Source organism: Pan troglodytes, chromosome 1, assembly GCF_028858775.2.
Source record: "Pan troglodytes isolate AG18354 chromosome 1, NHGRI_mPanTro3-v2.0_pri, whole genome shotgun sequence".
Lineage (NCBI taxonomy): Eukaryota > Metazoa > Chordata > Mammalia > Primates > Hominidae > Pan > Pan troglodytes.
The window spans coordinates 92679651-92799486 of record NC_072398.2 but is presented as its reverse complement, the minus strand read 5'-3'; the positions used below and the strand labels follow the sequence as shown (position 1 = coordinate 92799486).

The 119836-nt window shown below is 51.4% G+C and overlaps 2 protein-coding genes and 2 non-coding genes across 14 annotated transcripts; all 4 read right to left on the bottom strand.

The window, feature by feature from the left end:
• Nucleotides 1-9890: 9890 nt before the first annotated feature.
• On the bottom strand, nucleotides 9891-33679 carry LOC101058422 (uncharacterized). Its single transcript, XM_054686946.1, has 8 exons — nucleotides 33632-33679; nucleotides 32545-32635; nucleotides 31896-32068; nucleotides 29328-29402; nucleotides 19286-19299; nucleotides 17165-17264; nucleotides 15923-16007; nucleotides 9891-10503 (listed from the first exon to the last, which is right to left on the bottom strand). Exons 1-8 carry the CDS (start codon nucleotides 33662-33664, stop codon nucleotides 10376-10378), a joined length of 699 nt encoding a protein of 232 aa, XP_054542921.1. The 5' UTR covers nucleotides 33665-33679; the 3' UTR covers nucleotides 9891-10375.
• Nucleotides 22874-22961, bottom strand: MIR9-1 (microRNA mir-9-1). Its single transcript, NR_036005.1, has one exon. It is a non-coding gene; the product is annotated as a microRNA mir-9-1 (primary transcript).
• Nucleotides 33680-66188: 32509 nt separating the features above from the next.
• On the bottom strand, nucleotides 66189-103879 carry MEF2D (myocyte enhancer factor 2D). Of its 11 annotated transcripts, XM_016929122.3 has the most exons (13): nucleotides 103524-103876; nucleotides 102469-102597; nucleotides 86096-86287; nucleotides 85294-85497; nucleotides 83670-83807; nucleotides 82433-82643; nucleotides 82137-82193; nucleotides 79860-80050; nucleotides 79342-79362; nucleotides 77960-78089; nucleotides 71237-71477; nucleotides 70451-70757; nucleotides 66189-70114 (listed from the first exon to the last, which is right to left on the bottom strand). In XM_016929122.3, exons 3-13 carry the CDS (start codon nucleotides 86147-86149, stop codon nucleotides 70103-70105), a joined length of 1566 nt encoding a protein of 521 aa, XP_016784611.1. In that variant the 5' UTR covers nucleotides 86150-86287; nucleotides 102469-102597; nucleotides 103524-103876; the 3' UTR covers nucleotides 66189-70102. The 11 variants fall into 11 exon arrangements, with proteins under 11 accessions (XP_016784611.1, XP_009432717.1, XP_001165500.1 ...); XM_009434442.5 differs by lacking the exons at nucleotides 83670-83807; nucleotides 102469-102597 and adding an exon at nucleotides 83479-83613 and having other exon boundaries at nucleotides 103524-103879; XM_001165500.7 differs by lacking the exon at nucleotides 102469-102597.
• LOC112206935 (U4 spliceosomal RNA) lies at nucleotides 72488-72625 on the bottom strand. The gene has a single exon (XR_002941413.1). It is a non-coding gene; the product is annotated as a U4 spliceosomal RNA (small nuclear RNA).
• Nucleotides 103880-119836: the final 15957 nt, after the last annotated feature.

The window sequence follows — 119836 nt, the reverse complement described above, 5'->3', positions numbered from 1 at the left end:
ACTCCCATAGCCAGAGGTCTTTGGGCTGCAAGCTGCACACTCTTGACCTCCAGCCTGTAGACTCTCAGAGTCTAGAGAGGGTTTGACTATCTGACCCATCCCAGGAAGAAGGAAGGGCCTGAAAATGGCCACCCCTGGTCTTTGGGACCCTTGACATCTACTTAGGTGGGGGAGCATGTCTCCTCCTCAGTCTTATTTATTTTATTATTTTTTTTTGAGATGGAGTCTCACTCTTGTCCCCCAGGCTGGCGGGCAAAGGCACGATCTTGGCTCACTGCAACCTCCGCCTCCCGGGTTCAAGCAATTCTCCTGCCTCAGCCTCCCGAGTAGCTGGGATTACAGGAGCCTGCCACCACGCCCAGCTAATTTTTGTATTTTCAGTAGAGACGGGGTTTCACCATGTTGCCCAGGCTAGTCTTGAACTCCTGACCTCAGGTGATCCTCCCGCCTTGGCCTCCCAAAATGCTGGAATTACAGGCTTGAGCCACCACGCCCGGCCCTTCTCAGTCTTTACTGTGTGGTTGTGAGGGGTTAAGTCAGTTTGTCAAGTGCTCAGTACAGTGCCTGACACAGACTACATTTTCAGTTGTACTCTGTGTGGGATATAATAAATTCCTCTTCAAAGGTTTTAGCTCGTTAACTTCCTTTAAAATTCAAGAGGGAGAAAATTGTTAAGTACAATGAGTTCTGAGTCCCTCTCCAAAGAACCAATGTATCAGTATGTTTAGCTCCCCTGTTCTTTCGTCTCCATTTTATTTATTTATATTTATTTATTTATTTTTGAGACGGAGTCTCACTCTGTTGCCCAGGCTGGAGTGCAGTGGTACGATCTTGGCTCACTGCAAGCTCTGCCTCCCGGGTTCACGCCATTCTCCCGCCTCAGCCTCCCGAGTAGCTGGGACTACAGGCGCCCGCCACCATGCCTGGCTAATTTTTTGTATTTTTAGTAGAGACAGGGTTTCACCATGTTAGCCAGGATGGTCTCGATCTCCTGACCTGGTGATCCGCCTGCCTCAGCCTCCCAAAGTGCTGGGATTACAGGCGTGAGCCACTGCACCTGGCTTATTTAATTTTTGAGACGGAGTTTTGCTCTTGTTACCCCGGCTGAAGTGCAATAGCGCCATCTCTGCTCACTGCAATCTCCACCTCCTGGGTTCAAGCAATTCTCGTGCCTCAGCCTCCTGAGTAGCTGGGATTACAGGCGTGTCCCACCACACCTGGCTAATTTTGTATATTTAGTAGAGATGGGGTTTCTCCATGTTGGTCAGGCTGGTCTGGAACTCCCGACATCAGGTGATCTTCCCCCCTTGGCCTCCCAAAGTGCTGGGATTACAGGCGTGAGCCACAGCACCCGGCCTTGTTCTCCATTTTAAAGTTTAACTTCCTCATTCTTTGTCTCCTTGCCCCTAGTCTCAGTAAACAACTCCCTCCTAGCCTCTATCACCTGCTCTGTCCTTAGTAACCTGCTTTGTCCTTAGTCATCCTTAGTCACCTGCTCTGTCCTTAGTCATCCTTAGTCACCTGCTCTGTAACCGTCCTTCCCGCCAAAACTACTCACCCCACCACTCCGGCTCCTACCCTCGCTCTCTTTAAAATAGCCAATTGGAATTAGCTTAGACTATGCGGTCCAACCCTAGCCAATAGGGAAAAGACATAGCAGTAGGGACTAGCTGCATTGGGGATAAGACCCCCTTCTCCTCCCTTGTCTGGTGTGCTCTCACCATTGCTCCATCCACTAGACACACCCTGCTATAGAAGTAAATTGCCTTGTTGAGAAAACTTTTGCCTGAGTGCTATTTTCATTTTGCGGCACCGAGCATTTACTTCCAACATCTGTTATAATTATTCCAAGGACACCTTTCTTTCCCGTAACCATCCCGTGTCTCAGTGTCCTCTCTCTGTGGGGATCTAAGCACCCTCTTTGTTCACGCCCAGCTCCCAGAAGTCTTCTCCAGGCCTCCCATGACTCCGTAGGCTGCAGGCTTCATCTTGGTTTTCCAGGGAGGCCATTAAGGGAAGGACTGGCCAGAGCATGTGAGCATGTGCGCTGAGGGCTCAAAGTGAAGAAAAAGACTTCCCCTCCTGGCCCTTCAGCTCCGCCTCTCCTCTTCCACCTCCCTTAAAAAAACACCCGACTCATTACAGAGCCCCAGCAGCCAGGCCCTGGCTGAAGCCCTGGTGAAGCAGCAATTAGATCATTAGCACCGGCCCCAACCCACCTGCTTGGAGCCCCTCAAACACCTTTTAATTATAATCCCTTAATCTCCCTCAGATGGCGGGGCTGGCTCTAGGGTTTTTGCCCTGCACAGCCCCTTTCCTTCTCTCTCTTTCCCCAATTAAGGGGTTCTCTTGGTAGAGAGCCCCTTTCCCAGCTAAAGGCCTCTCAGTCCCGGGAAGAGCAAGATCTGTTGCTCTGTCTCTTTCTCCATGGGCAGTGGCCTCAGATATCCGTGCTGGTCCACCTGGAGGCTCCCCCGCAGGCAGGGCTGAAATCCCCACAGTGTGCCTCCTGGCCTGGGGACAATTGTTGAGATGCCTGAAGACCCTTTGTCTTCTCCCTTGGTCTCCTCTTGTCCTGGTTTCTTTGTGTTTTCTGGGAAGCATCTCCCACTGGCCCTTTTACAATGACTTCTATTTCCCTCTCAGCCCACTCGGGCCACCCTGTCTGGGCCAGTGGCCTCTTTGGCATCTCCTTCCAGGAGCCACCAGGTTCTGTCACAGGTGGAATTGAGGCCAGAGCCCTGGCAGAATGTCTCCTGGTGACAGCCCTATTTTGACCTCCAGCTGACCTCAGTAGAGCTCAGCCTTTCCCTCCCACCCCCCCAGGCCCACTCAGGACCCTGGCACCCTCAGCCACATAGGGGCTGGCAGAACATCGGGTCGGTCTGTATCCCTGGAGCTTCGAGCAGGGCAGAGGCAGGAGGAGGGACAAGATGACCCAGCGTGTGGCCCTGTCTGAAGCTGAGCCTGGATGAACCTCTTTCCTGGGAAAGTTCTGTCACTAATTGACTTGCAAATGCCTTGTTTGTCCCCAGATTCATAATTAGTGCTAAGTATTTCTAGGGCCCCATCCTGGAGGGGCTTTTTTTGGGGGCAGCCTGTTCCTCTCCCCCTCTCTGAGGTTGGCCAGGCTGGGGGTGGGCAGAGCCGGGCACCGGTGCCCAGCTGCCGTCCAGCGTTCCCACGGCTATGGTGCCAGCGTGTGAAAGGCGAGGTGCGGGGGGCGCGGGGGCTGGGGCTCCCCGCCATCCTTCAGCCGGGACCACGGCCAAGCCCCGAGGCTCCAGGAAACGACAGAGCTGGGGAGCGGGCTGTGGCAGCGGGTGGGGGCTGGCTGGCACCCCCAGGAAGGATAGCCCAGCCGGTGCCGGGGGCTGGCATCAGCCGAGCCTCCGGCACGATGAATGGGCCAACAAGGGGCCTCTCTTCCCCACAGCTTCTCCACAAAGGCTTTGGCTGCACCACTGGATGTGGGGGGCCAGGGGCCACTGGAGGAAGAGCAGAGGCTATTCTCAGAGACCCCTCCACTCCTGGCCTCTGCACTCCTAGGAAGGGGCTGGGGACCCAGGAGCCAGAGTTTAGGCCCAGCTTCTACTTGGATCTGCTGAGTGAGGGAGCAACTGTTTTAACCTCTCTGGGTCTCAGTTTCCCCCACTGGATCATCCCTGGCATCTTTCCCAGCCATGATGGTCCCCTCTTGGTTGCAGCCCACCCAAGTTCCCCCAGTAGCCTCCCCTGGAACTGCACTGGCAATTCTCAACCCTCTGCAGGCCCTACCTTGGCTGAGACCCAACTGGACCTCCCCTCAGGGTATATCAGGCCCCTGCTCCAGGCACAGCTCTCGAACCCCTAGTGCCCCTCCTCTCCCCTCAGGTAGGAAGAGCTGTTCAGTGTCTGCCAGGAAGCAGTGGGAAGGGTCTAAGCTGTGGCTGCCTGCCGTAAAGTCGGACAGGCCAGGGCCTTGCCACTTGCAAACCGTGTGATGTGGGTGAGTCTCTCCGCTTCTGTAGGCCTCCTCTGCAAAAGGCCTCACAGGGTTATCACTGGGATCCAGTGAGACTGAGTGGAAGGCATCCTGTGCGGGGCTCAGCAGAGAGTGGCTGCTCAGTCGCGGCTCCTTTTCTCCTCTTCCCCAGCCTCCCTCTCAAAGCTTTCTGTGAGTTTGCCTGTGTTTTCCTGTGGCTGAGATGTCCTTTCATTGTGCACCCCTATCTTTTTTACCTGGCCCTCTCAGCAGCCTCTCTATATTCCCTATTTCATCTCCAGTTCCTTTCCCAGAACTAGCCATTTTTTTTTGGTAAGTCCTTCCTGAAGTCTAACCTTCTATTGCAGGTTGCCTCTCCCTGGGCCTGGACTCTTCCCAGGCTGCCCTGCAGCTGGAGCCCAGAGGGAAGGGGAGGAGGTGCGCTCTATGGTAACCCTGAGAAGAGAATGCCCTCTCTCCTCATCTGCATACAGACGGGCTCATTTGCATACAGACAGGCCTCATCTGCATACGCTCAGTGGGACTCTGAGAGCACATTCCAAAGTGTCCTGCCTGGGTCCTCCCACCCCAGTCCTGACATCTCTGTCCAGGGAGGGGTCCTTCCCCGCCCCTTCTGCCCCTGTCTGGGTCTGGGTCATTCTGTTTCCAAAAGGCTGCCCACCCTCTCGGGCCCTCTCCTGCTTTTCTTTCCTGTGCTCAGAGGAGTCCTTTCCACCCACCTCCTCCTTCCTGCCCCAGCTCCCCCGCCGGGAGCCTCCCCTCCAAGCCAGAGGCCAGGAGAGGAGGCAGAGGGCTAGCCACAGTGGCCAGCTGCCTCTCCCTGCTCAGGCCCCCCAGCACCATGGTAAGGTGACCACGAAGACTGATGCTCAGGTTGTGGGGTACAAACAAAAGCAGGGGGAGGAGTGGGCAGACCTGGGAAGCTTCTTCCATACCGATGGACCCCAAGCCAGATCCTGCCTCCATTCACCCCACCTCCCCAGGGCCACAGTGGGTCCTGGCAAGGCTAGGAGTGGGAGGGCCCCAAAATGAAGGCTGGAACCTCAAAAGCACTGATGAGCGCCCAGACGTGGTGAGACTGAGCTCAGCCCCTTAGATATGCCAGACTGTAATGCAAAGGAAATTGCCTCCTCCTCCCAGCAGCATCCTCGGTCTCGGTCAGCCCTCCAAGTCCCAGTTTTGGGGCTCCTGGACATATAGGTCAGGGGGAGCCTGGGATTCTTCTCCTGATGGGCCCCCACCACGCTGAGGACCCTGGACATAGCCCTTCTCCTCTCTGGCCTCAGTTTCCTCTATGAAATGAGGAACTGAGCTAGACCAGGTGGCTCATTACGTGAGCCCTCCTCCTGGAAATAGTGCCCAGGCGCCTGGCCAGCATTCTGCATGCAATTTTAGTATTTGCAATCATCCCCTGAGGTCCAGATTGACCTCAGGCTAAGAGTCCTGGTCTAGAAGAGCTGAAAAGGCTGCACTCAGTGTTTAAATGGAAAGGAGGAATTTATACACATGTGCTTGGATGTCTATGGAGTAACCCGGGGAGGACACAGGTACCAGTTGTTTCCTCTTGGGAGAGGAGGTGGGTGGCTGGGGACAGGGGTAGGAAGGAGATGTAATTTCTCTTTTGTGCTGTTAGAATTGTGTCATGTGTGTTATCTTAAGCTTTTTCATTTAGAAAATTTCCAGGATTCAAAGTTTAGTTCCATGGAGGGATTATGGAAGGGAGGAAGGACTTTCTGGAAGGTGATGGAGAGCTTAAATGGTGCTGCTAGTCTGGGCTCTGCTAACATCATCCAGCAAGGCTCTCTAGAGATGAGAAGGGGCCTATCTTTTGGGGGCGCATGTTGGATACAGATGTGTTATGGAGAAAATGGGGTCAAGAGCACAGTCTTAGTTTTTTGCTATGGCTTTCCTGCCCCCTCAAGTTCTCCCTCAGGCCTTGTTATTGTTGGGAAGTCCTACCTGCTGTCTAATCTGAATCCCTCTTTTTTTTTGAGACGGAGTCTCGCTCTGTCACCAGGCTGGAGTGTAGTGGCGCGATCTCGGCTCGCTGCAACCTCCGCCTCTCGGGTTCAAGCAATTCTCCTGTCTCAGCCTCCTGAGTAGCTGGGACTACAGGCGCCTGCCACCACACCCGGCTAATTTTTTGTATTTTTAGTAGAGACGGGGTTTCACTGTGTTAGCCAGGATGGTCTCAATCTCTTGACCTTGTGATCCGCCCACCTTGGCCTCCCAAAGTTCTGGGATTATAGGCGTGAGCCACCGTGCCCGGCCTGAATCCCTTTTAATAATCATATTCTTTCCCTTATGTTTCTACTGAGGGTGGACAGAGAAGAAGCAGGAATGGAAGACCCTTTGGGGCAGGAGTGCTCCCTCTATGTGGTCTGTTCAAACCCAGGAGGACATTTATGAGAGTCCTTTTGCGGAGGAGACAGAAGGCCACCCAGTGACCTCCTGCACAGGCACTCTAGGGGAGCATCACCACCCTCTCCCATTCTCTTGGTCCCTAGTAGGACACCTAGGTGCTTCCTTGGATGGAAGCATTAGCCCATGACTTGGACTTGGGACTGACCAGATCACGGATGGAGTTCTGGCCTTGGGGTGGCTGAGGGCGGTGGAAGCAGCCAAGATGTTCACTCACCGCCCCACCCCCTACCAGGTAGGAGTTCTGGTATTAGAGGCTCCCCCGCTTCTGCTGCAAGGTTGGCTTCTGTATCACAGATCTCTGTTGAAGGGAGCCCAGTATTGTCCCCTCTCTTGCAGCCCCTCCCCTTCCAACCCTGTCCAGGTATATCCACTACCACTATTAATGTGACTCAATATTCAAGAGTCTTTATTGAAGATTTGAGATGGGACTTCCATCTCAGAGGATGTGGGAATCCCAGCTCAAATGATACAGGATAAACTGGGATGGGCTAGGATGGACAGGTTGTGGATATGGGAGTCATGGGTCAAAGTCTTATCCCAGATGGCTCCAGGTACAGTGGGCTTCCTAGGCTGGAAGCTGGGTCCTCCCCACTTCATTCTGCTCAAAGCTTCTTGAAGGAGCTGGTTTGACTTCAACTTGCTAGAGCCTAGCCTCATCTTTCAGTCAACTGGGAAGGCTTATCAGAGGGAATCCAGCCCAACCAGATGAAGTACATTCTTCTTTTTGGTCTGAAAAGAAAAATTGTCAAGCGTAAAGAAAAATACTTCTTTTTTTTGAGATGGAATCTCACTCTGTCACCCAGGCTGGAGTGCAGTGGCATGATCTCGGCTCACTGCAACCTCTGCCTCCTAGGTTCAAGCAATTCTCGTACCTCAGCCTCTGAGTAGCTGGGATTACAGGCGCATGCCATCACACCTGGCTAAATTTTGTATTTTTAGAAGACACGGGGTTTCGCCATGTTGGCCAGGCTGGTCTCGAACTCCTGACCTCAAGTGATCCACCTGCCTCAGCCTCCCAGAGTGTTGGAATTACAGGTGTGAGCCACCACGTCCGGCCAAAAAATACACTTCGGATGGAGACTTTAGGAGGAGGCAGAGGACAAACTTCCAGCCATCTTGGAAGGAGCTCACTTCCATCAGGCAAGGTGAGGAGCTAGGGAAGGGGTCATCACAAAGGGATCCACCATGACAGTGGCTTGAGTCTAGGCACCTCTTCCACCTCTTCCAGGTGCTCCATTCAAGGCAATGGGGGGTGAGGGAAATGCCTAAGGCGTAAACTCAGATCCCAAGAACGGGAGAGATTAGGCAGAGAGCCCAGGGGACTTGCTTCAGGAAGGCAGGGTGCAGGATGCACTTGGGCTAAGGACCAGCCTGGAAGACTCTGGTCACTTCCACAGCTCCCATGGCCTCTTCCCCAATCCTGTCTTCAACCTGCAAGATGTTTATCATCCCTCAGACTTTACCCCTACACTGGAGAACATGCCAAGAATTCCACCTGCCTATCTGGTCCTCTCTTCTCTCGGTCCCTCCATTTGTGTTTCAGAAGTCAGCACAGGGGAGGAAGGGGACATATGCTTTGGGGTCTACGAAGATCCACTTGAAGCCCAGCCCAATTTACCAGTCCTGTGACTCTGGGAAAGTGTCTTAGCCTTCCTGAGGCTTTGATTCCTCCTTCATAAAGTGGGGACAATATCACCCAGTTTTCAGGGCCGTTGGGAAGATTAGCTGAGATAATGGCTATGAAAGGGCTTACACAACCAAATGGGCACAAATCAGGGTCAGCTCCTTCCTTCCTGGGCTGGGGAAGCTATGTCCAGGAAAGGCAAATAAACCCAGTAGGGGCTGCACAGGAATCAGGTGTCAGGCACAGCTGTGGGCACAGCCTTCCTTCCCTGTCCCATCCAGGGTTGGGAGCCAACTGCTTTGGAAACCCCCAAAGTTCACCTCCTTTGACTTCTCCAAGAGCCTTAAGATCTGAGAAGAGTTTCAGAAAGAGGAGGGGATCTCGGCCACGGCCCTGCATGGCCCAGCTCCACTCAGACGAGTGTGGCCTTTCTTCTTCCTAGACTCTTCGCAGCCTCTCCCAGCTCACATCCCTCCTCCCTTCCCCAGCTCCTCCTCCCCCTACCTTTGCCAGCTCTCCAACCTGGATCTTGACAGTATGGAGGAGTGGGGATGAGAAGTCTGCCTTGCCCATCATATCAGGAGCCCCTCAAATGTAACGACCGTCTTCTCTAAACCTGAGCTCTGCCAGGCCTGTTTCCCTGACCCCCTCTGGCCCTCTTCCTGACCCGGGCTGGCTGCCAGGACTCAAGGTGGGCTGTCTGTTCCTCAGTGCCCCTCTAAGTCTGCCAGTGTGTCTCCTTCCATGCTCTCTTGCCCATTCCTTGCTCTAGATCCTCAGCCCACCTGGGAGTCCTGCTATCCCTTGAGTGGCTAGATTTGGGGGAACGACAGAAGAGACTGGTGTCTGTCAGGGCCTGGGAAGGGGTGGTGGATGCAGCTCCATGCGGTGCCCTCCCCTGGGTGGGGGAGGAGGAGTGCAGATGGAACAGCCTCCCGCTTGTTACACCCTCCCAGCCCCAGACAGAGCCAGGCTCTCCTAGCAACGGTACAGTAGCAGAGGGCTGGGAAGTAAGTGGGGCGGGGGAACAATGATATCATAAATTATCCCTGGCCCCTCCCTCCCAGCCCACCCTTCCTCAGTTGAGAATGGCCTCCTTTTTCTCTCCACCTGCTCCTCATTCAGGATTTCCTCAGCAAATCTGGCCTCTGCTTAGTGCCCCTTATAGATGCCCCTCGAGGTCAAAGTGACCATTCTCTGCCTTCCAGTTGGGCTCCAGAAGGAGGGGACCCTCATTATCCCAGGATGTCTCTGAGACCCTGTTGGAACGTTCCCCCCAGGGCAGGAGCTGGGAGACTGGCTTCCAAAGGGGGAGCCCAGAGGGCCTGAGAGACTATTGCTATTCCATGGTCTCCGGCTTCTCTTTCTGGGGTGCTGATGGGGCACAGAGGGGGAATTTCAAAGCATTCTGTGGTACTCTTCTGTAAACAAAAGGTTTGGGTGGGGGCTCCCAAGTCTTTAAGGGGCACTCAGACCTCTCACCAAGCTAGGCAAGTCTCAGTTTTCCTATTCTAATAGCTGGAGTCCAGGAACATTTATGAAGTCACTAAAGCTAGGTGGCATTCCTTCCTTACCTCCCAACTTAGCCATGCCAAGCCAAGAGCCAAAGAGCGGTGCTATAGCCATATAGATCTTGGTTAGACATGGAGAAGGACTTCCCAAGACAGGAATAAGCAAGATCATGGAATTTCCAGGTTGGAGAGAGGAAAAGTCTGTCGTAGTAGCAGGAAACTGGATGGGAACCTCTTGAATTCTATCTCATTAATTCTTTCTTAGCCACATTAAATAACATGTAGAGAGTGCCTGGCACAGAGCCTGACACATAGTAATCCTCCACTTAGGCTATTAAAAAAATCATATGTTATTATGAATTTTTATTGGATAGATATCAGGGGAAAGGGATAAATCCCTGGAGACCCATCTCCCACCCTCTAGGAACCCCGCGGGAAAATCCAGATAGGAGCTAGTGCTCTGAGGTACAATATGGCAGCCAATTGTCATGGCAACAGCAGAAGAAGGAGTCTGGTTGGTTGTGGGGGCGGTGCTGGGAAGCCAGCTGGTGCCAGATGGACAAACCCAGCAGAAGGCATCCCCAGCCGGGTGAAGCTGATGCCCCGTGCCCAGGGCTCAACCTCCATATGCCAGCCTCAGCCTGGTCCTTCCTTCCAGGCCTAAAGGCCCCATTGCTGTCTGTGGGGGATGATGCCAAAACCATTCCTCCTCCTGACTCTTGCTTGTATAACAAGGAATGACTGCTTGGAGACAAAAGACTGTCCTGCTCAAGGTCCTCCTGGTCCGTGGGCTGACGGATCTAAATAGGTCTGAATTACGCTCACTCCTGATCATGCTGAGGAGCCATCACATCGGGGACTTGAGAGGTCCTGAGTGGCAGGACGCAGAGGCACCGTTCTGTACACCCGGTGGAGATTCCACAATGGCTTGTGCTGCCTGGAGGACGAGGAGACGAAGGCTGCAGGGAGGGAGCAGGGCAGGTTAGGGGCAATGTGGCAGAGCTGCACCCTACCTGTCCCCTCCTCCTGGTATGTTGGGCGGCATTCACACCTGGCCAGTGGATAAAAGAGGCTGCCGTCGTGGAGTTCACCACCTAATTGTTAACAACGGGTCCCTCTCGAAACAGCCTCAGCAAGATGCTCACCTCCTTCAGACCACAAAAGCCCCAGCCATGGAGCCCAGCCCCATTTCTCAGTCAGGCCTCCGTTATGGACTGCACCCGGTGATCCACGGCCCTCACAACCCAGGAGGCCTTCCTTGATTGCCCCCACCTACCTCAATGGCCCCATAACTGTGTCCCTCTGCACTTAGCATTTAACACTAAACATCTGCACACAGCCTTAGAAAACATTCATTCCCATCACCCCATTTGATCTTCAGGATAACCAAGGAAGGCAGTTAGGGTCCAAAGACATGAAGGGACTTGCCTAAGGTCACCTAGCTAGTAAGTGGGGGAAGCCAGAATTTGTATCCTGACCAGCCTGTCCAATTCCAGAGTCAAAAACCAAAAGCTCCTTCTTTTGCTGTCCTTCCTGTGGACAAAGCCCCACTGACTATCAAACCCGGAGCAGCCTGCAAGCTGAGGTGGTGTCCGCCAGCATTCTGCTGCTTCGTGCACCCTGAACCCAAACATTCACTAGAAGGGCCAGCGCAGTCCACGCACAGTGGCTCACACCTGTAATCCCAGCACTTTGGGAGGCCAAGGTGGGCAGATCACTTGAGGTCAGGAGTTCGAGACCAGCCTGGCCAACATGGCAAAACCCTGTCTCTACTAAAATTACAAAAATTAGCCGGGCATGGTGGCAGGCACCTGTAATCCCAGCTACTCTGGAGGCTGAGGCAGGAGAATCTCTTGAACCTGGGAGGCAGAGGTTGCAGTGAGCTGAGATCGCGCCACTGCACTCCAGCCTGGGTGACAGAGCGAGACTCCGTCTCCAAAAAAAAAAAAAAAAAAAGCCAGTGTGCAGTGTGCCCAACAAGGGCTTGGTGGTGGGGGGATGGGAGAAAGGTCTCTACACATTGCTGATTAGCAGTAAGTGACACTGAGGCCAGGCCAGGAGAGGAGCCTCTCCTGGGGAAGGCAAGAGTGGGTGTGGAGACTGGGGTGGCCTTGGGACTCCTTTTTAGTTCTGGTCAATCTTGTGTCTCTACCCTCTCAACACAGCCCTCCCTGGAGCAGGAGCACTGTGCAGGAGATGGAAGGAGACCCCATGCTGGGAAGATGAGAGAAGCTCAAGCAGGGTCAGTCCCAAGAGCGGGGTCAGTCCCAAGAGTGTCAGGAGACAGCATGTATGAGCAGGGGATGGAAGGCTGGAGAGGCCTGGCAGGATCAGGAGTTATAGCCGGGAAGACATGGGGAGAAGGCAGGGGCAGGTCAGGGCCTTGGTGCTGGGGCCCTGGGTCCCTGGTTGGATGATGGAGAGGAGCCCATCCTGGGGACAGCTGGACCAGACCATGAACGGCCTCACTGTGAGACCCCGGCCTGGTTTCAGCTTCTCTCTCCTTCCTGCCCAGACCTGGTTAAAGCCTGAGGCCACCTCTCAGCCCTCCCTTCCTCCAGCCCCATTCCACCCCACTCCCTGGGAGCTAAGCCCCCTCACCTGACAGGGCCACTTCCATGGCCACTCACAGAGAAGTCTTTGTGTACAAGCCGGGCCTGGGGGATGGGCGGTGGTGGGCACCCCCACTTACATTCCGCCCAGCAGCCACCAGCAGCCTCACCATTTTCCCATCTGCCTCTCCAGCCTCTCATCCGCTTTCTTGAGGAAGAATTCCCTCGGAGTCTTGGCCCTGGCTACTACCTCACCCCCAACTCCCTCCCTCAGGAGGGTTCCAGGACTGTGCCCCTTCTTTGCTGCTTTGCTGTAGCCCCCTGAGTCACACAGCCCTGACCACTGAACCTTTCTTTTTTTTCTTTTTTTTTTTTTTTTGAGACAGAGTCTTGCTCTGCTGCCCAGACTGGAGGGCAGTGGCCTGATTTCAGCTCACTGCAACCTCTGCCTCCCAGGTTCAAGTGATTCTCCTGCCTCAGCCTCCTGAATAGCTGGGATTACAGGCATGGGCCATCATGCCTGGCTAATTTTTGTATTTTTAGTAGAGATAGGGTTTCACCATGTTGGCCAGGCTGGTCTTGAACTCCTGACCTCAGGCGATCCACCTGCCTTGGCCTCCCAAAGTGCTGAGATTACAGGCTTGGGCCACTGTGCCCGGCCGGCCCTCTCTCCCTCCCTTCCTTTTTTTTTCATAAGAGAGCTCAGAGACTAGCTTGTTGCCCCACAAAGTCAGAGCCAGTATCCCTGTCCCCCAACCCCCAGCAGCCCATCCCCCTGCCCTGACATCAGGGTGCTCATTGTGCTGAGGGACACCAACTTCTGCTTCTCCACATCTCTCCCCAGAAAGCTCCCATAAGCTTGCTGCCCCCGCATGTCGTGGGGGAAGGAGGGATTCTGAAGGTGGGTGGTAGAGACATCCCTTCCTCAAGTGGCTTCCAGGCCTTTCATATGTCCTTCATTTGTTTGGAACTAGCTGAGAGCCAGTTAAATGTCTGGCTAGTCTCAATGGACAGCCAGATGCAGGAGTCCCCATCCCTCCTAGGAGTGGTTATGTGTTGCTTTCCAGCCATGCCCTACACCTGGCACTTCTGAGGCTGTCAGCTAACTGCCCCAGCCTCCCTGGTATAGCACATAAGGCGCTTTACAGGGGAATTCCTACCTCTGTTTCCCTTCTCCTCCCAGCAGACTCCCTGCGATGGCCATGCTAGTCCCCAAACATACCCTGCTCTTCCTTACCTACTTGCCTTCTCGAATGCTGTGGACTGTCCACCACCTACTTCCCCAGACTGTAGATTGCCAAATGCCTGTTTATCTTGTATCGCTTATCTCTTGGCGTCCTCCAGGAAGCCTTCCTGAGCTCCCCGAGGTGGCCCCCGGCTCCCTTCCCCATGCCTCCACAGCACTTTGTGCAGGTCTGCAGGACAATGCTTTCCAGACCGTCTTCTAATCATTCATGTGTCTGCCTCACCCAGTAGACTGCCAGTTCCTCAGAGCAGCGTTGTATTCCACATTCCCCTTGAGCATAGCTCCTGGCACACAGGAGACCCTCAGTGCCTGCTGAATGAATGTGCTGACATGGAGGCAGGGGTACCAGAGGGAAGGGAATGGATGAGAGGTGCTACACAGGAAGAAGTGATGGGTTTTGATGTGGCTGATTTGGATGTGGGGACAAGTCCAGGAAAATGTTCAGGAGTTCAACCTGGGGGCCTAGGAGTTTAATGAGGCCACCGATAGAGGTAAGGCAGCAGAAGCACAATGCGGAGGGAGCATCCGAACTGCCTGGGGACTGGACCACCTCCTGGGTTTTGGTGGGAGGTTGTACTTCTATGCCACTACAGAAGCTAAAAACACAGGTACTTTCTGGGCTCTCCTTGCAGCTAGAGCCTAGGCATGTGATCCAGGCTTGGTCAAGCAGATGTACCATTCCAATCCCTGATCTGGGGACAAATGGCAGGACCACAGGTGGTAGTTGGCAGTTGGGGGTGCGAATTTGGAGTTTAAAAGAGGTCAAGACTAGGCCCGGCGCGGTGGCTCATGCCTGTAATCCCAGTACTTTGGGGGGCCGAGGCGGGCGGATCACAAGGTCAAGAGATTGAGACCATCCTGGCTAACACTGTGAAACTCTGTCTCTACTAAAAATACAAACAATTAGCTGGGCGTGGTGGCGGGTGCCTGTAGTCCCAGCTACTCAGGAGGCTGAGGCAGAAGAATTGCTTGAACCCGGGCGGCAGAGGTTGCAGTGAGCTGAGATTGCGCCATTGCACTCCAGCTTGGGTGAGAGAGCAAGACTCTCAAAAAAAAAAAAAAAGAAGAAAGAGAGAGAGAGAGAAAGAAAGAGAAGAGAAAAGAAAAGAAAAACGAAACACAGAAGAATTTATAACTTCAGGTGATGGCTGAAGTGATAAAAGTGGAGTGAGAAGAGTGAGAAGGAAGAGAAAACAAGCTACCAGCAGAACCTGGGGACCACTTCTAGTTAAGGAACTGGTCCATCCGGAGGACTGAATGAATGGAACCAAGAACAGATGATCATGGATGTAACAGAAGAACAGAAGGCCAAAGGAAAAGACTGAGAAAATAGCATAACATTTTCCATACAGGTCAAGGAGGACTGGGCTTGGGAAGGGCCAGTGGTCTTTGTTGAGGGGGCTGTGAGTGGCCTCTGAGAGGATGCAGTTTCACCAGAGTGCTGGGCTGAGGAGAGAAGGTGGAGCATCACCTCAAGTACACAGTCACCTTTCTCAGGCCCCAGAGAGACCCTCAAACTAGCAGATGATACTGCCTGGCCACATCTTACTCTCTCTCTCCTCATGCTGATATTCCCCCATTCTGATTCCTCCAGTACTTTTCTTATTACCCACAGTCCTCTAAGTAGTCTGGGAACTAAGCCCAGTGCTGAGGCCTCTCTACCACCCCTGCTCCTGTGCTCAACCTTACATCTCTTCTGGGGGCCGCCATTCCTGGTCTCTCCCTCCTTCCTTCTCTCTCCATCCTCTCTTCCTAATTCCACTAACAGGAAGATTCAACAGTATTTCTGGTCAGCCAGGAAGTCCTTCTTATGGCCTCAGTCTGTTCCATGTCCACCAACCAGGGGAGGCTTTCAGTGCACACCTGGTCGGGCAGCCATCTTACAGGCACCAGTTACCTAAGATGGCGGCCTCCCTCACCCTCCGCTTCCGTTCCCACAGCCTTGCCTCCTACCCCTGCCTCTTTCTTTCTGAAGCCTCGGCCCAACAAGGTGGGGGGCCAGGCTGGGGAGCCAAGGCCGGAGGAAGCAAGACAAAAAAGGACAGAAAAGCTGGCCCCTTGGCATCTCTCTTTGGCATTTGAGTCCAGCTCAGGGAGGGAGGGCAGAAAGGAAGAAAGAAAGTAGTGTAAGTTTTTATTTCTGTCCTCTTCCTGCCACCTCCCCCTAGTCCCTCCCCCAACACTTTGATGAAAACAAAATCTCTCCCCCTTTTTCTCTTCTCCAGCCCCCCTCCCCTTTTTTCCTGGCTTCTACCATGAGCCTCCTGGAATGCAAATGAACTGTATTATGCAAATGTATGCAAATCAGGCTTAACGAGCGGAAGGAGGGGGCAGAATGCCTAATGAGTAATGGCGGAGGGTGCAGATGGAGGGTGGCAGGAGTGGCCCCCTCCTCTTCTCTGTTCCCACAGCCTGGAGGTTTGCTGGAGGTAGCTGGGTGTCCCTCACTTCTGGGAAAGAGTAGAAGGTCAAGGCCCCATCGCTTCAGCTGAGAAGGCCTGGGATGTCCTTGGCTGTGGTAGGTGAGGGGCAGGCGAGCTTGGGAAGAGAGGGGGTTAAGTATAAGGGGCTGGTACTCACTTGCATAACCTTGCCCAGAGACACTGCATGCACCAGCTTCCTTGCCTATGTGGCCTGCCGCTGTCAGAACCCTCAGCTTCCAGTGCTGAAAAGAGGGTGACGCTTATGCATGCCATGGCTTGTGCATCAGAAAGGAGGATTCTCAAGGGAAGATTCCCAGCCAGACCCAGGTTCTTCCTGGGGGTAGGGGTGAAAGCTGCCTCTCTTTGTACTTTGGGGGTGGGGGGGCGGTTGCCATGGCAACATATCATAGAACACCCACCTCCCCAACATCCAGCCTCAGAGGACCTAGGAGTTGGGGGGGATAATGGATTGACACCCCCTGATGCCCCCACCACCTGGCACTGCCAGCCGGAGATGGCAGCATCAAATCCTAGAGAGAATGGCCCCTTTGTTTCTAGGCTCACGGTGTTGGGGAGGCAGGCCTGGGCACACAGAAGGGCCTTTCCCAGGCCCCGTTCCAGTTTGCATGACTCCCACTGGCCTCTGGAGACTCCTTGTGGCCATCCCCTGGCCTCTGTGCCCTGGCAGATGGTTGCCCCCTTGCCTTTTCTCCCATGGGCTTGCCAGCTACTGCTAGGTATGCCCTGTCCCTGAGGCCTTCCCTCCAAACCACTTCAGACAGAGGTAGCAGTCTGTTCCACCTTTTCCTGGTTTTCCTGAACACCTTACATGCCAGTCATGCATCCTGTCCTTTTTTGCATAGGGGCAACCTGCAAACTCCCCCAACCAGCAGCAGGTCCGCTCCACACAACCCAGGCAGAGAGACTCGTAAAGGAGGTATCAGACAGATAGAAAGGGCCAGGCTGAAATTCAGGAGCCTGGATCTTGGCATTTCCGCTAACCAGCTGGGCAACCTGCTCACACCTCTTCTACTCCCATGGGATCTGTAAAATGAGGAATATAGGAATGATGATATCTAAGGCTCATTTCAGCTCTACCTGATCTATACCCTCCGTATCTTACATGACCTAGGTTAAATCATTCTTGAAATATAACCTTCATTCTTCCTACTACTGGAGCAGCCCTTCTCATTCAGACTCCCCAACATGAAGACAAACCCAATTGCCCGGAGAGAAGAATGCCAACTTCCCTCAGCCTTTGCCTCTCCCTGAGACTCCAAAGCTGACTGCAAACAGTTCCCACAGATTCAAAAATTTAGAGTCTTTGATAGCTAACTGTACAGACAGGAGGGTCCCTCCTAACCCTCTCAAAGGGGGTCAGCACAGCCATTTCACTCACCGCCCGGGAGCTGTCCGTGGTGCTGGATGTGGCTCTATCGTCCACACGGAGGAAGGAGGGTGGGAGGGTGGTGCAGAACCCACCCGCCCCAGGTGAGAAGCTAAAGGGAAGAGAAGAAGCAAAAACATTTGGAAACAGTAAGAAAAGGGAAAGATGATACCTGAAGAAAGTTTCTCCTCTCTGAAGACCTCCAAATTGCCAATATTACTTTGAGGAAGGAAGAGCACAAAAGTCATTGAATCTCTGATAATTTAGCTCAGTCTTCCTCTAGATCCTATTTGGACATCCACAGGGAGATGGAATCATAGTCCCTCCCCTTGGGGAAGAGCTCAGATTGAGGTGGGAGATAAAGTACAGACCTCTAAATTCCATTCTAAATGCTAAGGCTCCTACAAGGAATTTAGTAATAATAATTTAAAAGACATACAACCTGTCTGATAGTATTATAGATATCAGGAGTTTGGGAGGAGAGGCGGGGAAAGGCCGGGGTGTGTTTGTGTGTGCACGTGTACACATACACAGGCATGTGGGTACATGCATACGTGTGTGTATGTGTTTCCCAGGTGGAGAGGTGAGCCTACATCAGTGGTTCATAACCTCAGGTGCACATTAAATAATAATGATGCCTAGGCATCATTTCCACATACTCTGATTTCATGGGTCTGGGGCTGGGCCCAAACATCAACATTTTTAAAAAAGCTCCCCAGGTGATTCAGTGCATAACCAAGTTGAGAATCACTGACCTAGAAGAAAGCAGGTCAGAAAAGGTGCAGGGGGTGAAGCCTGATTAGCTGGAGGAAGAGGCAAAGCAACGATCCCTAAAGAAGAAGGGAATGAATAAAAAGGAGAAAGACAAGCATGTAAATCCTCTTTCCTGGGAGCTCCTGGATGGCCCCTAGGCCTGGCCTGGAGATGAGACTGGCTCAGGTGTTGGCTTGTCTCCTCTGTGCTGTAGAAGCTCAAACCACCCCAAGGCAATGAGACAAACTGTCTCCCCACCGCAGTCCCTTGTGCAGGAAATGGGTGCAATGACCCTAAGGGGGTGCTGCTGCTCCCCTTTACCCAGAGGGTCCCCAGGGAGGCGGCTGTAGAAGGTAAACAGCAACAATGGTCTCTTTCAGTGTCCAGACTCCAACCCTTCAGTCCAATTAGCAGACACAGCAAACAGCAATTCAGCAGCCTTCAGCCCCTGTCATAACAAACTCAGAGCTGCCTTAATGGGGGGATTAGGGCAGGAGGAGGAGGGGGTGTCACTTTGGCCCTGGGAGAGCCTGGGTGGCAAGGAGGGGGTTCCCCCTTTCCCCTTCTCTCTCCTATCTAAATATGCACCCACCCACCCTTCCTTCCATAACTCTGCTCCTCATTCTCCTCAAAGCCCCAAGAATGTTTTTATAGTTTTGTCTGCTCCTTCCCTCCAGTGATTTTAAAGCATTAACCTAAACTCATGATCTCCTAGGGAAGTCAGCACACCCTGTCTCTGGATGAGACATACTCACCCCTCAAGACCTCTGAGGTCCCAATAGCAAAGGAAGGGAGGTGGGAAGGTCAATCCATACCCAGAACATTGGAGTGAAGGAAGGTGAAAAAATAAATAACCAGATTCCAACTTTCAAACCTTGAACATGCAGACTTCAAGAAAGACTTTCAGACATAGGGGCCCGTGTGACTCTGGTGGGTTACCAACCTTAGGAATCGCACTGGGGACTGGGGGGATGTTGGTTTGTGAGGCGAAGGGAGAGAAGACATCCCTTCTTAAAGTCACTCAATTATGAAGACAAGTCTACATGCTGATAGGCAGGTCTCTATAGGATTTGTTAATTATAGCCACTACCTAACTTGTCCTTTAATTTAATAAACTGTGTTTTTAGTTACTTAGAATCCAGGATCTTAATGGCATAAACTTGAAATTATCATTTACACATTCTGTATTTATCTATGTAAGTCAGTTTACCCATCCTAAGTGCTCTTACCAATAAATCTTAATATCCATTAAGGAGAAAGAAAACAACGGCCATTCTGCCACGTGGACTCCAACCTCTTCCCTTTATCAGGCTTCCCAAGGACTGTGCCTCCTCTCCCAAGTCTTCAGATACTTCCTACCTAGGTCCCCAGGAGTCTCACCTTGACTCCCAAAGCTGGAAAAGGAGGAAGTTCCTCAAGTTAAATGTTATGAGATCCTCAGTCAGGAACATGCCAGAGAGCTGCCCTTTTTACATTCTGAAACAAATCATATGCTATCAGTCTTTCCAAACTGTAGCCTTTAACCTTTCTGCAATCTAAGAATTACCGTTTAACCATGAGTGTCATAACATAGTATACGATCTTTTATATAGAATTCTTCATTTTCTGCACACAATAATCCTAAGGGTTTCTTATCCTGATTATACAAATATCTGAATTGAGGCTTAGAGATTTGTGTGCTTGATAAATGAAAACACCCAAACATGGACCTTGGTTTGGTCAAATTTGCTGTTTCTATTTCTGTCTCTCCCACGGCTTGCTGACTAGGATGATTCCTGTGACTGTAAGAACTTATCAACAAAACCCTTTCCATGACTGGAATTGGGTGGGAGGAGAATTTGTCCAAGAGTGAGGGTGTGGCTGATAATGCAACACTTGGGTCAAATATTTGAGAGAAAATTGCCTTTGGCTTTCTGGACCTAGAATTCAATAGGAGGGTATTAAAATGAGGGGCTGAGGAGAGAAATGAATAAAGAAACCAGCTTAGAATTTGGTTTCCAGTAAAAATAGTAGATGTAGCAGTATCTAAAGAATAGAACTGAAAATTCTTAGACACAGGCAGAGGTGTGATTATACAAGAGAGGAAATTTCTTAACTGGTAACTCTGATGAGGCCTTTCTGAGCCCCTTTTAACACGGCTTCCCTGCACCCCAGTCCCACAGTTCTCCTGTGGGGTTCAGTTGGAGGAGATGCGATCTGGTACAGAGGGTGTGGGGAGAACTCAGCAGTGTCACCGTGATGTCTGCATTTGGTAACCTTCCAAATCCAAGAGTGTCTGTTCCTAGAGTGGGTTTATACTTATATGTAGCCAGGTGTCCCTAATATCACGACCGAGCTTCCCACGCACCATGGAAGCACATACATCCAACCTCACACCAGGTCACACACCACTCAGTTTCTCACCCTCATAAAGCAGACACACACAGCTCACAAACACAGTCACCCATCACTCTCCTGACAACCCCACCCACACACCCACATGCACACACCATATGCTCACATAAGGCAGACACAAACCCTCACCCCCACATCCCTCCTGGGCTCTATTCCTCCTTTCCACTGAGGTGCTGGCGTTGTAGGGTGTCAGTTCTCAACCCCCCACTTCCCTCTGTTTTCCTTTGGATATCCTGAGGTAGGTCAAATGCACTAATAGGAGACAACAATAATAATGTAAACCCATTGTGGTTACTGATACAGGTTCTAAGTCTCATGTGAATGAGCCTCAGTGGATCCCAAATACACATTTCCAACAAGCTACATGAAAGGCTTTTGTTATTGTTGTTTGTTTGTTTTTAAAGGAATCCTATCTTTCTTGGTGCTTCTTCTCTCATCCCAGCTCCCAGACCCTGCTCACAGGCAGGGCTTTTCTCTTGGTGCACCTTCCCCCTCCCGTGCCCCATGCCTTCCTTTCTCAGCTCAACCCCATCTTACCCTCCCTGTTTCACTGTCTCTCCAGTTGTTCCCACAGGCAAGTTCAGTAGAAAAAGCACTGGGTTGGGTTAGACCGGCCAGGGTGGCTCATGCCTGTAAACCCAGCATTATGGGAGGCCGAGGCGGGCAGATCAAGAGATCAAGAGATCAAGACCATACTGGCCAACATGGTGAAACCCCATCTCTACTAAAAAAAAAATACAAAAATTAGCTGGGCATGGTGGTACGCGTGCTTGTAGTCCCAGCTACTCGGGAGGCGGAGGCAGGAGAATCACTTGAACCCAGGAGGGGGAGGTTGCAGTGCGCCGAGATTGCATCACTGCACTCCAGCCTGGCAACAGAGTGAGACTCAATCTCAAAAAAAAAAAAAAAAAAAAAAAAAAAAGGAAAAAGCACTGGATTGGAAACCACTGAGTAACATTAGCAACTCATTTGAGTCCGTGGTTCCTCATCAGTAAAATGGGGTTAATAATGACTATCTCACAATGTTGAAAGATAAGAGAAAGGGATGCAGGCCCAGCGCCCAGGAAGTAGTGTTAGGAATTATTAGTCCTCGCCTAAAACCTGCTCCCTTTCTCCCTAATCCAGTCTCCACCTGCCCCTCCCCCAGAAAACCCAAATTCCAAATGGCTGAGAAAGTAAGAGGCTACTAATCTCGCCTTCCTCTAAATCTCTAAAGGAAGAAGACATGTATTCTAGGCTCCCTGAAGCACAATTTTTTTGAGTTTGGATTCTCCAATATTTCTCCCACATAATATATAATTGAATCATTATCTTCTAGCTATAAAATCAGGTCCTGGGAGGAAATGTTAAATTTACACAGGAAACTGGAGTCAGTCAAGGTCATTTTGTCCAGTTCTTCCACCCCCTTATTACTCCTTCCTGCCCCGTGTCTGGGAAGGCCAGGTGCCGGCGTATGGGATGCAGACCTGTAGTAAATGCAGACAGAGCTACTTCTAGCTTTGGCTACATTGACTTCTATTCCACAAAGTGACTCTAGACTATACTCCTTTCAACTGCACCTAAACACTCTTTCGCTTAAAATATTTAGGTCAAGCCAGATAAATGGATTCTTTTAGGAAAGGCCCCGATTAATCTCTCTAATTCTTTGCTTTCTCTGGGCAGCATAGATACTAAGCTACAAATTCCTTTGTGTTTGAGATCCTCAGAGCTTCTTGAGGCCATTTGTTCTTGGAGATGATTTCCAAGAGTGAAGATGGGGTGGGAAGGTTGGGTGTCCTAAAAGGCCCCAACTCAGCCCCTCTGGTCAGTAATGACAAAGCAGCATAAGGATCTTTTAAAGAGATTGGCTTCAGGTCCTGGGTCGGAAGGAGGAAGGTGAACGGAAATGGAACCGAGATTGCCCTGCACTCCACTGCCCCAGAACCCAGACTGGGCAAAAGGTTCTTCTGCCACCCTGTTTACATTTTTGAGCAACCCTCCCACCCTCGGCACCTTCAATTCTATTTCCTATTTTCACGTAGACACCCTCATCTTCCAACCAAGCTGGATAGCCCTACATGGCTTTAAGGAGCCGACTTAAGCAAAGACCAGTGTTCTCAGGTGACTTCCTCCAAACTGCCCCACCCAGCCATAGCTGTGGACAGCCTGTGGGAAAGTGTTCACCAGCTCCCGCTGGAGGGAGAGGCCTGGGCCGGGAGGCGGAATAACCCTGCAGCTAGATTTCAACTGATTTCTCCCTTGGATCAGCTTCCTAAGCAGTGACCCAGACTGCCAGAAAAGGCCCCATCCTGAGCGGGGACCACCAGAGGGCACCACAATGAGGCTTCCTTGCTCCCCCTCAACTCTGCTGGGGGAAAAATATGGCACCTGGCTGAAGTGAAATGGGACTGTGACTCCTACCTGTGCCGACTGGGGTGCTGGGGGGGGGGTGAAATGTCGCCCGAACCAGTGAGGTCTCTCTCCTCCTCTTGTATCCTCTGGTGCTGGTCAGTCCTCGCGGCTCTAGCCCCTCGCTCAAGCCTCCCCCTCCCGCCCGTGAGGCCGGCTTTCCCCGGGCCCCTCTGCGCAGTGTATGGGGTTATTTTTACTTTCGGTTATCTAGCTTTATGAAGACTCCACACCACTCATACAGCTAGATAACCAAAGATAACAACCAACCCCGCCTCCTGGCTGCTGTCGCCGCCTCTTCCACGCAGCCTCCCGGCCGCCGCCGCCGCCAGCACCTCCGCAGCTTCCCGGTCGCCCGTCAGCGGGAGTAGGAGGGAAGGGACACGAGTGGAGTTGAGGGGGAGGGTGAAGAGAGAAATGAAGTCCGAGACAAAACAACAACAAAAACCTCAGACACGGAGATACAGACACGACAGAGACCGAAAAAGGCGTGGAAAGGACGCGATGACCGGTGGCGTCGAAGTTGGGGAGTTGACCCCGACCCAGACCCAAAAAGCTTCTGCTGCCCCATTTCCCGCTCTCCCATTCGGGCCAGGAGCAGGAGTTCCGCTGGTCCCAGGTGGAAGGGACGCGCGGGCTTTTCGTGCCACCCGGGAAGACCGCAGCGACCCAGGCAGAGGCCTCCCCAGCCTCGCCGGGTCTCCACTGCCCTCCTCTGGAAGATCGAGGGCGCATCCGACAGCCAGAGCCCTGCCTTCGGCGGAGCCCGAGCCTGGCGCGGGATGGAAATGGGGAGCCGCGGTGCCGGCCCGGCCACGTCGCCAACTCAGAAAGGCGTTGGAAGCGAAGCGGAGCCCTTGTGGGGGAAAGAGCTGGATCCAAGAGGCCGACTAAAAGGGGAAATGGGCAGCCAAACCTCGGAGGTAAAAACCCCAGAGATGTCCTAATAGGAAGCAGGGAAATCCCGGCGACCCAAAGAGAGAGGAAAGGCTGTGGGGGGCGGGTGGGGGCGACCCAGAGACTCCCAAGCGAGTCTCTCAAGGAGAGAAGGAAACAGCAGAGACCCCACCCGGGAAGAGATCCGGGAGAGTACCCATGAGAGGGGCGGAGGGGAGGAAAGCAGAGGGCGACAGGGCAGGTGACCAGAGTCCCAGGCCCTGCAGAGCCCCGGATAAACGGCTTTGTGCAGAGAGGACCAGAGATCACCCAGGGTTGTGAAAATGGCCGGGGGTTCGAGGCGAGCGGTGCCCTAGGGGTGGGAAAGGGGTGCGATCCGGAACGGGAAACCGCAGCCCCGAAGAGGGTGGGGGCTCGGCCGGCCCCTCGTGGCGGACGCGCGGGCACGCCGGATTCCGAGGCGCTCGCCCACCTCGTGCTCCACGCTGGCCAGGCCACTTACATCGAGCCCAGGGTGCCCATCCGTGCTCTCCCGCGCGGTCCTCCCGGCCAGTTCCCGCCCCTGGAGCGCCAGGGCCCTGAGTTCCAGATGCCGGGGCTCAGCGGGCGCCGGACAGAGGAGGCTGCCCTGCTCTTAGCCTCCGCCGAGCCTAGGCGAGCAGGGTGGAGCGGGTCTCACCTCCTAGCTCCCTCCTCTGCCTCTGCCGCGGCTCTGGCCCCGGCGCGCTCCGGCTCCGGACTTTTCATTCATCCTTTCACACTCCCTCCCCAGGCCATCCTCTGATTGGCTCTACCGCGTCTGACGTCAGCGGCTCGTTCCCCGCCGGCCCCGCCCCTCCCCCTTCCCGGGCCGGCCGGGGAGCGCAATTGGGGCGCCCCTCCCCACTGGAGAATAGGGATCGGGGGACTACTACGTCTCTGTGCTGATTCTCAGCCTCTTGCTGCCTCACTCACCCCCGAGACCCGCCTGCCACCTCCAATCCATTGCCATTTGTGGTTTTGATCTCCAACCTCACTCATTTTGTAGGTTCTACATTTTCCATTTTGGCCCTAGGTATGCTGCACCAACACCAGGGCACAAAGATGGAAAAGAGGTCAGGTGAAAGCCCCTCAGAAAGAACCAGATGACTGCAGACTCTACTCCTACCGCCGCCTCCCATCAGAATATTCTTTGTGCTTCTCGGGTTCTGATCCTTAGCAGACTGTGATCCTAACCTTTTAGAATGGGCAGGAACCTGTCTTGCTGGTTTTCAACCCAAAACAATGAGGGAAAGATCCTGGAAGTTTGGGATTCCTACAGGGAGATGCGAGGGTTGAGCGGTGCTGAGCCTCCTTTTCCGCCTTGCAGAAACTGGAATATCTCTTGAATGTGTTCGCAGCACCAAAGTTACAGGTAGGGGAGGCTGGGGTGAGGATTCCAGCTGGCATCAGCCGGGACAAGACCCACAGATTTTCATCCAGCCATGGAGGCCCTTGCTAGCGCCTTCTTGCCCTTCCCCAACATGGTGAGACTCTGACCTCTAGCCCATGGTCCAGCTCCAGGTGTCTGGAGAGCTGGGGTTATGGGAGGAGGATCGCCCTCCAGCAAGGTTCCGTCTGGGACTTTGCCGACCTGGCTCCTTATCTGGCCCAGCGCGACATTCCTGGCTCGGCCTCTGCGCTGGGAATCAGGGCTGAATAATGCCTAGTCTCAACCTTGAGAGGTAGATACTCGGCGGCAGGCAGGATCCGAATCCCGCTGCCCAGTAGAGCTGGAAGAACGAGCTGTGGGCCCCTACCTGAGCTCTGCCAGGGAGCAGTTCCAATTCCTGGTCCCAAGCCACCCCACCCTTCTACCCACTCTACTCTCCACTGCCTTACTAAAAAAAAACTATGACTCAGATACCTGGAGCCTGTCAGCCAGATTAACCTGGGCCAGCTCCTATAACCAGGGATCCTTGAACACTAGGCCACCAGGGCCGTGCTCCAGGGGATGACCAGTTTTGTCATCAGGCCCCATCAGATTGTTTTATCTGCCTGTCTGCACAGCCCAGGACAAAGCCAAGCCTGAAAGCTGTTCTTGGCTAGATGCAAGCCTGTGGGCAGTGGGTTTAATTCGGTGCTTCCCCCAAAGATTGGAGAATATCTGAATAATCGCTTCCACTGATGTTGGCAACATGACTGCAGGGTGGGGGCAGTTTGGAATAAGATAAAGCCTGTGAGCCGGGTGTTTCCCTACCAGGATGATAATATGGTGCTGAAGAAAACAATCTAATTTCCCAGGTCTCAGGGTGCTCACAAGGCTGGGCTTGGCATAGCTTTTTCCTTCTGTCAGTCGCCACAGGGTCTCAAGGCTCTTACCCAAGGGAAAGGCTTTCTAGACGCTTCCACAATGTCGATTTTTTCACCCTCCAGAACAGGGAACACACCAGCCAATGATGAGGAGGGAAGGAAAGAGACAGAGATGGTGTCCCCTCCCTATTTGGTTTCCTCCTGCCCCCTCCCAGGTGCTCATACAGCTTAGAATGAAGCACTCGGGGAGCAGAGCATCGGGGTCCTTGTCTCTGCAGTAGAGTTGTGAAAAAACCCAGAACCCCTCTCAAATATTCTCACAGATAGACTTACCTCCTGGTGTGCTGCTAAAGGCATTCCCTAAATGCACACCCCATCCGCCCCGGAAAAACTATAGGTTTTCCAGCCATTCCCCTCCGTGGCTATAAATCCCCTCAAAGATTTCTCATGAAACCACACCATACCCATTTCTAGGATCCCCAATACCCTCCAGACATTCCAGCAATTCTAGCTAGGGCCTATGCTTCTCCAAACATACTACCAACTCCCCCTACAAATATCTCCCCATTTGCCCTCCCACAAGATCCCTTAAAAGCACCTTAAGCAAACCTTCCTCCCTATCCATCCTCCCCTCACCAGCACCTGGGAGGCTAGGGCCAGTGAGGAAGAGTGGGCTGTTCTGCTAGCTAAAACTCTCCCCTTTCTCCTCTGTTACCAATTTCCAACCAAGTCCTCTGCCCTCTGTGGGGCCCAAGCTTATCACCACAACCCCTTATCCTGGCCTGGGCTGACCAAACAGTGCTGCAAGAGGCAACTGGAATCAGCATGAACCTCCCTTCTCTTTCGGCCACTGCTGTATTTTTATTGGAGTGGGGAGATAACAGAAAGGTGTGTTTTTTTTGGCCATTGGAGGCTCCCCCTCTCCACCTCTATTGGTCAAATTCAGACTCAGCTGGACTTCCTAAAAAACCAAGGTCAAGAGGGAAATGGATATATTTAGATGTCTTCTGAAAATATATCTAAATTTCTCCAAATAGCTTGATAAAGAGCAAGATCGCTCTGCCTCTTAATGAGGCTTTGGGTTCTTCATAGGTAATTCAGCCTAAAAGAGTGTCCAAATACAATGAGGAGAGACCTCCAACAAAGGAAAACGGTGATTAGTCTAAATTGTCCTGGCAGTACCCACATAGAACCCCCATTTCTGTCAAGGTTGCTAATGAAGTAATTTTTTGTTTGGTTTTGTCTGGGTGTGGTTGACAACCCAGTCTCCCACCACCCCTGCTCAAGGATAAAGGTGAGTAGGGCATCTGTCTTTATTCCAATGGAGAAAGAGCTATCAGCCATGAAAGAAGCAGAAAACTCCCCACCATCATGTTAACTGGGACTCGTTTGTATACCATTGTTCCAGTTTCAAAAAAGAAACTACTTGGAGGGTGGAAAATGAGACAGTCTCTCCAGAGCAGGAGCAATTTCACACATATTCTTGTCCATGGTAGCTAACACTATGCCTAAAGCATAGTGGGTGCCCAGTAATTGATCAATTAATAGAGATCTGTGTACCGTGAGTATGTCTGCAAGTCTGCATTTGCCATCAGGTAGATTGAGGGCATTACGGATGGGGAGTGAGGGTCTTGGTAAGTTGTGTGTTCTGTGGGATCTGTGGGGGAGGCAGAGGGGAGAGTTGTGTCTATTGTGTTGTGGGTCCGTGACTATTTGATCGCTCCTTTGACCAGAGGAGACCCTTCTACTAATTAGATACAGCAGGCCTATAAGAGCATAACAGCTGGAGTAAAATGGGTGCATTAGGTGCCCTTTGGGCTTGGCCCACCAGCTTCAGTATCCCTAAGGAGGTCTCAGTTGGAGTAGTCCCCTGATTCCAGCATGCCGCACAGTCAGCTGGAGTGTTCTGTAGAGCGATGGACTGCAGACCCCACCCTGAGTTCTTCCAGGGTATTTCTAGGGGGCTGTGGGGAGAGCACATCGATTCCCTGGTGCTGATGTGAGTCTGTAAGTGTCTTGATTAACCTAGGAGCCCACATTTTTTGCCAGTGCCCTTCCCCACCCCCATCCCTTATAGCCCTGATGCCCACCTATTGTCTGTGTGCCTGAAGAGGCCCATGTAGAGAAAAACATGGCCCGAATTATGCTCTCTGGATGCAGCTCTTGGATGGATCTTTATAATTCAGATTCCAGAATACATTTTGGCAGTCAAGCGCTTTCTTGAAATAATCAGGTAGTTAAATAAAAAGCATATATTTTTTCTATGTTCCAATTACCAGATTAATTTGCCTTGAAGACACAGATGAAAGCTGCATTTGGGAAAGGGTGGATTCAGATATTTATTTGTCTTATAAGTGCATCATTATGAACAATATCATACATTTTTTGCTATAGAAATCTGCATTGTCTATGGGATAGTCACAAATAAAAGCAAGAATTAGCAATAAAAAATACTGAGGCTGTGTGAAAAAAAATATATATATACAAAATATCTATTCATGTGGGCAGAAAAGGTAGGAGGTATGGAGAAATAATCTGGAGGATATCGTCCCTAAGGATGTCACACTTCTTCCCCACGAGAGTGGTATGTTCCTCCTATTGAGGGGCCAGCTTGAGAATTCCTTGGGCCTGTGTAAGTACTGCCTTCCTTGCCTGCTCCCAGTTCTATTCTTGAGCCCACACATTGCTCACTTGCCTGAGAACCTTATGTGTCTGGGAGGTAAGAACAAGGTGGCAGAGATGGTAGAGGGTTGGCTGGTTCATCCAGACTGAGTCCTTTCTACAAGACCCTCAACCATCAGCAAATGGCCTCCTTAAGGGGCATAAGCATGAGTATGCAAGGGTGCTGCGCATCACACACACACACACGCACACACACACATGCACACACATACACATACACACACGCACACACATACACGCGTGCGCGCACACACACATGCACACATACTCAAACTTATCAACTCAGACCAATGCAATGACAAATCCACAGATACTCCCAGCGGTACCACCTCCCAATGCTTGCAGTTGTATACCCTGGCATACATACCCACTCACAGTTATTTAAGCTCCTTGGGTCCCCGTTTACCATACCCCATGCTCCTCTTCTTTCTCACCTCTGTCACCCAGGTACAAGTATCTCTGTTCCCTTCTCCAACCAATCATCTCCCCCAAGGTCAGTTGGCCTCCAACTTTGCCCTCAGGAGCCCATTGGAGAAGGGGAAAGAGTTCCCTGTATCCCCAATGCCTTTCCTCTCTATCACAGAACTGGAAGCAGGGTGGCCTATCATTGACTATGTAGGTCTTTCTACAATTGGAGTAGACCAAAATCAGGGGCCGAAAGCTGGAAGAGACAGGGAGAGAGGTAGAGGGGTACAGAGAACAGGAGAAAACATAAGTGAGACAGGGCCAGTTTTCCTTTTCTTCCCCCACCCACTCCACCATCAGAAACAATAAATAAGAAAATAAATACCCCAAAAGCCATAGGTGGCCACCTACGATGACACCAGAAAACAAATGAGGCTGCTTCTTCTTGGATGCCCAGCTCCTGTCAAGGAGGAGAATGCAAAGGTTAAAGTCCTTTGAGAAGTCCAGCCTTCTTTCCCTGACGACCCCCAGCCTTCCTATCACTCTCTCAGCCACTCCTTTTCTCCTAGTCCTGCATCTTCAGGACCTGGATAGTCTATGTTCCCCTCTTCAATCGCCAGGCTTGAGGCTGCACAGGGGGATAATGAGAAAAGCCTAGACATGCAGGCATGGCCTCCGGCCTGGGCCTCTCAGCTCCATCTCGCCTGGGCAACTCTAACCCAGCCTTATCCTCACAACCTCTCTCATTTCCATCCAAAACCTTTGGGCCCAGGGATTTGGCCCTGTTCAAACAGCCTGTGGAGATCTTAGACTTAAATCTAAGGAAGTAATCTCCTGCCCAATGGACATTATCTCCTTGCAGATTCCTGCTGCCTGGGGTCTATGGGAGAGCATGCTTAGGATAGAATGAAGGAGCTGAGGTTAGGGATATATTTTTGTCTGTCTAGATCTAACGCAGTGTAAACTGTAAAGTGTTATGCACATTTATGATATTCTCAATCATGTTATCTCTCTTGCTTTCTCCACTCATCTCTGTCGTGACCTATCTACTTATCACCTATCCAAGTATATCTCTCAGGATCCTGTAGTGATCAATTTTCTCCCTCTCTTTTTCATACACACAAAAGGTGTGAAGACAAAGCATTTATTTTTTATTAGTGTTGGGTATGAACCCATTCTCAGCACTTTATAGTCTTATCTTCCCAGAATTTGGCTTTCAGGTTAAATTATGATTTGGGGGAGTGGCATGTATACCGCAGGTGACCCAGCTTCTAAAATACTGTGATAAGTATTTTTACACTTATATGTGTATGTGTGTTTGTGTGTGGGTTGGGGTAAGCTGGTGAATTCTTCCATCTCAAACTCAATTCCACAACTAATTTTTTTAAGTCAGGAAGATAACCTACCTAAACGTAGGAAATCAGAAAAAAGGGGGGCTGGGGAGCAAGGACAAGCCTTACATCCAAGCCTGATTTCTAGGAGGGGTGCTTTGAATGCCCCCTCCCCACTTCTAACACTCACAAATACTCACTTGACTCCCAGCCTCAGCTCTGCCAGCCCATCCATTTCATAAAGGGATGTCTCAGTCTGAAATTATCTTCAAACCAAAGAAGGGGCTACCCCCACCCCACACCAATTTGCTGACATGCTAGAAAACAGACATAAGGACAGTTAGGGGGCCTCTGGCTCCTCCCTCCACCCTAATCAATGAGAGTTCTGGGGTCCCTGGGGCAGTTATCTCCCTCATCACTGATCTCTGCCCTGCCACCCCCCAACAAAGCATACACAATGCCTAGGGGAGCATGTTGATGAAGAACACAGCCCAGCAGGCATGGAACATGTGTGTGCACGTATGATGGCTGGCAGCCTTAGCCTCGCCCAGCAATCTGGCCTCTGGGGTTCCAGGAATAGTCTGCTCCGCTCCAGCCTCCACTACCCCACAATGGCCCCAATCTTGTCTCCCAGAAAGCACAGTGTGGGTGGGGGACTAGGGGCAGGAAAAGTGCTGTCTTTATATATCTCCTGGCCTTCCGTAGGAAAACACACACACACACCCACACACAAACACACGCACACACACAAACCCTCCATTAGATGGGTGCGAAGAGGGCTGGGGTAGGGTTCTCTCCCCTTCGAGAACCTAAGCATTTTCCCTGACACCTCACTTGCCTTTAGGTTCCACTCAGCCCCTTTCCCACCTGCCAGCTCATAGGAAAGGGGGGAAAGGGGAATTAAATTAATCTAAATCCTATAAAATGTTTTTGGATTTTTCCCAATTTTGGTCTCCACCTTTCTTTCATCTGGGGACATCTGGCTCCTTTCCCCCCATGCCCAAGTCCCTCAGACTTTGTCCTCCCCTAAAAGCAGAAGTCTCTAGGTCAGAAAGGAATAAGAGCCAGATCGAGGAAACAAGGTCAGGAGTCCAAATACAGAACCATTTTTTCCCTTCCTTCCCATCTCCACTACAGTTTCCTTCCTGCCTCTCCTCTGGTGCAAGCATTAAGATGTTGGCCATGTCTGGTGGAGAGAAGGGAGGGGCAGATTAATAGGATCAGTAGCACCGTGACCCTAAAGCCCCCCCACAATCCCATTGACAAACTTAGTGAGCTGTCTCCAGCCTGCATGGGCTGGGGGAAGGAGGGGAACCAGGAGCCACTCTGGGGCGGGTGGGCAGAGCCACTGCCTTGGGCTCAGCGATAGGTGCCCAGGAAGCTGGAGGTGAGAGCCCTGCTGCCAACTCCACCTCTACACACATGCCTCATCCATTTTGGGGACCCCCCTAAATCTTTTATCAGCCTTTTCTTTCTGTGATGATTTTGCACCAGCCTCCATTAGCCAGTAGGTAAAGTAGGAAGGTTAGGGCGTCCTGACTGATTTTAGGGGATCTCTTCCCACTCCCAGCCTAGATGTCTGAGGGGGCTGGGATCCTCCCTGGACCCGAATGGGCACTTACCAGGCTTCTGTGAGGAGGAGAGACTGTTCGGGTGGCCCCTGCGGCTGGACTGCCTCTCTCCCCCCAGCTCCTAGCCTCTTGTGGAGTGGAGGATGCAGCTCCGATGACGTAGCATCTGTCTATCCATTCAGGAATTTCGCTTGCCTCTCTCTTTCTTTCTCTTGCTGCTGTCCCTGGAAAGGCAGCAAAAAGGGGGTGCTGCCCCTCTCTGGAGACACTACCACCACCACCACCAAAATAACAGCCCACTCTGACGAAGCCCCTCCTTCTTCCTTCCAATGCCTGTGTGGGCAGGGGTCTTTGTCACCTCCACTCTGCTTGCCACCTCCCCTACTGCCTTTTCTAACCTGAGGGAGGAAGAAGGGGCTAAGGGAAGCTATTGTTCCTCCAGGCCACCCTCGTCCCCAAGGGAAGCAAGAGAAAGGGTGTGATGGAAAGACTCGGTCCCTAGTCTCCGAGTTTTAATTCGCTTTGGAACTTGAGAGAGTGATTAAGTGGTGTGTGGAGGGTGAGGCGCTGAGCTGATAGAGTCATGGGAAGGTGACACAGTTTGCCATTTGAAGGCTCAGGGCATTCCAGGCCCCCCTTCCCAGGCCTCCCCTCAACTCCTATCCCGGTCAGCTTAACTAATCACAAATCCAGATCTTACTTGTGAAGGAGACAGTGACAGTAAGAAGATGAAGGCTGAGAGTTGGAGGGGGGCGCATCTTGCGGGGAGATGAAGGCCAGCACTTGGAAGTCTAGACAAGAGAAGAGAAGGGGTGGGACCACAGAGTCAAAGTGGGAGATAAATTATCTTTTTCCTAGAGGAGGGAGAGCAATTTGGGGGTTGGTTTCCAGGGCTGGGGTCCCAATATTTGGTGGAAGCTGGGGCCCAGAATGGTACAATGGTCGGGTCTCTTTTCTCTCTCTAACCCCCATCCTCAGCCCCTCCCTTTTTCTCCCTCCCACTCTTCCTGGTCTGCATGGGAACTCGGTCTGAGCTCGACGTGACAGACAGCAGGCCTGCATGCTAATGAAGTTTGTCTCAAGTTCATTGTCAAAGCCCCCCCTTCCCCACGGCCCCCTCCCCTCCTCTCTCATACACAAATCTCCCTCCAACTTTTGTCCCACAGACCTGGAGGCCACTTGAGTCTCTGCTGGCTCCCCTCTCTCACCCTCCCCCACTGCTTTCAGTCTCCCCTCTCTTCACCACCTCCCTCAACTGGGGGTGGGAGGCTGTCTTCTCCCTGGTGCCTTCCCAGCCACCTTCTGGCCTGGCGATCCCTAAGCTCTGAATGAGGGATTCTGAGGGCTAAGGTCAGAGTCTATAGACCGGGTCCTTCTTTCCCCACCTCAAAGCAGGGAGACTTTAGAGGGGTGAGAGAAGGCAACAGACTCTCCCCACTCAATGTTCTCTGCCCCTCAATTCTCAGTCCTGTCCTGGCCCAGTCCCCCAATTCCAGCCCCGCTTCCCCTCCCCCATTCCTCCCATTATGATTATTTTGCTCTCCCCTTGATTACATCTGCTTCACTAGCTCAGAAATAAAGATCCTTTGAGACTAATTTTGCACCCCCCCATCTCCCCACCCCTTCCCTCCCCCTTCTCTCTAGACCAGGGCTCCCGTTAGCTCCTTTCTCACCGGCTGGAAGACATTGAGTTCCTTGTCTAGGGAGCTGGGGGGTTGATGGGAGGGGGTGCCAGTGGAATGGGGGGGGGGTCTGTCCAGCTCTGGGACGTGTCCAGCAATCCAAACCTGTCCTTCTTTTGTTCCTGCAAATCTCTTCATACTGTCACCACCCTCTGGAGTCTGCCTTTCTCCCAGTAACCAGGGGATAAGGGAGGAAGGGGAGGAGGATCCTGAACTCACCCCACCCCTCAATTCCAGGGAAAGGAGGAAGGGGGAGAAAAGGGAGAAAAAAATTTAAATCCCCCCCCTCATTAGCCAGAAAGGAAGCGAAAGGGGATAATTATAATTAAAAGCAGACAGCTGTGGATTGCATCTTTTATGTTCCTCCAAGCTTCCTCCCCACTTCTGCCACCATCACCCAAAAATTTGCACAGCCCCCTGTGTATCTTCCCCCTGGTTTTCTTCGAGTGGTGAGTGTGCCAGGAGACTGAGGCATGAGGAGCAGGTTTGGGGAAGAGGACTCCACTTCCTCTCCCGTAGGCAGCGCCTTCTGAAACATCTCAGCAGGCCTAAGAGATGGGGGCTTCCTGTTCCTACCCACCAGCCTGTACCCCAAGGTGTAGGATTGTAGGAGGTGAGGGAATCCAGGTGATAATAACTAATTCAATAATTTGGGGAAGTCTGATTTTCCAAAAAATAGCCATAATATTGATAATGAAATTAATACTAAGAATTAAGTAAAACATAGAATGTTTTCTCATTCAGGCATGTCTTCCCGCCTCCAAAGTAGCTTCAAAACACAAGAGGGCTAGCTGAACGTCTGAAGAGCTGGGATCTGTAAGGGAGTGTGTTCTAACAAAGAGAGGCTCATAGGTTTAGAGTGTACATAAAATGCGCACATATACATACATATACTCCATGATTTTGGGGGTGGTGTTGCTAGGCCTAGCTCTGCTATCCTATGTATTTATAGAACTTGATCATAGGCCAGAACAGCAGGATAATTATAGCGTTATTAGCATATATGCAAATCAGGTAACCTATATACGCTGAATGGAGACAGATTATTATTTATTTCTCTCCCCCTTTCTCCTTCCCTGGTATCAGCTCTGGCTCCTCAGAGCCGCACACCAGCAATTATCTGACATTATAAGAGGGGGTTGTAGCCCTGGAGGAGGGGGCTGAGGGGAGTAGGACAGAAAAAAAAACCTAGGGGCGGGAGGGTTTTATCTCATTTTACTCAATGTTATTCTGGGAAGAGTGGGGAGGAGCTCAGTGAGAAGCCTTTGAATTAACAAAGGCTAATTCCAGTCGGGGGTGGGGGGGCGGGCAGGAGGGGACAGACAGAGACCTGAAAACAGAGACAGATGAAGCCAGAAAAGCTTCGAAGCAATGACAGAGACAAGAGGGACAGAACTGCAGCTCACAGAGAGTGGGGGAACCAGAGATAGAGTCACAAACTCACATAGAGCACATAGAGTGAGGCACAGAGAATTCAGATCTGGCAAGAAAACAAGGAGCTGTTTATTTGGAGTTGGAAGGGATGAGCTCTCCAGGTTTATTCGGCACGGGGCCAGGATGGGGGCCACCCCATGTTGGTTTAGAGGCTGAGTCTGAGTCTTAATCCAGAGCCCATTCCATATTATCAAATCCCTTCTCCTTTTCCCACCACCTAGTAAATGGCCATGGGACCCCAAGCAGTGGCTTTTGGTGTGTTCATGCATTCATTCCAACCAACACATGACGAGCAGAAACCACGTGGACATGGTCCGACTCTGGACCCTCCTTTCTCCCACCAGGATTGAGCCGCAAGCCTCTCCTCTTCCTTCCAGGTTAAGCTACCTTCTGTAGGTTCATTCTTAGGCTCCGCAGCCGGATCGCCACAGGGTGCCTCCGTATCTAAGGAGTCGCTTCACTGCCTACCTTTTCGTACTCCAACCCTCTCTTACTCAGACATTATTTATACCAGGTCCGTGGTTGGGAAGCTAGGACCTTCACAGTTTTCCTTCTATATTGTCCTAGGGACTTGCTTCCACTGAGTTGGGTACCTTTTCCTCTGCCTGGCTGGGTGGGATTCTGCTGGCCCTTGGCACCAATGAGGCACTGGGGTTCCAGCACTCCACCATATCCTTCTGTCACTCCACTCCCCAGGTGGATTAACGGTGAATGTCTGTTTGACTGACCCCAAAACTAGATAGATGCTGGAGATACCAGCATCTCCATCAAGTTTCAAATGTCTCTCTCCACATCCCTGCTTGCAACGCAGCTATCTAGCTACCGCTTTCTCAGAAAAGCCTTTGCCCATCTGAGCCAAACTTCAAAGAAGGCAATACTGGGGAGAGGTAGGATTATTGAAACTGTAGTAGTGTCCAGGGACTCTGAGTGGCGTAATGAAGAAGGGTCCCAGAAAGAAATAAAGAGATAGACACCCAAAGAGGCAGTGGCTAAAAGACTAAAAGGAAACAACCTTCAAGTCTATACTTGGATTTTTATGCAAAAATGGAAATTTGCAGTCATGTATATCTATATAGACCAGCAAGATGGATGGGCTTTATCACTCATGACCTCTGCATCTATGACGTGCTTTTGTATTTATATTTGCTCCTAGGTCTGACTGCTTCTTGTTCTTTCTGGCCATGTCTCACAGAATAGTAAAAGAGCTGAAGAGATAGGGAGAGAAAGACAAATTGAGCACAGAAAGAAACTGAGAGGGGCAGAGACTTAGAGTCAGAGACCTGTAAGAGTGAAAGAGAAAGGTGCTGACAGTCATCAGAAACCTGGTCAAGGATAGGGCAGACACAGAGACTGACAGCCAACCCCAGGGGCCAAGCTTTCCACTCTCCGTCCCATGTTAGAGACCTGGTATATGGCCCTCCCTCCTGCCTGCTTCTCCCCCAGGCTCTGCCAAGAAATTGGCAAATATATTTGCAACTTCACCAGACACATTTCTCTGCAAGTGTCATAGTATAATACTCTGGAGTCATTTGGACAATGGATGGGCTTCTCCCTGGGCTGCCCCATGGAGACCTCTCTCCACTCATCCTGGCCTTCTAGGATGAGGCTCACCCAGCATTTCTCTTTTGACCTATGTACTTTCCTACTTCTGCAGCTCTCCTGTATAAAAATTAAGCTCCAATCCTATGGAACTCTGTGTGTGCACAAAAATATCTCTTACCCTTATATTTTCTCCTACAAAATTCATCTCCCTGGCAATCCAGTTGGACATCTGTGGCCACACACTGTCTGCGTCTTGCCGGGCTTGGTTGTTGGGACCTATCTGTGTGTACCACAAACAGGTTTGTGTTTTTACCCAGCATAGTCTGTGCATACAGATACCTGCCTGCAGACAGGCTCCATCATCCGCCATGCAGGCCTGGCCACCACTTTTACTGCTGCTGTGGCTGAGAGCATCTTCCAGAAATTCTGAGGACACAGCCCAGACAGCCGTTTACCACGGGGTTCCCCTTTAAAGCTACCCAAATCCCCCTTTTTGGTGGCTTGATTACATTTCAGGTACATATAGTTCTCCCATAATCCAGCCTCACCACAATGTTCTCATGGCACCAAATGACTCCCTCTGCCCTGGAACGGAGACCAGACCTCACCACAGACACATAGGCTAGTGTTCCAGCTTGATAACGGTACCCATGAGCTGGAAAGAGATTTTCAACTTTACATCTCCTTAGGTGTAGATTGGTATCTGTATTTGTACACACGTGACGTTTATTCCTAGAACCATATACATCTCTTCTGCTTGTTTTCACATAAATAACGGTCTCTATGTGGGTACTGGCCAAATCCTAGCACCGCGTATGATGCATGTGGCACGGAACACATACTGGCACATGTATGGCATGTCTGCTTCATACTCTGTACCCTGGTGCCATTTCTTGGTGCAGTACTGGTATCTGCTTCAAATAGGGTTCTGTAGGTCTGATGCTCATTTCTGGGGCTCAGGCTCTTAGATTTTGGCTGCATCCCTCGGCTAAACAAGCAGCCAGTGTGGGAGCCTCGGCAACCTCAGTCCAGGCAGAGGTACTGAACTCTGGGGGGCTGTATTTATAGTTGCTAGGTTACTGCTGTGCCCGCTGGTGAGACCAGGCAGGTCCCCTTCCAGCTGCCCGACACTGGCCTAAGAGTCACCACCTTGATGGACTGAGTTGGGCTTAAAACACCCCGGGGTGGCAGAGTGTTGGCAAGTAGGCTTATGTGTCTGTGTGTGGTGTCTATCTGCAATGTGCAGTCATATGTGTGCTGTTCTCGTGTATGTGTCCCGTGATCATGTGTATGTCCACACTCTGTGTTTTGTATGTGTGTGGTTTGGGGCTGCGTGTGTGTGTGTGTGTGTGTATGTGTGTGTGATATTTGTTATGCGTGTGTTTGTCAGTGTGTGCTGGGTGTGCCTGCGCCCTTGAGTTGGCGGTGAGGCTCACGGGTAACTCGGTGGGTGTCTGTGTGGTTCGTGCACGATGGCCTGCAGGCCCCTGAGTCTCAGTGAGCGTGGGCCTGCGGCCTCCGTGGGAACTGCAGGTCTGGGTCCTCTGTGTGCCCCGGGGCCAGGCCAAAACCAGGCTGGAACCCGCCGGCAGGGCCCCCGAGGCGCCTCTGCCTGCTCTCTGCGTTCTTGCCGGCGGCAGCGATTCGGACTCCCGCTTTCGACAAAGTCTCAGCTCCGCAGCAGCACCCGGCGCGGACTCGCTGGGCGCGCGGACTGAGCTCCGGGTGGAACCAGGACCCTCGCGCCCTCGCCCCCTCGCCCGGGCTGGACCACCGCGAGCACCGCCGACGCCAGCCGCAGAGCCGCGGGTGCGCGGGGAAGAGGAAACGAAAGCGCGGGCTCCGGAGCTGAGGTGAGAAGTGAGCAGAAAGTGAAAAGAGAATCCATCGGAAACAAATAAAAAAGGAAAAACAAAACCCACTCGAAAAGAAAGAAAACGTTACAACAAAAAGGATAAAGTAACGCTAAATGAAATAAAAAGGAGACATACTAAAAACGTTAAAGTTGTTAAACTAAGTGATAGAAAAGGCGAAGAAACAACAGGGCTAGGAAAGGGCTCCGAGGCGCCCGCAGGGAAGGGGGCCCCAGACGGGGCGATGAGGCTTTTGGGAGCCTCCGGCCGCGGGCGCGGCGGGGTCCGGCGGGTGCGCAGCGGCCGGGGCTCCTCCGCGCGCTGCCCGCCGCCGGCACCCGGCTCGGGCGAAGAGCAGGCTGGACGGTCAGCCAGCCCCACCCACAGAGAGTCGCGGGAGCCCGAGGGCCGGGAGCTGCGGGACTCCTTCGCCCCCACCTCTGCCGCCCGCCGAACCCGGCCCCGGGAAATCCTCCTAGCCGCCGCCTCCCAGCGCCGGGTCTCCCCGAGCGTGTGCTCTCGGCTGCGAGGCCCTGCATGCGCAGTGTCTGGGTTCGCGGCGTCAAGCGGAGCCTCGGTCCAGCCTGGGCAGCCGGGAGCGCGGGGACTGCTGAACGCGGTCCGCTCCCCGCCAGCCGTTCGGGACCCCAGCCTGGGGGAAAGCGGACAGCGTCCCTCTCCGCGCAAACTCCACGCGGCAGCCTGGACTGGGATGTGGGGCCAGGGGGCTGAATAATTAACAACCAGGAGAAGCCGGGGAGAGCGGGAAGCCTGGCAAGCCAGGGAAAGGGAAGATGAGACAGAGAGACATAGAGAGACAGGGACAGAGGGAGACAGAGAGGGGGCTAAGAGCGACGCGGGCGAGAGAGGAAGAAAGGCTGGGGAGAAGGAAAAATGAGATAAATAAAGGAAAAAAGAGAAGCGAAGGGCGGTGGGAGAGGCAGCCGGGCCTCTCTGGGAGCTTAGCCAGAGGCGCCCGTACCCCCCTCCCCTGCGCGTTTGCTGGGAGCCGCTCCCCTTCCCTTTTCTTTCCAAGCTGCCGAATTCTGTCCCTAGACGCTACGTTCCCAGTAGAGGGTAGGGCCAGGATCCAAAGATGCCGACCGTGGCCGTGGCTCTCTGGAAGCAGGCAAAGGGGATGGAGAATCTGTGGGCTATAGAGAAGCTGTGACATTGTAGGGCACAGAAAAAGGGCCTCCGAGAAGGGTCCAGCCAGCAGGCCCCCACCCCCCAACCCCCAGATCCAGGGCCGCTTCTGGAATCACATTAGGGAGAGGCTGGCCTGGTTCAGAGCTCGCCCATCCTAAACAAGATAAATAAATAATTCCCGGCTGGCTTCAGTGTGGGAGGAATCAAAGAACCAGAACAAATACCTCCCACAGCCTCCCTGCCCACCCCCCGCCCCCATCCCCGGACAGGTGGGGAAAGGGCTGCTATGACCAGCTTTGTGGCCTTGGTCAAGTCACTTCCTCCATCCCTTTTTGCTTTTATAAACGGAGAGCCTTGGGCTGGAAGCCATGGAAGTCGCTCCAGTGGAAAGATGGTCAGAGCTGGGAATGAATGGGACGTAGGAGTCACTCCAAATGAGACCAACCCAGATTTGGTGGGTCAGTTAAGCTCATCCCAGAACATTTTGGACCTCGTAGGTAAACATATTGTGTATTAATGCGTGGCTGGGTGTGGGCCAATCTGAAAGAAAGCAATCGGCTGAGTGGGTGGGAGGCGAGCAGTGGGCTGCTTCTGTGAGAGAAGCCCAGGAGAACAGGGAGCAAGAGGGCTTCCCAGGAGGGTCCCTGACATGAGATCAATGACCAGACAGGGTGCTGCGGCAGAAGAGGATGGCATAAAGGCCAGACAGCTTGGTGGAGGGTGCTGGTGCTGGGAAGAGCACAGTTTGAGGCTGGCCGTGTGACTCCAAGCCAATTAAACTCTCCGACCTCCTTCTGAACAGGCAAAATGGAGGAGCGGAAACCAACTTCCCTGGGTTGTGGTAATAAGAACTGAATAAATTAATATACCTGCTTGGCTCTTCATGGATAAGAAATCGGGGTGTGTGTGTGTGTGTGTGTGTGTGTGTATTTCCAGTTCAGGAATGTCACGTTCATATTGTTATATCTTCTTGTTTGGGGTGGTGCTGAGTGGAGGACGTGTGAGGAATGGCTGTGTTTTGCTGCCTGTCACTCTTGCCTTCCTGTTTTAACCAGTCTCTGAATCCCTGTGTCAGACTCAAATTATTGCAGATAATTAAATATATAATATGAAGCGTTGCTCTTTTTAAAAAGACACTGAAATAAAGTAAAACATCCCTCAATTCATTGAAATAGCCGCAATAAAACACTGTGGAAGTCAAATGTTTCCTGGAGCCTCCACCAGTTACCTGCTGCATCTTTTACAGTTAAAGTTAACACACTCAAAAGGGATTGTATTTCTATCTGGAATGGAGTAATTGGTACTGCCTTTCTGTCTGTCCAACCCCACCCCCACTTTCCTTATTTCTGTGCTTTATTTTCAGAGAATTAAGGAGATTCTATGTATGGAAAATGCATATTTTGACTGTTTTGGTTTTAATAGCCCAAGTTAAACCTATAAATTTAATACAATTCCAATAAAATGCCTGTTCAAGGATAGATACGTAACAATGAAGTTTTGGAAGTAACTTGAATGCTGAAAAGAATAAAGATGTTGTGCAGGAAAGGAAAAATTTAGACATTTATGAACATGAATAGATGTCACAGCGTAATGTTGAGTGAAAAAGTTAGAAGTTAATGAGAGAAGTAGCACTATTCTATTTATGCAGATAAAAAAACATATGAAATACACATATAGTATTCGTAGTATGTTTGCATATTTGGGAGAGACAGTCAAGGAAAGAAAATGCGTGTGTGACCACAGGAAATGAAAGTGTAGGCAAGAGGAAACGTAAGTCTTTGTGATGGAAGATGATAGACTGAAGAAAGGAAAAAACTGTGAACTAAGAGTCAAAAACAGTCAAGTTTCAGTCCTGGCTCTGTCACTTACTAAACTGGGTGACCTTAGGCATGTCACTGACCCTGTTTTCCAGTCTTTTGAATGCCCTTCTCATTCAGTTGTTGTGAGATCTAAATGAAATTCTATTCATCAAAGTTTCTTTATAATCTACAAGTGCTCTATGAATGCACGATATCATATGTACTGCAAATAACTTATGTGACCCAAACTACATCAATGCGTCCTACCACACCACGCCTCATACTGAATGGGCCTCCCATATGCCCCATCTCTGCGGCTGGGATCTCCAGATGGAGGGGATCCGAGGCCTGGAGGCGCTTGGGCTGTGGGGGATGGAGGTGAGGTGAGAGTGTGGAGGGTTGGGCAGCATGGTTCATTATCACCTTATCTCCCTTTTCACATTTTTCAGCCCTCACCCACCAGCAGTTTGCCCCTTCCCCCTACTTGGCGCTTTCTCTGCCTGGACTTGACATACATGGTGAGTGGAAGAGTCCTCCTGGGCTGTGGGCTGTAGCATTGGAGGACAGGGGGTGAGAAATGGACTGAGATTACAATGGAAGGGATATTATTGGGATTCTAAGAAGAATTCTGACCTTCCAAGGCAAGAGACCCAGTAATATTCTCTCCCCAGAGAAAAGTCCCCTAACACCCTGGGAATGCAAAGACCTGGGGCAGGGGGTGGTAGAGAAGACACCCCAGCACACCCGAAAGAGGGGGAGGGGGAAAGGAGAAAAAAGAGGCTTGAGAGGGCACAGGGAGAATTCTTATTTCTGTGCTCTCTCAAGAGGAGAGGGGCTTGCATTGCGAAGCTAACGAACTTCTTCCCAAATTCTCTGTGCGGGATTTGGCTGCTCCCAGAGGGGGGTCCTTTCTAACAAGGTGCCCCCGGGCCCTGCCCCTCCCTCCCCAGGAGCTGAAGCCGCCAAAGGTTCGTGGAATATAATGGATCATTTTCCAATTTACCAGGGTCTTAGAGATTACGCCGCTAATCCCATCAAAGACCATCTGCTTACATTGTCCCTCCTGAGCCAAAATAAATAGATCCTTTACTCCCTCCACTTCAACTCCTCTGGGGTATTGTAGCAGGAGAAAGTTCGACAAGGCCCATCCCATTTCCCCCTCCCTCCCGCTGAGGGCTGGACAGAAAAGGAGAAAACAAACTTAGCTTGTCTGAGGTGTGAAAGGTCACTTACGATCCTGACCTGCATTCTTCTCGGGAGCCTGCGACGATGGGAATTGGGGAGAGGGGCGGACCCCGGGGCTCTGGAGGTCTCTCAGGATCAGCCCCCTGCGGAGGTGTGGGACAGGCTGTTCTGTGCCCCACCAGCCTGCTGTCTCTGCTCTGAGGCCACCTTAGCCCCAGCCCATTTTTGGTTCCTTTCGAGTCTTTCTGAGTTTCTTCCACCTATGACTGTTGGGAAATAATTATTAAAATCTAATTTTCATCCCTCTCTTGCCAGAACTGTGGGAAAAAGGACACGAAAATCCACATAAACACTAATTTGATTCCATCTAAGAGTCATTTGTTCTATAGGCTTTCCACATTTCTTCTCTTATTTCTTATTACTCTGTTGCAGAAAGGGGCTTCGTAAATGGGGAAGAGAGGAGCTTGGGGGAGTGCCTTCTAGCCCAAGGTCTCGGGGAAGTTGAGGACTAGAACCAGGAGTGTGTATGTGCAAACTGGGCTTCAGAAATTAGATTATGCACATTATATATTAAAAGGTGATAAGCGCTATGGACGATAAATGAAATGTAAAACAGCATAAGGGGATGGGGTGGGGCCTCATTGAGAAGTCGGCATTGGAGCAAAGACTTAGAGAGATAAGAGAGTTATTCGCGAGGAAATCAGGAAAAAGTTCCACACACAAAGAACATCCAGTCTCTTCTCACAGTTTCCTTCCATCTTGGCTGCCTCTACCCCATTTTGTTCTTCAGTCATCATTGTTAGCAGCTGTTTTCTAACCTGTTCACGAACTAAAGGGGCTTCCAGCAACCGTCTTATCCTTTGCAGGACAATCTGCAGGGTCAGGTCTCCCAAACTCTGGCAAACAGCTGCCTGTTGGGGATGACTCTGCCCTAGACTCATCTGGTCTCCCGTAAAGACACGTTTTACTTTAGAAAAGCAGCGTAGGGTGACAGAAACAACATAGGCATCGGAGTCAGGAAGATCTCATTTTGAATGAAGCCCAGCTCTGCTACTTATGAGCGATGTGATCCTGGGTATGGCTCCTGGACTCTCTGGCTCTCCATTTCCTCGTTGTAAAACAAGTATCATGCCTACCTCATCAGGCTGCTGGGGAAATGTACAGATCCTGGTGGGTGCTCTGCACACAGCACTGTGTGAGATAGAGCAGAGAATGGGCCTCAAACCATAGAGAAGTTAGAATTTGCTTAAGAAATTCAACAGGGATATGTAAAGCACTGCATTTAGAGACAAAATATAAATTTTCTAGTTACAAGATTTGTTCATTTGACAAGTGTTTGCTGGATGACTCTATGGACCAGGCACTAAGGGACATAAGGGGAAGGAGACATCTGCCCTAATTAAAGATCACAAATTATTGCTCAGAAAATATAGATAGAAATTCTATGGAGAGAGAAAGAGATCCTGTTCAACGGGGGTAATGTAGAATCGGGAAAGGTTTCACTAAAGAGTTGGGCACGAGCTGGGTGTTCTTTGAAGGAAGGATAGGACCCAAACATTGAGACAGTAGGACAAAGCAGTGCATGTGAGAGACCAGGCTTGACAATGATGCATATCGGAAAGACCTGAACATTTAGGTAACCATAAGCTCAGTATGAGCCAGTAACGTGATGGAACTGCTAAGAGCTGATGTGGTCTTTGGCTCTGGGAAGAAGAATCACATTCCAGTCAAGAAAGCTGAAGAGTGTTACTGTACTTGTAACTGACTCCATCTGAAGCAAGATACTGACATGTAAGAGAGCACTGAGAAGAGGATTAACCAAATGTCCAAGGGGCTCTGCCATATATAAGGGATGTGGCCGTGGGCAGGTTACTTCATGTCTCTCATCTTCATTTCCCTTATCAATAAAATCAGAAAGAAGTTTATTGCGCAGGGTTCATAGTGAGGGTTAAATGAGATTGTATGAGAATACCTACTAAAGTGCCTGGCACATGGGAAATACTTCAAATGATTCTTGAAAAAGAAGTCTTCATTAAGTGAAGAATTACGAACAAACTGATCCTGGAGCTGTGGTACCTGTCTTTAACTATTTAATGGGCAATCCGCATAGAAGAGGGGCAGACTTATTGAATCGTACAGGAAAAGAATCAGTGAGTGGAAATGAAAAGGCACCGCATTAGGGTTTGGCATAAAGAAGAATGTACAAATGGTCAGAAAAGACCAAATACAGAGAATGTTTAGTCAAGAACAGCCACCAATTTTTGGTGATTTTAGACCAAGATATAGAAGAATGAATTTCTGTTTTGAGTATGTGATTGAACTACCTGATTTCTTAGCGGTATGCGCCGGTAGTCCCAGCTATGTTGGAGGCTGAGGTGAGAGGGTCGCTTGAGCTTGGGTGGTTAAGGCTTCAATGAGCTGAGATCACACCACTGCACTCTAGCCTGGATGACAGAGCAAGACCCTATCTCTAAATAAATAAATAAAATAAAAAATAAAATTTGCACTAGCTGATTTCTAACATTGTTTCCAGTGTCAAAGTTCTAACACAAAGCAGTGAATATGTCAACTTACATTAAAAATTTTAAGCTTCCTCAAAGTTTCACGAAGGCAGGGATCATGGCCATGTGGTCCATTTCTCCATCAATGGCCCAGAAGAGTACTGGGCATATAACATGCATTTGATAAATATTTGTTTAATGAATAAATGAATGGAATAAATAATGCATGTCAAAGTTCTTGTACACTGGAAAATACTGCAGATAGTTATAAGTAGCCATGATAATCACTGGCTTTTTTTTCTTTTTCTTTTTCTTTTTCTTTTTCTTTTTTTGAGGCAGAGTCTTGCTCTGTCACCCAGGCTGGAGTGCAGTGGCGCGATCTCGGCTCACTGCAACCTCCGCCTCCCAGGTTTAACCGATTCTTCTGCCTCAGCCTCCCGAGTAGCTGCGATTACAGGCGTGTGCCACCGCATCCGGCTAATTTTTGTATTTTTAGTAGAGATGGGGTTTCACCAGGTTGGCCAGGCTGGTCTCGAACTCCTGACCTCAGGTGATCTGCCCGCCTCAGCCTCCCAAAGTGCTGGGGTTACAGGTGTGAGCCACTGCGCCCGGCTGATAATCACTGACTTTTTTTAGTGTTCTATTACAAGTGCTTTATATGCATTATTATAAAGACAGTGTTACAGGAGCTCGGTGTAAAAAGCACAATGCTCACTACTTCTCCTCCCCTACCATGGGAAGAAGGGAGATCTGGAGGAAACAGGAAAGACCAGGAAATTACCATCCACAGAAGAGAGGACAGAGGGTAAGACGGTGGTCTTGGTTCCATTGTGCTAAAGGCAACTGGGAGGGGCATGGCTGGGCTGCATATCCACTGATGCCTGCTAAAATAGGACGCTGAACAGAACAACTTTGGGAATGGAGATGATACAGAGAAGCGGTTTTGTCTTAGAGTTACAAACCCAAGCAGAGTGAAGCTAAGAAGGTGGCATCTTTCCACTGGCGCTATGTTCATGACTCAGAAGGCTTGCATTACGGTGGCGAAGGCATAATCAACTCCCTGTAGCCGTCTACTACCTCAGTAACTTTTTAGGGTTTCCTGACTGAGACAGAATTTATTCAAAGGCCCTTGGCTTTTGGCAGTGCTTTCTCTCCTGTATCGAAGAACCAATACTTGGTCAAAAAATACAATGAAGAGTTTCCAGTAGTTACACAGCCTGATTTCTGCTTTGCTTTTACTTTGCTGAGAAGGGCTATAGTCACAGTCTCTCTCTCTCTCTCTCAATAAATGGGAGGAGAGGGGTCTGTGGTGTCCTGAGGAAGAAATGGGTGAGGCAGTAACTTCCCCAGGGTACTATTACTCAATTAAAAAAAAAATCTAGACCAGGCGTGGTGGCTCGCTCCTGTAATCTCGGCACTTTGGGAGGCTGAGGTGGGGAAAATCACCTGAGGTCAGGAGTTTGAGACTGGCCTTGCCAACATGGTGAAACCCCGTCTCTACTAAAAATACAAAAATTAGCGGGGCATGGTGGTGTGCACCTATAATCCCAGCTACTCAGGAGGCTGAGGCAGGAGAATCGCTTGAACCCAGGAGGCAGAGGTTGCAGTGAGCCGAGTTCGCGCAACTGCACTCCAGCCTGGGCGACAGCAAGACTCCGTCTCAAAAAAAAAAAAAAAAAAAAAAAAAGAACAAAAAAACAAAACAAAACAAAACAAAAACGAAAAAAAGAAAGGAAAGAAAAAATAAATTCTGTCATCAGATCTTTCCCCAATCAGTGCAGATTGGGTAATCCTATCTAAATGCCTTCTCACCCTAATCCAGATTTCTCATGCAATGTTCCCATTTTTTTTCCTTTCTTATGCCCTTTTTGGAGCCAGAGAACTCTAATTCCACGGGGTATCTGAAAAGAAGAAACCCTAGGTAATATGTATTTGGCTCCCCCAGCTTTTCTCTTCCTTGCCTGCTTCAATGTCTTTATCACTGAAGAGAGTGCATCATTTGAAAAGACAGATATAGAAGGGGAAAGGGTGCTTAAAGTCTGGGGAATACAGAGGAGGTGCCCCTCCTGGGCAGCCCCTGGATTGGAAGAAGTTCTGGTCTCTTGGTTTGTTGCCTTGTGCCGCCACCTAGTGTCCCAAGACCTTAAAATATCATACCTATATTTCATTCATTCAGATTCATTTATTCACTGATTCTTTCCATCTTTCAGCAAAATATATTAAACCTTCCCTCTAGCCAACTATGGAGGCAAGTTGCCCTACCCCTCCAGTTTCTAGGAATTCCTGTTGTCATTCTGTTCTAGACAGTTCCCTTGCTGTCCTTTGCTTTCTGTGAAAAGAGACTTTAACCTTTCTCTGAATATTCCAGGTAAATTTAATTCTAGTACTTCTTGCTATGGTTCAGACTCATTCCCTTCTGTTAGTGTAAGTGGAGACTAGGTGCTCTGTAATCCCTTCCTAACAATCCATTTCCAGTCAAGGCTCTGGGTGGATGAGAGTGTCCACTGAAGACAGCAGGAGGGGGAAATGACACAGTGTGAGGTTAGACAATGCTGTCACCTATTTGACACTTTATAAAGAGGGTCTGTATATGTCAGGATATTTCATTTTTACAGCACCCTACTGAGGTTCACAGGGCATGTATTAGCATTCCCATTTCACAGGTGAGGAAACAGGCTAAAGAAAGTCAATAGCTGGGCGTGGTGGCATGTGCCTGTGGTCCCAGCTACTTGGGAGACTGCGGTGGGAGGATCACCTGAGCCCAGGAGGTTGAGGTTGTGGTGAGCTGAGTTTGGGCCACTGCACTCCAGCCTGGACAACTAGAGTGAGACCCTGTGTCAAAAAAAAAAAAAAAAAAAAAAAAAAGAAAAGAAAAAAGAAAGAAAAAGAAAAGAAAAGAAAAGAAAGTCAAGCAGTTGATTGACAGGGATGTAATGGAAAAGCTGAGCAAGTAAGAGGTCTCCTGGCTCTCATTCAGGGTATACGTCTTTTTTTTTTTTTTTTTTTTTTTTTTTTTTTGATGGAGTCTCGCTCTGTCACCCAGGCTGGAGTGTGGTGGCATGATCTCGGCTCACTGCAACCTCCGCCTCCCGGGTTCGAGCGATTCTCCTGCCTCAGCCTCCCAAGTAGCAGGGATTACAGGCGCGCACCACCATGCCCAGTTAACTTTTTGTATTTTTAGTAGAGACAGGGTTTCACCACGATGGATGGCCAAGCTGGTTTCGAACTCCTGACCTCAAGTGATCTGCCGGCCTCGGCCTCCCACAATGCTAGGATTACAGGCGTGAGCCACCGCGCCCGGCCGAGGGTGTATGTCTTTACATCGGGCTGTCCAAAATAAGAATGGAAACCTAGAATAGAAAGCTCCTCCCAGGCCGGGAGGAGAAGACAGGCAGAGGGCAGCGGTGTCACAACAAGCCGTGCTCCAGAGGGGAGTGGATATGGCCTGGAGAGCGAGGAGGGCTTTTTCCTGCCTGAGAGGTGAGTGAGACTCCTTCTGTGGCACAAATGCTCCTCCTGGTGGCCGCAGCAGGCTATGGCAGGGAAGAGGAAACGAAGGAGGCGAGCTGGAGGGGCTGAGCTGGGTTGGGAAGAAAGTCCCGGAAGTAGCATCATTTAATCGACATTGATGTGAATTTCCAGAAAGGCAGACATATTCATACTCAAATGTAAACAGATAAAATCCAGTTTGAATGTATTTTATTTATTCCCATGATTACTATACCTATTATTAAGCTCTTAATCTTTACTAGGCACCTTTCTAAGTGTTTTACTTGCATCTTATTTAATCCTCACAACTCCATGAGGAGGTTAAGCAATGGGCACTGAATCACACAAGCAGAAAGTGGTGGAGGCAGGACTTGAACCCAGATCTGCATGACTTCAAAGCCCAGAACACGGCTTCCCTCTTCCCAACATTCAGGACAGAACTGACTGTCAAAGTAGGCAAAATTTATTTATGTCAGAATCCAATGGAAAAAAATAGTCTCTCATTTTAGGGGTATCCCTGATGTATTCCAGCCTCCAAGTACTGATTCCCTCCTAAAAGGCAATTCAGGTCAGAAATACAGCACAACAGCTCACCTGACAGAACCTGGAATGCAGAAGTGGAAGGATTAGCAAGAATGGACCAAATGTTTGATTAATTTGAATCAGTCAAACTAAAATTGGTACATTGTACATGCCTACTCTGGACACTGCTTAGTGGGGGAGATAATGTTCGAGATACAGAGATGGCTAAGAAATAGTCCATATCCTCTGAGAACATAAAAGAGTAGAGGGGGAGACAAACATTTACAAAAGTATCTCTGAGATGAGGAAAAATATGGTTTAAAAAAAGGCAAAAATACTAAGAGTGGGAGTTGGAAGAGGTAGACCTAAATGACTCCTTGGAAGATTTGAAAGGGTTTTCTGACCGGGTGTGGTGGTTCAAGCCTATAATCCCAGTACTTTTGAAGGCTGAGGAGGGAGGATCGCTTGGGCCCAGGAGTTCGAGGTTGCAATGAGCTATGATTGCGCCAGTGCATTCCAGCCTTGGTGACCGAGTGAGACCCTGTCTCAAAATTTAATTAATTAATTATTATTATTATTATTATTATTTGAGGTGGAGTTTCGCTCTTGTTGTCCAGGACGGAGTGCAGTGGTGCGATCTTGGCTCACCGCAACCTCTGCCTCCCGGGTTCAAGCAATTCTCCTGCCTCAGCCTCCCGAGTAGCTGGGATTACAGGCATGTGCCACCACACATGGCTAATTTTCTATTTTTAGTAGAGATGGAGTTTCTCCATGTTGGTCAGGCTGGTCTCGAACTCCCAACCTCAGGTGATCCATCCACCTTGGCTTCCCAAAGTGCTGGGATTACAGGTGTGAGCCACCGCACCCGGCAATTAATTTTTAAAAAGAAAGGGTTTTCTGTGGAGGTGGCAGCTGAACTGGGCTTTAAGTATTGATAGGATTTCAACAGACACATATGAGAGGGGGGGTTAGATAGGGAAGAAAGGGAATCACAGAGAGAAGCAATAGCAAGAACAAAGACTTGGGTCATGGGGGGAAGTGCAGGGCATGCTGAAAACTTGTGTTCTTGGCTAGATGGAATATAAGGTTCACCAAGGGCATAGGCAGGAGATAAGGCTGGCATTAGAGGGTAGAGAGCCTTGGGACACCAGGCTAAAGGGTTAGAACCCCACTCGGCAATAGGAATCATTTAGGATTTTCACTTGTAAGGAGTAATGTTTAAAAGTATGCTTTATAATGACATCTGTCACTGATAGTTGAAGAAGGTTTGCTAATTTCCAGGCAAAAGAACACTGAGGCCAGGTGCAGTGGTCTCATGCCTGTAATCCCAACACTTTGGGAGGCCAAGCAGGAGAATGGTTTAAGGCCAGGAGTTTGAGACCAGCCTGGTCAACAGAGCAAGATGCTGTCTCTACCAAAAAAAAAAAAAAAAAAAGAGAGAGAGAGAGAGAAAGGAACAGTGAGGCTGGCCTAAGGAGTTGGTGGTGGGCAGATAAAGAGAGGGCAGATGTACTATACAGTGAACATGGGGGACCTGGAAACTGGCTGGATATGGTACTGAGGAGCAGGGAGAGATTATGTGGTGAAACTCCACACAGAGGCGTGGGCACTAACTAAACTTATTGAATATCACCACTTTCTGGTAGTTTCCTTATCTCTAAAAATGGACATAGTAAATCAGCCTTACACGGTTATTGTGGAAAGACTGGATTTGATTCTGCATGTAAGGTACCTGGCAAATAAAGCAGGCACTCAGTATGTGGCAGCTATTATTTTTATGGGTTTGAACATGATGACTAAAAGTTTGATGATGACATTGACCAAAGTAGGAAACACAGTGGGAGGAGTGGGTTTTTCTCTTTGTCTGTGTGTGGCAGTGGGGATGGTGGGGGAAACTGGCTAACAAATTCAGTTTGAGATCTGCGGAATTTGAGGAATCGCATCTAGGTAGAGCTGTCTAGGAGGCAACTACATAATTTGGGTCTGGAATTCCATTTGGGCTATGAATCAGCAAGATAAAGGAGAAAACTGAAGCCACAGGATCAGGTGAGAAAACCCAGAGGGAGGGAAGAGCTAGGAGAGTGATGGTTGAGACACATGAACATGGCCTGCAGGCCTGCAGGATCCCAGCCCTCACTGAGAGAGGAGAATCAGGAAAGGGCGAACCATGCAGCCGGGAGAAGACAGCCTCAGGCGGGAGGGCAGGGACCTGCACCCCAGGCTACCACGAGGTGAAGAAAAGGCTTTTGATAGGGCTTTAAAGTTGCCTAGGACCCCGAAGACTGCAATTTCAGGAGTGAGGAGCTGGACCCCAGAATTCAAGATGCTGAGAGGTACATGAGAGTCAATAGACACTTCTCAGCACTCTAAAGTCTGATGGGGACTGGGCGTGGTGGCTCACGCCTGTAATCTCAACACTTTGGGAGGCTGAGGTGGGCAGATCACCTGAGGTCAGAGTTCGAGACCAGCCTGGCCAACATGGTGAAACCCCATCTCTACTAAAAATACAAAAAAAATTAGCCGGGCGTGGTGGCGGGCGCCTGTAATCCCAGCAACTCTGGGGGCTGAGGCAGGAGAATCGCTTGAACCTGGGAGGTGGAGGTTGCAGTGAGCCAAGATTGTGCCACTGCGCCCCAACCTGGGCAACAGAGCAAGACTTCGTCTCAAAAAAAAAATAATGGTGAAGGAAGGAGAAAAGAATATGGTAGTTTGAGGATAATGGAATTTTTCTTTTTTCTTGCGTAGAAGAGATTTAAGTATGTTTTTGGCAGAGGGAAGAAATTACTACTCTATTAATGGGAGGCAGCAATGGCATAATGCAAAGGTTAGGGGAGGAAAGAAGGACAAAGTGCTTTTGAAAGGTCATTCTCAACAAGGAGGGGAAAATAATCTCTCAGAGACAGCAATTTAGGAAGAGAGGGAGATAGAGGAAGATACTAAAGAGTTACAAAAAAATTACTTTGGAAGCTTGCGCAGGTTGGCCTAGAAACCTCTATGAACAAGAGCAGCAACAGTGGGGTTAGAGGAAAGTGGAGAAGATTGGGAATTATCCCTATGGGAAATTGGTCCCTCTCTGCCTTTCAATTAAGTTGTGTGCCCCAGGGGAGTTGTGAGGGTACTTGGAAGGGAATGATGAAGGATTTAGGGAAAAGGTGGAGCTGAGAGTTGGAGGGTCAGATATAATCTATTACAATGGCAACAATTAAAACGATAATATCCAATATTGGCAAGGATGTTATCATATACTGAGGTATAATTTTTCTGGAAGGCCAATTTGGCAAAATGTATTAAAATCTTTTCAAATGCGTATACTTCGTGGCCCTCTATTTGCAGTTCTAAGTATTCAATCTAAGGAAATAAAAGATATGTACAGATATGTTCAGTGCTCTTTATTTATTTGAAACAGAGTCTCACTCTGTTGCCCAGGCTGGAGAACAGTGGTGCGATCATGGTTCACTGAAGCCTTGACCTCCCAGGCTCATATGATCCTCCCACCTCAGCCTCCTGAATAGGTGGGACCACAGGCATTCTCTACCACTCTCGGCTAATTGTTTTATTTTTTGTAGAGACAGGGTCTCCTTATGTTGCCCAGGCTGGTCTTACTCTTGGGATCATATAATCCTCCCACCTCAGCCTCCCAAAGTGTTGGGATTACAAGCACGGGCCACCACACCTGGACTCATTCGGTACTATTCCTGATAGCTAAAAAAAAAGAGGAAACAATCAAATTTTCAACAAGGCAGTAGAATACAGTACATGGTTAGAAGATAATACTTATCAGGCACTAAAAATGTAGAAAAGTATTTATTGGCATGATCAAATGATCATGACATTAGTAAGTGTAAAAGAAAACATAATACATAAAATATAAGTATGTTCCTATTCTTTTAAATACCTACCTGTCTACATACACAGATACATGCATACACATATTTAGAGAGAGGGAGGGAAGGAGAGAGAGAGGTATCTGGCTTGAGCAGCTAGGGAAGTAGTGTGACCATTAGCTAGGACAAATAATTGAGGAGAAATTAGCAGTGTTGGTGCAGAAAATACAGAGTTCCTGTTAGGTTTAACCTGTGAAATATCCTGGGGATATGCCACAAGCGTGGCTGCACACATAGGTCTGAAGCTCAAGAGAGAGATTTCAGCTATAGACATCAGGAGCCATCAGCCTTTAGAGGTTGCTTAAAACTTAGGAGTAGATGATACTACCCTGAAAAGGAGTAAAGAAGAGAGGGCAGCCGAAGACAGACCACCTCCCCGCATCCTCAGCAATTAAACAATACTATTTACAGGGTGGGCGAAAGGAGTAGAGCCTGCAAAGAATAGTCTCTAAATTGCTAGCAATCTATAGTTCTACTACCCCAGCCGAGTACTGGAAACATGTAACCTTGTTTCCACTTTATTGATAAAATGCACAGGAGCTCTCTTCCGTCACCTTTCCTCACTCAAGGGTCTGTGTATAATTCTGACTCATGCCTTTAACCCTTCTGCCTAATTCAGAGGCGACTTCTCACCTCCTTGTAAAGGCCAACCAATTCCTTGAATCCGCTAACTTCTCAATTGTCTCCCTCTGATGGTGTACTCTGAGATGATCTCTTTATCAAACATTTTCAGCATCCCCTGTGCCACTAGCTTTGTTTCCTTTACTTACAAATATGCCAGGATTTTCTCGATCCTGAGAACTCTAACTGGCATGATTGTCTCCAATATTTCCTGCTGTTTCCTCCCTATAGTGCCAAACTTCTCCAATGCATGGTCTACACTCACTCCACAGCCCTCTTCCTTATAAACCACGGCAATGTCAAGCAACTCCCTAAACTGAAACTGCCCCCTCAAAAGTTACTGGTAATCTCCTTATCTTAAAATCCAGTGGGTTTCATTTGGCCATCACAGTCTTTGATCCTTCTGCAAATTTGATGACGCTGACCATCTTTCTTTCTTGAAAACTCTTTCCATTTTGGTTCAATTAACACTTACCGGTTCCCCTTTGGTTCAATAAACATCGACTGAACACCTCTTAGGTGCTAAAATAAAAAAGATGCAATACTTGATATCGGAGCGTGAGAAGTTTTAACCTAGTTGGGAAGTGTCAATGAATTTCACAACAGAGATCTTTGCCCTGTTGAGAAAGGCTGAAGTGGTAGATGCAAACTCTGTGAGTTGAGGAGTTCAGCCAACTTACAATGGGAAGAGAGGGAGAGGAAATAGCAAACATAATTGATATTGTCAAGAAATTTACTGGAGAAGAGAAAAAGAAAACTTTCTAGAAAATGCCTATAAGTGGCTATAGGACAATGGAGCAGTGTTTTCAGAATGTGGAGAGACTTCAGCATGTTCTTAGAATGAAGAGAAGTGCAAGTAGACAAGAAGAAGTTGAAAACAGAGGAGAGTGAGAAGATAATGGATGGGGCAAAGTCCTGGAAGTACCAGGAAGTGTTGGGATGCATATCACAGAGCTGCTATGAACAGAGGGAGGGCGCTCTTCCACTACATCGTACTTAAGCATGTATGATTTGAGGGTGAAAAAGAGTTCCTCCTTTGGTACTATACTGGAGAGGTTATAGATAGGTGGCCCAAATACTTGGCCTAAAGATGTGTTTTTTTTTTTTTTGATCTGCAAAGAATTTTAAAGTAATTGGAACTTGTTGCTAACACTTACAGATCATGAGATTTCAAATAAAAATCTGTATTACCAGCTTCTTAAAAACTAGGCCAGGGTTAGTGGCTCATGTCTGTAATCCCAGCACTTTGGGAAGCCAAGGCAGGTGGATCATCTGAGACCAGGAGTTCGAGACCAGCCTGGCCAACATGGTGAAACCCGTCTCTACTAAAAACACAAAAATTAGCCAGGTGTGGTGGTGTGCGCTTGTAATCCCAGCTGCTCGGGAGGCTGAGGCAGGAGAATCGTTTGAACCCAGGAGGTGAAGGTTGCAGTGAGGCGAGATCACGCCACTGTACTCCAGCCTGGTGACAGCCAGTCTGTCTCAAAAAAACAAAAAACAAAAACAACAATAACAAACAAACAAAAACCTGGAAGATGTGGCAACACTCACATTGGTAACATGACACAGCTGACTTTAGATGGGCCATGGCCTCTCCAGTCTCCACAACTCCCTAACGCTTACCACTGGACCACTTCACTCATTTGCATGATAGTTCTCTAGGCATCTGATTCTGTCACTCCTTCTATTATTATCTCCCCTGCTTTTCAGACTGACTCTTCCATGTTACTTTCAGTGGCTTCTCTCTCTTGTATTGGATAGCTAGATGTTACTTCTGTTCTCAATCTTTTCCCACATGTTTTTCCTCTGATAACTTGTTCAGCTATCATTTCCATGTAGATCACTTGCAACTCGGTATTATAAAATCATTTAATATTGAAGTTGAAAAAGAATTTAGAAATCAAATAATTCAATCTTCTCAATCTCTGAAACCTTGTTGGGTAACAGAATTCTGTAACTCAAAAGAACTTTAGAAATTAATCAGCAGTTTAATTTACAAATAAGGAAATTGAGGTCTCGGAGAGATTAAGCAATACTTTCTACCTCACCACACAATTCTGAGCAATTCAATACACATTTTCTGGGCTCCTACTTTCTGCAAGGCACTGTGGGGGAATATAAAGTTGAACAAGGCAGAATTCCTTCCCTCAAGAAAGCCACTTCTGTTGGAGCAGACAGACATGCACTGTGGTCTGTCCTGTAATGTGGTAAGTCCTATAATGGAGAAATGAACATAATATTATGGGACAACAGAGGGAAGCAAAGTTTCTTTTCTTTTCTTTTTTTTTTTTTTTGAGACGCACCCTCGCTCTGTCGCCAGGCTGGAGTGCAGTGGCGCCATCTCGGCTCACTGCAACCTCCACCTCCCAGGTTCAAGTGATTCCCCTGGCTCAGCCTCCCAAGTAGCTGGGACTGCAGGCGCATGCCACCATGCCCGACTAATTTTTTGTATTTTAGTAGAGACGGGGTTTCACCATGTCGGTCAGGCTTGTCTTGAACTCCTGACCTCGTGATCCACCCGCCTCGGCCTCCCAAAGTGCTGGGATTAGAGGCACGAGCCACTGCACGCGGCCCGAGAAGCCAAGTTTTAATACTGGATATCTGTTTTTTTAACTAGATGAGTAGGATCTTAAGAAGGGGATGGGCATGTTCTTCCTTATAGCTATCGTTGCACGTATGTATCTTTACTATATGAGGGAATAGACTTATGCATATGAAGGGATTTGTCCAAGATGACACTGTTAATTAAAGACAAGGTTAGGTCTAGAAATCAGGTCTCCTAACTCCAACTCCAGTGCTCTTTCCCTTATATCTCAGTGTGACATATCACCCCTTATCTCTCTTGAGCACTATCCCATATTGTTAATTGCCTGTTAGGCATTTCTTCCAGTTAGGGTGGATCAAAAATCCTGTGGCCACATACAACACACAACAATATACATAACCATAACAACATACTTCATATCTATTTTGGCAATAAGTCCTGTTAACTTGTCCTTCCAAATGTTTTTTGGGGGTGAGATGCAGTGGCTCACGCCTGTAATCCCAACACTTTGGGAGGTTGAGGAGGGAGGATCACTTGAAACCAAGAGTCCAAGACCAGCCTGGGGAACATGACAAGACTCTGTTCTACAAAATTTAAAAATTAGCCAGATACAGTGGTGTGCACCTGTAGTCTCAACTACTTGGGAGGCTGAGACGGGAGGATCGCTCGAGCCCAGGAGTTCAAGGCTGCAGTGAGCTATGATCATGCTCGCTGCACTCCAGCCTAGGTGACAAAGTGAGACTCTGTCTCAAAAAAAAAAAAAAGTCTTTTTAATCTAGGCCTTTCTTTGGCAAACACTTCTACGACCCTAGTGGAAGTGGACAAACTTATTATCTTAATACGGTTTTGCCTTCAGCCTCTGAAAGACTCATAGAGCCTTATAGTTGAAAAGAACCTCAGAGGTTATCTATATCCAAACTTCAGCTGAAGACAGAATTGTTTCTATATTACTTCTGATCCTGACAATGGTCAGCCAGCTGCTGTGCAGGGCACTCCCTACCTTCAGAGGCAGCTCATTTCACTAGCAGACACCAAGGTAATTACAAAGTTCTGTCACTCACCTATGAAACATGTTTACTAACATGCCAGACACAGTGCTTGGGACACTGGATATATAGCTGCACAGGGTCCCCATTGGCCTTAAGTAACTTTCAGTTACTTGAGTCTCTTCATCTCTAACATGGAGATTATTGAAGGCTTCTTGTGAGAATCACCTGGTATAAAGTGTGTAGAAATGCTCTTTAACCAAGGGCAATACATGTAAGGCTTTCCCCCCCAGCTCCCTCCTCTTTTTTTTTTTTTTTTTTTTAATTGAAGACTGGGTCTTGCTCTGTCCCCCAGGCTGGAGTGTAGTGGTGTGATCTCGGCTCACTACAGCCTAGACCTCCTGGGCTCGAGCAATCCTCCCACCTCAGCCTCCCAAGTAGCTGGGACTACAGGTGCACGCCACTGTGCCCGGCTAATTTTTGTATCTTTAGTAGAGATGGGGTTTCACCATGTTGCCCAGGCTGGTCTCGAACTCCTGGACTCAAGTGATCCACCCGCCTCAGCCTCCCAAAGGCAAGGGATTACCGGCATGAGCCACCACGCCTGGCCAGCTTTCCCTCTCTTCAACTATGTAATGTACTGGGGTGGGAGGCTGTGATTCCATTATCATCTTTTAAATTACATTTTATACATACAAAAGAATAATTATAATGTATACATGTGTTATATACTTAATTAGATTAATACCCATAAACCTACCTTTTATCCCAAAAACTGCACCATTACCAATGGCATCCACCTGTGTGTTTTTTCTCCTCCCATCCCCAATCTCTCTACGGTAACTATTAATACATTTTGTGCTTATCATTCCTTGCTTTTCCCAAAGTTTTATCATATATGTAAACACAATATTGCTTAATTTTGCTTGTTTTGGAACTCCTGGGCTCAGGTGATCTTCCCGCCCTGGCCTCACAGAGTGCTGGGATTACAGGCGTGAGCCACTGAGCCTGGCCTGTTCCTAAGATTGATCCACTCCGATTATGTACTTTGTACCTATTTTCCAAGCCTCATCTTCTTCACGCAGCCTTCAGATCACAGGAGCACAAAGTGATCTTTCCCGTTTCTGAACGCCTCTAGCACTCATTTTCTATTAAAAAAAAAGAAAAAGAAAAAAAAAAAGAAAGACTGAAACTGCCTTTTTCTTGATCTTACGTGCCGTTAGGCCAACTAAACACAAGCTTCTTGGAGAGCAAGGAAACTGCTTATCATGGTAGAAGAGCACTGAATGGGGCCAGGAGCAGTGGCTCACGCCTGTAATCCCAGCACTTTGGGAGGCCGAGGCGGGCGGATCACCTGAGGTCAGGAGTTCGAGACCAGCCTGGCCAACATGGTGAAACCCTGTCTCTACTAAAAATACAAAAAAATTAGCCGGGCGTGGCGGCGGGCGCCTGTAATCCCAGCTACTCGGGAGGCTGAAGCAGGAGAATCGCTTGAACCCGGGAGGCGGAGGTTGTAGTGAGCCGAAATCGTGCCACTGCACTCCAACCTGGGCGACAGAGCAAGACCTTGTCTCAAAAAACAAACAAAATAAAAACAAAGAGCACTGAATGGGGAGTTGGGTCGCCAGGGTTCCAGGCCATTTCACCTTGACCGGCAGTGTCCTTGGACTCGTCCCCTTCACCTTCCTGAGCGTCAGCTTCTTTACTTGACAACCTGTTTTTTGTTTTGTTTTGTTTTGTTTGTGAGGAACTTCTGAGACAATGGATATAACTCGCTTCGTAAACTGCGAAGCATCCTCCTCAAATCAATGTTCGTGCCATCGTTGGTTCCCCGCTCCTAGAGGGGCCTCTGCACAAAGACCCAGGCCAGTGACTCGCTGTGTTTGGGGACGGTCGTGTCGCCCCCAAGGCAGGGGCCAAGATGCTTCCTTTCTTCTGGATCTCCCAGGCAGCGCCAGGTCCCGAGGCAGTATTGACTGAGGTTAGGAGTTCAGGAAAACGGCCAGGAGGACAGAGGGCGCTGTCCCCCCTAGAACTGAGCAGGGCGTTAGATTTAGAGGAGGTGTTCGATTTACGCATGCGCACCCTCTCCGGGAAGACCTGGCAAGACCTGGCAAGACCCAGCCAAAATTGGCTCTCTCGGCTCGGTTTTTCCCCATCTAGGGCTACATCTTCTGGGTGCGCATGCGTCCTGCCCGGGTGCGGTTGGCTGATGATTCCGTCTGCCACTGGCAGAGCCAGCGCAGTGAGGCTGAGGCCCCGCTTCCCGCCCATCGGCAGGGGCGCGGAGAGTGGACTGGGGTCTTTGGCCGCACCCACTGCAGTGTTAGACGAGCGGATTGAGGACACTTCCCGGCCGCGGGCCGCAGGCTTGGAAGCGTTGGTTGGCCGAACCATTGTCTCATTTGCCTTGTCACAGCAGGGAGGACGCCGGGGGAGAGGGGTGAGGGGACTGCTGCGTAGGGCGGCGGGACTGGCGCTGCATCCGAGCAGGGTCCGATGGCCAGTTGCCAATCAGCCATTTATTGAGCGTCTTCTGTGTGCCATACACTTAGGACTATGTGATTTCTGCCTTCGGGGATTTTACAGCATAGAGGAGATTAAACAAGTGACTTTATTGCCTTCCCTCGACCTCCCTTCTACCCCTTCGCCTTAGATGGAGATTTTCTCTTTCTGAACCCGGAACCGCTCCCTCCTCCCCGCCCGGCTATAGCTGGCAGGACAGGGATTGGATGCCACGGCCGGTGCGAGCCTTCGCTCTCCGCCGAGGGTAGTGACACAGGCGAGGACGGGCCCCGCAGGTCACGTGAGGGCGGGGCCTGGCGGGCTCGTGACCTTCCCGTAGGCGGGGTCCCTCCCCTCCCAGCTCAGGCCGGCAGCGTCGTCACCAGCTTTTATGGGGCACGTGGCGGCTGATGCACAGTAAATAGAAGTGACTCTCCCCTACGAAGGCGGGGACCGCACTTTATGAGACCAAACAAACTGCCCGAGCGAAGCCCTTGGAGCTCTAAACACTTGGCAGCAAGTACAAAGCAAAGGTGGCGGGGTGGAGGGGGTGACGGGGGGCGGGGGGCGGGGGATTGTCAAATGTAAATCAGTCCGACTGGAAGCACTAAATCCTAAGCGCCCCCTCCCAGGCTGATCTGAACTAGACCTAGCAGGGAGAAGTGCAGGAGGCTGTAGGAGCTTTCTACTGCCTCCTTTTCCTCTTGGGCCTCTGGTTTACCAAGTGTGAAATAGGGCAGGGGAATGGACTTTGGATAGTGACACAGTGATTTAAGACAGCAAACAGAGTGCCAGGCGCCGTGGCTCACGCCTGTAATCCCAACACTTTGGGAGGCCAAGGAGGGCGGATCACGAGGTCAGGAGTTCGAGACCAGCCTGACCAACATGGTGAAACCCCGTCTCTACTAAAAATACAAAAATTAGCCAAGTGTGGTGGCACGCGCCTGTAATCCTAGCTACTCAGGAAGCTGAGGCAGGAGACTCGCTTGAACCCAGGAGGCAGAGGTTGCAGTGAGCCAAGATCGCGCCACTGCACTCCAGCCTGGGTGACAGAGCGAGACTCTCAAAAAAAAAAAAAAAAAAAAAAAGACTGCAAACAGATACGAGGGGCTGATATGAGGGGGCTGTATTGGCTCCAGTAGAAGTGAGCCATTCTGGGACCTGGGGTGGGGTCGCCCAAGTGTCCCTTTCACATATGCTGTTCTGAAACAAGTTTCCACAATCACAAGGCTGGAAAAGTTACTCAGCCCATAGGACTGAGGGGTGTGAGTCAGAAGAACATGAGCTACAGAGAAGTGGTCTGGCCTTCCTGGCTGGAACAAATACCACCCTTTGCCTCCTGCCTACCAAGAGCCGCCTCTTTGGATACAGGAGCCCAGTGGGTGCTAATTCTTCTGTGCACCGATATCTGAGTCCAGAAAACTGGGACCCTAAGGATCTGTGCTGCTTCAGGAGCGATCTTGCAGCTGAAAAGTAAAGGAGAAGCTGCAAAAAGTTGTATGCTCTTGAGTATTATTTTTAAAAATCTATAGGGTTTGTAGTACTCCACAGTTTACAGAGTGCACTTTCACATGCATTATTTCATTTTAGCCCCACTGAACACATACTGTGTGCCAGGCATGGGGACAGATACAAACATGGACAAGGCAGTGCATTTTTTCTTTTTTTTTCCCCCAAGACAGAGTCTTGCTCTGTCACCCATGCTGGAGTGCAGTGGCACGATCTTGGCTCACTGCACCCTCCGCCTGCCGAGTTCAAGCTGTTCTCCTGCCTCAGCCTCCCGAGTAGCTGGGATTACAGGTGCGCACCACCACACCCGGCTAATTTTTGTTTTTGTTTTTTTCTGAGGAGTCTTGCTCTGCTGCCTAGGCTGGAGTGCAGTGGCACGATCTCGGCTCACTGCAACCTCTGCCTCCCAGGTTAAAGCGATTCCCCTACCTCAGCCTCCCGAGTAGCTGGGACTACAGGCGCCCGCCACCACACCCGGCTAATTTTTTGTATTTTTAGTAGAGATGGGGTTTCACCACGTTGGTCAGGCTGGTCTTGATCTCCTGACCTCGTGATCAGCCCAGCTTGGCCTCCCAAAGTGTTGGGATTACAGGCTTGAGCCACTGCGCCTGGCCTAATTTTTGTATATTTAGTAGAGACGGGGTTTCACCATGTTAGCCAGGCTGGTCTTGAACTATGACCTCAGGTGATCCACCTGCCTCGGCCTCCCAAAGTGCTGGGATTACAGGTGTGAGCCACCGTGCCTGGCTGGCAGTGCATTTTTAAAAGGAGCTTCACTACGGTTGTAGAGAGAAAACAGAAACTGGTACCTACATTTCCAGGTAAAATGAGGTAGGTGCTATAAAGAAGGGTTAGATTCCTGGCCGGGTGCGGTGGCTCATTCCTGTAATCCCAGCACTTTGGGAGGCCGAGGAGGGCACATCACGAGGTCAGGAGATCGAGACCATCCTGGCTAACATGGTGAAACCCTGTCTCTACTAAAAATACGAAAAATCAGCCGGGCGTGGGGGCGGGCGCCTATAGTCCCAGCTACTCGGGAGGCTGAGGTAGGGGAATCGCTTGAACCTGCGAGGCGGAGCTTGCAGTGAGCCTAGATCATGCCACTACACTCCAGCCCGGGTGATACAGCGAGACTCCATCTTAAAAAAAAAAAAAAAAAAAAAGAGGGGGGCAGATTCCTGAGACACTTCATTGGAGGATACCACAGCCAGCTGGGCAGGACAAGGGAGGGAGAGAAATCAGGAAAAGTTTCATGATGGGAAAATTGTAGGAGTAAAACCTTAAAGATAGGAAGGGTTGCAAAAATAGAAATAGGCGTGGTAGAGCAGTTTTTTGCTAGACCTCTTCTTACCTAAACCAAGTAAATTCATCTATTTTCAATGTCTTTGACTAGTAGCAGTAGTAAGTATTCTCTTCAGTATCTACAAAACTCATTTTTTCTCCATCCTTCTGTCTACGACTTCCTTGGGTGTAGGCTCTCACTATTTCTACTTGTAGAGGATCCTGACAGGCCACTTGCCTCCAATGCGGCATTCCTTTCCAGTTGATTTTCAGCATTACTGTCAGAGGGGAACTTTTACTGGCAGGAGCTTTCTGAAATGCAAGTTTGGTCAAATCCCTCCTCTACTTAAAATCTTTTGATGACCAAACATCTTCTGCAGAATAAAGTCCAAGTCTTGGCAATCAAGGCCCTTCATAACGGGGCCTCTGCCTACCTCTTCGGTTCTATGTGCTGTTCCTTTGACCTGCACCACAGTATTTGATTTCCTGAAGCCACCATAGTCTCTCCATACCTTATGTGTTATTCCTGCCATAAGGAATGTCTTCCTTACTCTCATTTGCCCAGGCGACTCCTATGTCTTCAAAATCCAGCTCAAGCACCTCCTCTAAGAAGCCTCCTCTCATTTTCATTAGTTTGGATTTGGGTGTACCACATCTCTGATCCCAAAAGCCCACTTACATTCTTTCTATGTGACATTTAACACAGACTTAAGTATAAACTGTTGGTTAACTTGTCTCTTGTGGCCATTAGACTGTGAATTGCCTAGAGGTAGGAGCTATCTCATTCCTGTGTCCCCAGTGCCTAACACAAGGTTTCACACAGTATGTTTGTTGGATTTCAGACAGATTATGGCGTGAGCCATACCACAAAGGATCTGTCAGGGAACTGATAGGGCTGTCTGGTCTGCCTAGAGTTCAAGGGATGCAGAGGGAGCCATAGGGACTAAGCCTGGAAAAGAGGTTGTGCTGGCTCTTTGAAGGCCTTGGGAGCAAGGCCAAGGACTTAGGACTTTAGATGGTGGGCAGTGCAGAACCATGACATGTTAGATTATCAGAGCTGGGCCAAAGATGGGGAGGATGGATTGGAAACGGGGAAGGTGGGGGGTGAGAGAAAACAAGCAGCTATTAGCTCTGTTTTATAGAAACAGAGGCTTAAGAAGAATGTGACTACCCAAGACCACACAGCTGGTAAGTGGCAGAACTAGGAGTTGAACCAGTTAGTTCTGGACTATGCCAAGTTCAGAGATCCTTGTGCCACACTAACAAGGAGTATACAGTAGATCAGGCTTCAAGGTTGTCCAAGTGTGAGAGGGATACTTTATCAGTCAGGATAGGTTATATTGCAGACACAGTACTCAAAATCACTGTAGTTTAACAAAACAGAGTTACTTTCTATTCACACAAAGTCCACTCGTGCTGGACAAAACCTTAGGGCAGCTTAGCCGTCTGGGCTGCTTTGATCTGCTAGCACTCCTCAACACGTGCTTCTGCAATTCCCACAACAGGGAAAGAGTGTTTGAAGAATCAGGCACTAGCTGCATTTCAGAAGGGACACACATTACTTTCCATTATAGGCTACTGCCCAGAACTAGCCCAATAACCCCACTTGACTATACAGGGACTGGGATGCACGGCCTTTTGTGTGTCCAGGAAGGGAAGAGAACAGGAAATATGTGTGGGCAAAACTAATGCCTACCCAAGACATCATGGAATGATGCCTATAAGGAAGGAGGTACAGGCCAGGCCAGTCTGAGGAACCAACAGCAGATGTGCAGAAGAGAGTGGTCCTCTCTTCATGGCTGTGGCTGAGCTATAGTGTACATTGTACCAGTGGGTTCTCACCTGTACCAATGTCTGCAGAATTTGGGGAACTACAAGGACAGAGGAGAGGATGGCCTCACTCAGATGGTGGTTGGCAAAAGGCCTCTCAGTTCTTTGCCATGTGGGCCTTTCCATAGAGCTGCTTAAGTGTCCCACAGTATGGGATCTGGCTTTCTCCAGGGCAAATGAGAGACAGAGAGAGGGAGACAGAGAGAGAGACCATGACTTAGCGAGAGACAGAGAGTAGAGCCATGACTTAGCCTTGGAAGTCACATGCCATCACTCTGCCTTTTTTAATTGGACACACATACCAACCATGATTCACTGAGGGAGGGGACCACACAAGGGCATGAATACCAGGCAGGGATAATTGGAGGTCATCTTGGAAGCTGCTACAGGGGAGCAGGTAACCAACAGGGAGCCTCCTCTAGAGGGTGGTATCCTCTTAACCCCTTCCTGCTCAGCTCATCGTTCCTCTCTGCCTCTACTGAGGGAGAAGTGAGGGGAAGACTGCAATGACCGTATGAGGGAAGCAGGACCAGTACAGATGGTCATCGGCATTTTGCAGATGAGGAAACCCAAGGCATGAAGCCTGACTCCTGTGTGCTCCCACAACTAAGGCTAGCACACACAGCCTTAATCATGCTTCATGGATTTTAGGCGTTCGTAGGCCTGTCTCTGCCATTGTATATGGCCCCTCACACTCCACGTTCGCCTCTGCAGCACCTGGGCTAGGTACAGAGAAGCAGCCACACCCTGTTCGGAGGAAGCCAAGCCGGATCTGCTTTCCTCCACAGCCGCTGCATCTGCCCCAGGGCACGGCTGTGCCGGGTATGAGGGAGGAGGCAGGGTTTTTTTTTTTTTTTTGAGACGGAGTTTCACTCCTGTTGCCTAGGCTGGAGTGCAATAGCACCATCTCGGCTCACCGCAACCTCCGCCTCCCAGGTTCAAGCAATTCTCCTGCCTCAGCCTCCCTAGTAGCCGGGATTATAGGCATGTGCCACCACGCCCGGCTAATTTTGTATTTTTAGTAGAGACGGGGTTTCTCCATGTTGGTCAGGTTGGTCTCGAACTCCTGACCTCAGGTGATCCCGAGGCCCGCCTTGGCCTCCCAAAGTGCTGGGATTACAGGCGTGAGCCACCGCGCCCGGGCTTTTTTTTTTTTTTTTTTTTGAGATGGAGTCTTGCTCTGTTACCCAGGCTGGAGTGCAGTGGCATAATCTCGGCTCACTGCAACTTCTGCCTCCTCGGTTCAAGCGATTCTCCTGCCCCAGCCTCCCAGGTAGCTGGGATTACAGATGCACGCCACCACGCCCAGCTAATTTGTGTATTTTTAGTAGAGATGGGGTTTCGCCATGTTGGCCAAGCTGGTCTCAAACTCCTGACTTCAGGTGATCTGCCTGCTTCAGCCTCCCAAAGTGCTAGGATTACAGGCGTGAGCCACCGTGCCTGGCCAAGGAGGCAAGTTTAAGAGAAGACGACCCTGGCTGGAAGGCATGGCGGAGTGGGGTGGGGTGGTCCTGTGGGGTGTGTCAGGTGGGGAGAAAGAGGCTCCTTGGCACTGTTAAAGCACTTTGAAAGGGCAAGAGCGGCTTCCTCTGCTGGAGGGAAGCATGCTGTGAGGAGCACGAGAGTGGAATCCACCTGTGCCTAACATAGTGCCCGGGCAAGTCTCTGCTGAGGAAGGCTTTCAGCAGTCAAAGGTCCTCACCGTGCCAACTCCCACAACCAACACCATTCTGGTTTGAACTCAACCTTGGGTGGCATTTCTATTTTTGTGTCCCAGAATCCCTCCTGAGGCTTCTAGCTGGGCAATCCCTCCTTAGTGTGGGCTGGGGCTGCCTCCTTCTGACAGAACACTTAGAAGAAATTCTCACCTGAAAACCCCACCTGAGACATGTGGAAGTGCCCCGCCCTGAAGGCCGCCCCCCATTCTTCCCTGCTGAGATGAAGCACTGCCTCTCACCCTGATGGGGCCACACCAGTCCTTCCTTCCCATCCTCGCGGCACCAAAGAAACCAAAACCCACGCCGAAGTATCAGAAACGTGTATTCTTTTTCTTTTAATAGTAAACCTCTTTACAACAAATATAGTGAAAGAGTTTTCAAACAAAACTCATAAGAATCTCGAGGACTTTGTCTTTTCTTATTGTGTAGAATACTAAGAAAGCATCACCATACAGCACGAAAAGAAATATTGAAAACAAATCAACAGCCTCACACTTGGACTCGCCCTGCCCCAGGACCCAGGAAGAGCCCCAGGAGTGTGGGTGATTGTCAGGTGTGGGGGTGGGGCACCTCCATGGCCCATCCTGCCCCTCCCTTCCTCTTCCTCACCACCTCCCTCCCTCTGGAGAATGGGGAAGAGGAGAGAATCCAGATTCTCCATTCCAGCCTCCCTCCCCCCATACAAATACCATTCCTTCTACCAACTGCTTTAAGGGGTGGGGAGAGGCAGCAGAGGGGAGAACAAGGAGTTCCCAGGCTCCATGTCTCCTCCCCTCCGCGAAAGCCTAAACTTACCCCTCACCCCACCCCAGGGGATTCCAAAGAGTCAGTTAAAAATATATAGAGATATAGATATTTCTAGATACACTTTTACATTTCTGTCTCTCCAAACAAATAAATAATCAGCAAGAGAAGGTGCATTACTTCCTTCCTGTCCAAGGTGGGGAGGGCTGGGAGGGGGTCAGGGGTCAGTCTTGCTGCACTGAGTGTGCTGTTGAGGGGGGAGGATGGTGTGTTCCACTGAGGTGGTGGGGGGGGTGTCCTCTTGCCCACTGTCCCTGAAAGCTGTGGGAAACCTGGGGAGGGGGAGGGCCATTAGATGACTCCAGTGGTTACTTTGGCAAATGCCCAGTTCTTCAGAGGGAGTGGGTGGAGGCGAATTTGGCTTGAGAGGAAGAAGACATTAAGTCCTCATCTGAGGTCTGGGTTCCCAGGGACCCATTCATCTGGCCGCCCAGGAGCCCCTACCCCCAAGAGAAACCTTCGGATACTGAACTGCAGAAATGTCACATATTCACAGACCACCCCATCCCCAGGGACAGAGAAGAAAGGACACTGAAACATCCACACATGGTAATCAAAAGCCAGGTTTGCCTTTATGAGGCAGAGGGCAAAACTGGTGAATATTGCACCGTGAATTGCAGGGGCCCTCACCCCCACCCCGTGTTTAATGGTGGCCAAGCCCAGCCTAGAAAGGTGGGCAGACTAATGGTGGGAATAGCCTGAGAAGGGAAGGCCATTCATTCATTTATTGAGCACCTATCATTCAACTATTCACCCATTCAGCATTTATTGAGTGCCTACTATGTGCCAGGCACTGGGTGAGGCTCTGGGGACGCATGCATGAACAAGATTACACCCTGGCTTCTTTCAAGCCCTGGATCGAGGCTCATCAGTTTTTGAAACTCCGTCTAGAAGCCTGCAGGAGAGGTGGGAAGGCTGGACGTGCTGTCCCCACCCAGTCAGCGGATTGGGGTTAAGAGTGAGTAAGTGATCACTGCTCAGCTGAGGGAGAAGCTTCACGGAGGAAGAGGGACTTGAGTTTTGCTCTGAAAGCAGGTCTGGGGTTGGGGGAAGAGGGTACTCCAGGAACTGTGTCAAGTGTGGGTGACTAAGTGGACATATGTGGGTGGAAGCAGAGGTCCTTGGAGGGAGAGACCTTGGCAGAGGTAGGGCTGCAGGGAGAAGCACAGAGGGCTAACTGCCAATCCCCCCAACTGCAGTTCAATGTGTCAGAGCTGAGGGTGAACACAGGGAAAGGAGCAGGGAAGACAGGAGTTGGGGTCCCAGGGCTGTGGAGCTGGAGCAGCCAACTCTCCCTTTGTAAACACACACCAGGCACACTCAGACACAGAGATGCCCCTAGAGCTCCAGTCACACAGATTTGCACACACACCCAGCCAGGGTCAGAGACACACAGAGGCACACCCGTGCAACCACACACACACATAAATACAAAAGTACACCCGTGCAATCAGACATACACACACACACACATAAATACAAAGCTACACTCAGACACATAAACACCAGATGCCCTCATGAACACACTCAGGTACACGTGTGTACCTGCGTAGAGGCCCCTCTGCTTCTGGTTCCTTCCCTGCATCAAGTATGGGAATACTGCAAGAGGCTGGGTCATAGAGGTGGGCAAAGACGGTCGGCTAACACAAAACTGGGCCTTGTCTTAACTCTACTCTCCAACTGGGAGGAAACCCCAAGGGGGCACCGCACCCCTTGGGCAGAGGAGCTGGGCTTGTGTGAAGGAGTGGGGCAGACAGTCTGCCTGGCCACGTCACCCCAGGCCAGGCTCCTTAGGGCGGGGGGTGATCCTAGAGAGCAGGCTGGGGGCCTGCCCCCTCTGGTTTGATCTCCAATCCTGCCTGAGGTCTCAGGACCCCGTGCTTCGGCTGCCCCTGGGCCCCTTGCCCACTGCCCCACTGAGGAGGCAGCAGGGAGGGGCGGACTCAGAGGAGGGGAGGGGAGCAAGAACAACAGCAGAAGAATCTCGTCTGTACAGTACGGGCCGTTTGAGTCATTATTATTACAATATACTTTGACAAAAATAGAATCTCATTTCATATCAATACAACAACAACAACAAAAAACAGTTTCCTGGACTGTTACACCGCTAACGTTTTCCAAAGGTCGCTATTTACAATTACAGTAGCCAAGAGGGAAGGTGGGATGCAGCCTGGAGGTGGTGGGACAAGGAGGTAGCCAGAGACAATGGGGGTGCCAAGAGCAAGGAGGTGGGGTCAGGAGCAGAAGGAGCTAACAGGAGAAGCTAGGGAGAGGGGCCAAGGAGGAATGAGGGAGGTGGGACCTCTACGGACCCATCCGTAGGCCCTCCCACCCCACAGACCATCCCAGTGTTGACTCCCCCAGGTAGTGTGCGTGCAAGACCAAGGACGTCCCCTCACCACACTCGCCCCAATGAAAGAGCTCTGGCCTGGAGCACCCCAGGGAAGTCCAGGCCGACTCTCGCCCCAGCCACCTCACTGAAGACCCTCTCCCCATTCTCCCTGCACATTGTGGCCAGCTTTACAGGGCTGGCGTCAACTGAGGGGTGGGGAGCTATTGCACTGTATATCTTAGAGAAAAGCTGGGGAAGGGAGGGGCCCAATTTGCCCCCTGCCTAGCCCTTCTGCCCTCCTCAGCCCTCTCCTCATGGCTCTCTTGTCTTTCTCTCCAAATGTGCTTCCAGAGAGGCCCCCACTTCAAACCCCTGTCTCCAGCCTCAGATTCCCAGGCTGCCTTCCCAGCCCAAAGCTCAGCCAGCACCCACACACCTTGGGGGTGCAGCACACACAAGAATCGGCGCAGGTGTGGCACGTGTGTGTGCAGGGGCATTTGGGGGCCAGGCTTAAGTATTCTGCTCCATGAGCCTATGGCTACATGAACACAAAAACAGAGACCCTTTTCAGAACCTCTGCCTCACTTTCCCCTTGAAACACAAACCCACCCATCAAGCCCACTTTGGGGTTTCAGTCTAGAGTGTGGGTTTCTGTTGTTTGGTAGTTTTTTGGTTATTTCCCTCTATCTGGGGGTGGGGTGGGAGGGCTCCACATGCAGGGCTCGGCACCTGTCCTTTCCCAAAGGCCTTATTGGGCCCCCCACCCCCTTCCTGCAGCATATGTGTACAACGTGCAAAGTGTCCCCCCTTCCCACGAAAAAGAGAGCCCCCCAGCCAGTGAAAATGGTGGGGGGTACAGAAAGAGGGGATGAGAGCATCCCCCTCTCCAAAGTGAGAATCCAAATTAAAAAAAATATAATAATAATAATAATAATATAATAATTATACACAAATGTAACCGTCAACAGGACACGAAGCACAAGAAAGGAAGTGGGGGTCGAGCGGGAGGAGCCCGGGGCAGGGAAGGGCGGGCGGTGAGATTGTCAACTCTTCATCAGGGAGGCTGAGAGGAGGGGAGTGGGAATCGTCACTTTAATGTCTGTGAAGAGAGGAGATGGAGAAGGGGGTGTGAGGGGGTGGCCCAGGCTTTGGGTATGCACCCCCCACTCCCCTCTCCCCATAGGGCCAGGATTCTAGTGGCAGGGCCAGCTGTGAGGGGAAGAAGTCATCGAGCAGAAGGACTGATGCTGGAGGGAGGGAGAAGATGGGCCTTTGGCAGGGGTGAAGGGGTGTTGGTGCTGCCCTAGAAGGGCTGGCGGAAGGGGTAGCCGGCCACAAGCCCTCTTGGGTGGGAAATAAAACAGGTTAGGGGGCACGCGGGGCAGTCCCTGGGTGTAGCAGACACTGGCAGACAGGAGAGGTGATGCTACAGTACCCAGGTATCAAGCCGCATCCTCTTCACAGCTGAGCCCTCAGCCTCAGGCTCTGGGGCTGGGCGCAGCAGGCCCAGTGTGGGCCCGAAGTCCCCCCGTCCGTCATCCCGGTCTCCCGTCTCATAGGATCCCCCGGCTGGGCTGCTGAGACCATCGCCAGGCTCAGGGCGGGCAGCTGGGAACACAGCTGGAGGGGGAGGCGCAGGGCTGCGCTCACGGCTTGGGGACACCGGTTCTGACTTGATGCTGATGTGGGGGTGGGTGGTGACTGTGAGGGCAGCACCCACGTGGGGCAGGGGGCTGCCCGGGCTGGAGGCAGGCAGTGGAAATGGGGTACAAGGGATAAAAACAGAGGGGGTGAGTGACAGAACAAGTGATAGGACACCAGACAGAAAGTGAGAGAGAACAGAGGATGAGAATATGGGGGATGGGGTGTTGGGGAGAGGCAATTGGATGGAGAGTGATCAGAAGAGGGTCGAATGAAGGGAAGAGAAGGGAAATAAGAAATATTAGTTCTCTTTCCATCCCATGTCATCTTCTGCAACACAGGGCCCCCCACCTCCCACCCCCTACCCTGGGGCTGGCTCTCAGAAGGGGTTCAGGGTGAGCCTCTTGGGTCTGTACAAGAGACCCCAGGGGTGCCACTGTTGCCTAACAGACTGTGCAGTGCACAGCCTCATAGGATGTCCACTAGAACCCTGCAGGGAACCCAGCTCCCAAGAGGTCCCTCCTCTTCCCGTTCAATTCTCCCTTCCCACACACTCACATGGAGTCTCCCCAGGACTCACATGAGGTTGCTGAGAGATACAGGGACCAGGTGGGACTGTTGCTGAGGTGGCTGTTGCGGCTGCTGAGGCTGCTGTGGCTGTGGCTGCTGTGGCTGCGGTGGCTGCTGCTGTGGAGGCTGTGGCTGCTGCGGCTGCTGGGGCTGCTGTGGCTGTTGCCAGGCAGTGACATTGCCTAGCGACAGCCCCCCAGGTGAACTAAAGGCTGGTAAGGAGGAGAGCTCTGCACTGGTCAACTGGTAATCTGCATGGAGGAAAAGTGAGGATGAACCTGGAGTTGGGGAGAGCACACAGGCTCCTATGAGGGAGCTGCCTCCAGGAGGACTGTGGGGATGAGGGGACAGGGAGTGTGTAATGACAGATGTAAGGAATTCAAGAAGACCACAAAAATTCAGTGGAGACGGTACTCAGAGTTAAAGAAACCTAAGTCATAATAACCATGAGGTGCTGTGTTTTAACAGGATGAAAAGATGTGGTTTTTGTTTTGTTTTGTTTTTTTGAGATGGAGTCTCACTCTATTGCCCAGGCTGGAGTGCAGTGGTGTGATCTTGGCTCACTACAACCTCTGCCTCCCACGTTCAAGCAAATCTCCTGCCTCAGCCTCCTAAATGGCTGGGATTACAGGCACATGCCACCACGCCCAGCTAATTTTTGTATTTTTAGTAGAGATGGGGTTTTGCTATGCTGGCAAGGCTGGTCTCAAACTCCTGACCTCAAGTGATTCGCCCACCTCGGCCTCCCAAAGTGCTGGGATTACAGGCATGAGCCACCGCATCCGACCAAGAGGTGGTTTTTAAAAATAGTGTTGAACTTAAAAAAAAAAAAAATCAGCTGGGCGAGTGGCTCATGTCTATAATCCCAGCACTTTGAGAGGTCAAGGCAGAAGGACCACTTGAGCCCAGAGTTTGAGACCAGACTGGGCAACATAAGGAGACTCCATCTCTACAAATAACTTAAAAATTAGCTAGGGTGGTGGGGTGCACTGTAGTCCCAGTTATTCAGGGGGCTGAGGCAGGAGACTTGCTTGAACCTGGGAGGTTGAGGCTGCAGTGAGCTATGATCATGCCACTGCACTCCAGCCTGTGGGATCTTGTCTCAAAAAGAAAAAAAAAAATCATGTGTAGGTATCACTTTCATAACAATTTAAAAAAATAAAAAGATGGAAAAAGATAAGTAGAGAAGGTCTATGTCTAACCGTCGTCTTTTTTCACCTGCCAAGTCTCCAATTGCCTTTTTTTTTTTTTTTTGGTTCAGTTTCTGTAGAGACTGTCAAAAATTGCCAATGCCAATTATATTTCAAGTCATCATGGTGGGTATTGGTAAAGTTCTCAATTAGCAACTATCACACCTTGAATAAGCCTCATTGGCTATGATATCCCACTGTCCAAAGCTCCAATTGCCTTTCTAAGGTAGTGGGGAGCCCTGCTAAAAGCTTGGTGAATAGGGCTTCAGAGGCAAATCACTGCAACTACTATTCTACCTCCAGCACAGCCCCCAAGCCTCCTCAACTGTCAATACCTAAAATTTATAGCAGCAGGTTTCAGCTGCTGTGCCCACACACACATGTAAACACAGAGGACACAAGTTAGCCCCTGAGGCCTCATGCCCAAGGGCAGAGGGGCTGCAAGGGTACCATGCCGGGAGCACGGCTGGCCAAGGTTCCAGCAGATCTCCCCATGAGGGGGTGTTCATTACGTCATAAAATGTCTACCTTAAAGAAGAAACTGATGGTTGCACTGTCACAGAATAAATAGAATCACGGAATGTTTCATGATTTACACAGCACTATTGTTTCATGCTGTATCCTGTTTGGGACAGTTTAGAAAATGTCCTCCCTAGTTCAAGATTAGCCTGGCCAACATGGTGAAACCCCATCTCTATTAAAAATACAAAAAATTAGCCGGGCGGTGGCGCGCACCTGTAATCCCAGCTACTCGGGAGGTTGAGGCAGGAGAATTGCTTGAACCTGGGAGGTGGAGGCTGCAATGAGTGGAGATCGCACCACTGCACTCCAGCCTGGGCAACAGAGCGAGACTCTGTTTCAAAAAAAAAAAAAAAGAAAGAAAATGTCCTCCCTGAGGCTGTACTGTGGTAGTGGGAGTGCTGTGATAGGGAACGCACCCCTCAATCATCCGAATACCCCACCAGTATGCTATTACTCAGGGAGTCATTTGCTCCAGCCCTTTGTTTTTATGCAGGGAAGACAGTATTATCTCTGCAATATAGCAATAAGGTTAAAGGCATGAGCTATGAGGTCAAACTTCCAGGCTACCTCCACTTAGGCCATGTGACCTTGGGTAAGTTACTTACTCTGCCTATAAACTGGAGGTAATAATCCTACCTACATCACACAGCTGTTGTGAGGACTGAGCAAGTTAATACACAAAAAGCATGTAGAACAGTATCTGGTTCATAGAAAATAATCAAAAGATTTATCTATTATTACTTTACAAATGAGGCAACTGCAGCCTCAAGTTTGAGGAACAGGCTCCAAGTCATGGAGAAAGCCAGCGGCAGAGCTAAGACAGGACCCCAGGACTCTATTACCTTTAAATCTCTCTAGAGGGGGATCTGTGCTTGGCTCTAGTCTCCTAACGTTGGTCAGGAGTTTTGAAATGCTTATTAAAAAAGCAGAGCAAGGGCAGAAACGGGCCCTAGGATCAACTATTTCTTTTCTTTTCTTTTTTGAGACAGAGTCTCGCTCTGTTGCCCAGACTGGAGTGCAGTGGTGCGATCTCCACTCATTGCAGCCTCCACCTCCCAGGTTCAAGCAATTCTCCTGCCTCAACCTCCTGAGTAGCTGGCGTGATCTCGGCTCACCGCAACCTCTGCCTCCCAGGTTCAAGCGCTTTTCCTACCTCAGCTTCCCGAGTAGCTGGGATTATAGGCGCACACCATCACGCCCAGCTAATTTTTGTATTTTTAGTAGAGACGGGGTTTTACCACGTTGGTCAGGCTGGTCTTGAACTCCTGACCTCGTGATCTGCCCACCCTGGCCTCCCAATATGCTGGGATTACAGGTGTGAGCCACCGCGCCCGGCCAGAATCAACTATTTCTAACACTTGTTTTACAAACTAGGAAGCCAAGCCCAGAACAGTACAGTGCCTTGCCCAAGGCCCCTCAGTGAGTGAGTGATGGAGACTAGCTCCCAGCCCTGCACTGTTCCACCAGATTCCAGCCCTATCTACTACTGGGAGGCTTGGCTCCCCAAGGAGGACCATGGCCCAAGGCCACCTGGCAGCCTACTGGTCTGCTCCCAGAGCCACCACAGCCAGGCCTCTGCGGCCAGTGTCAACAAGGGGCCAGGCCCTCACATGAGGCATTACCATAGCCCGATTACCCCCAGCCGGAACTTGAACTGCAGCCAAGGACTGTAAACAGTGAACAACTAAACAGCAATGTGTTCACTGGGGTTTTGTTTATACACCTAGGGTCACCTGAAAACACCTGCTGTTTAAACTGAGATCTGCTTAGCTGCTCCTGTAACAAGAGGAAAGGGAGCCTGTGGTCTCTGAGAGGAGATGAGAAATCTCACACACTTCCCAGCAGGGCTCCAAGGGCGGCCCAGGGGCAGAAACTGCTTTCATGCCAGAGTGACAGATGAGAATCTTTAAGTCTAGCCTTCCTGAGTGCCTGTCCCAGGTTGGCTGACACCAACTAACTTTCCTCCTGCTTCACAAAAGACTGTGGGCCCAACAAGATGGCAGAAAAACAGAAAACCACCCTCACAGAGTACCTGATAAACAGCTCCAGAAAAGTGGTCTAAAAAGTGGTCTGAGCTGCCCTCCGCCAACTGTCCCTGTCCCCAGGCCACCCCACCCTCAGGGCTGGTTTTTCTGGTTGGGCCCCAGAGGCCCAGTGACAGGGCTGGAAAAGCCTCATAGACCTCCTGTCTACCCACTCCTCTTACAGATGGGGAGATGGGCCCACAGCGTGTGTCTTCTGAGGCAGCCATCTGTGAAGTTGCCAGGACATAGTAGCCTGGGGCTGGGCACACACATGGGTGCACATGCAAGGGAGAAGGGGCTCAAAGACACCTGGGTGGTAACTACACACAGACACACAAGCCAGAGTCTGGTCCCTCAACATGAGGCAGTCCCTCCAGCTCTCTTAACCTGCCACGAGGGGCTTTCCTACACAGAGGGCTGGGTTCTGGATTTTTCTTTTTTTTCCCTTTTTTTGAGACAAAAGTCTCGCTCTGTTGCCCAGGCTGGAGTGCAGTGGTGCAACCTCGGCTCACCGCAACCTCCACCTCCCAGGTTCAAGCAATTCTCCTGCCTCAGCCTCCCAAGTAGCTGGGACTACAGGCGTGTGCCACCACGCCCGGCTAATTTTTTTTTTTTTGAGACGGAGTCTCACTGTCGCCCAGGCTGGAGTGCAGTGGCGTGATCTTGGCTCACTGCACCCTCTGCCTCCCAAGTTCAAGCGATTCTCCTGCCTCAGCCTCCCGAGTAGCTGGGATTACAGGCACATGCCACTACATCCCACTTAATTTTCTGTATTTTTAGTAGAGACAGGGTTTCACTGTGTTAGCCAGGATGGTCTCGATCTCCTGACCTCGTGATCCGCCTGTCTCAGCCTCCCAAAGTGCTGAGATTGCAGGTGTGAGCCATTGCGCCCAGCCTTTTTATGTTTGAACTTTTTTTTTTTTGAGAGGGAGTCTCGCTCTGTCGCCAGGCTGAAGTGCAGTGGTGCAATCTCGGCTCATGGCAACCTCTGCCTCCCGGATTCAAGTGATTCTCCTGCCTCTGCCTCCAGAGCAGCTGGGACTACAGGTACGCGCCACTACACCCAGTTGATTTTTGTATTTTTAGTAGAGATGGGGTTTCACCATGTGGCTAGGATGGTCTCGATCTCTTGACCTCGTGATCCTCCTGCCTCAGCCTCCCAAAGTGCTGGGATTATAGATGTGAGCCACCACGCCTGGCCTGGGTTCTGGATTTTTACATGTGGGGAGGAGGTGGGATTTTGTGGTTATTTGCACTGGTGGCTGGTTCAACTCTGGGAGGCTTGGGGAAGGGGGAGAAGTTTATGAGTCTTTTGGTCCAGACTAAACTCATCATAGGAACTGGCCTGACATAACCATTCACATGTGAGAGAACCTGAGGAAGGCAGAGGTCTCTAGCTGGAAATAGCCCAGGTTCCCCAGCCACATGAATGCTCTGAAACAAGGGGACAAGGCGTTTCCTTATTGGCAAGTCCTTCTTGACACAGTGGCTTAGCATACAGGCAAGGATGGCTGAGAGTATCATAGACTGTTCCTGCGCAGGTGTGAGTGAGTGGGTGACACAGGCCAGGATGGCCCTAGGGACCCAGGACTGCCCGCGCACTGGGTGTCCTATCTGAATTCTTCTATCCAGAGACCTTTCTCATGTCCTTAAGTGACTCTTTACCTTCAGATCCCCTCTCTAACCTTCTTCCCTCTTCTTCCTTCCCCAATCATCATTCCACCACCATGCCAAAACTAGAGAAGAGACGCTGTTCTTCCCCCTCCGCCTTGCCCTGGAGCCCCCATTTGGCTTTCCCAGGAAGCTAGCAAACTGACCCTGACTGTGCTTTCTCTCTGGCCTCCTCAGCCTCCTTGTCTCTTTTCTCTTATTCCTTCATTCTCTTCCAGGAAGCTTTTCTGAACTGACCACGTCCCCCTCACCACTCCCCATACCTGGAGCCTAGAGATTGGTCAGCCTGAATGATCTGCAGACCTGCCTCTGTCCTGTCTCGTCCTCAGGCTGCAGGCTTTCTGAGGACAGGGGCTCCCTCCTCCATTAAGTACTTTTAAAAAAATAAACAATGCTGGCCAGGCACAGTGGCTCATGCCTGTAATCCCAGCACTTTGGTGGATCACTTGAACTCAGGAGTTTGAGACCAGCCCAGGCAACATGGCAAAAACCTATCTCTACTAAAGATACAAAAATTAGCTGGGCATGGTGGCGCATGCCTGTAATCCCAGCTACTCAGGAGGCTGAGGCATGAGAATCACCTGAACCCAGAAAGAAGAGGTTGCAGTGAGCCGAGGTCACAACACTGCACTCCAACCTAGGTGACAAGAGTGAGACTACCTCAAAAAAACAAAAACAAACAAAAAAAACCAATGCCTAGTTAAATTTGAATTTCAGATGAAACAATACATAATTTGTTAGCATGAGTATGTCTTTGGTGCTGGGCACAGTCGGTAACACAGCACTTTGGGAGACTGAGGCAGGAGGACTGCTTGAGACCAGGAATTTGAGACTAGCCTGGGCAACAGAGAGACCTTGTCTGTACAAAAAAAATTTAAAAAGAGCCAGGCATGAAGGCATGTGCCTGTAGTCCCAGCTACTCAGGAGGCTGAGGCAGGAGGATCACTTGAGCCCAGGAGTTCAAGGCTGTAGTGAGCTAGGATGGCACCACTGTACTCCAGTCTGGGTGACAGAGTGAAACCCTGTTCCAAAAAAGAAAAAAAAAAAAACCCAAAAATAAAATATGTCTTTGGGACATACATTAGCAGAAGAATGTCTTTGGGACATATCTGTACTAAAAAACTACTTGTTTTATCTGAAATTCAAATTTAAAAGCATTCTGTGCTTTTATTTGCTAAACCTGTTAACCATAAGTAGGTGGGGGTTCCCCCAAATCAGCAGCCCTCCTCAGATGTGGCCTGTCCAGGGGATATCTAGCATTTCTGTCTGGTCACTTGCCTGCCCCAAGCCCAAGTGCACACATGCACATGTCACATGAACACTCACCTGTGTTGTAGGCAGTGGGCATGGAAGAGAAGGGGAGGCCCTGGCTGAGTAAACTCGGCGTTGCCACAGAAACCACTGGGGTGGTGAGCGAATGGGTAGACTGGGAGACCCCAAGGCGCTGGGCATTGTTCTGTAGGAGAAAACTGTCCGTCAGGAGGTGGCTGACAGGTGGGCAGCTTTATGTTGGCCCTCCATCCCAAGGCCAAGGTGGGGTTCCTGAATCCCAAAGCCAAGGCGGGGTGCCTTAGCACGGAGGCCCCCACAGATATACAAACACACGTTGGCGCATTCACAGAGACACTCAGATCCATGGAGGGAAACATGCACACACAGATTCACTGACACCAACACACGTGCAAAGATGAAGGCACGTGTACTGGCCCTGTGGCCCCAGCACCAACACTCGCCCAGCCTCCCAGTGCAGAGTGAGGGAAGGGAGACATCGTCCATCCCCTGTCTCTCTGGAGCCCACTCTCCATCCATCACACTGCAGCACACGCCCCGGCAGAGGCGTGCTGGCATCTGCGAGGGGAATGTGGGGCCTGGCGTGGCGTGTGCCTGCGCGTATGCACACACGTGTGTGGGGCTGTCAGCTCCATCTGCCGCTGAGTCACTTGTTTATTCCAACTCCACGCTGGGGCCGAAACTGCCGCCGTGTTGGCCGCCAAAGCCTGCCTGCCTTTTCCAGCCTCTCTGGCCTCCCGTCAGGGAGTTAGGGAGGGAGGAGCCCCCGCCCCACTCCTGGCTGGGGGTATGTAAGTGTGTGAGACAGAGGAGGAAAATGAGCAGCTGTGCATGCCTCTGAGTGCCCGTGTCATGGACTTAAGTTCAGGAGGGAGCACAGGGAGACAGGGGAGGTGGGAAGCCGCCACCAAGAAGGACAAGTCCAGCCTGGGCCTGGGCCTTGGCTTCCCCTGAAACACCAGCTTCTCCTTCCAGCTGACCTCCCTCCTAAGAAGGATCCTGTCCTGGATCCCAAGAATGCAGTGTGGGCCTGAGTGGAGTCAGAGGACTAGTGGGATCCAGCCCCCTAGTCCAGGGCCTAGTCCAGGCTTCAGGGTGGGACCTCTGAGCCCTGGGCTGGCCCACTCCCCCTCGCACACGTACATACAGAGAAAGGTGTGTCTGAATGAACGTAACACCACATGCAGACATTCATGTACACACAGGCACACACACACACGTCTGACCTCTCATCCCCACCCCATTCACCTTTGAATCCCACTTGGCACCTAAGCACAGCTCCTGGCAACTAAGCAAAGAAACAGCAACAGTTCACGCACAGGCGAGAGGCCAAGGACGCACACATACTTCATGCTGGGGGACCGCAGAGCAATACCCAGAATTCAAAGCCACAGCAAAGAGCTCACAGCCTCACTTACCAGATCTAAATGGTCCTCAGTCTGAGAGCAGAAATAAAACCAAGGGGATGTTCAGTCTCTGGCCGCTGCCCTCCCCCACACCTCTGTCCCCACAGCTGTTCCAGTCACCTCTCTGCATAAGAGTAGGGTGGCTCTACCCAGCCTACAAAGGCAGAGCTCTTCACTGTCCTGACTCATTTCCAGAGATGCTCCATCCCAATCTCCACCAGTGAGGAAATGCTCACCATCTAATCCCCATCCCTCCTGCTATAGTGGCAAATCCTTTCTATGATCCTCCCCACCACTTCTCTCTCACCTCCTGCCCCTTTTTACTGCCTTAGGCTGGTACTTCTTGTGCTGCAACCTCTTAAAAGGCCCTCTGGGAAGAAAAATCTCATAAAAAGCCATGGTTCCAAGATTTCTCTTGGGAAGTCCTAACTGCTGGCTAGCCTTCCTCTCTCCTGCTAGAGGTCTGCTCTTTCCCCTGTCCCTACTCTTCCATTCCCCAGCCCCCACCCTTGGCCCAGACACCCACTTACCAAGTGATGCATTAACCCCTTTCCTGCCTGGGAAGTGATGACTCGCAGGTCGGGCTTGCGGCTGGGGGCTCCAAGCTGGGTGCTGTGGGTAGGTGGGGGTGGAGACTTGGCAGGGATGACCTTGTTTAGGCTGTTGCCATTGGCCACAGGGAGGAGGCCAGGGGAAGCCCGAGCACTGACGTAGCCATTCCCTGGAGAAGTGACAACAAGAGGGTAAAAGGAAAAACATGGGCCTATCCTTCAGCCCTATTAACTTCCCCACACCAATACTCCTGTTACCCGGAACCTCTCAAAGCCATGCTTAGGCTTTGAGTGGGGGCTGAGCTATCTGATATTCCCTGAACACTTCATGTCTTGGGAATAATGGGAGGCAAGTACCCCTTACTCCTGAATCTTTAGGTTCGTTCCCCTAACTCCAAGCTACATGTGATAGGGCTTGGTGATGGGACTCTGAAGTCAGTGGGAAGAACTGGAAAGCAGCCATTGCCTCTAGGCTCTGCGACAGCCAAGAGGTTCTTCTGTACCCAAGCCTCTCCCTGTCTTCTCTCTACTTTAGTCTCCACAGACAGGAAGTCCAGCATTTTTAGGTCCCACAGTCTACCCCGGACAGGACCCACCATGACCAGGATGTGGAAGGGGTGGCAGCCTGGAATCCGGGCCTCACTGAGAAGCCTGGTCACCATGACAAACCAACAACCACTCAGACTGCTCCATTTGCCGTGAGCTGGGGGTGGATGATGTGATTTGGATCAACATGTGACAAGTTGCCCACAGCTTGGGAGAAACAAGCCATTCACTGTTGGTGATGGTGTTATTGGCACTGGGAGACACATAACACAGCCACCACCATAATTAGCCTGGTAATAACAAATGTAATAACTATCTTTTATATCTGCTCCATATTCTACAATCCACACAGGCCTTTCACACATGTATTATCTTATTTAATCCTCACATTAACTCTGCAAGACAGACAGGACATTAGCCCTGTTCACAGAAGAGGAAACTAGAGCCTGCTTGGGAGAAGTGTAATGACCTGCCCAGGGCCACACAGCTGGCTGGAGGCCAAGTGAGGGCTCTCTCCCACTTTCCACATGCTGGACTCAAGGGCCTCTATGGATCACTGCTCACTTGAGGTCTACAAGCATTTCTCTGGCCTTCTCCTTGAAGAGGGTGACATATTCACCCACTCCTTTAATTTCCTGACCCTGTGACACAATTATCACCAGGGAGGTATTATACAGTGCCCCAAAACTGAGCTGGGGGATGCTGAGGTCCAAGGATGTGAGAGTGACCACAGTCAGAAATGCTTCCTTGCTCTGTCCCCTAAGAGCATGCTGTTGCCCTGGAAGTGTGTGCCTGCCTCCATCCCAATTCCCGGATCACTCTGGGAATGGCAGGAATGTCAGGGTGACGTCAATCGTGACATTCGAAGTCACAGTCACCCAGCCAGACAACGGCACAGGGTAGGAGGGGCTGTCCGCTGCCAGGGGTTGGGGGGCAGCCTTTCTTCTGTGGCTTATTTTTTTATTTTTTGAGACGGAGTTTCGCTCCTGTTGCCCAGGCTGGAGTGCAATGGCATGATCTCAGTTCACCACAACCTCCACCCCTGAGTTTAAGCGATTCTCCTGCCTCAGCCTCCTGAGTAGCTGGGACTACAGGCATGAGCCACCACACCCAGCTAATTTTGTATTTTTAGTAGAGATGGGGTTTCTCCATGTTTGTCAGGCTGGTCTCAAACTCCCGAACTCAGGTGATCCGCCCACCTCAGCCTCCCAAAGTGCTGGGTTTACAGGCGTGAGCCACCATGCCCGGCCTCTTCTGTGGCTTATGTATGTGTTCTCACAAATGCACATCTAACATCTGGATACTTCTGTAAGAGGGAGAATGCACGTATGTGTGTTGAGTGCCTGCGTGAGTGTCTATGTGAGTCTGTCCCTGTTGTTTGTCTAGGGAACGCCTGGCATTCTCATCCTCCAGATCCCAACCACACTCAACTGCAAAAACTTGGGTCTTCCCTTCCAACTAGAAATGCTGGCCCATTCTCACAGTTTGCCCAGAATTCCCTGAGCCTCCATCTCTGCTGATCATCTACACCAATCATTGCTACAGAAAACAAAATCCAGGGGCTTAAAAATCTCTGACTGACTCTTCATCCAGTCCTGGCCCTGGGATCTTCCTCTCCTCTCATCTAGGTCGTTCCTGATCCTTGGACCCCCTGAGGCCACTGAGCGGGCACCCCTCCCCACCTCCAGGTAGAAGGATGACCGCACTCACCAACAGGGCTGGGGCAGGCTCCGTTAGCACTGTTCAGGTCACCCCCCAGCATGGCCCCTGGAGGAAAAACAGAACCAGGATGAGCTGACAACACTCCCCCTTCAAGAGTGAGTCTTGGGGACTGAACATGAAGAGGGGACCCCAGGAGGAAGAGTCATACTCCCTTCCCTCAGGAGCCATACAAATGGCGGAATACTGTGGTGGGTGAAGAGAAATACTTGCTGTTGAAAATGGAATCCCAAAGTCCCCATCACATCTCATTTCCACCTCACCTACCCACCTGCCAGCCCACTCACCCGCACTAGCTGGCCGCTGGGGCAGGCCAGGAGACACACTGTTCCTCTGTAGTGCTGGCTGCTGGGGGGACAGGAGCCGCGGGTCCGTGAGGGATGACGTCACCAGGGAAGGGGTGACCAGGGAGCCGCTGGGATTGCTGAACTGCAGTGAGCTCTGATTGGACACGGGCACCGTGACAGGCATGGCAAAGTTGGGGGCCGGGACAGCTGACTAGACAGAAAGATGGAGGGGCAGGATCAGGCCAGGTTGACCCCTTCCATGGAGTCCACTTTTCCTGGGAGGGCAGGCAAGGGTTCTTCTCATTTCTGGGCTACGCATCCTAGGGCCAGCAGTTCAAGCTCCCTGCCCTGTGCCCTTGTGGAGTCCTGCCTGCCAGTCCCACCAAAGAAGAACTTTGGGGAGAAACTCTGGGTCCATTTCTGGCCCACAGAATGAGAACAAGGCTCTGCTCACTGCAGACAGGACCAGGGACACCCCCTAGTGGAGGTGGGTTAGTCCTCAGCCAGGCAGGACACACGGGGAGCAGGTTAGAGGCCCTGATAACAGACCCAAATTCACACAAGGCTGTTAAAGGCTTGCACCACGGGTAGGGATATCATTTCACTTGCAGTCTCCACCCATCTGGCCTGCTGCAGAGAGAGCTCACCCCCACCTTGCTGCCTTCCCTTTCAGCAGTTCTGCTTTCCCTACACAAGGCTGAGTGTCTCTGGTTGGGCTATCAGAGCAAGCCCAAGCAGGCCTCTCCCCCCAAAAAAAAACATCTGGACAAAGAGCACACTCCACTTTGCTGTCCTCTAAGGATCTCATGTCATCTACACACTTCTTGCTGGAGAGGGGGACACTCCAGGCCTCTCCAACTTATGCTCCATCCCAGTAGAGTCTCAGCAGGGATGCGGGTTTATCATGACCAAGGTCAGAGGTTCCTCAGTGGTCACTAAGAACCCGAGCATGGCTCAGAGCGGAGCACCCATCAGGGCAGCCGAGAGCCAGGGCGCGAAGCCACACCATGCACCACAGGGAGGCTCTGCTCCATGCGACTACTCACGGCCAGTCTATAACTCTGCATCATTTTATCAAACTCCTCGTCTATCTTTTTATATTTCTCTTCCGTCTGGGGGGTCAGGGCAAACACCTCGTCCACCTCAGGGCTCTCACATTCCCTGTGCTTCTTGTGCAGCGCCTGGGGGGAAGGGGCCGGAAGGGGGGGCCAACAGAGACAGAGTGAGTGGGGCTCACCCCATAGCGCCGGAAGAGCCCGTCGAGCTCCTCGCTGGCGCGTCGGTACTTGTCCTCCAGCAGGGGGCTCTGTTCCAGCGAGTCCTCCCCGTCGGGCTCGGGGCTGTCGCAGCCGTTGAAGCCCTTCTTCCTCAGGGTCTGTAACCGCACCACTGCCATCAGCTGGGTGAGAGTCCTTCCCGCCCGCCTCGCTGGAGTTCCTTCCAGCCCCTCCCTAAGGGCCCCCTACTCTTCCCCGACCTCCTTCCTCAGGGTTCCCAGCATCTCCCTGGCCCCTCCCGCAATGTAACCCGCCCCTCCCCACTGACAGTGCCTCCTGGGGCATCGTGTGAAGATCTGAAGATGGGCTTGGTGGGAGCTGTCGGAACACAGAGAACAAGGCTGGAAGGTGAGCCTAACCTGGGGGTGCACTTGGCAGGGAGACATGTACTTCCAAAGTGACAGGCAGGGAAGGGGCTTCCAGGGGATGGGGCCTCCAGGGGATGGGCTAAGGAGCTGGTGCCATGGATCAGTCCCTGCCCGACCACCCTGTGGTAAGCCCTGACCAGAAGGCACTGAGTTCTCCAGGGGGAGGTAGGCAGGGGGGCTCTGCTCCCAGTCCCTGGGCTCTGCTTAGGAGAACAGGAGGAAGAGAGAAATAGAGATGGAGACAGAGAGAGCGGGGAATGGGATGTGGAAAAGGAAAGGGGGATGAACACTGACTGAGTCCCTACTGTGACCACCCTACATTCTAGTGGAGGCACAGCTGGGGGATCTGCAGTAGACCCCAAAGCTGCCCTCTTCATGCTCAAAATAGCTTTACAGATACTTGCTTTGTCTTTAAAATGAATGCAAATTTTACCTTCTAGTCTAGAGTAAATCTGTCTTCTCTAACATAAAAATAAGGGACTTTCCTCCAAATCTCTGAGTAGGCCTGTGGCTTCCCGGGCACCCTATTCGTCAGCACAAGTTCTGTATCCCCAAGGTGCACGCACCTCAGTGTGAGAAGCACGGACATTCAATTCACACAGCACCCTTCAAAGCAGGCACTGACCCCATTTTGTGGAGGTGGGCACCAAGGCTCGGGAAAGCCTAAGCACCTGCCCAAGGCCATGTGGCCGGTAAAGGTCAGAACTGAATTCCAAAGCTCATGTCCTTCAACAGTTCACAATGTTGGCTCTCTTTGAAACAGAAAATAGAACTACCGGGCCCACAAACAGACAGAGACAGCAGGAGAGATGGAAACAAAGAGGGAGATTTAAAAAAGGAAGAGGCAGGTGCAGGAGCACACCAAAAGATGGAGAAGCGGGGAAAGAGAGACAAAGAGAAAGACAGGATGCAAGAAGGCAGGATAGAGATGTTACATCACACTGGATGACAGCAGACTCTTGGAGAGGGCAGGGTGGGTGTGGGCTGGCAGCCTGGCACTGGCCTGTTCACTTGAACTGCCCTTCCTTCCTCCTCAGACCCTGGGTTTGTATGACAGAAGGAGGGTTTGCATGTGTGTGCGCACAGGTGAGGGGCTACAAGGGGCATGTATACCAGTGTGTGTGCATAGGCAGGTCTGCGTGTACATGCAACGTGGGCACGTGTCCATGTGGATGCAGGCGGGGGTATATCCTGGTGCCTGTGTGTATGGGCCCACCTCGATGATGTCGGCGTTGGTGCGGCTCTCGTGTGGCTCATTGTACTCCGTGTACTTGAGCAGCACCTTGTCCATGTCGGTGCTGGCGTACTGGAACAGCTTGTTGGAGTGGTTGAAGATGATGAGTGCGATCTCGCAGTCACATAGCACGCTCAGCTCATACGCCTTCTTCATCAGGCCAAACTTCCGCTTGGTGAAAGTCACCTGCAGAGAAGGATGGGTGAGCGGCCAGATCTGGCTCAGTTAAGGCCTGATTGGGAGTCCCAGCCTACAGATGGCTGGACATAGCCCCTGCCCTCAGGAGCCCCCATTCTCAGTGTGACACAGCCCCTGGTCTCAGGAGTCCCTGGTTTGGGGAAGGACCAGGCTAGTGCTTGTAGGCCAACACACAGCTTAGATACAGCCCAGAGCCCACTCACTGAAGGGGCAGGATTCAGGTGGACAGAACTCCACACCTCTGTGCTGGGGGCTATGAAGAGGTCAGTGGAGAAGAAGAGGGAGAGGATTCCTGTTGGGAAAGGAGGAGTGCCTGGGGGTATGACCTAAGGCTTGCATATGGCTCTGGGATGGGAACATGGGCTCATCTAGCTGTGGCAGCAGAAGAGCCCTGGAGTCCTGGGACGCAGAGCTCCAAGAGCTGCGAAGAGGTTGGGGTTCCTCTTCTCCCAATCTCCCTTCCCCTTCTGTAATAGCTTATAGTTTCCCCTCTTCCACAAAGCCCTCTTGGAATGCCTGAAGGGAGTAGAGGCAGAGGCCTGCTCCCTGCCCTCACCCGCTTCGTGCGGCTCTAGGACTTCCCTACCTGTCGGTTCCGCTCGTCGGTGATTCGCTGGATCTGAATCTTTTTCCTCCCCATCTTCTCCGGGGGTCCTCAGTGCTACGGAGGGGAGGGGCTCGCTGGGTGGTGGGTCTCGGCACACCTTACACTGTGCTCATGAACGGTCTGGGAACAGTGCTCAGTTCATGGTCTGCAGGATACCTTCTGCACAGCCTCCTGGAAGGGGAGGGTCATGAGAGGACTCTGAGCCCCCAAAACCCCCAGCCCTGCTCCCTGGGCACACAGGCCAGGCTCACAGCACCCCTGTGAGAGGCTGGCAGCATCTGAGCTCCACCCTCAACATGAGGCAATGCTGTCTGCCTGAGGCAATGGTATGCCACAGCCAGGCACAAGCTGGAGCTCACACCAAGGCCCAGACTCTTTCCCCTCGGTCACTGCTGTCCTCAGGCTCCAGGACAGAGTAAATGGACTTCCTGGCTTCCAAGGTCTGGGTCTCAGAGAATATCCCATGGCCCATTCTTCTCTCTAGAACCTGCTTGTACTATAGACACCTGGGTGCTCCAGCTGCTCCTCTGGCCTAGAACTATGGTTCCCATTCTGAAGCTTGGAGAAGAGACAACGCTGAGAGGACATCTGCCCAGTCAGTGAACAACAAGCATGGTATACCTGGTGCCAGGATGGGATGTCTCTGGTGCCCCTGGCTCAAGAACATACCAGAGCAGGTCTAGAGCAGTGGGCCTCATACTGACTCATGGAACTCTGGGGCCTGGAGTCCTGTAGTGGGGCTTGGGATTGTAGCACCCACATCTCCCTTCAACTAGAGTTCCTCCACACTAATCTGTTTTACTCAGTGAGCTTAAGCCTAAGGTTTCTTTTTATTTTTATAAGCCTAGTCAAGTGCAGTAGTGAGAAGAGAAGAAAGAGTAGAACAAGGAGTTCGATCTGTAACTGACTGTGAACAATCAATTGAGCTAACTCGCTACCTTTGGACACGCCCAGCCTAAGATTTTTGTTTGAGGAAAGAGTTGTGCTGCTTAAAACAATGAAACCATTCCTCTAGACCAGGAGATGGAAATTTTTGGGCCAGATAGTAATATTTCAGGCTTTGCAGACCATACAGTCTCTGTTGTAACTACTCAACTCTGTCACTGTACCATGAAAGCAACAGACAACAACACATAAACGAATGAGTGTAAGCATGGCTGTGATCCAATACAACTATATTTACAAAAATGGGCATGGGCCAGATTTGGTCCACGGGCCATAGTTTGCTGATTCCCGCCCTAGAGGTATGGACCACATCTAGAACCCAAGCTCAGTCTAAGAGTAGTGCTTCCCAACCTTGTACATCTTGAAGCAGACAGAGAAAATACAGGGCCAAATGACATACACTGGGGAGGCCACTGGCAGCCAGGCGGATGCAGGCACCAGGCAGAGAACCTGCTGTCTCAGGACACCTGTAACCCCCTCACGGCCCACTAGTTGAACAGCTCCATGCTAAAGCCAGGATGAGAAACAGCCCCTGCACTGAACAACTCCAGGAGGCACCATAGGATAGGAGGGGGCTCAAGGACGGCAGCACAGCCTGGGCCAGAAAAGGCGCATTCTCTCCGGTATGGGCAGTGCCTACATAGGCTGGGTGAGTCCTTGGGGACTGGAAGGGCCCAAGATGGGACGGAGGCACGGAATGACTTCAGGGCCCCCTCTAGCTCTGATTCCAGGAGTCCTTGCATCAAAAGTGGAGCTTTCTGGAAGATGTTGGAAGAGGATAGTGAACTGGGGCCCATGCTTTCTAAAGCCACTCTATTTGGGTCCTGGGAGGAGCCTGGACCAGAGAAGGCCCGCCCTCCCCTCCAGAGCTCCCCTTCCATACAGCCCCATGCCCAGAGACCCTACTATAGAGTCTAGGGATGTAGACCCCCAGCCACTGTCTGATCCTCTGCACCCACTGCACACTACCTGGGGAGAGGTGTTTGATGACAGAGAACAACCCTTACCCCTACCCCCCAGCTCCCACTGCCAATGGCTGCTGAGTTTCCCTGGAGCCTTTCCAGCCCAACTCTACATGGCCCCTACGGTACCACAGTAGATGCTAAAGTTCAGCCTTGGTCTCTTGCTCATGAGGGAAGGAGGAGAGGGAAGGCAAGGAATCTATCAATTTGGGAGGAGCTGGGATACTGGCCCCATCCCATTACCAAGACTGCTCCCCAGCCTAGCTGGAGAGCTTCTGCTTTGCCTGGATATCTACAGAAAACAATGCAGATAAATGCATTGCGCTTCAAACAACTCCCTCCCCTTCTTCTTTTTTTTTTTTTTTTTTTTGGTGGTGGTTGTTGTTTTTTAAGATAGGGTCTTGCTCTGTTGTCCAGGCTGGAGTGTACAAATCACAGCTCACTGCAGCTTCAACCTTCCAGCCTCAGCCTCCCAAGTAGATGAGAATACAGATGTATGCCACCACACCCAGGTAATTTATTAATAATTTCTTTTTTTTTTTTTTGGTAGATACAGGGTGTTGCTTTGTTGCTTAGGCTGGTTCAAACTCCTGGGCTTAAGTGATCCTCCTACCTCGGCCTTCCAAGTAGCTGGGACCATGAGTATGTACCACCATGCCAAGCTAATTTTTTTGACTTTTTTTTTTTTTTTTTTTGAGACAGAGTCTCACTCTGTCACCCAGGCTGGAGTGCAGTGGCGTGATCTTGGCTCACTGCAACCTCTGCCTCCCGGGTTCAAGCGATTCTCCTGCCTCGGCCTCCCAAGTAGCTGGGATTACAGGTGTCTGCCACCACACCTGGCTAACTTTTGTATTTTCAGTACAGACAGGATTTCACCATGTTGGACAGGTTGGTCTCGAACTCCTGACCTCGTGATCCACCCACCTCGACCTCCCAAAGTGCTGGGATTACAGGCATAAGCCACTGCGACCAGCCAATTTTTTGACTTTTGTAGAGACAGAGTCTCCTCCTATGTTGCCCAGGATGGTCTTGAACTCCTGGGCTCAAGCAATCCTCCCGCTTTAGCCTCCCAAAGTGCTTGGATTACAGGTATGAGCCACCTGTCTGGCCTCCTCTTCATCTCCTCCTTGTCCTCAAGGTGCTCCATGGGCCCTGGGCCTCCTACTGGTACCCTGGGACAAGAGCAACACCAGCCCAGCCAGTCCTGAGTGGCCCAGCAGACACCTGAGCCCCAAACCAGCTCCAGACACCCCATTCCTCACCTGTGACCCCAGTGTCTGCCAAGTTCCCATTGCAAAGGCTCCAGCCCAGGGATTTCAGCTCCCCTGCTTCCCAGTGCAATCCAAAGACTGTGCTTTCTAGAGCTATAGTGGTGTGGGCTTTGGCAGGGAAGGTAGGGGAGGGCACACAGAGGGCAAGGGGAGGGGGCTACAAATAGTTGGCTTTTTAAATGGGATTCTCTGGCCTAGTCTTGAAAACCCAATCTAGACTGTTAAATGCAGGAACTGCTGGGCTCCTCTGGCTTACAGCATCTACCTTCCCTCTCTCCCCTTTACTATCTCCCTCTCACCACCTTTAGTTCATAACCGAATTCTTACAGAGATATAACCTCTGTCAGCTGATGACCAATACTGCCTCTTCCTCCAAACTGGAAGAGAAGCCTCTCTTTGTTCTCATGACCCTCAGAAAAGTCACTCTTGCAGTCTTTCTAGCATTTATCACAATTGTGAATAACTATGATTCTGTGCTTCTATTTAACGCCTGGCTCCTCTATGAGACTAAAGTTTCATGAGGGCAGGAATCACATCTGTCTTTTTCACTACTCTATCTCCTGTAAGAAGGAGCTGAGAAAATGTCTGTTGAAAAGAAGAAAATACTATTTCATTGTTGTGGTGCTGTGAGAAGTCCTTCTTGCAGTCTAACCTCCAACAGTCTTGCTGCAGTACCAGTTCCTCTCACTCTATCCTCTATGGAGCTAGAACCCTTCCTCTCCCAACTGCCCCTGAAGATTTGGACACCACCCACCCTCCAACCACCCCTGGTATCCCAGTCCTCAACCCTCCCCACCCTCAGGTTGGTTGGTGCAGAGAGTGAGACTCTAAAGTCTTCTAAGGAGCAGCCCTGAGCACATGGAGATGGAGAGGATGGGGTTGCTTAGGCAACTGTCGCCTGGCAACCAGCTCCCTGGCTGATCTCCTACACCGCCCCCCCCCACCCCCGCCTCATGCTGGGGGAGCTGGGACGAGAGAGGGATCAGGGCTGAGAAGGCAGGGAAGCAACAGAGATTCACTGAGCATCGTCTGACAGAGAGAAGTCAGGGTTAAAAAGACTAGGCCCCATCTATCCCCACTCCCTACCAAGGTAGCCCAAAGCACTTTTTATAATTCCATGCTTCCCAGGCCCCTTTCCCCACTGCTGCTCCCACCTCTGTGCCAACACTGCCAGAGGAGGAGATGCCCCTGTCTTAGGCAGTCCTTCCTCCCATCTAACCACAAACCCCTCTACAAAGCAGACGCAGTCTATACTGACCTTTTTTCCTTCTGCTATCCATTCCACATTGCTGCAGGGTCTTTGAAAGCCCTGAGGCAAGAACATGAACTCCACCCTGATTTTGGAAGAAGGGGTAGCTGGGGCCTAGGTAGGCACAAAATACCCTAACCTGACCCTATCCAAGGTTTGGAGGCCTATCCTAGCTAAACTTCCCTCCTACCCAATTAGGGAGGTTTTAATGAACACCTGGACCTCCTTAATTAGCCCTCTGCCTAATTACCTAACCAACTGGCAGGAGCCAGAGGCCTGGGCATCTGTTCTCCAGATGTGAGTCTCTCCTCTCCAGCCTCACCTGGCCCCATTCTTCTCCTGTCTGGTCTACTCCTCCTCTAGGAAGCCCTCGCAGATGATCTGGCCCTTGGCTGCTTCTCTTCTAACCATCTCTCCTTCACCCTGCCTAGTATCTGGAGCCCAGGGCTTGGGAGGACTTGGGCTACCAAAGAGATAGGGGGTTGGCCAGGATGGCCTTCCTGTTCTGATGGCCCCAGGGCCTGCCCAATCCTGACCTCAGGCCACAACTATGACTCCTCGGGCTGACAGTATCTATGTCACCAAAAGTTCCCCTTCAAAGGCTCTCAAGGCTCTGGCTGATTGACTCTGATTCACCTGACTCCGTGGACAGGACAAGGGTGGGGCGGAGTGAACCTTGTGGGTGGCAGGGGGTTGGGACAGGCAGAGGCAGGGCCTTCCTGGTGGACATGGGAGAAGCAAAGATGGGGAGGACATTTGGCAATGCCCACCCATATCTGTTCCCATCCTAGTGGTCCCAAGGCTCAAAGAAACTACAGGGCATCTGCTTTCAAAGCTCCCATACCAGCACAGGTCAAAAGGGAGCAGATGCCCAGAGAGGGAAACAGGCACAAACTCACCAACTGTGGAGAAGGGTGGCTGAGGAGAAGCCTTCACAAATGGACAGCAGGGAGCACGCAGGGCAGGAGGCCCCTCTGACAACACCCTTGACAAGGAGAGCTGAGGGGACCAGGGGGAATCAAGAAGGACCCCACTGATAGCCATTTTTCCAATCCCAGGTACCAACCCAATTAGAACTTGTGGGTTGTGTTTACATGCAAATGAGCTACACATGATGTGCAAAATGTACCGTAAAGGAGGACTGGTTTGGAGGGGGCATGGGAGAAGAAACAGGTCCCTGCCTCCCCCAATGCAACACCTCTGGGTACCTGAGCAATATTCAAACCATTCTCGGGTTTCAGAATGATGCTATCTCAGTTCCTGTGTGAAGGTGGCCTGGGGCCAGTGGGGAGAGCGGTGAAGGGGAGAGGTCAGGGCAGCCTCCTTGCAGCTGCAGCAGGGCTGAGCAGGGCTGTCCTTCCCATGGAGCTGCAGGGGAATTCCTTTCCGATAGCCAGCCTCTATCCTCTCTTTCTTGCTCTTGGCAGGGGAGTGCCTACCTGTCCTTCTCCCCTACACCCTTCCACCCATATCTGTTCCCATCCTAGTGGTCCCAAGGCTCAAAGAAACAACAGGGCATCTGCTTCCAGAGCTCCCATACCAGCACAGGTCAAAAGGGAGCAGATGCCCAGAGAAGCTGAGTGAGCAGCCTCGCATCACAGAGCAGTGGGCCTCAACCTGCTCTTCCTCATGGTGAGAAAGGGAGCTCTCATTAGGCGGGCCCTTCATCTCTTCCTCCCAGGCTGCTCCGGGCTGCAGGCTGAGGACTGGAGGGGAAGGCAGGAGGCGCTGGAGACAGCTGTCATCCCTCCTCCCGCCCCTTCCCTGTGGCTGGGCTGCAGGGCATGAAATAAGCAGCAGGCGCTGGGGGAGGGGGTGACAATCCAATCCACCTGTCACCCCCACAGTCAGGCAGCCTCAAGCAGCCTGCTCAGTAACGAGGGAGGAGGCGTGGGTGAGGCAGACACAGAAGAGGGTGGCAGAGGGGGGACAGACACACAGACACAGGAAAGATGACAGAGAAAAAGAGGCAGCGAGGCCAGAAGGCATTATGGGGCAGAGGCAGAGACAGATAAGGAGAGGGCTAGAGGAGAGGGAGAGGCAGGAGACCACAGAGACAAAGATTCAGAGAGAAGCAGGTAGAGAACAAGAGACAAGTTCAACAACGGCTTCCAGGACTGACTCCTGGCCCAGCGCTGGGGGAATAACTCAACAGGACACCATCCCTGCCCTCTGAGAACTTGCAGTCCAGCCAAGAGACAGACAAGGGAGGGGCAGGTCCCACCCAGGGCAAGGGCAGGGAGAGGCAAGGGGGCCCCTGGGGGCCTGGACTGGACCCAGACACAGTCCCGGAAGGAGCATCCCAGAGCAGGCAGGCCGGCCCTGAGAGGCAGCAGAGGTGAGGACCGAGGACCAAGGACGACAGCTGCCCAGCTGAATCCCCAGGCCCTGCCTTATTACCCAGTCTACCCTCAGGTTCACAACCTTCCTAGTCATTCTCTCTTCCAACTTCAGCCCTGGGACCTCCTCCCTAGTACAGAGACACAGGCTAAGGAGCTCTGGGAGACAGGGCAGGAAGGTGAAGCCGGTGATGCCCCCAAACACCCAGGCAAGATGGTCCAGGATCATTCTGTGGTTCACACAGTGAGCTCTTCCTTCACAAAAGAAGTGGGGGGCATTACCCCTCCGAAGTCTGAGCCAAGGCAGGAGCCTCACATTGTCCCTCTCCCCATCCCACACACAGCCCAATTCTCACACCCCCTCCTGCGAGGCCTGCTCCCCACGCCCCTGCTCCTGGGCCCCTCTCGGGTCTCCCTCTCATGCTCCGTTCCCTCTGCCCCCTCTCTGTCCCCACCCCCTCCCACAGCAGCGTCTTTTCTTCACCCCAGAAGTGCTTCTAGGGTCTGATCTCAAAGGCAGGGACCCAGCCCCAACCCTTCAAAGTTCTGTCTGGCAGGCTCACTACCCAAATCCCTGGTTCCCACCGTCTTTCCCTCCCTCGGGGACTCCCCTCCCCCAGTCCAGCAGCCTCAGGGCTGGGCAGGGGCTATTTTTAGCCTGGGCACTGAGCTAATTTTAACTCACCGACAGGGGACCTGGGGGCGGGCTGTTGGTTTGTGGGGGCAGGCAGTCCAGGAAAGCTGGGCCTAGGGCAGGGGTGGTCTCAGGCCCCAGGCACCCTAAGAACTCAAGTGGGGGGCAGGCCCTGCAGTCTCAGCTTAAGGGACAGGAACCGACTTGCCAAGGGGAGCACACAGTATGGAGAGCAGGGCTGAGCCCTCCCCCTAGCTTCCGCTGGACAACTCTCCCGAGCCCCACCCTAGCCTTCCCGCCCTCTTCTCCCTGGCAAGTCTCCTGGGATGGGGTCATCCTGTTCTCTGCCCAGGAGATGCCTCTCCAGTGAGGGTCTGTCTCCTGAGCCTCCTCCATGTCTTCCTCACCCCAGCTTGTTCTTCCTGTAGTCTAGCTCTCATCCTTCCTGTAGCAGCTGTGAGGCCATTTGGCTCTCTACAAGGCAGCAGCCTGTCCGCCAGGGTCCAGCACTTCCCAACTCCAGCTCTGACCTTCCCCTTATGGCCTCTGGGCTGGCTCCTAGGTAACCACCCCGCACCCCCACAAAACAAGCTCCTAGAGCTAGCCAGACTGTTCTTAGAAGTATTTGGGGGCAACAGGAGATTGAGTCCCAGTAGAGAAGGGATGGGTGAGGTAGGGCAATGAACAGCTTAGGGAAATATGGGGTCTCTAAGCTGGGATTCTGGATACCTGGGTTCTAGTCCCTGCTCTGGTCTAAGATGTGATCCTGAGTAAGTCACTGCCTTCTACAGGCTTCACCCCACTGGCCAGTATTATGGGTAGCTGGGTGGACTAGGTACCCAAATGCCCTTCTGGCCCAAACACATGGCTCCTGTGCTCTCTGGGGAGGCCCAAAGGGAAGGGAGGTCAGAATTGTGTAAGTCATGGAGAGGAACTGAAGAGATGGCCTGGCTGGGTCTGTCATCCTCCTGCTGGGGAGGAAAGGCAATGAGGGCGCTAGAAGACAGTCAGGATGGGGCTGGTGAAGGGGCAGGTGCCTTCTAAACAGTAACCCCCCAACAGATGGCCAAGGGTTCACAAAGGCTCTGGTCAGCCAGAACAAGTACCCAGTGGGGCACACAAGGCCCTTGTGGCAGAGGCTCAGTCATCCCAATCCCCTCACACACTGGGAATGCCTATCAGACCCACCTGCTTGTGGTTACTGAGCAGCAACTAGCCCAAGGTCACTGTTTGGTCCCTGGTGGGACCAGCTCTAGAACCCAAGCCTAAGGCTGTCTTCATACTCCATCCCCGCAGGCCGAGCTGCAATGACTCACCACCACTCATTTGCATGAGGATTTGCATAGCGTCTCTGACCTTATTCCTTCAGGCTCAACTTCCCATTCCAGGACCTGGGTCACCCCCACCCAGGATCCGTAGGCACTTGCGGACACCAAGTGGAGTTCTTGGCACCTCAGGCCTTTGTTCCCATCTTTCCCCTCCAGAAAGCGTTCTTGGATTTATAGTAACTCCCAGTGATACAGTATAGAGCTCTCAGTCCAACTGGGTCCCCTACTCTTGTCTAGGCAGAGGTGGGGAAGGGGTGTGAAATCACGAGGAATAAGCAAGCATGGCAGCTACAGGAGTTTGGTAAGATTCACAGGGTGAAGTGTGGCTCTGTCACTGCCTTGGGGCGTCACAGGAGAAGAATCCCATTCCCCTCTTTAGTGCTAAGGTTGGGGCAGCAGCAGCAGGAGGGAGGTGAGCTGTCCTTTACTTCCATTTCTAGCTCCATTTCCAAAACGCATCCACAGTGCAGGGTGGGAGGAAATGGCCCAGGACAGCAGGTAGGACAGATATAAGACTACAGAAAGAACTTCTCAGGGCTGAGTCTTTGGACTCAAAGTAGTCTCTGGGGCTCAAACTTGTTTTGTCAGAAGCCCTCCAACCAAGCATGTGAGGCTGGTGACACGTGGGAGGGCATGGAGGCCCCAGCATTGTATGCCAACCAATGGGAGCTGCAGACAACCAATCTCCTACCTACCTTTAAGTCTGACCTACATTTGTCCAGAGTATCTACACCTCTCCCATATCTTCTGAAACAATGAAGCCCAGCAGTGGTCTCCAATCCTAGGAAGTCCTTCCTGCTATCTAACTGCCATCCCTCCCACCGCAGCCAATCTTCCACTGTTACCTAACCCAATTTGGTCATCTAGACAAGAGCAATGGACAAGGGCCCTTGGCTATCAGAAGCCCTGGCTGAGGAGAGGTGGGGGCGGTTGGGACGGTTAGTGTGTCACCTTCCACCTCCCCAACACAACTTCCCTCTGGGGTCTCAGGAGACAGAAGTGAAAGTGGCAGCTGGGGCCTTGGGGGCGGGTCAGCTTGAGAGCCGTTGGAATGAGCATAATGCCACCAGTGCTGGGTCTGGGCTGCCTGCCATTGCAGCGGGTGGGCTAATGGTTAGATCAGGGGAGGGACTTCCCATGGAAATAAGTGCATGGGGTAATGAGGAGTGTGGGCCCCTGGCCAAAGGAAGAGCAGGCTGAAGAGATAAAAATGGAGAGAGGCAGGCAGCAGACAGTCTCAGAAGGGCATTCTCTTCCCGGGCAGTGTTCGTCCCCTTTTTTAAAGCAGCAAGATCCTTTCTTCTCACCCACAGCACTGAGACAGGGCTGCTCTGGCTGAAGCAGATGAAGGGGGTCTGAGCCCTGATTGCTGGGACATGAGAGCTAAGAGAGAGGGGAAAGAGTCCAAGGCCTGGGCCCTCAGACTGGACAGCACCAATTATGAGGAAAGGGGAGGTGGAAAACATGAAGGGTTCACCTACGATGATGACAGGGGACCCGAAAGAGGCCAATCCAATCAGGGAAAGCAAATCCTCCTAGAGACATCATGACCTCGAGAAGCCACTGAGGATTTAAAGGGGCCGTTCAGGGCAATAGCTGGGTCTCCTTCTAACTCGAAGGACAGTCCTCTAAGCCCCTGGCAGCGGAGGGAGGGCGGGCATCGTGGCTGCGTGGGCCTGCTGAGGCGGCCAGCCAGGCAGCTCTTACAGGATTAGCTTGCTGCTTTCAGGAAAGGTGCCAGGTGAGGCTAAGATGCCCAGCCAGATGGAGGGGGGGCCCAGAAGGAAGGGGGTGGGGAGAGCAGTACCTGCACAAGGCCATGCAGATACATGTCGCCAAATCCGTGCTCCTTACCAATACCTGGCTTCTCACCCTTTCATGAGGATGCCGTGCAGGGACCCCTCAGATTTTTGCCAGCAAGGACCTCTGCCTACCAAGTTTTCCTTGCCATTACTATGATCTGGAGTTATCCTTCCTCTGAGGGGAAGTCCTGCCTGTTGTCTACTCTTGACTCCCCTGCTACAGTTTACAACCAGGGCCCCACCCCTCAGAACAGGTGAGGGGCTAAGCAGTTCCCCTAACTCCCCTCCTTCTTAGCTCCCCACCCCCAGGCTGACAGGTGGGGGAGATAAGAGGGAGCAGCTGGGCTAGGACACCTGTCCCCACCCAGCCATCATGGGCCCCAGAGGCCTGCATAAGGAGACTCAGCATAGAGGAGGCAGTGGTGGTGGCTGGAGGAAAGGGCCCATAGGTTAAGGAGAGAGGTGACAGGAAAGTCTGAGAAACCCACTTTCAGATCATCCCATCCTCCTGGTCTACCCCAACCATCATCCCTCACCAAAAGCACAATACACACATGCTTTAAAGGGAAAATCTCAAGGTTTGAGGTCATCCCTCAAACCCCTTGCTCCATTCCCTTGTTACTTGATCCAACTGGAGTGGGAAGACCCCAGGAAAAGGGACCAAGCCCCACTCTCCTCACTCCACCCGCCTGCCGTGCATTTCTACTTGAAACTCAGGGATGGGCTCTCCCCGTATTCTTTGTTCTCTCAACCCTCAACCCTAGGTATTTGCTGGTGGGCTGAGGATGAGAGAATCACGAGGGATAAGCAAGCATGCAGCCAGAGGGATCTGGCAAGACTTGTGGGGCTAAGTGTGGAGGAGGCAGGTTCTGAGACAAGGAGACGGCCGGATGGGGAGGGGAGGGCTGGGCTCAGCTTCCCAACCCATCCCAGGGCCAAACGGAGCCCTAGGCCAGGAGGAACCCTCAAGGCCTCAATCCCTACCCTGGACACCAAAGGCATTCCTTGCCCCCACCCCTGCTTCTGGGTAGCTGCCTTAGCAGGCAAGTCCTGGGCCACGCTGGGGCTGAAGGTCTGAGAGAAAAGATGCAACCATCACACTTTTTCTGGCGGAAACTCCTTCCCTTCCCATGTGAGGCAGGTAGCACCACCTCCCTTTCACAGGTATGGAAACTCACACAGAGATGGGCAGGGACTTCCTCAAGGTCACCAGAAATAAGGGGCAGAGGCAGACTGACTGTTGGGCACACGGCTTCTGCTTACAACCTGGATGGGAGTGGGAGGGAGTCTCCCTCCACCTGGGAGTTCTAGCACATTCCTTCCAGGGCCCATTCCCCAGGTCTGGGCCTGGGAGGCTCACATTGGCCTTGTGTCTGCCTTGAGACAAGCCCAGCCTCTTGTGGTCCAAGCCTTCCCACTCTAGTGTCTCTTCTCATTCATCCCATGCGGCAGCTCACAGCGATAGCAGGAGGGGTCTCGGAGTGTCATTTGTTCCTGCCCTGACACCCTTGCTTTGGGGGCTTTCTCCATGACACTCAAGTCAAAACAATACCCTCCTCACCTTGCCACCAAAGGCTGATTCTCTGCCCTCTGCTGAGGAATCCTGGTTTTCTCTTCCCTTCAATTTCTCCTCCTCTCAGGTCTCCGTGGGCCTCCTTTCCATTGCCCCGTCCTGCAGGGCAGGATCTCTCCTTTAATCTCAGACAAAAGCCCTTTATACTTCATAACTAGGAAAGCTTAAAAGTCACTTAAATCTCTGAGACTCAGTTTCCCAATTCAAAAAAACAGTTTTAGAGAGAAACAGTCTTCTTATGTTCCCATGCTCAGTACAAAGCTTGGCACACAGGAACATAAGAAATGGAAGTTTCCTTCCTCCCTTTTGAGAACCCATCACCTCTCTTCATTGGGATCTCAAAAGTTTTGGTTTTTGGGTGGGGCACGATGGCTCACACCTGGAGTCCCAGCTACCTGGAAGGCTGAGGCCGGAGGATCGCTTGAATGGGAGGCTGCAGTGAGCCATGATGGCACCACTGCACTCGAGCCTGGACAATAGAGCAAGATCCTGCCTCAAAAAAAATTAAAAAGTTGTGGTTTTTGGTCTTCAAAGTATACTGGAAAGTTGGGCAAGAGGGGTAATGCTGAGGGTAAAGCTCCTTTGACCAGGGGGCAAAAAAAAAAAAAAAGCTCCCTCTGCATGGTTTCCTCGTCTGCTCAGCTCCTAGGAGAGTGGCCACAGCACCCAGCCAGAGGCACCAAGCCAAGGTCAGTGACCAGGCCTAGAGCCCAGAGCCTCCTGGGAGGGTAAGTTTAAATGAGTAAATATGGTCCCATCTGGGTGTGGCCAGCGACAGGCCAGAGCTTTGGACATGTCCCGCCCCTCCCAGCCTACAGCAGAAAGAAAAGAAGTCAGACAGGCACAAGTGCCTCCCGCCCCCTTGGCTATCAGGGTCCTGTGCAGAATCAATGAATGCATTCCCCTGTCTCCACACCAGCCAGGACTAACCAGAAGCATAACTTGGCTCTCAGAAAAGAGAGGCTTGTAGCCTCGGCCTCAGGAAAAGGAAAATGTCAGATGAAGAGGGCCTTGGGGATCACCTAGGCCAAGGATCTACCCCCAGATGCCTGAGGGCTTAGATGTAGTCTTGATGCCTCACAGTGGCCTTGCTCATCAGGGTGAGTGGGGAGGGCAACAGAGACCAGCGACAAACCACCAAAACACCCAGGTGTTAATCACCGAAAGGCGAAACTCTGTACATCTGGAAAGCTGGGGCCCAAGAGGAGGGACCCGGGGACACACGGTCAGTGTGAGGGGCAGAGGCAGGCTGTGCCAGGAACACAGAGAGGGGCACGTGGGGGAAGGGTAAGGGGCAGGGATGAAAGTCAGCCAAGGCTCCTTGACTCACAAGCCATGCTCTTTATTTTGCAGACAGGGCTCTGCCTGCCCATCTGTGGTCTAACCTTAATCCCTCCTGCTCCAGTCAGCCCTTCTCTCTTCAAAGTTCTTGCTATGCCCTTCGCCTTCTTGCCTCCGGTCCCCTCAACCCCATCCCAACTCTCCAATCCTTTAATCATCTTTGCCATTCACTACCCCCCACCTCCCGCAGTGCAGCAGCTGCTCTGTGGGTGTCTACATACCAGTGTGTATGTGTTGCACACCTTCCTGCATGTGTACCACTAAATGCTATGGACTGCATTGGGCATGCCTGTCTACATGAGACCCTTATCTAGCTCCCACTACTGGGGGAAAGGGGCCTAATGGCTAGTTCTCCCACAGCTCCAGGACAAACGCCTCAGAATACTTTCAGCCATAAGCAGGGAGAGGAAAAAGAAGATAAATATTCCGAGATCCAAATAGCACCAACCCCACCAAGCCAAAGGTCAAGGCCTTTCCTTTCGGAAGAGCCACTGGAAAAGAAAGTGCTTTGAGTTCCCCTCCTTTCCTATGCAAAATTAGAGCCATCTCTCTCCCCTCCAGCTTCCCCACTGGGAAGTTCTTCCTGAAGTCTAAGCTCCATCCTACCTGCTGTGATCATGGATAGACAGAGCGACATCGACCACAATACAGTCAGACGTCCAGCTTCTAGAACACAGCTTCTAGTACCTAACCGCCCCTCCCTCCATGAGTAAGTCACCAAACTGGGACAGAAGAACAGACAGTTGGCCGGACTCCGGCCCCATGACTGGCTCATAAAAGCCACCAGCAATTACAGTGATGCTGAGGTTGTGCCGGCCTGCCACCATTTCCTCCTTCTCTATAAAAAAGAGATAGTTGCCTCAAACCAGCTGGCCTGAGAGAGCCTCGAGAGTCCCAGCCATGGTCCCGTGGGATGGGGAGAATCCCAGCACCACAGTGCCATGAGACTCAGAACCTGACCCTTGATGATGGGTTCCAGGCTCACATCGGATCCTCAAACCCACTTATAGAACCTGATGAACACCAACGATGACCTGTGTCCAAGAGGTCAAGGCCTGTATTAAGTCAAGGCCCTCAACTCCTCTTTTCCAGTAAGGCCACCACTCTCTCGACTAGAGGGGCAAAGAAGCAGGGGGCCTGACTCAAATAGAACTAGGGAAATGTTGGGCCCACCCACTTGCTCCTGGACTTCCCTTGTCCCCATAAAGGTACTCAGGTGTGTGGCAAAGTGTCCAACCAAGGGCCCACACCAGGCCAGCGTAAGTCCTGAGACTCTGGATCCAGTGCCAACCAGGGAGAGCAGGGGGCCCAGCTGGTCAGGAAGAGAAGGTTGACAAAATGGGGAGAGGTCCAGGCCTCTCTGGGGGTATAAGAGCCAGGAACGACCACAGCAGAGGGACCCTCTGAGGGCACGGTAGAGGAGAAGGGTCTGAGGGGCTGGGCCATAATCAATGAGGGCCTATCCCCAAGGCCTCCTCGGGGGGGCCAAGGCACCTCCCACTCCAAGCTTCCTTACTACTGCTCCTTTAGCTCCCCCCAACCTGAAGAGTCTCCTTCTGGCTTCTCTTCCCTATCACATCTCCCAGGAAAGATTAAAAAAAAAAAAAAAAAACCCTGCTACAGAGAGATTATATAACAGCAGCCAGAAAGACTATCATATCTCCCAGCCTATGAGAAGAACCAGGAGCCAAGGGGGCAGAGCCAGGATGCCCAGGCCCTCCAGCCCAGGGGCACCAAGCACAGAGTGGGGTGGACACGGACAGCACCTGCCACCCCTCCAAGTCCTCCACCAATCTTTCAGGCATTGAGTACAGCAGACAGAAGCTCTAGCCAATTCCCCATGCCCATCCCCCAACACAAGGATCATGAGGCTCTCTGGGTCCTGCTTCTCCCCTTGGACTGGGGCTTCCATGAACACGGACTGTATGTCTCCTTTCCCAGAATCCCTCCCTACTATGAAGTTGTGCCTAAAAGAGTGGAAAGACGAAAGCTCTGACACAGATTTGCTGTGTGATCTCAGGTAAAAAACTCAACCTTTTGGGTCCCTACAGGGGTGAGTAAAAGCTCCTCCCTTCCCCCCTCCCCCCCTTCCCCCCAGAGAGACCAGAGACCTCTCCCTTTACAAATGTACATGCACACACATACATATACACACATATGCAAACATACAGGGTGTGTTGGCGGGGGCAGGGGAGTTACAACAAAGAGAATATAATCACTGAGACCCAAAGGTCCAAATGCCTATGCTGGGGCAAGTGGGGAAGGAGCTCCATATAAGCTCCAGTGTCCCCCAATCACCCCGTATAAAGAGGTCCTCAGCCACTCCCACAATAGTCCTACCCCACCCCCATCTCCTGCCCAACACACTGGGAAACCACAGGAAGGAAATTCATTCCCAGGCAGGGCCGTGGGAGCTGGGACAGCCAGACTAAGTCCTGGGGCGGGTGTGACCCCGTGGCCACAAGCGGGTGGACATCTGTGAACACTGACATGTGCCTTTTCAATGCTCTCCTCAGCTACTGAGACCTTCCTGTTGGGGTTGGGAGAGGAGTGGGAGGTGGACAGCTCCCAAACGCCAAAACACCCAATCTCAGGCTGACCTGCGCTCCCCTCCTATCTCCAGGCCAGAGCAGCCCAAGGTCACCGCCCCAGACGGCAAACTTCCCATAGTCTAGGCTGGACCCTGAATTGCTGCGGAGACCCACTGAAGGGATAGGAGGAGGAGTGGATAAGAGCCACCTCCACCCCAAAGCAAAGAAACCAGGACTCTGAGGAAAACTCAAATGGGGGTTGGGCACAGCAAAGAGGGACACAGGATCCCCCCCAACCCGCTATACCCTCCCCCAACCCATCAACAATGCACCAAGTAATGGGAGGCAGAGGGAGGCTCCCACTCAGAAGGGCAAACCTGGGATAACCCGGTCGGTGGCTCCTAGAGTGCCTTCCTTTCAGGAGGAGTCCTCGGAAGGCTGCTGAGAGGACAGCGTGATTCACTAGGGGGAGGGGGCCCCTTTCCCCATCCCCCTAAGACCCGAACCTGGTAGGAGAGAAGCTGGCATTGGAGTGGGGGACTAAAAGCATTTTGGTCTCCTTGGCCCATCCTCCCAAAAGCCCCCCCAAACTTCCTAAACCCCCGCTCGCAGCCCAGCTCCGCCTGCCATAGGTGGAAAGGACTAGAGAACTCTTGCCCAGATGTTGAACAGCTGCAAACTTCTGGCCAGGGAGTTCTCCAGTTGGGGTTACTGACAAACCACATCAGGGGTCTCGGAAGCGGGGCTAGGAGGTCTCAAGGAAGGGTCCTGCGTGCCCACCTCGTGGCGACTCCGCGTCCCAACTCCACAGGCACCCGGCAAACACGGGCCCCGGAGACACACACACTCACACACCCCAACCCACTACCCCGGTGTCATCTGAACAACATCCCCCCTCCCTCCCCCGCTTCCCAAACAGCTGCGGCTCCCCCCGCCTCCACCCTCCCGCCGCCCTCCCAGGCCCCCTTCTGCACCATTTCGGGCCAAGGAGGAGGGAACAGGCGGCGAGAGGAGGGAGAGGGAGGGAGGGCCGGCTGTTAAAATGTCAGTCGCTCCCGGCTGTCACCGGAGACCCCCTCGGAGGATGGCGCCCCGTCCCAGACCGCTCGGAGGCCGTCGTAAACCCCCTACACGAACAGGCGGGCGCGCCCCCAATCCGCCCGTCCCCACCCCGTACTCCCAACACCCAAGGGAATTGCAGCCCACTCCACTTGTCCCCCACGACAGACTCCCTGACACAAACAGTCCCCTAGGTAATCCCCGCCAACGCCACACGAAAACACGGCCCGCTTCGCGAGTTCCTCCCGGCCCGGGGGCTGCCCCATCCCACCCCTCAGGGGGACGGTCTAGACCACCCTCCACCCCCAACCCCTGGACCGGGTGGGGGAGGGGGCCTCTTAAAGTGGCAGGCGCATTATTTTTCTCTACTCACCAGCCCGGCTGGGGGAACGGTGTTGTCACGGCAAAGAGCGGGTAGCCCTCGCCCCTGGTCCGGGGGATCTTCAACACCGGGAAGCCGCAGCTCCGGGCGGGGGGAATAATAAATGAGGCCGGCGTCCGCGCGGGCCCTGGGCGGCGCCGTGGGGCCTGGGCCCCCGTCGTGGGCGCGGGGGCCGGCAGGCGGGCGGCAGGCAAGCGGGGAACCGGGGCCGAGCGCCTGAGCCGCCTCGGCTGTTGTTGATATTTTGCTTCCTTCCTCCTTTCGGGCTCCAAAGGTAACTCCTCCAGCCCCCGGGAGTCGAGGCCGACGTAGGCACAGCTCAGCCTAGCTTGGGGGGTGGGGGGAAAGGGATGACGGACAGGCGTGGGGGCCAATGGGAGGCACCTGTGGGGGTGGCGGGGCGGAGCCGTGGCTGGGGCGGTCCCGAGGACGCGGCCCCGCCCCTCGCTTCCCCAGGGCTGGCCGGGCCAGGCCGGGTCGGCCCCCACCCCACCGCCCTCCCAAGCTAGGCTGCGGCGCTGGGAGCGGCGGATCCCTCCGCCTGCCAGGAGGGAGGGAGGAAGGGACGAAGCGAGGCAAAGTAGGGAGGCGAGACCCAGAGGCCTTTAAAGGGATCGGTCCGCTCCCACGGTGCCCCTCGGAGCACGCCGGCCGCCCGCCCGTCCGCCTGGCGCTGCTGCCACCGCGTGCTCCAGGAGGTTCTTTCCGGGGAGGCCGTGCGAGCTGCACGCACACTCTCAACACGCGCCACCTCGGCACCTCCTCGCGGCCCCGGGCCCCAGGAGAGTTGGGAGGTGGGAGTCTAAGTAGATAAATTAAGGGGAGACTGGAAGTGGTGAAAAGCTCCCATCTCCCCCACTTGGTGTGTGACAAAGCCCCACGCACGGGCGACATTCTTGGGGTTGGGGGGTGTTACCTAGGGAGCTCAGTTGCTCCCTCTACCTGTGACAGGCCCCCTCCCGTCCCAGGGCCCGGCTCGGCAGACGCCCAGCAATTTAAAGCGACAGCTCATAGTTCTTGGGTGACCTAATCTCCAGTGCTTGCGGGGCCCCACAGCACTTACTGCCGAGGGGGCAATTTAAAGGGGCGGGACCCTAATTCCTACCCACCTCCCGCCGCACAGTAAACACCCAGAAATGTCTTATTAAAGAAGCAGTAGTAGCTCTTTAAAATTTTTTATTTTTATATTCCTGGTTGCTCCAGGGTGTGGCGAATATTTACGTGCCCTACAACAGGAGTGTGGGTGCCATGCCTACTGGACAACTGACCCGTCAGGCTTCAGCATCCCTGTTACTTCCAAGTCCTGCTGCTTTCTCCCAGGAGCGTAAGGAAATGATGGCATCTGGCTTAGATCTCAAAGAACCTTGCAGAACAGAAGGGCACTCACTCAGTTCTTCACACACCCCGAATTTTTTTTTTTTTTTTTTTGAGACGGAGTCTTTCTTCGTCGCCCAGGCTGGAGTGCAGTGGCGCGATCTTGGCTCACTGCAACTTCCGCCTCCCAGGTTCAAGCGATTCTCCTGCCTCGCCTCCCCTCCCGCCTCCCGAATAGCTGGGACGACAGGCGCACGCCCCCACGCCCGGCTAATTTTTTGTATTTTAGTGGAGATGGGATTTCACCGTGTTGCCCAGGCTGGTCTCGAACTCCTGAGCTCAAGCAATCCGCCCGCCTCGGCCTTCCAAAGTGCTAGGATTACAGGCGTGAGCCACCGCGCCCAGACACACACCCTGATTTCTGGCTGGATCTGATTTACCGGACAAAGACTCCAATATATAGAGAGAGGCAACATGTCATGGTGGTTAGAAATATCAACTTTGCCGTCAAGCTGTCCTGGTTCAGATCCTCACTCCACCATTCATTAGCTGTGAACACAGGCACATTATTTAACTTTCCCCTACCTCATGGTGACCATGACTAGAGATGGTGATAATAGTAGCTAACTCAGAAATTTAGTGTGAAGATTAAATTAGTTCTTCTAAGCAGATTGCTTAGTACAGTGTCTTATGCTGTGTAATAACCCAAACCAGACCATTGGGCCAAGGGCTGGTCTGCAAAGAACCCTCTAGGCCTCCATTGGCTCATGCAAGCCTTAAAGGAGGTGAGTTCAGTGGAATTGCTCTGCAAATAGGTTGGAGACTTATCTTGTGTGTCCTAAGACAGGAAGCCAGCAAGCTCCTACTTCCTTGGCCTCAGTTTCCAACCCTTCTACCTGACCCCCCCTTTCAGGAAACAGTGTCCCACCGTGTCCCCAAATATAGTTTCTCAGTTCCTCATTGGATCTGGGAGGCTGGGCCCCCAACACCAGAAGATGTGAGTTACCCCTGCCAGGCAGGGCTAGTTTGCCCAAAAGACTTCAGGGTAGGCAGGGGGAGCCCATCTGCCTCTTCTCCCAAGGACAGAGAAGAACAGAGCCCTGTGCCAGGCTTGAGGCTGTGGCAGTAGCAGGATGGGAAAGTGCCAACCCCCCTCAAGTGGGGAACCTCCCCTCACTTGTGGCCTCTATTTTTAGTGCTTCCCTAGGCTCTAGCTGGAGAAACCGTTTAGTCATCAGGGTGTTTATTTTCCGGCTGTTTCCGACGTCGGGAAAGCAGAATGTTGAGACTGAAGAGATCCAAGGCTGCTGGAAAAGACTTCTTAGGGTCAGGCCTGGGAATTCAGCCGTCAGACCCCTGGGTCCCAGATCACACACACACAAAAAAGAAAGTGGGCAGGGGTCAGCCAAGCCCCCAGGAGACCAAGAGAGCTGGGTTCTCAGCCGCCTCCAGTTTCGAGGCTCTCCAAGCCGAAGAACCCTCTGGCTCCAGCTCTACTTGAAGGAGTCTCTACAAAAACTAACCAACCCGAGAACAAATTCTTGCCCAGGGCCGATTCCCAGAAACCCCCTCCCCAACATCCTTTATACCAGCGTGGTGAGCCTCCCGCCAACCACAGTTCCAACCAATCTCAAGCCTGAGGTAGGCTTGCCAGGGCTATGATTGGCTGATTGATCCTCCCAGTCTTGGAATGTTGGGTCCTTAACAAAGGAATGAGGAAGGAAGGTGAGTCACCTGGGGAGGGTTTTAAAGGGCCAGGAGCAGGAGGGAAAAGGGAAAGGAGGGAAGAGCTCAGTGGGTGAGATGCAGTGTGCTGGACCCCGAAGATGCTGCCACAATTCCCTAGAGAACAGAGTAGGAAAGACAGACACTACAAGTGGGATAGAATTTAGAATATAGAGAAAACTAAATGGGAGAGCAAAAGTAACAAACACAGGGCCTTAATTCCCATGGAAGGGTAATAAAGGGTCTAGGGAATAATGTTGCTGGAAGTTAGATTGAAATAAGGACTTCCTGAAAGTGACTCACTAAATCTTTTTCTTCTGGCCCCTGTATTTCCCATTCCAGAATCCCCTGGGTAGGAAATACCTGAGCGAGTTCAGATGCCTCGGTCTCGTTTTTCCTCCTCCCACTCTGGCTACCCATCCATCTTTCCTAGAGAAAAGTTACCTAACAGGCCAAAGCTGCTATAAAATCCTTTAGGAATCAAACACTTACATGCTCATTGAAGTCTTTTAAAAGTGTGTGTAAACTCCTCTCCACCATATCATCGTTGTAAGTTTATATGGCAAAGGGACATAGACAACTCCTTTTGTTCACCCCTTCCCAAGCATCCCTAATCCAACTTAATTTGTAAAAGTCTTCCTCATCCTCATGCCCCAAGGGCCGTTTCTCTGCCTGCCTGTCCCATAGCCCTGGGAAGCCATTACTGCTGCTCCAGCCTCTAATCTGTCTGGCAGCTTGGTTGGCCCCCTCTCACCTTCCCTACAGCCATCTGGACAATCTCCAGCCCCCTATGTCCATCCACCTCATCCCTTCCATTAGCTGATAATTTTCCCCCCAGTTTTCAATTGATCCCGGCAGTCCCTTCATCTGCCACCTTGTCTTGTGAGAGGAAAGGCCATCAGCAGGTATACAGCAGTTCTGTGTATACATGCTCTGTGTGGACTTGGGTATTATTCTGCACCTGCTTGTGTAGTGCACTCTACTCTGTGTATCTGCCTCCTCTGTACACACTCCTCACCAGATCCTGGGCCCCTTGAGGGCAGCAATCTAACTCTACTTTGAGTCTTCAGAGCCTTGCAGGACCTGGCATAGAATGCGCTCAGCAAATGTGTTAACACGAATCTGTATTTGTGTGTGCGTGTGTGTGTGAGCTATGTATCTGAGTTCAGATTATAAAAACGTTTATTGAACATCTCATTTGTCCATTGATAACTGTGCTAACCTGAGGATGGGGCTGTGGTCTGGCCTGTCCCACCACCCCGCACAAGTCCCACTTCAGGCCAGAATTGAGGGGAAAGGGCAGAGTCAGGCAGAGAGGTGTCAGGCTGAACCGGCAGAGTTGTGCCCCAAGCTCAGGGCCAGGGTGCCTGGGGCCAGGCCTGGGGCAAAGGGCAGACGGCCCACCCTGGAGCTGAAGCGGGCAGGGAGGGGGTGCCAAAGCCGGGTCCTCGGTCAGTGCATCACCCCCACAGAAGCTCCCTGCCCCCGGCTGGGCAGGATGTGGTGGCAGCTGCAGGAGAGTGGGCAGGATGTGGGGGTGGGGGCAGCTGAAACACAGCCTGACAGTCGTCTCCCCAGCTCCTCCCTCCTTCTCTCTTGCCCCCCCCCCACATCCGCCCCCTCCCGGTCACGTGCTCCCAGCCAGGGCACCGACGGACTATTTCCCCCTTTCCGCGGAAGGACATAATTGTCATCGCAAACTCTAGTCGCCGCCGACTTCAGCTGTACCACGCCTTTTTCTTGCCCCATAACCCAGGACAGAAAGTTTGCCGAATACGCATTTCTTTAAAGCCCTGATCGCTAACCAGGGAGTGGCCCCTTTAAATGTAAATTAACCGCCTTCTCTCTCGCGCCCCCCCCACCCCCACCCCCATCCCCACCCCCATCCCAACTTCGCTCCTCGTGCCCAGACTCCACCAGCTGCCATTGACGTCACGCGTGCGTCAGCGTCGCCAGCCCAACCAGACGGCACGTGGGGGGAAGAAGGCAGACTTAAAGGGCCAGACGCTCGCGGCCTGCCAGGTTTTGGCTATGAGACTTGGCCTGGGAGGAACGAAATGGGATGTGGGGAAATGTCTTGGAGCAGAAAGAAATGCAGGGTAGAGCCGGGCGCGGTGGCTCACGCCTGCAATCCCATCACTTTGGGAGGCCGAGGCGGGCGGATCACGAGGTCAGGAGTTCGAGACCAGTCTGGCCAATATGGTGAATCCCCGTCTCTACTAAAAATACAAAAATTAGCCTGGCGTGGTGGCGCGCGCCTGTAGTCCTAGCTACTCGGGAGGCTGAGGCAGAAGGATCGCTTGAGCCCGGGAGGCGGAGGTTGCAGTGAGCCGAGATTGTGCCACTGCACCCCAGCCTGGGCGACAGGGCGAGACTCCATCTCAAAAACAAGAAAAAGGAAATGCAGGGTAGACGTTTAGAAGGACTTCCCAGAGTAGGAGAGTATATTTGCTCATGGGAGAGAAACCCAGGAGCAGGAGGAGCAGAACCACTGTGAAAGTGGAGGCTTGGCATTTAAGACTCGCCCAGTCATAATTTCAGCCTTTCCCTTATCCCTGCCCCGCATGTGCATAAGCACAAGGACTTCGTTCACTTCTGTGTTGCCAGCACCTAGAACACAGCATGTAGTAGGGACTCAATTTAAGTCCAGTCCTTCCTCCTTACCTGATGGGGTATTGGTTCCGGGACATCTCCCATAGGAAAATCTGCTGAATCTGTGAGATAGTGTAACATTTGCATGTAACCTATGTGCCACCTCCGATACACTTTAAATCATCTCTAGATAACTTATAGTATCTAATACAATGTAAATGCTATGAAAATAGTTGTTATACCATATTGCTTAAGGAACAATGACAAGAAAAAAGGTCTGTTCAGATGCAATTTTTTTTCTGAATATTGACCATCCAAGGTTGCTTGAATCCACGGATGCACAGTATTTGTAGAATGAATGAACTGATCCATTGAGTCCAATGCAAAGCCACCTCCTTTAGGAGGCTTTCCTTGATTGCTCCACCCAGCATGCATAGCACAAACACGCTCAGCTAAAGACAATTGAACTGTCTTTTGAACGCTCACAGCAATTAATAAACCTGTTGCTTCCTTCCATGCATTAGAGACCATGAGAGCAGTTGTTAAGAGCACAGAACTAGGAATAATATAAACTTGGGTTCCAGTTCCATTAATACTGTTTACTAGTTGAGTGACCTTAGACAAGTCTCTTCATCTTAGTTGTAATAACTGTCCTTTGGGGTTAATGCTACTTAGACCTAGACTTGCTGTTTGAATTAAATGCAACCATTTCTGTGAAGTTCTAGTATGGTACCTGTTGCGTAGTAAGCATTCAATAATTGTGGGGGGTAGGTTTTAACATGGCCCTCTCCCCCACTAAAGTGTGAGCTTCTTGAGAACAAGGACCTTGCCATCCTGAATTACTCCCCAGCATCAAGCTGGGGGATAAAGTCTTATAATTGGTGCTTTAAAAATGTTTTTGGCCAGGTGCAGTGGCTCACACTTGTAATCCCAACACTTTGGAAAGCCAAGATGGGAGGATCACTTGAGGCCAGGAGTTCAAGACCAGCTTGGTCAACATAGTGAGAAATTGTCTCTATTTAAAAAAAAAAAAAAAAAAAAAGGCCGGGTGCGGTGGCTCACACCTGTAATTCCAGCACTTTGGGAGGCTGAGGCGGGCGGATCACGAGATCAGGAGATCAAGACCATCCTGACCAACATGGTGAAACCCCGTATCTACTAAAATACAAAAAAATTAACCAGGTGTGGTGGCCTGCGCCTGTAGTCCCAGCTACTCAGGAGGCTGAGGCAGGGGAATTTCTTGAACCGGGGAGGCGGAGGTTGCAGTGAGCCGAGATCACGCCACTGCACTCCAGCCTGGCGACACAGCGAGACACCGTCTCAAGGAGAAAAAAAAAGTTTCTAAAATGAATAAAAATGACAGAGTGAAGCCGGGCAGGGTGGCTTTCATTTGTCATCCCAGGTTCTCAGGGGCAGAGGCAGGAAGATCCCTTGAGCCCAGGAGTTTGAGACCAGCCTGGGTAACATAGCGAGACATCATCTCTTAAATAAAAATGTAAAACATTAAATGAATATGTGAACAATTTCAGTATTCCCTGAAATTTGACCTCCAAACTCAAATCTGAAGTTGTTATCCAAAGGAAGAAAACATTATAAATACCCCTTTACCACCTGTTGTGCCCCTCTGTGCCCCAGGTTTTAAGGCTCTGTGGTAGAACCTCAAGGTAGAGTTGAGGTTAATCTCTGCAGTTGAACCAAAAGTACTGTATTATGCAAACAGGTCACAGAGGGTTGGTCTGCGATGAAGACCTGGGTGGGAAAGGGGGCTTCTGACCTCTCCTCATCCCCGGCTTAGCTACTGAAACCCTGTCCCAAGAAACCCAGGCTGGGCTTCTGCCAAGGACAGCGGACACTAAAAGAGAGCTGGAAAAGGGGAGCTTTTCATCCAAACACTAACCCACCTTTGAGCTTTTCTTCTCTGGAGCCTCATCTTACTCCTCGACCCCAAGCCAGTTCCTCTCCTGTCCCTAGCTCTGGCTCCCACTCCCCACCCCAACCTTCATTCCCTCCATAGCTCCCCAGTGGTTATAGTGGAGGGGGGACGAGACCTCCTATCACCTGGTTCCGGCTCCTTGGCCAGAGGAGCAGTAGCCACCTTGTCCTTGTTCAGCCTGTCTTGCAGCTGCTTATCGATCTGATTTTCAATATCTGTCACCATCTCAGAAGTAGAAGGCCTGACAGGCAACAGGAGGGACTTCCTGCCAGGGGAATAGCTATGATCAGAAGGCAGTGAGAGCCCTCTCTTTCCTTGAGGAGGAGGAAGAAATGGTGAGACCCTCCTCTGGCTGAGAGCGACCTCCTCAACACAAGGAACCCTGGGGGTGTGGGTGGGTTTCCCCCCACAGGAATCTCCCATCAGCCTTGATGTTAGCTCCGCCCCCCTGCAGGGGTGGGGTGACACCCAGGAGCACTGTGTTCCAGAAAACCCCAAAATAACCTGCTTTCACTGTCCGGCTGCTATTTCTGTCCATCTTGTTTAATTATTCAAACCTAAGTTGGGGAGTGAACTATAAAAAGCTCTCCTACTTGGGGACCCAGGAGAGCTGGGAGGCTCGCCAGGTTGCAATAGCAGCAGACCACAGTGTTTGGGTGAGGTCACTTGGTCCGGCCTCCGGCCTAAAAGTTCCTTCTGCTGTTTCGCTGCTTCCTCTGCTAGAAGGCAGAACCCAGGCCTCCCTCCCAAAGTTCCCTTGTGCCCTCACTTCAGCACCCCTCCAGCCCCTATCCTGCCTGGGAGCTGTCCTCCACCCCACCCCACTTGACTCTGGCCATACTTATTCTCAGCTGTCCCTTTGCCAACCTGCTCCCTAGTTCAGGATTCTTAACCCACAGATAACATCATTAGACCCAAACATCAGCAGTGGAGGGAGGTGGGATGGCAGAGGACTAGTTTAGTGGACACAGAGATGGCACCAGGCCCTTGGGTGGCATCACCATCAGCTGGGGGTGGAGAACACTGTTCTGGGTGGGGCAGTTCTTGGCTGTCACGGGTGCTGAGCCTCTTCAGGAGCTTCTCTTTGGAACTCTGACATGGTAGCCGAAGGGATGGAGGTAAGGCAGTCCTTCTTTTCTTTTCTGGGCCTGGTCCTCTTCTAATTGGACTAGGCTGAAGTCCAATGTCAGTTTCCATTGAAACAGAAGCACAGGGCAGGCTAAGTGAGAAAGGCAGGTCTCCCTGAGGGCCACTTCTGTGACCCTCCTACCACAGGCCTTTCCTAAAAAGGTAGTAACAAAGGATTATAGTCATGGTGGCTCTAGCAATGTGGGGTTGTCACAATAAGCAGCCCTTGAGGGTGGGAATGAGGGGATTCTTGCTAGTGAGGGAGAGACTGGCAGTTACACAGCTTGAGCAGGAAGAAGGGCAAGAGAGACTGTGGCAGCCACAGAGACCCAGAGACCCACGCATGGACAGGAGTTATAGGATGGGCAGAAGGACAAGGGGCAGCAAAAGTGACACTTGAGCCCCAAGAGAGGGAGAGACCCCAGGAGCAGACCCAGAGACCCACGGCAGACAGAGGGGCAGACAGCCGAGAGCACAGAAGTGGAGTAAGAGGCCCAGTGTGGGAGGGAGACGCAGCAGCCTGGCAGAAGCTGGGGACAGGGGAGCATGGCAGGGCTTTCCAAGAGTCAGTGTGGGACCTGAGTATTTAAAAAAGCCTTGGGTTTCACACTCAGGCCTATTTTGGGGCTTGTTCCCACACATCTCCGTCAGCAGCAGTGGCAGCTCCTGCGAGGTCCAGCCCAGCTCTCCCTTTCACGGCTGCTCCTTGCGCTGCTGGGGGAGGTTGCTGAGGTATGGGGAAGAGGTACGCCGTCGCTAAGCAACAAGAGGCTGTGCACCTGGAGGTCCTAGGAGGAGACCCTGGCACCATCGGTATGGGGGAGGCAGGGAGACAGTAAAGGGTTGATCAAGCTCGAGGCTCCCTCTCCCATCCTCCCCAAGACAGTTACAGAGGAGGGATGTACCCATCACTCAAGAAGCCTGTTGAATTGGCTCACAATCCTCCAGAAGGCTGCGATTGTGCATGCAAACCTGTGTGACATTCCATAGACTGAGACTTGGAGAGGGCAGGGGCTGGGGCCTGAAAGACAAGGGTGAGCATCTTTCACATCAATCTTGGAGGAAGGTCGAGGACTTGCCTGTCTGCTAAAAGGTAGGAACTTCCGTGGAAGTGCAAAGGTCTGAGGGCGGAAACTTAGTAGGGAGGCGACAGAATGGGAAGGGAAGCCGGTTGGACCCTGGGGCAGCCTCCCAGTCACAGAGGCTACCAAGGAGCCTACACAGAAGGGAGGTGGCAGGGCAGCAGGGGCCCCACACCCATCAGCCATCTGCTGGAATTCTCAGTGTCCTCAAAGCTGAAGTGCTGCACTGTATGCCGTTATTTTTCTTCTCTTTTATTATTGTTTTTTGGTGGACTGGAGTTTGAACGAGGTAACGATCAAGAGGGAAAGACTCGTCGATTGACCCTGTCACCCGCCTCACTGCATCTCTAACAGGCCTGTAGGCCTGTAAACGTGAGGAGCAGCTCAGGGTTGACAGAGGGCCATCGCCTCCCTTTTTCTGTCACTTCCTCCATTGCCTCAACCCCTGTCCAGAAGAGCGCACCTTCATTCAACAAGCATGGATCAAGCACTCGTGACGTGCCAGCCAGGGCGCTGGGGAAATGATGAGGGGTGGGTTCCGTGGTGGCCGACACCCAGCCCCTCCTCCACAGTGCCTGTCTCCTTGCTGGTATCTTGGCAGGCTCCCTTTCTCCCATCAGACGCTACACTCACACATGCTGTACATACTGGTGAATAGCTTCTTGCAGTCCATCCTGGCACGGTCCCCAAATTCCGCAGGGAACAGGGTGTGCTTCAGCCCTCTCCCTCTCTCACTAAGGGCTAGGAAGTTTTGAGTCTTCCATCTCACACACCCCAGAGGCTGCATTGCCGAGAAGACACAGGGGCAATGTGAGGCCTTCTTATTCCTGACCCACGAGAAAGATGCCAAGTTGGGGACAAGAAGGGTAGAGGCTTGTTTTGCTTTCATTCCTGCTTTATGCCAGGCACTCTGAAAGGCATTGTGTACACTATTTTCATCATCAGACAATAGCCCATAATACTTTGTCTGACATCTGACAAAGAACGATCAGCCTCATTTTACAGATGGTGAAACTGAAGGAGCATGTTCATGTTCATACAGCACAAAGTGGCTCTGGGATTTCAACCCATAGAGTAGTGTTAGAATAATACCCTCACAAATTCAATGTTGAAAGTGCTAATGAAGGCCGGGTGCCTCATGCCTGTAATCCCAGCACTTTGGGAGGCCAAGGCGGGCAGATCATCTGAGGTCAAGAGTTTGAGACCAGCCTGACCAACATGGAGAAACCCCGTCTCTACTAAAAATACAAAATTATCCGGGCGTGGTAGCACATGCCTGTAGTCCCAGCTACTTGGGAGGCTGAGGCAGGAGAATTGCTTGAACCTGGGAGGTGGTGGTTGCAGTGAGCCGAGATTGCGCCACTGCACTCCAGCCTGGGCGACAGAGCGAGACTCCATCTCAAAAAATAAATAAATAAATAATAAATAAATAAAATTTAAAAAGTGCTAATGAGACAGAAAAGGGCACTGAAAGATCCGGTCACCCAGGGACCTCTCAATTGCTCAGATTTGGAGAAGGTGGGGAGAGAAGATTGCGTCAAACAGACCTGAGATCCAATCCCAGCTCAGTCATTTCCAGCTGTGTGACCTTGGGTGAGTCACTCACTTTTTCTGAGTCTCGGTTTTCTCAATGATGATGTGACAGCAATGTTCATGAAGTGCTGCCAAAATTACAATAGATCATGTAAACTATGTGCAATGTACTTCGTTGCCTTGCAGCAATGGATGGCGCCTCTCCTTCCATCCTCTACAGAAGGAGGAAGAGGTAAGCAAGAACAAATTCAAGAGGGTGCCAATCTGCTGGTATAGTATCAGGAAGCCCAAAGCCTGGCAGAGGTTTGTAGAACAGGCAAAGGATAGCAAAAGGCCCTTTCTCTCTCTCAAGGGGGCGTGGGGGTGGGGGGTGGAAGGAGGGCACTGGGGGAGGGGAGTCATTTTTGGAGCAAGAGTATCAAGAAAAGCCAAAAAAGGGACCTCTGCTGAAGCAGGTAGAGTAATGGTGACAGATGACAGAGTGAATAGAACTCCCAACTCCTATTTTCTTCCCATTTCTCTCTTAAGACAGATGTTTAAAGTGGAAATAAGAGAATTGGAGTTCTGAAAATGTGAGAATCAAATCTACAGCCCCATTTGTTCAGTGACTTCCTATCTCCACCCCGTGAAGTTCACCAGAGGTACCGAGGGAACTTGCCCAGATGGTTGTGGTGGCATTGTCCCTGGTGTGTGAGGAATTTTGGAGAATAGAAGAGGTGTAAAACTACTGTAGATGAAAATAGGAGGTTCTAATCTTTAAGAAGAGGGAAAGATATTTTCAAAATTCTGGGGTTTCATTACCACAACTGTTGTGGAAGGTTAGAGAAAAAAAGAGGGACCATCAGGAGCTAGATGGGGTTCACTAATTAATCCCCGACTACTCAAGTGAGAATGGGCATCACCCAGGAGACTGTCAGAACGTCAAGAGGATCCCACTCCACTCCGCACCTGTGAATCACAGTTTGCACTTAACAAGAGGCATAGATGAGTCAAATGTACACTCAAGACCAAGATGCACACCATAACCTGTTCGTTTTTGTTTATTTGTTTGTTTTTGAGACGGTCTTGCTCTGTCACCCAGGCTGGAGTGCAATGGCACGATCTCAGCTCACTGCAACCTCTGTCTCCCAGGTTCAAGTGATTGTCCTGCCTCCACTTTGTGAGTAACTGGAATTACAGGGGTGCATCACCATGCCTGGCTAATTTTTGTATTTTTAGTAGAGACAAGATTTCACCATGTTGACGAGGCTAGTCCCGAACTCCTGAGCTCGTGATCTGCCCGCCTCAGCCTCCCAAAGGGCTGGGATTACAGGCGTGAGCCACTGTGCCCAGCCCGTAACCTGTTCTTCAACCCTATAAGTAGGTGAGTGATGGTAAAGGTGCCATGGAAAGCTAAAAGTTCCTTCAGGAACCTCTTCCTCCAGGAGAGGATTGGAGGGGCACTGTGCAGGGCAGGGTTCTGCCTCCTTTGCCCCATGGTTTCGTTCACTTGTTTTACACAGTGGGCTTCCAACTAAACTTTCCTTTGAAGAGCCGGGCCACAGCCAAAGATGTTTGAAAATCGTCTGTGCTGTGTTATGGAACATCTGTGCTATGGAATGTTGCACAGCCTTACGAGGCATGAACTGGATCTGGGCCCACTGACAGAATGGTCCCAGAGACAAATTGTTTAGTGAAAAAAGCAAGTCTCAGGCCAGTCATGGTGGCTCACACCTGTAATCCCAGTGCTTTGGGAGGCCAAGGCGGGCAGGTCACCTGAAGTCAGGAGTTCGAGACGAGCCTGGCCAACATGGTGAAACCCTGTCTCTACTGAAAATACAAAAATTAGTTGAGTGTGGTGGCAGGTGCCTCTAATTCCAGTTACTTGGATGGCTGAGACACAAGAATCGCTTGAACCAGGAAGGTGGAGGTTGCAGTGAGCCGAGATCACACCACTGCACTCTAGCCTGGGTGACAGAGTGAGACTCCATCTCAAAAAAAAAAAAAAAAAAAAGAAAAGAAAGAAAGAAAGCAAAAAGCAAAAAGCAGCCGCCAGGCACAGTGGCTCACGCCTGTAATCTCAGCACTTTGGGAGGTCAAGTAGGGTGGATTACCTGAGGTCGGAAGTTCAAGACCAGCCCAACCAACATGGAGAAACCCCGTCTCTACTAAAAATACAAAATTAGGGCCGGGCATGGTGGTTCACGCCTGTAATCCCAGCACTTTGGGAGGCTGAGGTGGGTGGATCACCTGAGGTCAGGAGTTCGAGACCAGCCTGACCAACATGGTGAAACCCTGTCTCTACTAAAAAAAAAAAAAAAAAAAAAATTAGCTGGGCATGGTGGCAGGCACCTGTAATCCCAGCTACTCGGGAGGCTGAGGCAGGAGAATTGCTTGAGCCCAGGAGGCAGAGGTTGCAGTGAGCAGAGATCGAGCCACTGCACTCCAGCCTGGGCAACAGAGCAAGACTTCGTCTTAAAAAAAAACAACAACAGAAAAACAAAAACAAAATTAGCCAGGCATGGTAGCACATGCCTGTAATCCCAGCTACTCAGGAGGCTGAGGCAGGAGACTGGCTTGGACCCCGGAGGCGGAGATTGCGGTGAGCTGAGATTGCGCCACTGCACTTCAGCCTGGGCAACAAGAGCGAAACTCTGTCTCAAAAAAAAGAAAAAAAAAAAAAAGGCCAGGCGCGGTGGCTCATGCCTGTAATCCTAGCACATTGGGAGGCCAAGGCGGGCAGATCAGAGGTCAGGAGATCGAGACCATCCTGGCTAACACGGTGAAACCCCGTCTCTACTAAAAAATACAAAAAATTAGCTGGGCGTGGTGGCGGGCGCCTGTAGTCCCAGCTACTCAGGAGGCCAAGACAGGAGAATGGTGTGAACCCGGGAGGCAGAGCTTGCAGTGAGCCGAGTTCGTGCCACTGCACTCCAGCCTGGGCGACAGGGCGAGACTCTGTCTCAGAAAAAAAAAGAAAGAAGTAATTCTCAGTGCAATCTATAGAATAGGCTATTTATGTAAATAAGCATGTATAGGTATGTGTGTATTCATCAACTATCTATACTAAGTGACTTAAAACAGCAATGACTGCTTTTGGTTTTGGGGATTGACTGGGTTCCACCAGGTGATTTTCCCTCAGAGTCTCATGCTGTTGCAGTCTGACAGGGTTTGGATCGGGGGTCTCAAAGTCTTCTTCACATGTCTGCCACCGAGGCTGGGAACACTCAAGCAGGTGGAGTCCAGAACAGCTACAGTCTCTTTCTCTCTCTGGTCTCTCCTTGTGGTCCTTGTGGTCTCTCCAGCACGGTGGTTCTGGGTAGTCAGCCTTCTTACAAGGAGGACTAGGGCTCCAAGGACATTATTCTGAGATAGAGAGCTAAGGGGAATCTATATTGCTTTTTATGACCTAGCCTTGGGTGTCACCCAGCATCACTGTCATACATTAGTGGAGGCAGTCACAGAGGCCTGCTCATGTTCTAGGGTAGAGGACAGAGCCTTCCACCTCACGGAGAGGCTCCAAACCTCAGGGTTTTTGAAGAGCCCATGGAATGGGAAATGTCGTGGCCATATTTGGAAAACACATTCTGCCAGAATATGAACATATATATGAGGGCAAATGTATAGAAAGAAGGCCTGGAAGGATCTATACCAAATTATCAATAAGGCTTATTTTTGGGGAAGATGCAGATATATTTTACCTTACTTTGTACATATGACTTGAATCTTTTACATTGAGATGATATATACATTATTTCATTTGTTTAATGAGAAGGGAACTCAGAAAAAAAATTGCTGTAGGCTTTTTATAATAAAAGGGTTTAATAGATGGTATTTCTGAGGAGTGTTGCATAATGCATCTGAATTTTATGAAAGCATTTCATTAGGTTGATTATATTATCTTTTTAAAAAGATGCAGGAACATGGACAGCATTACTCATTCATTTAACAAATAGTCAGTGAATGCCTACTGTGTGTTAATGGAACAGCTATACCCAGAAAATCTTGTTAATAAATCTGCGTCAGCTTGGAGAGATATCACTGCTAGCTCCATCCATTGCCCTGTCCTGGTTAGCACTTTTGTCTGGAAAGAGAAAAGTCAGATTTGGCAAGAAGGTGGCTTATTGGTGCAAAAACACTTGAATATATTAGATTAAAACAGTGGCAAATATTCAGCTCCACTCTTCCATTTATCTATTGCTGTGTAACAGACCACCTTAAAACTTAGAGGCTTAAAACAACATTCTTTCATTATTATTATGGTCCTGGGCTCTACTGGGCTAAACTAGGCAGTTGTTGCTTGTCAGATCTCTTATGTGGTTGCAGACAGCAGCTGGAGTCATCTCAAAGGCTTCCTCATGTATCTGGTTGTCAGCTAGGACCTCAGTTGGGAAGGTCAACAGGAACGTCATATAGATGTTGACTTCTCCATGTGGCCTCAACTTCCTCACAGCATGGCAGTAGGGTTCCCAGAGCAAATGGCCCATAGGACCAGGTGGAAGCCATAAGTCACATAACCTCACTTTCACTGTAGTTAGAGGCCTTCCCAGATTCAAAGGGAGGGACTGTGGATGCCCCCTCTCAATGGGATGACGGATAATGCCCCTATAAAAAGAGCATGAAGGAGCAGAGATTTTGTTATGGCCATCTTAGAAAGTAAAACCTGCTGGGCCGGGCGCAGTGGCTCATGCCTGTAATCCCAGCAGTTTGGGAGGCCGAGGTGGGTGGATCATGGATCCTTTGAGGTCAGGAGTTCAAGACCAGCCTGGCCAATGTGGTGAAACCTGGCTCTACTAAAAATACAAAAGTTAGCCAGGCATGGTGGCCTGTGCCTGTAGCCCCAGCTACTCAGGAGGCTGAGGCAGGAGAATCGCTTGAACCCGAGAGGCAGAGGTTGCAGTGAGCCGAGATTGTGCCACTGCACTCCAGCCTGGGGCACAGAGCGATACTTCATCTCAAAAAAAAGGAAAAGAAAAGAAAAGAAAACCTGCTGCATTCACTAATTATCAAATAAATAA

Bases quoted from the DNA above. Each gene is read 5' to 3' on its own strand.
- LOC101058422 (XM_054686946.1), bottom strand. From the start codon at position 33,664: ATGAAGAGATTTGCAGGAACAAAAGAAGGACAG. The intron at 16,008-17,164 runs GTGAGTGAAATG...CCCTCTTTTCAG, and splicing joins CCACGGACAGCTCCCGGGCG to CACTGGAAGCTGAGGGTTCT. The intron at 10,504-15,922 runs GTGAGTACCAGC...CCCTCCCTGCAG, and splicing joins CTCTGGGCAAGGTTATGCAA to CCTTCGTCTCCTCGTCCTCC.
- MEF2D (XM_016929122.3), bottom strand. From the start codon at position 86,149: ATGGGGAGGAAAAAGATTCAGATCCAGCGAATCACCGACGAGCGGAAC. The intron at 85,498-86,095 runs GTAGGGAAGTCC...CCTTCTCTGCAG, and splicing joins CCGACGAGCGGAACCGACAG to GTGACTTTCACCAAGCGGAA. The intron at 82,644-83,669 runs GTGAGCCCCACT...CTTTCTGTCTAG, and splicing joins GGCTCTTCCGGCGCTATGGG to TCAGCTGTCCCGGCCCCCAA.